A 127432-nucleotide genomic window follows, 5' to 3' on the forward strand; every position below is an offset into this window, starting at 1 on the left:
GAAGATCGGAGAGCAGGAGAGGGGCCGTGTAGAGAAATGAGATCAGAAAGGAATGTTGGAGCCAGACCATGCAAAGCCTTGAAGGTAAGAAGAAGGTACCGATACTGAGTGTCGCACCAGCTCGCCCCTAATAGTGATTATTTGGTCCATCCATTTGTCTGTTCATAATTTCTCTCATTCTGATTCTGTAAGGTTTCCATCACTTTCATATTCTAACTCATTTTTAATGTCCTTGACTGATGTATGTATGTATATGCATGCAAATAAGTAGCACACCACTTACGGAAAACTGTTATATGGCATATTTTTTTGCCTATTTAAGTGCATATTTTTGATTTATTTGATGACTTTAACATATTTGGAAAACAAAAAACAATATGCACAATTTCTGAACCGCTTGTCCTTCTGGGTTTTGGATAAAACCATCCATCCATCCATCCATCGTCATCCGCTTATCCGGGTCCGGGTCGCAGGGGCAGCAGCCTAAGCAAAGAGGCCCAGGCCTCCCTCTCCTCCGCCACCTCCTCCAGCTCTTCCGGAGAGATACCGAGGCATTCCCAAGACAGTCGAAAGATACAATCCCTCCAACGTGTCCTGGGTCCTCCCTGGGTTCTCTTCCCCGTTGGACATGTCTGGAACACCTCAGGAGGCGTCCAGAGGCCATCCTTACCAGATGCCTGAACCACCTCAGCTGGCTTCTCTCAACGTGGAGGAGCAGCGGCTCTACTCCGAGCCTCTCCCAAATCCGGGGTTTTGGATAAAACAAAATATAAAATTTGTATATTTACATTTTAGTTAGTTTCACACACACTAGGGGGCAGTGAGCACACTTGCCCGGAGCAGTGGGCAGCCCTATCCACATTGGGGGTTAGGTGTCTTGCTCAAGGGCACTTCAGTCATGGACTGTCAGCACCGGGAATCGAACCAGCAACCTTCTGGTCACAGGGTTGGTTCCCTAACTTCCAGCCCTGCCAAATTGAGTGGATTTTGGCTGGATTTGGATTTCCAAGCTATTGATATACGCATACAATATTTTTTTTAAAATTGGAATTATTTATGCTTCCTTTTCCTAGATGTTTCTTGTTTGGCAGGGAAACTAAAAATTACGTTAAAAGCTTAACTAAAAAAGACGAAAATGACGCGATATCAACGTCGATTCAACGTTACTTTGCTATCTGAGTTTGTTCTTCTCAGCAGAGTTAAAACGCTAACAGTGCCGTTTAATGGCGACCTAAGCAGCAGTTGACGTAACGTTACCATATACTGTACTGTACAGTACCAGTGCTGATTAAACGCTGTATTATTTCATATTATGTATATTTCTATGTATATTCTATATTATTCTATGTATATTCTGTATTATGGGTATTATGTATATTTCGTTTATTCAAGCATTTTGGCGAGTTTTTACTATGTTTAGGGCGAAAATATAGAAGCAATCTGGCAACCCTGCATCAGTCCTGCAGCCTGCGCGCGCAGCCACTCTCATTTTGAAATTCAAACTTCAACGGAAATTTAACGGCTCCGGGCCGAAAGCCGCAGCTGAGGGAAGCGGGTTGTTCCCTTTGGCTGTAACTCTCACCCTTACTGTAATAACTAGACATTAATATCTTTATTATGGGTCGTTAGAAGTTTAACTAACATGGGCTGAAGTTACTTGCGCTTTTCGCGACCTGCCACGGTTACGGTCAAGTCAATGCCTGGTAAATTTAACGTTAAGCTGGCTAGGATGGCGAAGGCTCCAGACTCTGAGGTAAGTTAGCTCATCTAGTTTGTAAGGTTGTAACACACGGTAAGTTAAATGGTTATTTTTTTTTGTTAGTCTTAATTTTTATTCAGTTACTGAAGTGCATAAAAATGCAGTAACTTTGGCGCTAATTGAATGTATTTGCTGCCTGCTGCTCCACACATGACCGTGAACGTTAGCGATTAACGTTTCTTTAGTAGCTTATATCAGTCCGTTATTATGTTCACAAGAGGCAGGTTATCCCAGTAATTGGTTTTTATCCAGCTTAAACTGTGGTTTGGGGAATGTTGTTTAAGCACACAGTAACCACGAGGCTAAGCTTCCCGTTCCACCTTAAATGACGCTGCAGTTACACTCCTGTAACGCCTGTGACGCCTGTAGACATCTGGTTGTATCACCACCACAGTGCTGACTCTGTAAGGTTCTCTAGAACAGAATTTCACACCAGACCATTCTGAAGAATGTTGTTTATATCTTAAACATTTAGTTGCACAGAAAATTAGAAAAAGTGTGATTTATCTAAAATTGTTTAGCTACCTTGATAAGTTATGCTTTCTAAACTTAACTGATGACAAGCTGGATGAATCAGTCAGATTGAATATGAGCAGAGATCAGTATTAATATTAATACATTACACATGGCAAGTATTCGCTTCGGTTAGCTTAGTGTTAGCCTTTAATTGTTGCCTCTACAGATGCTAAATTGGAAACTGCCAAACAGCTGAATTCTGGTAGTTTGTCCTCACGAAATAGTGATGGATTTATTTTGCAGTCATTTCAGTACCAGGACAATTTTATTCAACAAATCAAAGCCAAACATCAGCACAGAAGAGTTTTTATTTGTGCTGTGAACATAGGATAGACAGACATGGAAGGCTCTTTACCGTTGGTTTGAGGTTGAAGTATCAGCTTTTTAGGCTTATTATGAGACAGTAAATACAGTGCAGTTTGAAGCAAAATAAACCCTTCATACTGACAGTACTCCTTTTTATTATCTCTACCTTTTATTGCCTGTCTTCTTATCTTTTTTTAATTAAGTCTGTAAAAACTGAAACTAAATATCACAGGAATATGTGGCTCTGTTGAAGCGGAGAAAACAGATGTAGAGATTCTTCGAGTCAGAATAGCTGGTGATAGAAACCAGATGTTTGAGAAGTTTAATGCCTCTAAAACAGGAGTGCGCAGGTCTGAGCCTAGAGAGCCTTTGTGAAATTCGTGAAATGGTTATGAGCACGCTGCCTGATTCCTGAGACATGAGTTTTATCAGTTTATAGTTCTGGCCTAAAACATATTTTAAATCCATTCATGGTGGAGAGGTACATGCAGTGTGTTCTGAGGTAAATGGCACTGAAACAACACGTAAAAAATGGGAAGACTCATGGAAGTTTTCTGGTTGTTTTGGATGGTGAATAAAATGGTTATATTTGCCTTGTAGATGCTGAAACCCTTGGTTCTTATCACCATCTCCAGTTGGGTAAGTCTCTCCAGAATGGAGGGTTTGACATCAAACCAGACTTCTTTTTAACATTCCAAACTATTTATGTAATTTGGGTAAAAATTTCTTTAAAATGACACATCATGATCTATTGATAATATGGGGCATGCATTCTTTATGTGGCACAGCTGTTAGGTTAAAATTGCAGTGTAAGATTCTGATGTGATGTTTTAGTAGTAGTTTTTGTAAACATCTGTTCCCAAAACGCAAGTGTTTTTTGTAAAGCTAAATGCTGTAAATGTAAGTGTTACCGTAAGAAGCTGAGGACTGAAAGGGTGTTGTCTTTAGTTTCTCTGTGGTGACCAATAGCAGGGTCTGCAGGGTTTGTTTAAAAACTTGCATCTGTCCGAACAGCTTCAGTTGGGTGTGGATCATCATGGCTCGAGCAACAGCGATCATAACTTTGCTTGGCTTCTTACTCATTTGTGCAGCTCCAGGCCAAACCAATAAGGTAAGTTCAAATCCCATGTTAAACCTGTTAAGGTCTTTATGATCTCTCTGTGCACGCTGTAGCATGTAGTTTTAAAGGATTTCTTGGTTTACTATGTTTATCACTCTTGCATGTGTCTTTTTCCTTAGAGTCCTTTAAGGGTAACATCTATTTCTGTGTTTAGGAGACTCTATTAATTTATTCCCCTGAGTAATTTGTTTAAAGAAGAATTTAGTTAAAGACGTGTTGATGGTAGTTTGGAAGGTGCATGGAATATCAGTGCGGAGATCTGTTAAAAAGCCCTCTAACAGGCTGTTGTCTTAGTAGAATGACGCTGTAGTTTGTATAGGATGAAGGGTCCTGCACGTATAGGAATTTAGAAATTTAATGTTCCAGCAAAGGTATTTATAAGTTTGCAACCAGTGTGTGTTTTGTAGACCTGAAATATTCTTGTTGTTAGTACCATTTATTTGTATCTTTTGACATAGAACTGAAACTGAAAACACTGATCCAGCCAGAAAACCCACACAGGTTTATATATTAGGTTTTCTTTTTCAGAGAAATAAGAACCATACAAGAAATATCAAAGCCTACTGACCCTGATCTAAGTGCATTAATCTGAATATCTTGTCAGTGTTCAATGTGCATCAGACCACAGACATTTTTGTTTTTTATAAGTCATGTAATCAAGTTTGGAAAACGTTCCAGGACTTATTTCATGGGTAGTGATAATCAACAAAAAAATCCATGTGTTCATCATTAGATGGTCAAAATGTAGCTAATGTCTTATTAGCGGTAGGCCTTTCACAACTATGACATAATTATCTAATCATGGTTATTTGGGAGAATCACAATTATTTAAGCTGCCTACAATAATTTTCCACAGTTATTAGATTTCACATTCACATCAGAACAAGCAGAATGTGAATTTGGTGCTTTGGGTTAAGACAAAATTTAATTGTTGACACATACTGGTCTAATGAAAACGGGAAATTCTAACTTCTAATCTGTTGCTGTAACACATTTACGACACAGAGTGAGTAGTATGATTATTTGTTAGCTATATAGCTAATTCAATTGTTTTACCAAGTACGCTTGCAGAATGAGTGTTTGGCTTCTATATTTGCTCAAGAATAAAAACAGCTTTGTTTGACGCTGCATGATTTTCTGTTTCTATGTGCATAAAGCAGTGTTGTGTTTTATTTAATATCAGTATAACCTGTGTTAGCTACTAAATCAGCTGTGTGTCCACTCTCATGGTGCCTGTGTGTACTGCGTGATCTTGTTTGCGTCACATCTACTAAGGAAACAAACTCGATTTCCCAGAATTACCCGGGAAAACACAGTCACCAGACGCTTCCTACTTCCTCTCAAGACACTCACTTGGACTCGATCTCCCAGAATACTTTGGGAGATCAGTTGACTAGAGATTCTCCCCCACGCACGTATCATCGTTCGCAATCTCCTTATTATTAACTGGATCCACATGTGTGTTGATCGTGTGATGTTTGTGGTCATCAGCCCGGGCTTCAGATAAAATCTTTGCGAGTTGTTGTTCTGTTTCATGGCAACTACTGAGCGTTCCTCTGCCTGCCTTCCTGTGCTTTGTTTTTCTACTACCCTGTTTTTGGATTTCCCCATTGGACTTGTTTGCTCTGAAGATTCTGCCTTTGTGTTCTGACCCTCACGTGTGTATTGAGACTGCCCGTTTGGTTTGTTTGCTTCCGCTATTCCCTTTCTGTGTTTTGACCTTTCTGCCTGTCTCTGGATTAAGATTTTGGTTGTGGACGTCAACATTAAAACTTATGCCTCTTTTAATGTCCGCAAGCTTCTGAGTTCTGTGACACCCTTACAGTTTGACTGTTGATTTTTGTACTACAAGCAATGAGATGACAGTTAATTTACAGATAAATTACAATGATAGACCAAATGGAAAAATTCTTGGAGTTATATACAGAAGAATGGAGTTATATACAGAAGTCATGTTCTGTATTTTCTTCACTGCAGGAACGATATGTTGACATCTACAGCTTCCACATAAACTCCACAGTAACCAGCCGCTACGCCATCACAGTCATCACGAGCCGCGTGGCAAACCGAGTGAATGGGTCGAAAGAAGTCCATTTCCAGGTTAAGATACCCAAGAATGCTTTCATCAGCAAATTCAGAATGTGAGTAAACATGTAGCAAAAACACTGGGTTCATTTGCCAGATCTCGATCTGAAACAAATATTTTGACATCCTCTTAATTAAAAGTTGCACTTCCAGAATGTTTTGAGAACTGTAACCCTGTTTGATAAGAGAAGAAGGGTGACGTCAGAAATCTGTTTCCTCTGTCCAAGCAGATTTGGATGAAGAAGTTATTAATAACTAGGCCCCTGTTTAAGTAAAAGTTCAGAATATATTCATATGCTACCAGTTTTGTTTCTACTAAGTATATTTGTGAACAAATCAATCTAGTTTTTACTCAGTTATGTTTTAGTGATTAACATTTAGCTACTAATTCTTTTTTTAGTTTAATTTTGGCTCGTTGCATTGATGCCAGCATTTGTACTGCTTTGTGACTCTATAAAGTGCTCACTACATAATTAACTTGGCTTGATATGAAATGAATCAGAATTGTCACTGTGATAAGATGGTGATAGGAACCAGATGTCTGAAGAGTTTAATGCCTTTAAAACCTTAATCACACAGTTATGTGAAAAAGTTATGAATGATGCCTGGGACATAGTTTTATGATTGTTTTAAAAACATTTGGACCCAAAACATTTTTAAATCCTTTAATTGTGGAGAGACACATACAGGATATTGCAAGGCAACATAGTGCCCAAAGATAAGTAGATTTACCGCTATTTTACCATCATCAACATTACATATAAACACAGAAGACAGGTTCACCGGTGGTTTTGGATCATTACTGAAGTGATTATATTTGATTTCATTACCACTGTAAAAAAGAGTCTGCAAGCTTCTCTACAATGAACCATTTCACATCGACCCACTCTGGATTTCTTTTATGTCTCAGTAATTTAATTATGTAGAGATTCCCTTTACATTTATGGAATATGCTCTTATCCAGAGCAACTTACAATTTGATCATTTTACACAGGGAGGCGAATGTAGTGTTAGGAGTCTTGCCCAAGGACTCTTATTGGTATAGTGTAGGGTGGTTACCCAGGTGGGGCTTGAACCCCAGTCTACAGCGTAGAAGACCCAGGTGTTACCCACTACACTAACCAACTAGTGTTTCTCTCCTCAAGAAGTACTTTTGTGTGTCTAATCAAGTTTACTTAGCATTTAGTATTTCCTAATGTAGCAATACTTTTACATGAGCAAGGTTTAGGCTGCTCTGCTCGTCTCTGTTTGAATGTACAGGGTCTCTGAATAAGCATCTCTGTCTCAGGACCATGGAGGGGAAGACGTATGATGGAGTTGTGAAGAAGAAAGAAGAGGCTCAGCAGCAGTACAGTCAGGCAGTGTCTCGGGGAGAAAGTGCTGGGATGGTCAGGTACCGTCTTCAAACATACAATACAGTCAAGTACAATTTTACTGAAGCCAGTGATGGAGATGAGTTCAAAATCTAATTATATTTCACTTTCACCAAAACAGACTCAATTTACCTCATGAACCGATTTAATCTCTTGAATTGGTTTAGCTGAAACAAAATATCATTATTATTATTATTATTATTATTATTATTATTATTATTATTATTAATAAATTATTCAAATCTGAGGTTGGTACAGGCTATTTACATAACATTAGTTTGACTGCCTGCTGGTGTAAATGTAATTAAGCATATTTGTTTGCATATGCATTTATATACATCAGTTAATAGCTGTATTTATGTGCCATGTCATTGTTTGCCAAAGTTCGGTAGGAAGGACTCTGGAGGAGTTTAAGACCTCAGTGACGGTGGCTGCTTTCAGTAAAGTGACCTTTGAGCTCGTCTATGAGGAGCTGCTGCAGCGACAGCATGGCAAATATCAGCTACTCATCAACACCCGACCGATGCAGCCTGTAGGAGATTTCAAGGTAAAGACACAAAACAGATTAAAGGATCATCGGTCCTTCTGTGCTGCATTACAGTATGACACTTTTAAGTAACAGAGGACAGTGGATGACGGTTTCTGTCAACTTATTTTTGGTCCCTCTGTTAGATTGACGTGTACATTGAGGAGAGTCCAGGCATTTCCTTCATGGAAGTGAAAGGAGAGTTGAACACTAATGAGTTGGTCAATGCTGTAACCACTTCACGTGCTGGAGACAAGGTGAAAGCTACCTGTATAATAATGTGATGGTACTGTTATATTTTATTGATTTTTAAAAATTCATTTAGAAAAAAAGGGTAAGAATGAAAAGTGTTAGCCATCAATTAAACATGTACCAAAACCGGAACATATATTAATATAATAGTGTAGGAACTGAAAGGTCAATTATGAAGAGCCTTTCCCATTTTTAATTGCAGGCGTGGGTGAACTTCTACCCCACTCGTGAGCAGCAGACCAAGTGTGATGTTTGTGGAGAAAATGGACTGAACGGCGATCTGCTTATAATATATGATGTAGAGAGACCAAAACCTAGTGGAGAATTGAAGGTACCGTGTCTTGCAGTAGAGTGCTGTTGATTGACTTAAATGAACACTTACTGGTTTGTCCATAAAATACAACTTTTCACCTAGGAAAAAATACAAAATGGAATGCTTTTTAAAAACAAATTAAGATTAGACAAAGAAAAAAATGTTTTCAGTTAACAGTTTAGAAAGACAGCAGTACACATTCAGCTGTAGGTCTACAGTGCAACAGAACAATTTCCTCCTATCTCCTGTCATGGCTTCTCCTCTCTGTTTTCTCTCATTCCTGTCAGGCGTCTGACGGTTATTTCGTCCACTACTTTGCACCTACAGATGTTCAGCGCATTCCAAAAAATGTGGTGTTTGTCATTGACCGGAGTGGCTCAATGAGTGGGAGGAAGATTGAGCAGGTTAACTATGCTGTGTGAAGTTGCTTGCTGACTTAATACTTGTGATTTTATGAGAAAATATTGAAATTTCTGTATAAATACCATGTAGCACAAAGATTTGCTAATGAAGCCTTTTGTCCTAGACACGTTTGGCGATGCTGAAAATTTTGGGAGATCTTGCTGAGGACGACTACTTTGGGCTGATCATCTTTGACCGTCAAGTAGAAGTTTGGAAACGTAAACTCCGCCAAGCCACAGAGATGAATCTGGAACTAGCAAAGGACTTTGTAAGGATGATTCAAGCTCGAGGAGGTAACTTAAGCTAGTCATATTCATTTAAATGTATTTAATTTTATGCTGGACATGTAGGAGTACATCATAACAGAGTGAAAGTATGTGCAGATTTACCTCAGTTGGAACCTCGCAATTCAATATATTAATAATGTCGGGAAGCAAACGGATCATTACAGCCTTCCAAAGGATCCACACATCTGAAGGGAGCTACAGGAGTTTAATTTCGCTGTGTCAATTTCAGAACAGATTGTTCTGAAACATTTCTGCCAATCAGAAGACACTACATACATGTATAACAGTCTTAAAGGCACAGTAACAAAAGGGAATAAAGAGAAACAGGAAAATGGACACAAACATGAATCAAAACAATGAGTAAAATATAAAACATGTTCAGTACCAGCCTTTTAAAAGAGAAGTTACTCCTTTTTAGATGTAATATTGTAATATTTTATTAGTTGTCGTCTCATTCTCAGCCACAGATATCAATGCTGCAGTGCTGAAGGGAGTGGAGATGATCAACAAACACCCAGAAGAGCGTTCTGCGTCCATCCTCATCCTGCTGACTGATGGAGCGCCCAATACAGGTAAAAAGACAAAAAAAGGTTCAGGCAAGCACAGACACAAGGACTATCAACAATAAAGAGAAGATACAAACTAGGGCTGGACGGTATGAGCAAAATTTATATCATGATATATTTCTTAATTTCGGTCGATGCGATAAAATTCCGATATTAATACGAACTACATAAAACCACAGAAAACTGCCAAGAACATCCACAACGAATGACTGTACCTACAAACTTCTGAAAAATAAATTTGCCAAGTCTATGAAACCTCCTTCTATAAAACTATATAAGCTTTTAGAAATAAAAATGGTACAAATGAAACAGTGTTCACAGTTTATTTGTACTCAGCCTTAATATACGAACAAGAAACATGACATTGCCATCAAATAATCATAAACTTCTTGGCTTTGTCAATATTAATATCTTCTACATCATAGACTGAGTATCTTAATTCTTATGTACATAGATTGAAACAAGTGCTTCATCCAGGATAAGGAGATATGAGAAGTTCTGCAGAATACAGAAAAATGAGCGGGCAACAATAAAAACACATGTTGCTGGGGAAGGGACATGTTTGAGGGTTGATGACACCCTGTGATGGGCCCTAGAGGTTTCTGTCAAGAAATACAAGCTGGTCTACGTTATCTGGCTTCAAAGCTGCCCTTTTACATGTGATGTTGCCACCTGTGCTAAAAACCCTCTCAGAGGGGGAACTTGTGACCTGAATGCACAAGTACTGTTTTGCCTGTTTGCTTACATTGGGGAAGTTCTTTTGATAGACTTTCCACCAATCCAGAGGATTGATCTGAATCACTGTCAGCAGCTGGAGCCAGAAGGTAGTTGCCGAGTTCCCTCTCAACTGCGTGCTGTGCACTCAGGCCTGCTGTATTGCTAGTGGTGGGCCTGTTTGAAAAAAGCTAGCCAGAGACCGCTTTGCTTTCTTGGTTGGTGGCACTGCTACAGAAGCTTCACTCATGGCTTCTTCACTGGACGCTTCTACCCATACCACACCAGCTCTCTCTCCCTTCAGCATCTCCAACACAGCTCTGTCTCTCTTCTCCTCCTGAGTGTACTGAAGCTTGAGTCTTGGGTCAGTAAGACATGCCATGTCAAGAAGATCATCCATTGCTGGGTCATCATACTTTTCGTTGAGGTATCCCATCACTGTTGTCTTTATGGTCCGGGTGAGCTCTGTGTCATCCTCTGCATCCTTCAAGATGGAGGTGTTGAAAAGATGCATGATTGGTTTTAGAACCAGTGACCACTGACGTAGGACTCACCGGACAAGGCATCAGTGAATTCAAGAAGCAGGCTCAGAGCTGCATCTATAGACTAAAATATCCACATCTTGCCAGGTGGGAACCAGTGACCTGGTCTTCTTGTCCTTTGAGAGGACCTCTGTGATGGCCCTTTTCTACTTCACCGTTTGTTGACAGGAGCCCCTTTTTGTTGGTGTCTCACTCACAAGCTTGTGCTTTGGCAAGTTATACTCCTCCTGAACAGCTGCAAGGTCCTGCTTTTTCTTCCAGAAGAAGAAGAAGGCAGCCACAACCTTTTTACAGACCCCAACTGCTCTGTCTACTCGCTTGTCTTGGTTAACTTTCTCTGTAGATAGAGAGAGAAAAATGTTGTAGTGTATAGTTCTAATTTGTAGCTGTATTTTAAGTACAATTTTTTACTTATTTATATCACTCTTACAGTAAAAACACAATTTTCCTACTTATTCACATTTCTGTTATTTCACACTTGATTTGGCAAACATCTGTTCCAATGGCAATAAAACACATTGGAATTTGATAGAATTGCTGTATGTATCATCCATACAAATATGTATTTCTTGAAAAGATGAAATAAATAGCCTATAAAGTCACATAATAACCCTGATTTAAATCACCTAATCAAAGCTATAGGCCTACTAAGTAATATCTAGTGTCTGGGTATGGTATGGAGCATTACGCTGAGTAGTGAGCAGTCTGTGAAGGGTGCAGTGCAATGCTCCGCTAAACAGAACACCACATTTATCAAATGCACAGTGTAACACATGCTCGTTGAAATTATGTCATGGCAAGCAACAACTAGAAGCAGGCATAAACTTCACACAATCAAACTGTGAATCTAAAGAATATAAACAAATATAAAGAATATAAAACACCTGACTGACATCATTTTCCTGAAGCCTACATTTTCCAGCATAGTAAACGGCACCATGTCCTTAGCCAAGTAGTTTGTTACAGCTTTAGTGATGTCTTTATGACGCTTGGCCTCTTTGTCATATGGCATGAATGCAGCTATCTGTGTTTGCTGCGTGGGATTCCCTTTGCTTGACACACCTGCTGGTGATGTCGCAGGGAAAGGTTGGCTTAAACTTTTATGGCGCCTCAGCTTCACACTCTCGGAATATTCTGTCGAGTGGAACTGCTTCAGATGATGGAACATATTTGATGTGTTCCCGCTGCGAGTCGGCACCACTCTACGGCACATTTTGCAGCACACTGAAACCTGAAGTTGATCAGATCTTCGATAGCCGGACCACTTCCACGCCACTGAATTTGTTTTTCCTCTTATCAACTATTTCGTCTGCTTTATTATCACTCGTGGAAGCTCGTTCAGTCACATTTGTATCGTGGTCAGCGGTACTCGTTTAGCAGCTAGGACGTGCCGCGTTGGAGCCGAACCAAACCTAGCCTAGCCTGCTATTGCTGAGCTCTGGCTGTGTGCCTGTGGTGTACGTCATCACTCACATCACATCACTGCTTTTTCAGCTCGGCTTGAATGCAATGAACTGATGGCAACACCCTGTAATGAACGTCAATGCAGATGTTGTAAATATTATTTTTTGAAATATTGGAAATGTGCCTAAAAATCATGTCACCGTTATTGAAATATTTTCTATCGCGATGTATATTGATATTGAGTTATTGCCCAGCCCTAATACACACATATCAACACTGCTCTTTTCTTTTATTCTAACTTGTCACGTAGAAATAAGACCTTCTAGTGGTAACACCTCCTTCTCCAACAGGTGTGAGTGACCCAACACAGATTCAGGCTAATGTGAAAGAGGCCATTGGGGGGAAGTTTCCTCTGTACTGTCTGGGGTTTGGATTTGATGTTAACTTTGATTTCCTGAATAAAATGGCTCTGGAAAATAATGGACGTGCTCGTAGGATCTATGAGGACTCAGATGCTGACCTACAGCTACAGGTAATATAAGATGTGCCTGTTACAGTTAAATTAATTCCAATACTTTGTTTCCCTGCCAGTGTTTCAGAACCATCTTCATGCTTGATAGGGTTTCTATGAGTCTGTGGCCACACCTCTTTTAACTGACGTCCAGCTGAACTATACTGCAGCAGGAAATCTCACCCAGACCAGATTCAGCCGCTACTACAACGGCTCAGAGATCGTCGTGGCTGGTCAAATCACAGACAACAGCCTGGACGCTTTCCAAACAGAGATTATCGCAATCTCAGTAAGACCTTCCTCGTTCTTTGTGTGTGTGTGTGTGTGTGTGTGTGTGTGTGTGTGTGTGTGTGTGTGTGTGTGTGTGTGTGTGTGTGTGTGTGTGTGTGTGTGGGCAGTGGGGCCTGATTTAAAATCAAATGTACTGGTCAGTATGGCCAAATATTTAGATCTTGGCATAATTAAAATTTCTCACAGTTTCAGTGTATATCATTGTATATGTATTATTTCAAGTAAAGACATTCTAGATGCATAAGTTAATTTTTCTAGCTTAACAGTGGTTCATTATTAGATAGGGTAACACTTTATTTGAAGGCTATTTACATAGGACTAGATAACACATACATAAGCACTGAATAACATTCATGAAGCAATATTTGTGTATTTATGACCAGCTTATGCTAGAAATTCAAGATAACCAAAGATGTTCTATGAAGTTAATGACATTGCCTTGGCATAAGAGACCTTAAACTAAAGTGATGAACATTTGTTCTATTTGTAACACTATTATGAAGCATAAGTTTCCTAGTTTTACTTGAGTTAAAGTAGAAAACCCTATTGTCAATACAGTGTCATTTACTTCAGCTTATGGGATCTTGTGATTGCTGGCATAGATTTCTGCAATTTTCCTCTGGGATCAATAAAGGATTCTGATTCTGATAAGCTGTTCATACAGACAGTCGTGTAAGTAGCCTTAAAATAAAGTGTTACTGATGGATGGATGGATAGGTGTCCCTTTAATTTGTAATAAGAACTATTTTAACAAAGCAAATCTGAAGTAATTTTATTGTGCATAACAAGCACAAAACTTTCCAGTGGGCCGCCAAAGACCTGCTAAATACTGTTTCACATCTTAATTTATACAAGGCTGAAGTTGGCCAGCTTTTTGTTTGAATTTTTGTTCTACCGTTAATGAAGCAGCAGTTACATTCTGCCACTCGTAAAGGCAGCTGAATGAAACTGTTACACTATTTAAAGTGTAATGAAGCCAAATTTAGCTTTGTCAAATTTCTCAAGTCATTTGTCAAATATCTGTCCAATATCAGTTGGTGTTCCAATATCAGTTGGTGTTCTTTAAGTACTGATGATATCCCTGATATCGAAGAAGCATATTGTGTATCATGATAGTAAAGTTGATCACAGTAACAGTAAAATACTGTCATACTGCCCACCTGCAGGTGGCTGTGCTTCTGTCTCACCTTAATGTTCTTGCCTCATTGCAGAAAAACAGTAAGGTGACCTACCAGGACTCTGTGTTAACAAAAGGCCTGGCAGGTGTTTTGCCACAGCATGAAAACTCCATCCAGAGACTTTGGGCTTATCTTACAGTGAAACAGCTATTGGAGAAAGAGTAAGTGAGAAGTAAAATTATCTGTACTGTGTATACGTACGTGTTTCTGCAAGGACAATACGCTATATTTGCAAAAGCATTAAGCATTAACCAATAGAATGGGATGCTCTGGAGCAGCTGCACATGATCCTAAGCTCACTGTGTCTAATGCCAGGCTTGAGCTAGAGGAGTGTAAACAAATCAAATCAAATTTGATTTGATTTGATTTGTAAACATACCCCTCTCCACCCCCAGCAATAGGCTGTGGAGCAGTGGAACTGCATTCTCTCGAGTGATGGAGCTCCACCCAATACTGATCCTGATGATTTGGAGTGATCCAGGCCTGACCATCCAACATCAGTACCTGACCCCACCAATGCTTTTGTGGCTGAACGCAATTAAATCCTTACAGCCATATCACAATGTCTAGCATAAAGTTTTCCCAGAGAAGTAGAGACTGTTACTGCATCAAAGGGGAACAAGCAACCTATTAATAGCTTTGATTTCAGTGCTGAATGAGCGGGTGTCTACAAGATGTTTGGATATGTAGTGCATGTGTAATAACAATCACACTGAGCGTTATTAGTTCTTTATTTCAGAGTGGCACTTACTGGGCAGGAGAAGGAGACGGCCAGGGAAGAAGCCCTGAATCTCTCTCTAAAATATAAATTTGTGACTCCACTGACCTCCATGGTGGTCACCAAGCCCCAAGGAGAGGACACACAGGTTGCACATAAACCCAAAGAGGGAGAAAAAGTAAAGCAAAGGCAACGCAGTCAATCAGGTAAATAGCCAAACTCTCGACAATCTACCACATGGGCTGAGAAGCTCGTTTAGAAAATCCATGTCCGACGCCTGTGTTAAAAGCACATTGGTGGCTTTGTCTACTGTAAAATCTGAATCTGCAATCCATAGCCAAAAAGGTGGCTATGTTCTGGATCAAACTGAACCACGATTCGGTTCATTTGCAGTTTGAAATTCTTTTCTGGATGGTTCAGGCTAATTATAGGAAATGGAGGCAGCCAGTTATGATTAGAATTAAGTGACCCTTTTTAACCCTGGTTTGAACCCTGGTTCAGACCTTGGTCTGGGCTTTCAGGTCTGAAAACGCCCATAGTTTCATTTGTACAAGGACTTTAATGTTGGAATACCTGAATACAGGTAGAGGGATGGGCTTTCCTGAGTAGAGCAGAGGGCTGTGTTTTTAGCTGTTAGCGCTGGAGAGGCTGTGTTTCTCACCATGTTTGGCCCTGTTTTCAGCAAATTAAAAATAAGCTGTGTTATGGACCATAACCCCATGTCGTCTGAGTTTCTCCTAAGAACCACAAACATTACAGCATTTTGCAGTTCACCTTTACTGATAGCCCATATTTAGCCAAAAAAATGAATTACAGGTATCTGAATACCTGCCTACCCAACGAAAGGCTTAAGGTCCAGCCTTAAGCTGCAGAAGTCCAGATCTCCTCCTTGCTTAGGTTTATCCTGCTTTGGTTTATTTGTTAGATTGTTTATTGGTTTATTTATTTAGAATGTATAGTGCTGTAAAAAGGTGTTTTTTTCAGTATATTTGCATGTATGGGAATATACAGTACTTTGCAGGAGATCTCAAAGCATATAGACATTAAAATTATACTTTGCATTCTTTTATTTAACAAACCTGCCAGAAGGGCAGTCCTCTACTGTGGAATCAGGAAGTAATCCTAGCTTTTATAGCTGCTGCCACCTCATTTGGCAGAAATGACTTCTTAGATCAGGGTGGGGAACCGAGAGCTGCAGTCAAGCACAGTTTGGTGTTTTTCATGTTGACTCAACCTGGCAATGAACTGATGAGCTCAATCAGGTGTGTTTGGACAGAAACATCACCAAACTGAGGAAACCTTGATTTTTTTTATATTGATTTTTATCTGTTAATTGTTTCACATTTATTTTCTCACAGGCCTTCACCACACATCCTGAAAGTGTTTTTTCCCTACTACATACATGTTGTAGCTTTGATTTTCCAAAAGCAGGCTCAAAATGGAAGAGTTTTCTTAGGTGTTTTCATAGTAGCTATTCTTGGTGCATTGATGTTTCATAGTGTAGTTTTACATTCCAGCCCACGTACCTCACTCATTTCATGTGGAAACAGAAATCATCTGCCCTTTTCTGTCTTCAGATAAACTAAATTCACATAGGTCCAAATGCAGTGGATTTGGAAGAGCTGCATGCAGGTCATCTGGACATCAGACAGGTAATTATCAGTGTATGATCCTGTAACTACTACCAGAAATTTGTTTGCATCATTCAGAAATGTCAAGGGAATCCTTTCACAAGCACATAATGTTCTTTCACACTGCCTTGTATTTGCTACAGAAGAATCAGAGATACAGTACAACTTGTTATTAAATTAATTCATGTAAGATCTAGCTAAGCATTGATTATACATTGCCATTGATGACTTAAATGGTTTATTTGCAAATCAAGCATTTTTAGGTTACAAAAATATAATGCTGTGATCTTTAACAGCAAGAATGTTTTCAGCATTTAGGATGTCTGGATCTCGTCCTGTTCGTCCCTCAGGTTTGTATTAGTTTGCTTTGTTAGTTTCTTGTATGTAAAAATGTTGTGAAAAAGGTGTTTTGTTTAACTAGTATTTGGCATTTTAGTAACTGTTTGATTGTCAGTAATATTGGAAGGTAAAGATTCTCTAAACATATAGAAATTAAACTCAGCAAATAGATATTTTGAACTCATTTTTGCCTGTAGAGGATATGTTAACTTATTTTTCACTTACAATCAACAAAACATGATTTAACCAGGGAGTGTTCAGATTTTTGCATATGACTGTATCTTGTATGCTACATTCATGTTGTGGCTTTGAGAAGACCAAAATGAACTAACAGTAATAGTTGTTTTTTATGGTTTCCAGCTGTTCTTAATGAATTACACTGTATAATTTTACGTTCTAGTACACACAACTCATTGTTTTAGCTGTATTTCTTTTGAAATTGTTTTAAAGAAAAATCCTTTACATACTTTTTATGTTTTGCTGTTTTCCAGACGGTGGATTGAATTCACGAGTGCACAGAGTTTCACCTACACGGCAAAGGAGTGATTATCCTTTAACCGATCTCTTGTCTTTCTCAAATTTTTGACTTGGTGTGTTCACACCACCATATAGTTTACATGAAACACGCCACGTAATGAGCCAGTGAATGGAAATCATAAGCCATCTGTTGCCCTTGACACGCTAAACATTTTCATATGCAGGCACAACTTTTAGATGTTCTGGGACTTTATAAATTACATTTTGGCTAGTATATGTTTTTATTACCCCGCGACCCAGACGGAGAAACAGCTTGGACAATGGATGGATGGATGGATGTTTTTGTTATATATACTCATGGACTCTTTCCATTTTTATGGTACAACTAGAAATCAAACATATTAATTATACTGTGCTCAAATTAACACAGTTTATTTGTACAGATATTCAATTGTACAAATCTGAGTAATTAAACTGACTGAAATTTGTGATCATTTTACAATCCGGTTTGACTGGCAGATTTGATGAACATGGGCTAAGGTATACATTCTTCTCCGTAACGGCAAAATCCTGTTCGTCGAACAAGCCCGGATATTCTTCTCCTTCAAGTTTTTTACTGCCACTGTTAAACACACATTTATTTGTATAGTAATCCAGTTACATCTCTGTTTATTGCTCTTGAATGTTTTATTTTCTTATAAAAATCTTTGAAACTGAAAGATGACACATCAAAAAAAAGTATACGTTGGCAAATGAAATCGTATTAAATCTTGTCAGTATGCCTAATATTTCTCATTTTGAAATCATTATTTAATATCATATTCATTAATTGTCACCGTGGTGAATCAACTGCTTTGTGTTCTTTTTTTATTTATTACTAATTAGTGATGAGACTACTTGTGCCTAAGGCACCCCAGTTGCCACCTTCGACAGCTGCCCCTCCAGGTAGATTTAAGGTTTTTTGTTGTTGATCTTGTGATGTTAATTAGCGAACAGAATGCTTTAATGATGCTCATCGTCAAAGTGCAACCTTGTCTTTTTCTGCATTTTCTCTCAGTGAATGATGTGAGGTTTTTGAGTTCTGCTCCTGATCAGCCTAAGCCACTCTGCTTTGACTTACCTGCAACTTCCAAACTCCGCCTCTTGATGGACCCCTCTTCAAGTGAGGCTTTGTGCTCTTATTCTTTGTGTACAGAAAAGGATCTCACACAAAATTGCAGCTGGATTTACACATGTCCATCCATTTGTTGTAACACTGGTTTGACTGTTGGAAAATCAGGATTCTAAATTAATCTGCACGTTTTAAATTAACCTGCACATGCCTGCAGGTGGCCAGGTAGAGAGAAATGCATAGAAATGTCTGCAAAGTAAGGAAAATTAAGAGGACTTGCCTTAAACGGCTGTCCTTAAACAATGCTGCATACGCCATTGCAGAACCTTCTAAATTTAACCTTTTAAGTTCATTTTGTTTTAATTTATGTGGACTGCAACCACAGCTGAGCTCCAGTTGTGGAATTTTACAGAACAGGAATATATTCTGGGTACTGGACATTTATATTGTGGCTCCTCCTTTCATTCTGCTTATATTCACAATCATGCAAGTACGTTTTCAGTTCCTTCCTGCTGTTTCATGATGTTTCACCTTGCTACATAAATGAGATCACGATGTTTCTACTTTCAAAATGACTAGTTTTCTGTTGTAACTACACATGAGAAAATATGTAAAGCTGTATAGATAAACACACACATATACATACACACACACACAGACACACACACATTTTCTAAGCCGCTTGTCCTTCTGGGGAGCAGTCATTGGGCAGAAGGCTATTTGTGTAAATGGTAAGCCTGTATTTGTTTTAAAAAGAGAGAATGTCATTAGTGATTTAACTCATGTTTACTGGACATGAGTACTGAGGAATATTTGAACGAGAAACTGCACGAAGCGGTGGAAAGACTCCTAGCCGAGACTCGTGCTGTCAGAGAACGCCTTGCAGTCATTAAGCTAGTTTAAAACTTTACTGAAACCTTACCCTCAGCGGAAATGGCAGCGAATAACAGCACATGCCTGCAGATGGCCTGTCTTTTTAAAATAGTCTTAGATGGTTCTTTAAGGGTTCTTTACTAAAGTAAGGAGTTCTGTATAGAACCATGAACAACATAAAATAACATTTGTATAATTAAACGGTTCTTTGAAATCGTTCTTCAGATTGATGGAAAATGTGCTGAATGCGGTTCTGTATAGAACCCTTTTGAATACGGTTCTGTACAGCACCAAAAAAGGTTGTTTCTATTGTTACAAGCTTGACATCGTAACAGAAGCAGAACCCTTTTGGGGTCTATAAAGAAGCATGAACACATTCTCCATCAGTCTGAAGAACCATTTCACCATACAAAGGACCGTTTAATCATGCATATGGTTCTTTGAGTGTTCATGGTTCTATACTTTTTTTCATGGTTCTATTTTTTTATTTTTTTAATTAATTAATTAATTTATTTATTTTTAGAATACATTTTGGTTCATATCAGCAGTTGATATTCAAGTAAAAGACGTTACTTTATTAGAGTCTAGCTCGTGTCCTTTTCAGCATATTTTTAAACCCTTTGCCAGCGATTATGGTTTACTTTAAATAACAACATTTTTTAAAAACGTTTTACAAGCCGTATTATTGCTGCAGGTTTGGACACAACAGTCACAGATTATTCATATAATGCAGTTACTTTTTTTCATGTAAAAAGAGCAAATTCAGTTAACAAGTTAATGATTAGTGCCAAATTTTGTGGGAAAAGTGTTTGTACTAGTGAAAATTAGTGCGTAAGATTAATAATGTTATTGTTCTACCTGTTATTTCTTATTTCCTCTCCAGATTTTTCCATGAGTGGCATGCTCTCATCAAAAGGCTTCAGGGTAATTGCTCTTCAATACAAAACAAATCATAACCTGGAGCTCAGCATCGGTGGCATCCATTACTATGATGGCCTGAATACTGTGACATTTTTGTGGGATCAGAAGCCCACCAATCATGAGACTGACGGGTAAGAAACCAGCGTAGAATCTGAAATAAGAACAGTCTTTCCTCTCACATAGAAATTATTACACATAAAGCATATTTTAGACCTTTAGCTGCACCTCAAACGTACTGTATTCACAACACACTACATATTAACACGAGTCATTTGCCAGTGGTCACACCTACACAAACTGATATTTTATGGTTAAAGTGTTTTTTTATCCACTTGCTTTTGAGCAGCATGGTAGTGGTTTCTTACTAGAAACATTGCGCTATACAGTGTTCATAGCATATGGTGTAATCTAGTCCTATAATCAAAACTGCAAATGGGCTACGTTTCGGTTTGTAGCCCCCTTCGTCAGTAACTATTGTTGCCAACTTAAAATAATTTCTGGTGGTACGTGCCTTACACAATACATTATGCACGATGAAACGGGTCATAATGGCAGTTTATTTATGCCCACAGTGTAGCTGTGATTCTGAGAAAAGATGAATTGGACGTCACGATGGGAACTGTGCGTGTGGTTTTCTTCCGTCATAAGAAAGATGGAAAGAAATTTCTGTGGCCTGTGGTTCAGCAGCAACCAAAAAATGTTAACATACAAGGGATTTTTGGTAAGAACATTATATTGTTGCAGATTACAGAAAAAAAAGTGGTAAATGTTTGAGTCTGTGAAAATGAGTGAATCTTCACAACATGGTAGAAAAAAGTGAAATAAATACTTGACAATTAAGGGGCAATTTTTTTTACATTGAGTTTTACATTAAGTTCTGGAAAAAGCTTCATGTAAAAAGCTACCTAAAACAGTACTGTGTTTCAGCTAATTTCTCTGTAGCTGTATCGTACCATCACTTATCATGGACAGTAATTTCTATGCGCTCAGTGCTTTAGTGACTGATGCTGCTTCCTTTGGTTGAAACAACTTTATGTAGGCATTTCTTGTAACTGTCTACCAGGAAAGAATGTGCCCATTCTTGTAAAATTCTTTCAACTATGCAATATTTGAGGGTTTTATTATTTATTTTTTTTTGCATGTTTAACCTGCTTCAAATCCCCCCACAGCATTTTACGTGGGATTCAGATTTGGGCTTTATCTAGACCTTTGAGCCGTTCCTTGGTGGATTGGCTTGTAATTTTTGGATCATTATCTTATTGGAAGGCCAAATTTCACTTCACTCAGCTTCAACTTTTTTTTTATAGATGGTCTCACGTTCTGCTCCTGGCACACCTCTCCCATGTGTGTCAAATTTGTGTTTTTGTGATGGTAGATACACGCACTTTTACATCATCAGTGACAAGCTACCTGCAGATTCTGTGATAAAATTTTGGGCTTCTTGCTATCTGCATACTGTTCAATTTGCTGGATCTGCCTGGCCTGGACAAATGGTAGTGGTTTTAAATCTTCTTTTGATCTAGGCATGAAGATACCACACTCCAATAAAAGAGAGAAAAGCAGTCCAGATATTTGTTAAAACAAGACAAGTTTCTCCAAGATATTCTCTACCGGTGTTCCGATCATTAGCACCTGATTTCAGTTTGACACGTTTGGAATAGTGTTATATGTAAGGGTGTCCTTACTTTTTCCACATTTTTCCCCCACAGTATTTTGCAGCAGACTCTTAGTCAAGCATTTGGTTTCAAGCTATTTTGTTTTTACAAACCGGATGTAATTTTAATTAGATTTTTTTTTTTTTTTGCATTTATAATTGTGCTGGATATTATATGGAAAGCTACTTTGATACTTTCCTGTTTTTTTTAATGATTGTAACAATTAGTATATTTTAACTTCTGAATTATGCACACATTTTAAGCTATGTGATTTCAGAATTTAGGTTAAATAACTTAAATATACATACTGTTTTTACTATATACAGTCTCATTTTTAAGCCATGTAAGGACTTTTAAGGAATTTTAAGCCAAAACATGACGATTCTACTTTATCCGCTTAAATGGCCAGGCCCAAAGTTTTATTACACACTTTTATAACTTAACAGCTCACACAGTTTGCATTGAAGTCCCTGTAGTTACTCAATAATAAGACTTGGTATGTAATAAGCCTGGGATTTTAAGGGGTTAATCAAGAATCAGCCCTAGCTTAGGATGAGACAAACAAGCTGTTCTAATGAAGATGGAACAACAGAGCAGCACAGTAAATGTGTTTTCAATAAATGTTTATTAACAGAATAACTCCCGAAAAAAAACCCTTGTCGCAACCTGAAATTAAACCTGGCATTGAATTGCATTTCAAGTTGGGTTTTCTGTTTGAGTACAGTGACACACAATATGGTTAATATCTGTTTTAATGGATTATACAGATAGAGATTATGTTCTGAAGTATTCACAGGAGTTATCCCTGCTCTAACAATGCTAGTAACCTTTCTATCTCTGGCTTTTAAGGAAAAAACAGTCTTAAGTATGAGGAATTACCAGGATCAGTCATCAAAATCAAAGATCAAGAAGTGAAAGCGACCTGGTAAATATAATAAATAAAGATATAATTATTAATCAGTAGAACTTGTATTGTTTTTAAGCTAAAGGTGTTCTGTGTTGTAGGAGCACTGCTACTGACTATCGATGCTCTTCAGCGCCTGTTCTTGGATGCTGGCTCGTACCATACACGTTTGTCCTGCAGGGGGAGCTCTCTGATTTCATGACATGTAGACGTTGTTTCAAACCCTGATTTATTGTTTTAAACAGTGGTGGAATATTTAGGGACTGGATCTAAAATCCACCTAATCAGGTTTTCAGCTTTGTTTTTCAGAGGTTGTAACACTTTGATTCTCTTTTCTCTTTTAAGCTCAGCAGAATCATCAAACTGAAAAACTGTGCTAATTTCTTAATGCCAGACACTTGTTTTATTTCTTTTCAGTTTGGCTGAACTTGAAGTGTGTATGATTTTAGGGACTGGTCATGTTTGTGTTTTCTGCAGCACTCCGGACATATTTTTATTGAGCCTAAATATTTAAATTTAATATAGTGATGTGGTGGGGCTCATGGACTCACAACCTATTGTCTCTAACATTAATCATTTTGTTTGTAAAACAATAACAAATCTTATGTTTAATAAATATTATGAATAAAATACCTGACTGTTTTCAGTTAATTTCAGTCAATATAGTGTAGTACTTAAGTTTTCACAAATAAAACAAATTGAATTCTTAGATGTAAAAATAGAAAATTTTCCTTTGTAAGAATTTAAAAAAAGCTTAAAATGAGAAATTCAGTTTGTCCGAATTTAATTTGTGAATGTAATTACTATTACATGTTAATTTAGTACTTAAGAGTAAACATTGTTCCTGAACATACAAGATAAATTCATAAATCATTAGCCAACAGATTTCTTCCATATCAGCACAACATCTTACCACTAACAAGGATTATTGCTTATATATGCTTATAGTGTTTAGTCAGGAGCAACCAGTGTTGATCTTTATTTCAGGTTTAGTGTACACCAGTGTTACTGTAAGAGGTTGATGACTGGGAGGGTGTTGTCTTGGCTTATCTGTGGTGACCAATAGCAGAGTCTGCATGGTTTGTTTATAAGCTTGTGTGCATTTGTCCAGCTTCAGTCCTGCGTGGATCATCATGGGTCGAGCCACAGTTGGCGTAATACTATTTGGCGTCTTGCTCAGCTTTTTCGCCGCTGTCACGACCGTTAAGGTAAGGTGAAAGGCCAGGTTAGGTCAGTTGAGGTTTTATTGACTGTTTTTACATGTAGTGTACTTTGTGTGATTTTGCTTTAAAGGGATTCTGACTTACTACTTACTGGTTGACTCAAGAAAAAGCTTCCCCCAAACATTTAGTGATTAGGCTTGTTACTGTATGAAAATAGATATTATTAGATGTCTGACTATTTATTGATCTGACTTATTTGCTTTGTAAGCCCCTGTGTTCTAAGAGTTCCCCTTGCTGTGATGATATTTGTTGCTGCAGGTGGTGTAGCATAAAGGGTAGTATAGGAATTGGTATAATGTGCAGTGCTACTAAAGAAAGGTGTCAAAATATTAAAGAAATCAAGCAGTTATTTTCTGTTAGAAACCAGTGTCTATCAGATGAAAGTAGTTTCTTCAGTTTTTGATAACACTGTTAGTTTTTACTTGCAATATTTACAGAGAGCTGGAAGTTGAACCACACAGACTTAACTCCAGCCAGAACACCCACGCAATAATGATATTTGAATTTTTGAGAAATGAGAGGCAAATGGAAGGAATTAGGTCTAGTAACCTTAATTTAGGTGTATTCATCTCAATACTGGGATGGTAGAATCATTGCGTATGTTTTCTTATTGCTATATTTTAATAGAGAATGTAGAAATGAGTAAACCTGGCTCATGTACAAAAGTCGTGAAACAACATATAATTGCCGTAATTGAATGAGCAAAATCACAAATGATCATTTATTTTTTACTTAGCACACTGAACAGCTCAATATCATGAAACTGGCTGTCTTTAATCTGAGTTTCAGGAAATTTTTAATGAGGAACAGTAGACAAATTGGGTAGAAATGGAAACCGGGTAAAAATCTGTGCACTCATTAATTGAAGAAAGTGTAATTTCCCTAAGCATTATAAATAAACAGTCTATAATATAAAGTGTGAAGTATTTAAACCTTTAATTTGATATCCTGTACTTAAGACCAGGATGATATAATGTGCAATATATCATTGACTTTAAATCTAATTGACAGTCTGGTAAACAAACATTTTCCAGCTATAATGTTATTAATAGCTATGACACTCAATGCTGTTCTTAAATTTAACTGTGACATTGGTAAATGGTAAATCTTCTCCGGTTTCACTGGTTTTTCCTACACACAGGCAGTAGATGTCGACATCTACAGCTTCTACATAAACTCCACAGTAACCAGCCGCTACGCCATCACAGTCATCACGAGTCGTGTGGCAAATCGACTTAATGAGTCCAAAGAAGTCCATTTCCAGGTCAAGATTCCTAAGAATGCTTTCATCAGCAAATTCAGAATGTGAGTAAACATGACTCGAACAAAATAATTTTCCCACTGTTATTTCTGTATTTGCATGTTTGATAGGTTTAATGTTACCTCACAGCAATTGCAGCAGAAAGGTTATTAATCAAATTAAATCACAAAACTCATTGAGAGAAAGGGTAACTAGCTACTTTAGCACCACCATGATGATGATTGTAATAATAAAATAACTTTAGTACATTCTCTTTTTTCTAAATAGATTTTTTATGGAACCAAATCTCTGTTCTCAATGTTTATTACTTAGCTTGATAACACTGGATTAGTCAGGTGTATCCTTAAGACAAGGAGAACCACATCTGGAAAATGAAGTAAGTTGTAAAGTTTTTTTTAATTACACAGAATGTTCAAAAGTTGATGTCTGAAAAAACATCTCTGTCTCTCAGGACCATGGAGGGGAAGACGTATGATGGAGTTGTGAAGGAGAAAGAAGAGGCTCAGCAGCAGTACAGTCAGGCAGTGTCTCGGGGAGAAAGCGCTGGGATGGTCAGGTATCTAATCCAAAACATCATTATATTACAGTTTCACCATCACATTTTACAACAGATTTGGCATCATTCATGAAACAAGAGCAGAACACATTGGTGAGTTGCTGTAAAGAGTGGTTATCCGTATTACTGTAGCCTTTTTGTCAGCTTGAGCAAGTCTGGCCAGTGTCCTCTGACCTCTCATCAACTCTAGAGATTGTTGTGTGTAAAAATAAATAAATAAATAGCTTCTGAAATACCACCCTGTCTGGCACCAACAATATGCCATAGTCAGTGTCATGTAGATCACGTTTTCCCCCAGCATTGCCACATGATTGGTTGGTTGAATAATTACATGACAGGAGGTGTACAAGAGTTCCTAATGAAGTGGCCAGTGCATGTACTGTTAGAAGCTGTGTTAATACCAGATCCCTGTGTGTTCCAGCTCAGTAGGAAGGACTCTGGAGGAGTTTAAAACCTCAGTGACAGTGGCTGCTTTCAGCAAAGTGACCTTCGAACTGACCTATGAGGAGCTGCTACAACGTCGACTTGGCAAATATCAGCTACTCATCAACGCCCAACCGATGCAGCCTGTAGCAGATTTCAAGGTAAAGGCACAAAGCAGACTTAATGGGGATCAGTCCTTCTGTGCTGCGCTAACGGAGGACACTGTATGTAAGATGGGACAATGGGGAAAAAAATATTTTTATGCTATTTAGTTTCAATACTAATTATTGTTGTTCATGTGTGTCTGTTAGATTGATGTTTACATCCATGAGAGTCCAGGTATTTCCTTACTGGAAGTGAAAGGAGGGCTGAACACTAATGAACTGGCCAATGCTGTAACCACTACACGATCTGGTACAGAGGTGAGTACGACCTGTACTTAGAGTCGTTAGTATAATTTGTCAATCCTTCAGTTAAATTTAGGTTAAAGGAGGTGAGAATGAAAAAAATGTGCATACATATATATATATATATATATATATATATATATATATATATATATATATATATATATATATATATATATATATATATATATATATATATGTATATATATGTATGTATATATGTATGTATGTGTGTGTGTGTGTGTGTGTGTGTGTGTGTGTGTGTGTATGTATATATATATATATATATATATATATATATATATATATATATATATATATATATATATATATATATATATATATATATATATATATATATATATATATATACACTTACATACTTACTTACTTACTTACATACATACATAGGTATATAAGTGTTTCTGGGAATTTTTGACCGTTCTTCCAGAAGCGCATTTGTGAGGTCAGACACCTGATGTTGGACGAGAAGGCCTGACCTTAATAGTCTCCGCTCTAATTCATCCCAAAGGGGTTCTATTGGGTTGAGATTAGGACTCTGTGCAGTTCTTCCACACCAAACTCGTTCCATGTCTTTATGGACCTGCTTTGTGCACTGGTGCGCGGTCTTGTTGGAACAGGTCGTCCCTAAACTGTTCCCACAAAGTTGGGAGCATGAAATGCTTGGCACAATGCAGTCAGACAAGTACCGTTGTCCTGGCAACTGCCCAACCCAGACTCATCTATTGGATTGCCAGATGGAGAAGCGTGATTGGTCACTCCAGAGAACACTCTAGAGTCCAGTGGCGGCGCTTTACACCACTGCATTAATAAAAAGAAAAATTGGCAAGATGGAGCAAAAGAGACCAAAGAAACCCACAAACGGAAGACTTTTCGCTGTTAAAAATTACGACGATTAATAATACTTGAAAACAAGGGGTGGGGGTGAAAAAGAAGAAATGGGACTGGGCCATAGTATTAAATAGGAGAAGCTTGATGCATTTGCAAGATTCATTACCATGTCCAAGCAGTATAGCAACAACCAACTGAAGTGAAAACAAGAAGAAAAACTGTAGCAGAGATGTCCAAATAATTATGGAATAATGTTTTGTATTTGCAGGCGTGGGTGAACTTCTACCCCACTCGTGAGCAGCAGACCAGGTGTGACATTTGTGGTGAAAATGGACTAAATGGAGACTTGATCATAATGTATGATGTAGACAGACCAAATCCCAGTGGAGAACTACAGGTATTACATGTTACTGCACAGTATTGATGGTAGATCTACAGCTTTACGATTATTGGGGCCATTGGTGTTGATGGACAAAAAATAATTAAAAATGTCTTTATGGACAAGCAGCTCAATGTCAATTTCACACTGAAAATATGATAAATCTAATGTAATTAAAGTTAATGTAGTGAGAGTAACACAAAAAAACCTTATCAAAAAATATATATTTTAAACAAAACCAAGTCTCTTAGTTATTGGCACTCCAGCATTTAGGTCATTGTGAAACGTCCCTTACCGAACTTAATTACTGCAAGAACTGCTGTTTATTAAACACGGCAGAAATGGGCACATACAAAACGCTGAACTCCAGGGGAGGTCAACGATATCTCCCTCCCCAAGGAGGAGGGGTTTAGGTCAGGTTGGGATCACTGTTCTGCTGGAATGGCCAACCATGATGCATTTTAGCTTTTTGCAAAGGCAGCAAGTTTTTCATTTAAAATCCCCTGGCATATATCCATGATGTCATGTATCCTATCAAGGTTCCCAGCCTCAAAACATCAGTGTCCTTACTTAACACTGGGGATGAGGCACATTTCTGTATAACCATCCATATGTTTACATCAAACCCACTTTGATTATTTGTTACCAAACTGCTCTAATGTTTCATCTACCATAAAAATTGCTTCCAGTAGCATCTAAAGAACTCCACTCACTTGGATTGGTCGTTAGATGATAAAAAGGCTTTCTTTTGGCATGTCTTCCGAATAGTTTGCTGGTGGCGTTTAATGTGGTTTTGAAGACGTATCATGGTTTCTCCTTTTTTCTCATTCTCTTGTCTTATCTCTCAATCCTGTCAGGCATCAGATGGTTATTTCGTCCACTACTTTGCACCTACAGATATTCCACGCATACCGAAAAATGTGGTGTTAGTCATTGACCGAAGTGGCTCCATGAGCGGGAGAAAGATTGAGCAGGTAAACTACACTGTTGAGAGTTGCTTGATTTAATACTTGTGATTTTACTCTGTATTATTAACAAATAAAATAATTTTGATGCATGTGCCAAAATAGCACCAAGATTTGCTGATGAATCTTTTCATTCTAGACTCGTGAAGCATTGCTGAAAATATTGGGAGATCTTGCTGCGGAGGACTACTTTGGTCTGATCATCTTTGATAGTCAAGTAGATCTATGGAAACCTAAACTCCGCCAAGCCACAGAGAGGAACCTGGAACTTGCAAAGGACTTTGTGAAAAAGATTGAAGAACGTGGACGTAAGATTGTGCCCATATTCAAACCTAAGCTTGTAAATCAAATATTTTATTTAAATAAAAATTTAAATACCAATTAGAAAGTTTAACCAAAAGGTGGTGATGAATTCTAGAAGGAGGGTGATTTTGACTTTGTATAATTGCCTGATAGTATTCTGTAATTGATCACACACATTTAAACACAGCGGTATGACATTCCAGCTTAGTGGCTAGTTTAACAAAACACATAAAACTCAGAAAAACCATGCTCTGCGATCATGACCAGCATCATTTTTTTAGTATGCTTATTATTTTTGCCATTTATAACTTGTGTTGATGAGCTAGTTGATTATTTTGCCACATTCAAATTTGGATAACAGTATTTACTGTATTTGTCTATACTGTGTGCTTGGTTACTTCCTTGGTTAAAACAGTCTGTGTTCATACACTTCCAGACCTTAAATCCACCCAACAGTCCTCCACACATGTGTTTCACCTCATGGACGTCTGAAACCACATACACACTAGAGAATATATATATATATACACACACACACACACACACACACACACACACACACACACACACACACACACACACTCTAGAGGGCAGTGAGCATACTTGCCCGGAGTGGTGGGCAGCCCTATCCACTGTGCCCGGGGAGCAGTTAGGTGTCTTGCTCAATGACACCTCAGTCATGGACTGTCGGTGCTGGGGATCGAATCGGCAACCTTCTGGTCACAGGGCCAGCTCCCTAAGCTCCAGCCCACGACTGCCCCCAAATATATATATATATATATATATATATATATATATATATATATATAAATAAATAAAAACATATATTAAGTAAGTCATTTTGGGTTGGCCAGTGATCAAAACAGCTGAGTGTAATAATGCTGGGCCTAATCATAGCCACTGATTAAGAGCTTCTGGAGAAGGGTCACATAAACGTGCTGCATGAAAAAGTAGGATACGGGTCCTTAATAGAGAAGGTGGCTTTTTGGTAAATATCTAATGTTTAAATTGCTGATCTCTGCCCCTCAGCCACAGATATCAATGCTGCAGTGCTGAAGGGAGTGGAGATGATCAAGAAACATCCACAAGAGCAATCTGCCTCCATCCTCATCCTGCTGACTGACGGAGCCCCAAACACAGGCAAAAACAAATAATAAACTCAGGCATGCAGTGAGGCCTATATGCTGGTGGCTAACCTGTAGCAGCAACAACCTGAAACAGTTACACAGACAGATCAATGTTGTTTTTCCTTTCTCTGGATCTTGCCTGATTCCATCACTCAGGAAAATTAACCTCTGTAGGTAACATCTCGTTCTTCAACAGGTGAGAGTGACCCAACAAGGATTCAGGCCAATGTGAAAGAGGCCATTGGGGGGAAGTTTCCTCTGTACTGTCTGGGGTTTGGATTTGATGTTAACTTTGATTTCCTGAATAAAATGGCTCTGGAAAACCATGGACGTGCTCGTAGGATCTATGAGGACTCAGATGCTGACCTACAGCTACAGGTGGGATAGAAGGTGTCAGTGAAATTCATTCTAGTGTCGCGGCTCTATTGCAGCATTTCAGCGCCGTCTTTGTTTTGTAGGGTTTCTATGAGGAGGTGGCCGTTCCTCTGTTAACCGGCGTCCAGCTGAACTACACTGGATCTTCTAATGTTACGCAGACCAGATTCAGCCACTACTACAACGGCTCAGAGATTGTAGTTGCTGGACAGATCACAGACAACAGCCTGGAGACTTTCCAAGCAGAGGTCATCGCAGTCTCAGTAAGACTAATCCTGGTTTAACGCTGTTAAGACTTTTCGCTTCCAGGCCACTTTGACGAGAAATTTTTAGCAGCGATTAGTTTCTCTTCCATCTTGCTTAGCATCGATGTAACTGACCAAAGCTCCGCCCCAGGCTGACGGCTTGGACTGGAGTTGCCAGTTTATTAGGCACAGTTCTAGTTGTATAGTGTTCCATTCTAGAGGCAGCTGCCTAACTAGTCACTATCTTCTAAAGGCTTCTCTCTTCGGGCAACATTTTAACTGAAAAGGAGCCTTAGCAGGCATCGAATTCGTGACAGTGCTTCAGGACCATCATACAAGTTTTGTTGTGCTGTCCACGTTTTATCTGTTCACTCAGTCCGTCGTTATCTTACACTCACCTCCAGCAGTAAAGGTGGATCACTTCAGTGTATACAGATGGCTTCTGCTCGCAGTACCTCATTCTCATTTTATTGTTCTTGCCTCTTTGCAGAAAAACAGTAGAGTGACCTACCAGGACTCCGTGTTCATGAAAGACATAGCGGGAGTTTTGCCACAACATGAGCACTTCACCCAGAGACTTTGGGCTTATCTTACAGTGAAGCAGCTCCTGGAGAAAGAGTGAGTGAGAAGTGAAGTGATCTGCATTGTTTGGTGTTCCGGACATGTTCATCGTTGTGTGGTTCTGTAGGGGCATGTTTGTAAATCACACTGAGCACCATTAGTTCTGTGTTTCAGGATGACACTTAATGGGGAGGAGAAGGAAGCAGCCAGGAAAGAAATCCTGGATCTCTCTCTTAAATATGAATTTGTGACCCCTTTGACTTCCATGGTGGTCACCAAGCCCGAAGGAGAGGAGACACAGGTCGCCCACAAACCTAAAGAGGGAGAAAAGGAAATGCAAACGAAACCTAGAAAAACATCACGCAAGTACTTTTTCTGTGTACAGAAGAAATAGAACACATAATGGAAAAGTACAAAAGAATGTTTTTGAGCTTTAGAGCCAAATGGTCCTCTTGACCAGACCACTGTGTTTATTATGGTGTAAACAGTACAGTTTTGTTTTTTGTTTTTTTTTTTTTTTTGTTTTTTTAAGTCAGCCCCACTAAATGCCAAAGTAAAACTGCACATGGCAGCAGTCTGCAGCTTTATCTTCTAAACGTGTGTCATTTGTGCTGAAACTGAGCCTGTACTATGGCATTTTAGCCTGCTGGCATTATTTAAGTAAAACTGACATTAATTATGTTTACAGTATGGCTGAACCTGAATATTTGACAATGCAGATATTCATTTGTTGGGCAAGTATTTTGTTTTTATTTTGTTATTTATTATTTTTTTTGGCTAAATGTAGACCATCAATAAAAGCCCATTTCAAAATCCTGTAATGTTGGGGGTTCTCTGGAGAACCCTAGATGACTCGAGGTTTCAGTCTTGACACACGGTTAAGTAGTTCAGTTTGTTTTTTTTCTTCAAGAAAATACGTGTTTTGGTTGGGCAATTTTAGGTTAATTTGTACAAGGACTTTTATGTTGTAGAGCCTGAATACGGGTGTAGTGATGGTTTTCCGTGGAGCAAGCGGCTGTCTTCTTAGCTGTTAGCACTGGAGAGGCTGTCTTTCTTCTTGCCATGTTTGTTACTGTTTTCAGCAAATATAAATCAAAGCTGCATTATTTACTGTAGTCTTTCTTTCTGTAAAGTGTCTTCCCCAGAACCCAGAACTTGGCAGTATTTTGCAGTTCAAGCCAAAAGAAAAAAAAAAAAAACAATATCCAATCCCCCACAAAAAGCCAAATGTACCCAATGAAAAAATATCTGAGTAGTCAAATATTTGGACCCAACCCTACACCAAAAGCGGCGGTTTAAAGCTAGGCTTACTCCAAGCATTACACCGCACATATGCATCTCCTTTCCTCCTCGACTGCCTGTCAGTGGGCTTGAAACTTTCTACATCTCTGCTCCCGGCTAAGTCAGCACTCTTACTGTTTGGTTGCCTCTAACTTAGACACACACAGACACTGATTTGACCCCATAAAGAAACACATACACAAGCTCGCTCGCTCAATCGCTCACACAGCTGACATAAGGGTGAGTTAAAGGTGCAGACAGGATCAGTCTGGCAGTAAATGCAGTAAAGTAGCAACTATTTTGATCATGTTTGTTTCTATCACTTGTGATGGCATTTCTCACTATTTTCAGAATGTTTAAAAGCCAATCAATCGATCAATGAAGAAAATAATCGACAGATGAATCCATAATGAAAATAATCATCAGTTGGATACAAAATATTTAAAGTGCTCCACCTCAAACAGCTACAATAGCGCAGTTCTGCTTTTACTGTTTGTAAAATACCGTGTACCCCGACACGTTTTCCGAGACTATCGTACTGTGAAAAATTGTTGAATCACTTGAATCAAGAATAAACTTTAAAACCTCTTTGATCATAATCATTTAAAGGCAGATGTTCAGAAAAAGATAACTGACTCATCGGTTTCATATTTTACCTTTGCTTTGATCTAGGCCTTGGAAAGTGTGCCTGTAATTATGGCTGTGATTTCCTTTTACATGAATGTTTAAATGTAAAATTGTAATAAGATCATTTAGTTATTTTTTTTATTGTGTCAGCTGTTTGTTCAGCATTAGTTGTTCGAAAGCGAAAATTATAGTGACGTAAATTTGTTTCTTCTGCAGGAGGAAGAGCACATTCTCGTTTGCGAAGTATTTCTTCCAGCAGTAAGTTTCTGTGTGTGTATGATTACTTTACTGCTCTTTGCATATCCGGACAGCTGAAGGACGCTGTGGGTCATAAGCTTGCGTACACATGCAGGAAAGTTGTCGCCACAGAAATGTTAAAGTGCAGTACATGGCCAGAAGTATTAATAATTATATAAACACGCAAACATCTTATTTCAATCCTTACTGAACATTTTATTGTAACGCCAAGGGCATTAATATGGAGTTGGTTTCAGCTTTTGCAGCTTTTTAGATTTTGAAACCCTGCACTGCTACCTCCTTTCACCCATCAAAGCATTAGTGAGGTCAGGCACTGATATTGGTGCCAAATCATTCCAAAAGTGTGGATGGGGCAAAGATCGGGACTCAGTCAGGTTCTTCCACACCAAACTGTTTCTTAGTGGACACAGTGGGGCATTGCCATGCTAATATATACATTTATGACATTTGGCAGACCCTCTTAGAACTTAAAATCTAATCATATTACGGATATAGGTGACTTTAGTGTAAAGAGTTTTGTCCACGGGCTCTTACTGGGTATGCTTGAACTCTGGTCTACTGTGTGAAGGACCGCAGTACTGCCCACTACATGATATCAAATGCTACAACAGGAACAGGTATAAGCCTTCGACAAACTGCTGCCACAAAAGTTGGCATTCACTGGAACTAAGGGGCCCAAACCATGATAAACAGTCCCAGACCGTTATGCCTCATCTAGACTTTATGGTTAGCACTTCGTGTTTAGGCAGGTAGCGTTTTCTTCGATCCTCCAGACTCAGATTAATCCATCAGACTGCCTTCACAGTAATAGCACTTGGGGCAGAAATCTGATGAATTGACTTTTTAACATCAATGACAAAGAGAGAACATCCCGGCAGAGAATTACTCATGTTCAGATTAAAACACACTTCTCTTTTCATGACCTCAGATATTACCAGTGTTTTTAGTTTGTTTATAGACACTGAAGTGGTTCCAGTTGTATTTCTTTGTGATTTCTGCTTGACGTCTTTAAATGGCTGTTGCAAAACTTCATTCAGCTGATCATTTCAGTTTCAAGCCAATAGTTTGTACACACTTTAATAAATATTGCTTTCTACAAACTGAATCAAATGATAACGCTCCTTTGTATTGCCTGCAGAATTACTAAAAAGGAAAGCGTTTCAATTTCCAGCTCCAACAACTCCACCTCCAGGTAGGTAGAAGTTGGTCTTGTGATTTGCACTTTAATAATCCTCATCTTTGAAGGTCTGTCTTGTTCCTCTCTCTCTCCCTGTCTTTCAGTGATTGGCGTGAGGTTCTTGATCTCTTCTCTTGATCAGCCTAAGCCAGTATGTTATGATCTCCCTGCCGCTTCCAAACTCCGCCTCCTGACGGACCCCTCCTCAGGTGAGGTGCTTGATACCTGGTGCTCCGCTGACTCACCTTGTTCAGACACCTAATATTTTTGTAATAATGCATTAATGAGAGTGATTTATGTTACTGTTCCATCTGCCGCGTCCCCCCCTTCACAGATTTCTCAATGAATGGCGAACTCTCAACAAAAGGCTTCAATCAAATCGCTCTTCATTACAAAACGGATTATTCCTTAATGCTCAACACCTCTCATATCCTTTATCACGATGGCCTGAATGATGTGATGTTTTTGTGGGGACAGGAGCCCAGCAAGCATGAGACTGACAGGTATTAAACCAGCGTTGAAATGGAAGGAAGAATAGGCTGTTCAAGGCTTTAAAGTAATGTGGACTACAAATAGAGAGTACAATATATTGTTTAAATTGGTTTGGCACGCAGTAGATAAATTAATTTCACTTAATAATTAATTGACAACTTCCATGTGTAAAACGGAGCCTGTGAAATGTAGACAGAAAATCGTAACATGCCGTTCATCCACACCCACTTTAAAAATAGCAATCTTTAATGTAGAAGGACATGTAGAAATTTAAAGTAGAATTTATTCATCAAATTTCTGCCAGGTCCAAAATTTTAATATCTATTGGCCAATTAATGGAAATTCCTAAGTAACACTAGCATTAAGCCAGACCATTGAATCTACTTAATTTTTTCTTAAACAAAGCTCTAAACTGAACACGAGCAATTAAAGCTTGTGATAGACATTTAAGTAACTTAGTATGTTTAGGTTTCTCAGTCTTTCTGGGATCTGGTCGAATATGGCGCTATTATTTGGACTGTAGTGCTTGTTGTAAACAGTGATTTGGACAGTGATGTCATATAGGACCCAAATATTTAACGCTTTCATTTCATAATAATTTTCCATGGCACAAAAGCACGACCTGTGAGCCGTTTCTGATGCCTGTTAGAATTAATGCTGGTTCTGCAGCCGTATTTTAAAATCAATATAACACTGAACACAATCTGAGAATTACAGGGATTTTACTTATTTCAGGAATGCAGTTCATGAAAACATTGCATATTTAGCTACATGCCAGTAAACTACTCTCTCTCTCACTCACTCACTCACTCACTCACTCACTCACTCACTCTCTCACTCACTCTCTCACTCACTCTCTCACTCCCTCCCTCACTCCCTCCCTCACTCCCTCACTCTCTCCCTCACTCCCTCTCTCACTCCCTCTCTCACTCCCTCCCTCACTCCCTCCCTCACTCACTCACTCACTCACTCACTCACTCACTCACTCACTCACTCACTCACTCACTCACTCACTCACTCTCTCACTCCCTCTCTCACTCCCTCCCTCACTCTCTCCCTCACTCACTCCCTCCCTCACTCTCTCCCTCACTCTCTCCCTCACTCTCTCCCTCACTCACTCCCTCACTCACTCCCTCACTCACTCACTCACTCCCTCACTCACTCCCTCACTCACATTTATTTATGGCGCTCAGATTTAACTTTGCTGACAACTGACTAAACTCAAAATGAGTCTGGAGCTGTGATTGCTTCACACATTGTGGAACAGGCCATGTTAACCATTTATTTGTGCCATGGTCTTTGTTGATTCTGTCCCCCAGCGTGTCTCTGATTCTGAGGATTGAGGAAGTGGACGTCACCATGGGGACTGTGCGTGTGGTGTTGTTCCGACATAAGAAAGATGGAGAAATGTTTCTGTGGCCTGCGGTTCAGCAGCAACCAAGCCATGTTAACATCCAAGGAATTTTCGGTAAGAGGAAAGACGAAAACATCAGATTTGAGAAAATGAAAGAAATGGAGCAGAGGTGCCCTTCCAGGACCTGGAGATCTTACCACCCTGCAGAATTTAGCTCCACACCCAATCACACACACCTAATCCAGGTACTGAAGGCCTTCAGGAGCATCTGAATATTAGAGCCAGGTGTGTTGGATCTGAACTCTCCATGGTGATAGATCTTCAGGACCAGGATTGAGTTACCCAGTATAAAATGCATTTCAAAGACTTGTGATGAGTAGTTGGCAAATTTGTTAAAAATCCTGTGAATAAATAAAAACAGCTGCTGCTCTTTACCTTCATAACTAATCTGAACCATCTGTGGGTATTGCAAAATCTCATTCATTTTTATTCATGGAAGTCCTGCCAAAATCAGTATGGCGAGTCACCAAAGACTGTCACAAAAACCAGCTGCGACTCATACAGAGACGTTTAAATATCTTCTTTTATGACGAGTTACCACTGCTCCATAACACTTCATGACTCCATAAACTGTCTCTCATTTCAAAGGAAAAAAACATCTTGAATATCAGGAATTATCAGGCTCAGCCATCAAAATCAAAGATCAAGATGTGAAAGCGACCTGGTAAATATAATAAATTAAGACATGATAGTTCATTTATAAAATTGATTACTGATGTTTTTTTAAGCTGAATATGTTCTGTGTTGTAGGAGCACTGCTACTGACTATCGACGCTCTTCAGCTCCTGTTCTTGGATGCTGGCTCGTACCATACAACTCTGTCCTGCAGGGGGAGCTCTCTGATTTCACAGTGTCACAGCTGTAGACTTGTGTATTGAAGACGCGCTTCTTAATTGTTCTTAATTCTGATGAAATGTTTAACAGCTGAATCAGAACCGTTCGATGTTTTAATTAAGCACAGCTTGAGTAGTCATTTTTATTGGGAACTGTGTTCTGGCGTCTCCATCTGAGGGCAGAACATGTTCTTTTTGGTGATCAGCGATACGAGACAGTTCACATTTAAGATCAGCCAATCAGGATTGGGTGATGGAAACTGGTAAAGGAAAAAACATTGGATTCACGTGACACAGCAGTCTTAATTCATACGGTATTGTTGACGTTAGCAATTCCAGACAAAATGCAAAGTGATTGAGAAAGATTCATCCGATTTCAAAGCGCCATATGTTTTAAATCATGAGATGCTGAGGACCCAATTACATACCTATTGAAAGAGGGGGTCATAGAGTTTCTGACCATCAGTGGAAGACTGCTCCCTTCAGTCTGAGAAGAGATGGAGACCCCTGAGCAGAAAGCGTTCTGCGTTCTCCACTTCAATAAGAGTGAATCCGTCATAACTGCAGCGTGATTTTGTGGGCAGTGAAGCTCCAACAGCTCAGATCGTTCGTCGTTGGTTCCACAGCACTGGACGATCTCCGAAATCCCGCTGAAAGAGCCGTGAATTCAGCAACACCTGACATGCTCAACTGAGTATGGGATTGGCTGTGGTGTTGATGTTGTCCGTACAGCTGGAGGAGGTTCCTACGGAGACGTAAAATTACATCCATCCATCCATCCATCCATTTTCTAACCTGCTTCTCCGTCAGGGTCGCGGGGGGGTGCTGGAGCCTATCCCAGCAGTCTTCGGGCGGAAGGCAAGATACACCCTGGACAGGTCGCCAGTCCATCGCAGGGCAGACAGACAGTCACTCACACCCAGGGGCAATTTAGCATGTCCAGTCGACCTGACTGCATGTCTTTGGACTGTGGGAGGAAACCGGAGAACCCGGAGGAACCCCACGCAGACACGAGGAGAACATGCAGACTCCACACTGAGAGGACCCCGGTAACCCGGTCGGGGAATCGAACCCAGGCCCTCCTCGCTGTGAGGCGACAGCGCTACCCACCACGCCACCGTGCCGCCTGTAAAATTACATAATAAAGTTTATGCTCACAAACCATTTCCAATTTACTGTATGTTCTGTAATGATTTACAAATTAAATAAATCACTTCGTAATTGGATGAATCTGTTTGAATCACCCTGTATTAAAAAGTTATTTACCACGGAGCCCAATCTTATAATGCTTTACAATTTATATGAATTATAGAATAATAATGGAGTTTTTGACGTTTGCAGCATCAGCTTCTAATACTCATCTTCAGTATTGAGTTTAACTACATATGGAGTGACTGAACCCATATTAACTGGGTATAAATGCAACACGAGTCAAATTTCACATGAAACTAACTGGTTTTGTTACCAACCTCTCACAATGGCTCATGTTAACAGTGTTAATGAGATGTAACTTCTTAGTCTGGAAAGGGTCTTAAGGAAATAGGACTGGTGCCTTTTGAGAAAATATAGAATCGACTAAACACTTGTCGAACGTTTAGTCTCTGCTGTGCCAAGATATTCCAAGATCTTGTGGTCTGTTAAAACGGTCAAAGGAATGCCGCCATTCCTCTAGCGCAAGCTTCACCGCCAATAATTCCCGATCACCAATTCCATAGAGTCTCTCCAAGGGTGACAGTTTATGGGAATAGAAAGCTACAGGGTGTAACTTGGCCGGGAACCCATTCCTCTGAGCACCTACCCCTGTTTCAGATGCGTCCACCTCCACCATGGTCAGCGTAACTCTGGGCTCTAACTCATCTGTGCTGCTGTTGCCCCGACTGAGAAGGTAAATAAAGGTGTGGTCGTTGTGTGTTGGTCAACAGCTGGGATGACGTGTTGGGAAATGTGAATGTCTCCCAATATGTTGGGGTTTGTGACAAACGCTGAAACCGTATTCCTCGCTAAAAGTCACATATAGGGAGTGTTTAAGCTGAGACTGGGCTGAAGCAGAGGGTGTTTATGGTTGTTTCTCTGTCCACACAGTGTTCTCACCTTTTTACCCCTTACCTTGCATCACTGTGCTTGTGAAAGTCCTGTCAGTATGGTGAAATCTCACTAAGACCTAAGCCAGCTGCAACTTGACAAACATTTAAATGTCTTCTTTTTTGATGCTAGTCATCAGTGCTACAACATGCTTGTAATCTCATTGTTTCTTGTTTTCAAGGAAAAAGCAATCTTGAATATGAGGACTTCAATGATCAAAATCAAGATGAAGAAGTGAAAGCAACCTGGTAAACACAGTAAATCCAGATATAATAGTTAATCTGTAGAATTTATTACTGATGTTTCAAAGCTAGAGGTGTTTTGTGTTGAAGGAGCACTGTTACTAACTATGGACGCTCCTCAGCCCCTGTTCTTGGGTGTTGGCCCATACCATACAGGTTTGTCCTGCAGGGGGAGCTCTCTGATTTCATAGCATCACAGCTGTAGCTCTCTGTGTTGAAGATGCTGTTCCAGAAACTGTTTTAACTTTCCAAACAATGGTGAAATATTTGGGGACTGGATCTAATCTTGGGTTTCAGCTTAGTTTTTCAGAAATTGTGCTGCTCTTTTCAGTGCCAGGGTGGCAGATTTCATGCATTTATAGTGTGACAGACGTAAACGAGCCCAGCAGAATCATCAAACCAGAAAACCCAGACGCTCCATGCTTTATTTCTTTTCAGCTGGATTGAGCTTGAAGTGTCTATGGTTTCATGGGGTGGTCATGTTTGTTGCCTCTTGTGCTCCAAAACACATTTTTATCAAACCTGAACTTTACAGCATTTGTGGATGTCACAGACATTACAACCCATCAGTAAAATGGGGGAGCTGCGATCTTAACAACATCGCAGTATAATTTATGCTCTTTTCAGCCCCAGGAATGGATACATCATGCATACATAACGGCTCAGTGGTAATTTTTAGTTGTTATCTCTGCAGTTTGATTCACTGTACCACAAAAACTAGTCATGGAGGAGTCGGACTCTTCGTACTGTTTTTATTTTCTTCAGCATTTGACTAAAACGATCTCTTAGCCCAGCATCAGTGATGCAGAGAGGGCCGTGGACTGAAGACCAGCTATGCCTGTACAATGAATAATTTCATTAGAAAAACAATAACAATGATCTTGTGCTGAATAAATATTGTAAAATATCTGGCTGTATTCAGTTCATTTCAATGTGAAGTAGTAATTCAGTTTTCACAAGTAAGCTGTTACATGTAAAATAGAAAGTTTTATTATAGAAGTAGTGAAAGAACAGTTTAAAATGAGAAATTCAGCCAGTCAGAATTTGTGAAAATGTAAATTGCAATTACATGTTAATTTCATGCTTGAGTAATAAATCATTAGCCAACTGATTTCTCAGGGAATATCAGGGATTATTGCTATACGCTTGTTTAGTCAGGAGCAACCAGTGTTGATCTTTATTTCAGGTTTAGTGTACACCAGTGTTACCGTAAGAGGTTGATGACTGGGAGGGTGTTGTCTTGGCTTATCTGTGGTGACCAATAGCAGAGTCTGCATGGTTTGTTTATAAGCTTGTGTGCATTTGTCCAGCTTCAGTCCTGCGTGGATCATCATGGGTCGAGCCACAGTTGGCGTAATACTATTTGGCGTCTTGCTCAGCTTTTTCGCCGCTGTCACAGCCGTTAAGGTAAGGTGAAAGGCCAGGCTAGGTCAGTTGAGGTTTTATTGACTGTACGTGCAGAGTACTCTGTGTGATTTAAAGGGTTTCCGAGAATTTCCCCCCAAACGTTTAGTGATTAGGCCTGTTACTGTGTGAAATTCTGTTGAAAATCAAAGTTGTTTTTCTTTTAGATACTCTTAAACGTAGGCCATTGTGTTGCTCTGACTTATTTGCTGTGTAAGCCCCTGTATTCTAAGAGTTCCCCTTATGTTGATATTGCTGCAGGTGGTATAGCATAAAGGGCTGTATAGGAATTTGTGTATTGTGCAGTGCTATTAATAAGAGAACCTTCAAAATATTCATAAAAGCAAGCAATTCTGTGTGAAGACTCACAGTGTATTGTGTGATCGGATTGTTATAAATTGTGTATAATACAATGAGTACGCTGAATTCCTGTGATCCGAGAATATGAGACGTTGGACGATTTCTGTTGAGAGATTATTTGATCAGATCAAAGCAGCACTGTTAGTTTTTATTTTTAACATTTACAGAGAGCTGAAAGTTGGACTGAACAGACTTAACAGCCCCAGCCAGAACACCCACGCAAATAATTATCTTGCCGTTTTTGAGAAATAAGAGGCAAATAGAAGGAATAAGGTCTAGTAATCTTCATCTAAGTGTATTGATTTCAATATTGTGGTGGTATTAGAGCCGTCTCTTGCTTTTCTTATTGTTGTATTTAATGTTGCATTTAAAGTAAAAGCAACCTGTTGTGTAATCTGCAGATTTAGTTTTCCAAGCATATAATAAAACCTTTTCACTATTTTTGTAAACGTTTAGTTTAATGTTGACTTACAACTTTGATTAAGAGCAATAGGTAAACTGGGTAAAAATCCATGAACTCATTAAATGAAGAAAGTAGCTAAGTGCTGTAAACAAACAGCCAATATTAGAAAGTTTAAAGTATTTAAACTCTTAATTTGAGATGATCCTTCATACTTGAGACAAAGATGATATGTTAGATATCAGTGACTTGAAATGTTGTTGACAACTGCAACATTATAAGCAAAGAACTTCTAAGAGGCTCAAGACTGTTAAATTGTGCTGCTTCGGCATTGGAACATACAGCCTTCTTCATTTTCTCTGTTTATTTCCTGCATACAGGAGCGAGACGTCGACATCTACAGCTTCCACATTAACTCCACAGTAACCAGCCGCTACGCCGTCACAGTCATCACGAGTCGTGTGGCAAATCGACTTAATGAGTCCAAAGAAGTCCATTTCCAAGTCAAGATTCCCAAGAATGCTTTCATCAGCAAATTCAGAATGTGAGTCATACGGCAAACAGAAACAGAAATTTACCAGGCCTCAGTCCTCAAAGAGGCTGTAGACATTTCCACAGTCAAACAGCCAGGAGTATCTGTCATACATGCAATAAAAAACAATCAGCTGTATTTATTTTTCACATCACTGTAATTTTCCGGATTTGCATGCCTGGCTGTTCAACCGTTACCTAACAGCAACTGCAGCCGTGGGATGAGATGACGAAACTGCAGTCATTGTGATAGGGTACCTAGCTACGTTACCACCATGGTAGTTGTAGAAGTAGTAATAATAATAATAATAATAATAATAATAATAATACAAATAAATTTTGATGTGATTTTTGCAGATAAAATTGTGGGCTTGCAGATTTATACAGTTATTCTCTGTATACAAATATTATGTACTTATGGGTTGTTGTTCAGTAGAATTCTCTGTTAAAGGAGGAAAGGAATTGTCTGTTGAAAGAATTTTGTGCCAATACATTTTCCTTTTTCTTAATGGATTTTTCTGTGGAACCAAAGTGTTTGCACTGTTTTAGTGGGGATATTCAGCCTGATAACACCGGGCTAGTCAGGTGTATACGTTAACGTCCAGAAAGTGACGTGTGCTGTAAAGTTTATCAATAAGACAAAAAGTTGATGTCTGGAAAAAAACATTTTTTTCAGGACCATAGAGGGGAAGACGTATGATGGAGTTGTGAAGGAGAAAGAAGAGGCTCAGCAGCAGTACAGTCAGGCAGTGTCTCGGGGAGAAAGTGCTGGAATGGTCAGGTACCAAAAAATCTCATCAGTTTCTCCAACTCATTTTGATGGATTCCCACACAATGAGCCACAGCCATGAAACGAGTGCAGAACAAATTGGTGAACTGTTGTAAAGAGTGGTTATTTGACTTACTGTAGCTCAGTGGTCTCCAACCCTGGTCCTGAAGAGCTGCTTTCCTTTAGTGTCTAGTTGCGACCACAGAATGGCACACCTGCTCCAGCTAATTAACTTCCTCAGAAGTTCCTGTTTGGCTGGATCAGATGTGTTCGTGTTAGGTAAGTGGAGGGGCGGCATGTTAGATCTGCAGGAAAGTAGCTGTCCTGGACCAGGGCTGGAGACCACTTCGGTATCCTTTTTGTCAGCTTGAACAAGTCTGGCTATTCTCCTCTGACCTCTCATCAAGAACTCCTGGAGACTGTTGTGTCTCCAAAACATGTTTCTGAAATGCTCAAACCACCCTGTCTGGCACCAACAACCATGCCATAGTCACTTAGATCACATTTTTCCCCATTTTGATGTTTGCCATGAACGTTATCTGAATCTCTCGACCTGAGCCTGCATGATTTCCTGCATTGTGCTGTTGTCACTTCTTCTTCTTCTTCTTCTTCTTCTTCTTCTTCTTCTTCTTCTTCTTCTTCTTCTTCTTCTTCTTCTTCTTCTTCTTCTTCTTCTTCTTCTTCTTCTTCTTCTTCTTCTTCTTCTTCTTCTTCTTCTTCTTCTTCTTCTTCTTCTTCTTCTTCTTCTTCTTCTTCTTCTTCCGGCTGCTCCCTTTAGGGGTCGCCACAGCGGATCATCTGCCTCCATCTTGGCCTATCCACTGCCTCCTCTACTTTCACACCAACCATCTCCATGTCCACCTTCACTACATCCATAAACCTTCTCTGAGGTCTACCTCTTCTCCTTCTACCCGGCAGCTCCATCTCCAACATTCTTTGCCCAATATATCCACTATTCCTCCTCAACACATGTCCAAACCATCTCAACCTGGCCTCTCTGGCTTTATGCTGTTGTCACTTGATTGGTTGAATAATTGTTTGACAGGAGGTGAAAAGGAGTTCCTAATGAAGTGGCCAGTGCATGTACTGTTAGAAGCTGTGTTAATACCAGATCCCTGTGTGTTCCAGCTCAGTAGGAAGGACTCTGGAGGAGTTTAAGACCTCAGTGACAGTGGCTGCTTTCAGCAAAGTGACCTTCGAACTGACCTATGAGGAGCTGCTACAACGTCGACTTGGCAAATATCAGCTACTCATCAATGCCCAACCGATGCAGCCTGTAGCAGATTTCAAGGTAAAGGCACAAAGCAGACTTAATGGGGATCAGTCCTTCTGTGCTGCGCTAACGGAGGACACTGTATGTAAGATGGGACAGTGGATGAAGATTTCTGTCTTATTTAAATTCTAAACTTCTTATCTTTGTTCATGTGTGTCTGTTAGATTGATGTTTACGTCCGTGAGAGTCCAGGTATTTCCTTACTGGAAGTGAAAGGAGGGCTGAACACTAATGAGCTGGCCAATGCTGTAACCACTACACGATCTGGTACAGAGGTGAGTACGACCTGTACTTAGAGACGTTAGTTATTGATATATGTTATATATTTTCTCTGATTGAATCTAGACTAAAGAGATATAAGAAATGTAAACAAAGCATAGACATACAAATACCTAATTACATTAAGTTCAGTTAAGCCAAACAAATGTGATTGCTCTTCTTAATGAGTTCCAACTATGTCACAAACAAAAAAAGAGCATTCCAACAACATATTTTACAAAGGAAACCTGATCATCACTTAAGAATGTGGAAATATTTCTAAAATATGCATTATTGAATAGGAAAAGCTAGATGCAGGATTCTTTACTAAATCCAAAAGGCACAGTAAAAACATACAAAAGAATTATAGTATGACATGTTGTAATTACAGGCGTGGGTGAACTTCTACCCCACTCGTGAGCAGCAGACCAAGTGTGATGTTTGTGGTGAAAATGGACTAAATGGAGACCTGATCATAATGTATGATGTAGACAGACGAAATCCCAGTGGAGAACTACAGGTATTGCATGTTACTGTACTGTACTGATGATAGACCTATAACCAGCTTTACAATCACTGGCATCATTGGTATTGATGGATTAAAAAAAGTAATTAGAAAAGTTTTTTGTTAATGAGTAGTTTAATTTCACCCTGAAAACATGAGAAATAACCCTTTATTAAAGTAAATGTAGTCTAAGTAACACAAAAATGCTAATAAAAACGTTTTTAATAAAGTTACACTACTCACAAAAAGTTTGGGATATTTGGCTTCTGGGTGAAATTTATGGAAAACGTAAACAGTTGATGCTGCAGTGATGTTATCATGAAAGTAGGGCGTTTAAGCAGAAGCCTGCGATGGTGATTTCCTCGTCTCAAACAATTTACTGAAACAAAAGCTGACAGCAGTGGTGGGTAAACTCCCACAAACAATCTCAGTGTCTCAATAACTCGTCATGCGCCCTTCAGCATCAACTACAGCTCGACAACGACGTCTCCTGCTGTTCACCTGTCGACTCGTTGTCTGCTGAGGCACGGCGTCCCACTCTTCCTGAAGGGCGACCCTCAGGTCATTGAGGTTCTGGGGTACAGATTTTCGAGCCTCTACACGGCGACTCGGCTGATCCCATAGGTTTTCTATGGGATTCAGGTCTGGAGAAAGTGCAGGCCGCTCCATTTGAGGTGCCCCGGTCTCCAGCAGCCGTTCCCTAAGGATGCGACCTCGATGAGCTGGAGTGTCGTCGTCCATGAAGATGAAATGAGGCCTGTGTTGTTCGTGCAGAGGCGCAGTGACTGGATTAATGATGTTATTCAGTAGTTTGGGCCACTGGGTCACTGTACCCTTCACAAAGTGTAGGGCAGGTCTGTATTGACTGGACACACCTGCCCACACTGTAACGCCCACACTGTAACACCACCACCACCTCGCCGTTAAGCTCCTTGTTAGAGAACAGCAAGTTGTGCTAAAAAGTACTGAAACACTGAACAGCTGGACACGTGCATTCAGAAGTTTAGAGAAGGTCACATTAAGTTCACCTGTAAAGGTTAAAGTGCATTTTAGGTTCATCCTGAAATTTCACCCAAAAGGCAAATATCTTTAACTTTTTGTGAGTAGTGTGTGTGTCTCAGCTGTTGGCACTCCAGCATTTAGGGCTCGGCATTCCCAACATTATTTCCTTACTGTAATGAGTGTTCTATCACGATGAGATTGGAGAGTACAGGGCAAGGAATGGGAGATCACTCTTCACTACAGTATCTGTCTAGATTCCCCACGTTCCTAGGTCCCTTCTTGTAGGGAGCTTTTGTTTCTATCAGACTTTTTCTGTATTTCAATTTTAGTCTGTTTTGATAAGTGAGAGGGTGGCATGGTAGTGCAGTGGGTAGCGCTGTCACCTTGCAGCAAGAAGGGCCTGGCAACCGGGGTCCTCTCTGTGTGCATGTTTTCCCTGTGTTTGCGTGGGTTTCTTCCGGGTTCTCCGGTTTCCTCCCACAGTTCAAAGACATGCAGTCAGGCCAACTGGACGTGCTAAATTGCCTATAGGTGTGAATGTGTGTGTGAATGTCTATGTCTGTGTGTCTGTCCGCAACTTCTTTCAGGTAACTATTGTCATAACAGTGGTTATGAGTATTTTCAGTTGACTGTTTTATAGTCGTTGCCTGATTTAATGAGTCAGCACACTTGTCTTGTTTCATTTGTGTATTCTCTAACTCTCCCCATGTTCTCCCACCCATATCATTGTTTCTCCTTTCCTCTCATTCTTGTCTCTTTTCTTTCATTCCTGTCAGGCATCAGATGGTTATTTCGTCCACTACTTTGCACCTACAGATATTCCACGAATACCGAAAAATGTGGTGTTCGTCATTGACCGAAGTGGCTCCATGAGCGGGAGGAAGATTCAGCAGGTTAACTACACCGTCGAAACTCACTTGTTGATTTAATACTTGCTATTTTGCTTTTTCATTAGCATATTAAATCATTTCAGTGTAGCACTGAATGAATTGCTGATGAATCTTTTTATTCTAGACTCGTGAAGCATTGCTGAAAATTTTGGGAGATCTTGCTGAGGACGATTACTTTGGGCTGATCACCTTTGATGATCGTATAGAAGTGTGGAATCCTGAACTCCTCCAGGCCACAGAGAGGAACCTGAAGACAGCAAAGGACTTTGTTAGACAGATTAAAGATAATGGCTGTAAGCTCAAACCTAATGTGATGGCGTTTCTACAGGGAGGGTGATTTTGACTTTTTTCAATCGTATCAAATCAAGCCTTGAGTGTCATTGTGACTGAGACGTTTGCTAAGCATCATTCAGTCACTGCAGTCTGACACACTGAACTATACTGGAACAACCACTGTCACAGAGACCTGGTTCAGTCACCGCTACAGCGGCTCAGAGATCGTGGCAGCTGGACAAATCACAGACAACAGCCTGGAGACTTTGCAAATGGAGGTCATCGCAGTCTCAGACAAGAGATTCGGCTATAAATATTTAGCAGCGACACGTTTCTCCTCCATCCTGCTCAACATCCTCTTAAAGCTCTATAAAAACGTTATTACTAGGGAAGTATTTTCAGTGGATTGTGGAGCAAAATTTGGCTCTGCTTGCGTTTCCACCTGTTGTCCGTCTATCAGTCGTATACTCACAATATCAAACACACAAATACTCAAACTCCAGCATAACTGGAGTTAACTGTGTGAATGAGCTGAATAATTGTGCCTCATTCAGCTTTGGATATTTATTTATGTTTATTTTTATTTATTCATAAGATTTTAATATTAAGAGTGAACTTGCACAGTTTTTTTTTTGGGTTGGCCAGTGATAAAAATGGCCAAAACATGAGTCTAATTCAACTGGGACCAATCATAGCCACTGCTTAAGGGCGTCCGTAGAATGACCAGATGAATATACTGTACATAAAACATCAAAAATATTGTGATAGGACTGAAAAATGTAGGATTTATGCTCTTTAAAGAAGAAGGGAAGGTTTTGTGTTAATAGCCCATGTTTAAATTGCTGATCTCTGCCCCTCAGACACAAACATCAATGCTGCAGTGCTGAAGGGAGTGGAGATGATCAACAAACACCCACGAGAAGGCTCAGCCTCCATCCTCATCCTGCTGACTGACGGAGCCCCAAATAGAGGCAAAAAAAACAAACATGCACATTCAATGAGGCCTCCGGTCTGGTGGCTAACCTGTATCAGCAACAACCTGAAACAGTTACACAGACAGATCAATGTTGTTTTTCCTTTCTCTGGATCTTGTCTGATTCCATCACTCAGGAAAATTAACCTCTGTAGGTAACATCTCATTCTTCAACAGGTGAGAGTGACCCAACAAGGATTCAGGCCAATGTGAAAGAGGCCATTGGGGGGAAGTTTCCTCTGTACTGTCTGGGGTTTGGATTTGATGTTAATTTTGATTTCCTGAATAAAATGGCTCTGGAAAACCATGGACGTGGTCGTAGGATCTATGAGGACTCAGATGCTGACCTACAGCTACAGGTGGGATAGAAGGTGTCAGTGAAATTCATTCTAGTGTCGCGGCTCTATTGCAGCATTTCAGCGCCGTCTTTGTTTTGTAGGGTTTCTATGAGGAGGTGGCCGTTCCTCTGTTAACCGGCGTCCAGCTGAACTACACTGGATCTTCTAATGTTACGCAGACCAGATTCAGCCACTACTACAACGGCTCAGAGATTGTAGTTGCTGGACAGATCACAGACAACAGCCTGGAGACTTTCCAAGCAGAGGTCATCGCAGTCTCAGTAAGACTCATCCTGGTTTAATGCTGTTAAGACTTTTCGCTTCCAGGCCACTTTGACGAGAAATTTTTAGCAGCGATTAGTTTCTCTTCCATCTTGCTTAGCATCGATGTAACTGACCAAAGCTCCATCCCAGGCTGATGGCTTGGACTGGAGTTGCCAGTTTATTAGGCACAGTTCTAGTTGTATAGTGTTCCATTCTAGAGGCAGCTGCCTAACTAGTTACTATCTTCTAAAGGCTTCTCTCTTCGGGCAACATTTTAACTGAAAAGGAGCCTTAGCAGGCATCGAATTCGTGACAGTGCTTCAGGACCATCATACAAGTTTTGTTGTGCTGTCCACGTTTTATCTGTTCACTCAGTCCGTCGTTATCTTACACTCACCTCCAGCAGTAAAGGTGGATCACTTCAGTGTATACAGATGGCTTCTGCTCGCAGTACCTCATTCTCATTTTATTGTTCTTGCCTCTTTGCAGAAAAACAGTAGAGTGACCTACCAGGACTCCGTGTTCATGAAAGACATAGCGGGAGTTTTGCCACAACATGAGCACTTCACCCAGAGACTTTGGGCTTATCTTACAGTGAAGCAGCTCCTGGAGAAAGAGTGAGTGAGAAGTGAAGTGATCTGCATTGTTTGGTGTTCCGGACATGTGCATCGTTGTGTGGTTCTGTAGGGGCATGTTTGTAAATCACACTGAGCACCATTAGTTCTGTGTTTCAGGATGACACTTAATGGGGAGGAGAAGGAAGCAGCCAGGAAAGAAATCCTGGATCTCTCTCTTAAATATGAATTTGTGACCCCTTTGACTTCCATGGTGGTCACCAAGCCTGAAGGAGAGGAGACACAGGTCGCCCACAAACCTAAAGAGGGAGAAAATAGAAAGCGAATGCCACAAAGGCCAGCATGGGGCAAGTATCCGGTCTATGCACAGAAAAAAATGTACCACACAATAGAAAAGAAACAAAATCAAAATTATTGAGCTTCAGAACAAAGTTCCACTGTAGAGCCAATAGGTTCCTGTAGCCACACCCTGCTGTTCTGTTTTGGTGCAAACTCGAGATCGAGATCATAAAATACAGAAGGAAAAATACACACAGCAGTGATTCGGCAATAGCTAACAGTCCAATATCTACAGTTTATTCTCTAACCGTGTACCATTTGAGGTGATACGGAGGAGGCTACAGCTTCAGACACCCCAGAACAGGTGCGTTACTGGCTTTCTGCCACTCCAACACTAGTCACTTGGCTTTGCTCTCTGAGGTTTTGAGTCATTGTAATGTAAACACGCCTCAGTGTAGCTTTAGATAGGCAGGATTTAACCTGTGCTGTGGTGAATGGAGCTGTCAGCGATCTAGCTAAGCCGATGTGAACCAGCTGCTCTATTAATTAGCTGGTAGTTTAACATGTATTGAATAATGGATTGAAAACACATGCCCTGCATTCATTTAGTTATTTACAGTTCTGCGCCTGTAAGCATGGTTAGTTATCTGTGCTGTGGAAACCAAGCTGAGGTTCATTCCTTGCCAGACCGTGTCTGTGTGGATCGGTTGCCTGTCACAGCAACATTATTCTGCCAGCATGTCAGTAAATTTGCTAGTTTTAGGCGGGAGAATGCGTTTCCAGAAACTGTCTTGTGGCCTGAGTGAAGCTGGCTAAATGGTGTGCCAAGATCTTAGTAATGCTTTGAGAAAAGACTGCACAAAATACTATGAATACTATACAGAAAACTCTTCAAGGCAGCTTTGGTTTGTGCTTTTGTACTCAGTGTGTCAATTCTCCTTTCTAACAGCCAATACCTTTCACCTGTCAGGCAGGTTGGCATCTCACCCAGGACAAAAAGGTTTGTTTTGCTTTGTTTACTAGTTAGTTTTTTGTATATATTTGTGCACATTTTGTAGGCAAGTTTGTTTACTCAGTGTCTGATTTCTCCTCAGGTCGCACTGCATTGGGTAAAATATTAGTAATCAATTAATAATCAACTTTAAAATCTCTTAAATCATCAGCTTTAATATCAGATGCTTTGAAAAAGATTAATGACTTTCATGTGTTTCTTATTTTACCTTTGCTTTGATCTAGGCATTGGAAGCTACAGCTGTAAGTTTACTGATTTTCTTTCACATGAATGGTCGTAGCTTAGATGGTAATTCAAAGCCAACCTAAAAGTGGAATAACATTGTTTACAGTGTTTTTTGTTTGTTTAATTTAAATTTAGCTCTTTCTCTGTTTTAGCTGTTGGTTCAGCAGCTGTTATTCCAATGCAAAAATCTCAATCATTTACGTCTGTTTCTTCTTCAGATGGAGGCCTTTCACACAGCTACAGTGATTTTTCTCATAGACCTTATACCAGTAAGTTTGTTTGTCTTTGATGTCTTTACTGCTGTTTGCATAATCAAAAAACTAAAGATTCATAACAAATTCTCACACAAACTTCATTTCATACAACCCCAATTCCAATGAAGTTGGGACGTTGTGTAAAACATAAATAAAAACAATACAATGATTTGCAAATCCTTTTCAGCCTATATTCAATTAAATACACTACAAAGACGAGATATTTAATGTTCAAACGGATAAACTTTATTGTTTTTTGCAAAAATTCACTCATTTTGAATTTGATGCCTGCAACACGTTCCAAAGAAGTAACACGTTCCAAAGAGGCAACAAAAGACTGGGAAAGTTGAGGAATGCTCAAAAAACACCTGTTTGGAACATTCCACAGGTGAACAGGTTAATTGGAAACAGGTGAGTGTCATGATTGGGTATAAAGGGAGCATCCCTGAAAGGCTCAGTCGTTCACAAGCAAGGACGGGCGAGGTTCACCACTTAGTGAACAACTGCGTGAGCAAATAGTCCAACAGTTTAAGAGCAACGTTTCTCAACGTGCAACTGCAAGGAATTTAGGGATTTCATCATCTACAGTCCATAATATCATCAGAAGATTCAGAGAATCTGGAGAAATCTCTGCAGGTAAGCGGCCAGGCAGAAAACCAACACTGAATGCCCGTGACCTTCGACCCCTCAGGTGGCACTGCATTAAAAACCCACATCATTCTGTAACGGATATTCCCACATGGGCTCAGGAACACTTCGGAAAACCACTGTCAGTGAACTCAGTTCGTCGCTCCATCTACAAGTGCAAGTTAAAACTCTGCCATGCAAAGCGAAGCCACATATCAACACCACCCAGAAACGCCGCCGGCTTCTCTGGGCCGAGCTCATCTGAGATGGACTGACGCAGAGTGGAAAAGTGTCCTGTGGTCTGACGCGTCCACATTTCACACTGTTTCTGGAAATCATGGACGTCGTGTCCTCCAGGCCAAAGAGGAAAAGGACTGTCTGGATTGTTGTCAGCACAAAGTTCAAAAGCCAGCATCTCTGATGGTGTGGGGGGGGTGTTAGTGCCCATGGCAGGGGTAACTGGCACATCTGTGAAGGCCCATTAATGCTGAAAGCTACATACAGGATTTGGAGCAACATCTTTTTCAGGGACGTCCTGCTGATTGCTGATCAACTGAAGCTGTACATCAAGCAAGAATGGGAAAGAATTCCACCTACAAAGCTTCAACAATCAGTGTCCTTAGAAAGTGGCTTAGAAAGTGTGTGTGTGTGTGTGTGTGTGTGTGTGTCTCATACTGACCTCATATCCGATACCACCTGATACTATGTCATGTAAGCCGATTGTATGGACTAATGAACAGACAACTCAAGCTGGTAGTCGAGGTTCTCCTCGCACAGAGGAATGTTTCAGACACCCTGGCAGTCTGCCACAAAATCGTTCACCACTTTAACCAACCTTGACATATTCTTGCTAGGCATACACTGTGTAATTAAGCCTGTTCTTAAACAATCACAACTGCTTTGCCAGCATGGGTGGAGACACATGGAAATGGAGGTGACATTTGCTACCAAAGTCCATATATGCTGACTCCACTAGGAAAACTGCAAGGTGTGATTTTTAACCCAGTGAACACCGAGCGTTTTTGTACAGTGAGCATATAAATTGTAGGCTTTGTCTGTGCAGGATGTCCTGTTCAGATGTACAGCGAGAGTCCCAAAGTAACAATATTTCTAAAATCACACAATTTTGTGCCTGGCTTCAGAGGAGACCGACAGATCAGGGATCAAAACTATGAGACATGTTTTACTTACAGCTGAACAGAAGCGCTTTTCTGACCTGGAACAAAACCTGCTCTTTTTCACTGCCGTGCAGCTACATAGCCAAGGTAGCAAGTGTAATATAGTTAGCCAATGCATTTAGTTTAAAATCGGCTAGATTTGAATGACTTAACTATTAGGTACATTGCTGTCATTTACACTAGCAACTACTTCATTCTAATTAGGTTTCTCTGTCGGAATCAGCACCTGCGAGTATTAAAAAACATGTACACTGTGCATCAGTACTCCTTGTTTACACTATATCTAGCTGGCCACCTGCTGGTGAGAGGTTTGAGCACACATGCAGGAAAGCAGTGGTATGTCACAGAAATGTTAAAGTCCACTCCATGGCCAGAAGTATACAAACACCAAAGCATTACATTCCTTGTTGAACAAACCAAAATGAATCGATCAGGCTGCCAAACTGCCTTCATAGTAATAGCCCTTACAGCTGATGGGAGCAGAAATATGGTGAACTTGTAATGATGTTTTGTGCTGTCAAGCGCCAAATATACAGAAGCAAAACTTACTTTGACAAAGTCTCCACAGTCCTGACGGCATAAGACAGGGAGAAAGAGGGAAAGGAAAGAGACGATATCCCAGCAGAGAATCTTCACACTTCTCTTTTCATCACTTCAAATCTGGCAGCATTACTGTCATTGCTTGTCTTCTAGCTGCTGAGTCTCCTCCTTCCAGAGGAGTAATCAGACTCTTTGGCTCTTCCAGAGAAAAATTCTTGCTCTGTGTAAATCCGTGTATTCGTGTCTGCAGTTTTAAGAAGCCAGTTTGTGGTTGATATATTTTAAATGGCTGCTGCCAAACTACATTCAGCTGATCGTTTAGTTTTAGTTCATGGCAATAGTTTGTCATCAAACTTCTTTATTTCTCTGAGCCCTGAATCAAATGTTCTGTGATCTTTTCTTTTGTATCACCAGGAAAGAAAACGTCACGTAAAACTTCTCAGTCGCAAACTCCACCAACCCCCCCTCCAGGTAGATTAAAGTTATTTGCAAAGTTGGTCTGGTGAGTCTAGTTTCCAAAGAAACTGCTAGTAATCCTCATCTTTTGAAGGTCTGTCTTGTTCCTCTCTCTCTCCCTGTCTTTCAGTGATTGGCGTGAGGTTCTTGATCTCTTCTCTTGATCAGCCTAAGCCAGTATGTTATGATCTCCCTGCCGCTTCCAAACTCCGCCTCCTGACGGACCCCTCCTCAGGTGAGGTGTTTGATACCTGGTGCTCCGCTGACTCACCTTGTTCAGACACCTAATATTTTTGTAATAATGCATTAATGAGAGTGATTTATGTTACTGTTCCATCTGCCGCGTCCCCCCCTTCACAGATTTCTCAATGAATGGTGAACTCTCAACAAAAGGCTTCAATCAAATCGCTCTTCATTACAAAACGGATTATTCCTTAATGCTCAACACCTCTCATATCCTTTATCACGATGGCCTGAATGATGTGATGTTTTTGTGGGGACAGGAGCCCAGCAAGCATGAGACTGACAGGTATTAAACCAGCGTTGAAATGGAAGGAAGAATAGGCTGTTCAAAGCTCCAGGCCAACACAGACATACGGGAAGATGTTTAAACTGCTTTTGAACGTTTTAGAGGGAATGGACTTCCATGTGTTAACACACTGTAAAACAATGAAGGTGCCAGTCGTTCACATCCACTGTAAAAACAGCCACCTTTCATTTTCTTTATAAGTAACATTTATTCATCAGATTTCTTCCATGACTGTTCATTTTTATTTATTAACGGGAATTCTTATGTATGACGATCAGCTTCTACCTTAGGGCGGAGTCTGGAGCACTGATTGCACCACATGTTAACCATTTATTTGTGCCATGGTCTTTGTTGATTCTGTCCCCCAGCGTGTCTCTGATTCTGAGGATTGAGGAAGTGGACGTCACCATGGGGACTGTGCGTGTGGTGTTGTTCCGACATAAGAAAGATGGAGAAATGTTTCTGTGGCCTGCGGTTCAGCAGCAACCAAACCATGTTGGCATACAAGGGATTTTTGGTAAGAGAAAAGAGGAAAACATCAGATTTTAGTAAATAAAAGACAAATATACAGAGCAGAAGCGCTCCGTTCTGGACCTGGAGATCAACCACCTGATCCAGGTGCTGAAGGCATTCAGGAGCATCTGCATATTAGAGATCTCCAGGACCAGGATTGAGCACCCGATTCAGAGCAGTTCTAAGACTCACTATAAATAATCTTTTAAATAAATAAGTAAAACTACAGCTCTTTGCCCTCATCACTGACCTGTACTATACATTAGTATTTGGGAAATCGTGTTCATTTTAGTAGCGAAAGTCGGAATCAGTAAAGAAAGGAGAAAGTCAAATAAGATTGTCCCAAAGACTTTAACCAGCTGCAACTCCTACTGAATCTCCACGTGTCTTGTTTTCAAGGAAAAAACAATCTTGAATATGAGGAATTACCAGGATCAGTCATCAAAATCAAAGATCAAGATGTGAAAGCGACCTGGTAAATACGTTATAAATAAAGATATAATTATTAATCAGTAGAACTTGTATTGATTTAAAGCTGAAAGTGTTCTGTGTTGTAGGAGCACTGCTGCTGACTATCGACGCTCTTCAGCTCCTGTTCTTGGATGCTGGCTCGTACCATACAAGTCTGTCCTGCAGGGGGAGCTCTCTGATTTCACAGTGTCACAGCTGTAGACTTGTGTATTGAAGATGCGCTTCAAAACACTGATTTCAATGATGTTGATGTTCACTGATGTTCTTAATTCTGATGAAATATTTAACCGGGTTAAATCAGGATTGGATGATGGAAACTGGTAGAGAAAAAATGAAGACTTTGAAGAGCCCTGAGAACCTGGAATATCAGATTTACATGACACAACAGGTTCATTTATAAGTGTTGTTTACATATGAACAGCAATTCCACTAAAACAATGAATAAAAAAAATGATTAACGTTTACAGTTTATGACTTTTTCATTTGAAAGACATAAAATTCAACTTCAGTGCAATAAAAACATGTTTCAGTTATTTGTTGGTGCTTCTTGCAGTTGGTATCTGTGCTTTTTATGTACTCAGCATGTTTGAATTAAGAGAGGTAACACGATGTCGAGCTGTGAGGTTAAACATGCCTGAAAGAACATTTTTAAAATTAGCCTCAAATAGGTTTTTATTCAAGATTCTTAGTTCTGGCAACTTCTTATAAATCAGCTAAGTCCATTGTTGAAACAGCCCAACTCCCCGTCCCCATCACACTGTCTGTTAGGTGACACATCGCCAGTCCATCTAAACAGGGATGAAAACGACAGTTTTGGTGGCGCTGACCGTCGCTCGAAACTGGAAAACAAGGAAAAAGATCATTAATCAGTGGAAAAACCTAATAGAACACACAGCAACGGGAAAATCTCAGCATCTCTCAAACACACAGAGCTCACCAATACGGAAAAACACGGCGTTCTACAGCCCCCTTCACTTCCATTGGCTTTCAGACCGACCTGCGGGGCCTCCACCCCAGTGTTCCTGGTCACGCGCATGCACACACACACACACAAAAAAACACGCACACACACACAAAAACACGCGCGCGCACACACACACACAAAAACACGCGCACACACGCGCACACACACACAAAAACACACACACGCACAGCCACACTCACGCGCGCACACACACACAAAAACACGCGCACACACACACACACAAAAACACGCGCACACACACACAAAAAAACACGCGCGCACACACACACAAAAACACACACACGCACAGCCACATTCACGCGCGCACACACACACACAAAAACACGCACACACTCAGACACACAGCCACACGCACACTCACTCACACACGCACGCAGCCACACACGCGCGCACACACACACAAAAACACACACACATATACACACACTCTCACAAACACACACAAATAAATATATATGGCAGGTATTATAAATCGCTAAAGCTCAATTCATTCTCTGAGGGTACAAATATTACAATTTCTATTTTTTTCTCTTTTCTTTTTTCTTTTTTTATGTTTTACGTGTTCTATGTTTCTTTTTTTTCTCCCAATTTCTACCATTTTTTTTCCCTCCCTTATTCCCTCTTCTCATTTTTGTTTACTTGCATGTTTGCAGTTTGTTGTCCTCCCTCTACCCGATGGCAGCATATACTAAAATAAATCTCTTATACCAGTAATAAAGAAAAGTTGATCCTCTGAAGAGGGAGGGTGGTGGTGGAGGTTCTAAATCTCATTTTAAATACTGAGCTTAACTACATACAGAATGACTGATCTCTGAAACGATATCAACTGGATATAAAGAAATGATTCATTGTTAAGATTGGATACAAATGTAGGAATATTACAGTACTAAAATCTAAATATTGCAAACTCAACTGGAAGATTGAGAAAAATAGAAATTTTACGTTTCTAACTGAAGGCCTGGACAGTCCAGTATATTTATTTGACTGTTGTGGGAATATATTAACCCGAAACCAGTTTAAATCACGTTTAACTTGAAATCAAGTTAAATATTAATTTTACTGTTGTGTTTGTACCCAGTTCATTTTTTGATCTCTGTTCAGTTCTTTAAGCACTAAAGTATTTCACAAGGAAAATAATTCGTTTGACTGACTGAACGTTTTGCGGTTAGGTTTTCTTTTATTCATGGTCACAATTAACAGTTCATTCTCTTCTTTTAATCGTGGTCATGTTTTCTTTTTTGATTGAACGCAGGTTGTTTTTTTGATTTGTGCACAAACAAGATAAAGGTGATGGATACAGGCCGTGGTATTTGTCCTGTACAGAAGCAGCTGAAAGCTCCCTGAGACTGATGGGTTTTGATGTGTTAGATTGAGGAGATGATTGACAGAGATGCTCATTAGGTTTGATTTTGATTTGGGGGTGTTATGAAGACACTATGGCTCCTCTTCATCCTCGCATTAATATATTTACATCAAATCTGTAGAATTAAGAAATTATGATCAAGAAAATGTGTGTATGAACCGCAAAATGTTCCTCTGAATTAATTAGTATTTTTACCTCTCTTCTCTGAGTTCAGATTTTCTCTAGCTTAGACTGTTAGTTACAAGGCTGCCTTGTTGTACCTAGTGCTTAATTGTAATTACAGGTTTCAGGTGTGGTTTCGTGTTAGTGAAAGGTGTGAACTGTAGGGGTCGGACCATCAGTCACAAGGCTGATAAATTGAGGAGGTGTTCCGGTCTGTAGCAGCTTTAATTCATCAACTGAGATGCGTCTCCTTAACTTGGCTAAGTATTGCTTTACTATCTTTCATCACCTTTTATGTCCTAATTACTGCTTCCATCATGTGCTTTACAATACCTGTTTACTCATCCCACAGATCATGTAGAACTACTCATCACAGGACCCGTAATTCCAGTAACCTCATCTATCCCCCACGTTCGTCAGACTCTCTGACCAGGGTGGCAGGTCAGAGTCATCCTGCCTGTTACCACTGCTATCATCCTTCAACCTCATTCTCAATGAGACGCACAGAGCAGGCAATGCTTTGGACCTGATATTCACCAGACCTACCTCTGCGCTGGATGTGACTAACTCCCATGCATCGCTCTGATCACAATTTCCTATCTTTCTCACTCGCCCTCCCTGTTAATCCTGTCCACTACACCTCTTTTTGCTCCTCTTCTCGGCACAACTTTCTTTCTTTCTCACACAGAACCAGCTCCAAGACCCCAACCAGTCTGGCTTCAAACCAGCACACTCTACAGAAACTGCCCTCATCACAGTGACGGAGGACCTCCAATCTGCAAGATCAGGTAACTGTTTTCTGTCCTGATCCTTCTTGATCTCTCAGCAGTTTTTGAGACAGTCAACCATACGATCCTTCTGGACATCCTCACCAACCTCTGAATCACTGGTTATGCGTGGAAGTGGTTCAAGTCCTATCTGGAGGATCGCTCTTATCAGGTAACATGGAGAGGGTTCACATCCTCTCCATGCAGGCTCCCCACTGGCATCCCCCAAGGCTCGGTGCTGGGTCCTCTTCTCTTTTCTCTTTACACTAGCTCTCTTGGTGATGTAATATCTTCTCATGGCTTCTCTTATCACTGTTATGCTGATGACACTCAACTAATGTTTTCTTTCTCTCCCTCTGACACACAGGTTTCCAGTCGCATCTCGGCGTGCCTGTCTGACATCTCTACATGGATGGCAGCCCACCAACTGAAGCTCAATCCCAGCAAGACTGAGCTGATATTCATCCCTGCAACTACAGGTCCCCATCATGAATTTGCCATTTCAATCGAGAACTCCCTGATTGTTCCATCTGTAGAGGCAAGAAGTCTTGGTGTGACTCTGGATGGCCAGTTATCGTTTTCGACTCACATCGAGAGCCTGACTCGGTCATGCAGATATCTCCTCTACAACATCCGAAGGATCCGACCCTTCCTCACCCAAGAGGCCACCCAGGTGCTAGTGCAGTCTCTTGTTATCGCAAGGCTTGACTACTGCAACTCACTCTTGGCTGGTCTTCCCATGCAGACCATCAAGCCTCTGCAGCTCATCCAGAATGCGGCAGCACGACTCGTCTTCAATCTGCCCAAGTTCAGCCATGTCACCCCATTGCTGCGCTCCCTTCACTGGCTTCCTGTAGCGGCACGCATCAGATTTAAAACCCTAATGCTTGCCTACAAAATCAAAAATGGACCAGCCCCTACCGACTTGATGGCAATGGTGAAATCTCGAACTGGACCACGAGCCCTTCGAGCTTCGAGTCCAGCTCGGCTTGACCCGCCATCCTTCAAGGTGCATGGAAGACAAGCATGGAGAATGTTCTCTGTACTGGAGCCCAGGTGGGGGAATGAACTCCCACTGGCTGTCCGAACAGCAGAGTCTCTTGCTGTCTTCAAACGCAGACTGAAGACTCATCTCTTTACACAGCACTTAAATGAGCATTGAATTATAAGCTGCACTTATTTATTGTAGTTCACTCTGTATAGTAGTTTATTGTATTGTATTGTATCTTATTGTTATTGTGTTGCATTGAATGGCACAGAGTTCTGCGTTCAACTCTGGTTCTTTTTCTCTTGGTGTCTGCAGTGACATATTTGTTTCTAGCAGTATCTGAGCTCAGGACCGTCTTTTTCTCTAAGCTATTGGTAACTAGCAAAGATACTTTCTCTAGATTGACAAAGCACTTCTTGTAAGTCGCTCTGGATCAGAGCGTCTGCTAAATGCTGTAAATGTAAATGTAACCAAGTACTAGCACAAGGTTTGGAGAGTGAAAGAATTTGGTACAGTCTGGAATTCATCAGCTGACAATTCCTGATGACGATTCTTGACCTTCCCAACCAGTCCTAAGAAGATGATAATAATAATTACAGGTTAATGAACTAGTAAGTAGCTGTACTAATAGTTGCAGAAAAAGTTTATAATTTTGTTGTAGACGTTTTTCTTTCTTTTCAAATGCGTGATTTGGCCATTGGTGCCCATTTTGCATACGCACAGCTATACATGTTGACTGAAACCGTAGTTGTTTAAAAGATTATCCTTTTAAAAATATTTTCGGCCAAATGTAACAACCAAACATCAGTTGCAGCACACAATAAAAATGCCACCTGAATCCTTTGAGCCGTAATTAAATGCCGAACTCATTTATGAATAATCTCTTTAACAGCATTTTGTCTGTCTTTATTTCACTTCTTGTGAACATCAGTTAGTGGATGAGATTCCTGACTTTGCTGTATCTTATCTCTGAAGAACAGCAGAGACTGCAGGGGTTGCTGCGACCTGCTGATGTTCTGTCTAATCAGCAACTTTACTCAGGGTCTTGTTTGTACGACTGTTACCGTAAAAGGTTATTGATCTTGTCCTCTGTTTATCTGCAGTGACCAATAGCAGAGTCTGGAGGGTTTCATACAGAATCTCCACGTGTCTTGTTTTCAAGGAAAAACCAGTCTTGAATATGAGGAATTACCAGGATCAGTGATCAAAATCAAAGATCAAGATGTGAAAGCGACCTGGTAAATACGTTATAAATAAAGATATAATTATTAATCAGTAGAACTTGTATTGATTTAAAGCTAAAAGTGTTCTGTGTTGTAGGAGCACTGCTACTGACTATCGACGCTCTTCAGCTCCTGTTCTTGGATGCTGGCTCATACCATACGAGTCTGTCCTGAAGGGGGAGCTCTCTGATTTCACAGTGTCACAGCTGTAGACTTGTGTATTGAAGATGTGCTTCAAAACACTGATTTCAATGATGTTGATGTTCACTGATGTTCTTAATTCTGATGAAATATTTAACCGGGTTAAATCAGGATTGGATGATGGAAACTGGTAGAGAAAAAATGAAGACTTTGAAGAGTTTAGAAATTTAGCTTGGAGGTTTTTACCTACATTTTTATGGGACTCCCGTGACGCGGCCTGCCAGCCCCTGGATGAGTCGATAGTTGGTCTGAGATGTCCTCGCTGTAAAACTCTGGACTACTGAGCCGCGGACGGAGGTACAAGGAAAATAATTCGTTTGACTGACTGAACGTTTTGCGGTTAGGTTTTCTTTTATTCATGGTCACAATTAACAGTTCATTCTCTTCTTTATCTCGTGGTCATGTTTTCTTTTTGACTGAACGCAGTTTGTTTTTTTGATTTGTGCACAAACAAGATAAAGGTGATGGATACAGGCCGTGGTATTTGTCCTGTACAGAAGCAGCTGATATCCCCCCCGAGACTGATGGGTTTTGATGTGTTAGATTGAGGAGATGATTGACAGAGATGCTCATTAGGTTTGATTTTGATTTGGGGGTGTTATGAAGACCCTGTAGCTCCTCTTCATCCTCGCATTAATATATTTACATCAAATCTGTAGACAGAATTAAGAAATTATGATCAAGAATTAAAGAAAATGTGTGTATGAACCACAAAATGTTCCTCTGAATTAATTAGTATTTTTACCTCTCTTCCCTCCAGGGCTCCGTGCTGGACGTATGGTGGTTCAGTGTTACTGGTTTTAGATGCATGAGGCTGTAGCTTCACGCAGTGTAGTTTGTTTCCCACGTCAACGTTTGCCGTCTCACTAGATGCACTTGAAAAGTTCTGCTGATCGTTGGACGGGACTGATGGAAAGTTGTCTAACTGAAGAGACTGCTGACACAATATCACGGTATGTGTAGAGCAATGCTGCAACTGAAGTACAGCTGTCCAAATTCTTCAGCATTTAACGGCAAACAAAACACAGCCAGGATTATTACCATGTTTCAGAACTTATTTTGTCAGGAACAAACATTTCATGAGACTTCATGTCCAGTTTTTTACTGCAAGAGGTTGATGTCTGAAAAAGGTGATATTTCTGGTAGTTGTGATCAAAGACAGAGTCTGCCGGGTTTGTTGTGTGTGTTTCATGGATTGAGCTACAGCGAGCATCAATCTGTTTGGCTTCTACCGCTCTGTACCACCACTGCCCCAACCAAGAAAGTGAGTTTAGAGACCATCTACATTCATTTAAAGTGATTAGAGGGTTTTGTCGCTCTCTGTGCAGATTCAAATGCATGAATTTGATGCCTGCAACATGTTCCAAAGAAGTTGGGACAGGGGCGTGTTTACCACTGTGTTACATCACCTTTCCTTTAACACTCAATAAGCGTTTGGGAACTGAGGACACCATCTGTTGAAGCTTTGTAGGTGGAATTCTTTCCCATTCTTGCTTGATGTACAGCTTCAGTTACTCAGCAGTCCGGGGTCTCCGCTGTCGTATTTTGCGCTTCATAATGCGCCACACATTTTCAATGGGAGATGGTCTGGACTGCAGGCAGGCCAGTCTAGTACCCGCACTCTTTTACTACGAAGCCACGCTGTTGTAACACGTGCAGAATGTGGCTCGGCATCGTCTTGCTGAAATAAGCAGGACGTCCCTGAAATAGATGTTGCTTGGATGGCAGCAGATGTTGCTCCAAAACCTGGATGTACCTTTCAGCATTAATGGTGCCTTCACAGATGTGCAGGTTACCCCTGCCATGGGCACTAACACCCCCCCACACCATCAGAGATGCTGGCTTTTGAACTTTGCGCTGACAACAATCCGGACAGTCCTTTTCCTCTTTGGCCCGGAGGACACGACGTCCATGATTTCCAAAATCAATCTGAAATGTGGACGCGTCAGACCACAGGACACTTTTCCACTCTGCATCAGTCCATCTCAGATGAGCTCAGCCCAGATAAGCCGGCGGCGTTTCTGGGTGGTGTTGATATGTGGCTTCGCTTTGCATGGCAGAGTTTTAACTTGCACTTGTAGATGGAGCGACAAACTGAGTTCACTGACAGTGGTTTTCCGAAGTGTTCCTGAGCCCATGTGGGAATATCCGTTACGGAATGATGTCGGTTTTTAATGCAGAGCCACCTGAGGGATTGAAGGTCACGGGCATTCAGTGTTGGTTTTCTGCCTTGCTGCTTACTTGCAGAGATTTCTCCAGATTCTCTGAATCTTTTGATGATATTATGGACTGTAGATGATGAAATCCCTAAATTCCTTGCAGTTGCACGTTGAGAAACGTTGCTCTTAAACTGTTGGACTATTTGCTCACGCAGTTGTTCACAAAGTGGTGAACCTCGCCCGTCCTTGCTTGTGAACGACTGAGCCTTTCAGTGATGCTCCCTTTATACCCAATCATGACACTCACCTGTTTCCAATGAACCTGTTCACCTGTGGAATGTTCCAAACAGGTGTTTTTTGAGCATTCCTCAACTTTCCCAGTCTTTTGTTGCCCCTTTCCCAACTTCTTTGGAACGTGTTGCAGGCATCAAATTCAAAATGAGTGAATATTTGCAAAAAACAAAGTTTATCCGTTTGAACATTAAATATCTTGTCTTTGTAGTGTATTTAATTGAATATAGGTTGAAAAGGATTTGCAAATCATCGTATTCTGTTTTTATTTATGTTTTACACAACGTCCCAACTTCATTGGAATTGGGGTTGTATATGTTCTTCCCAGAAAATGAGGAAAGGCCAAGAATCTGAGGCTGAAATAAAAAGAAATCACGTCTTTTTCTGTTTGTTTTGCAAGCACATGGTAACTGAGTACTAGCACAAGGTTTGGAGAGTCAAAGAATTTGGTACAGTCTGGAATTCATCAGCTGACAATTCCTGATGACGATTCTTGACCTTCCCAACCAGTCCTAAGAAGATGATAATAATAATTACAGGTTAATTAACTAGTAAGTAGCTGTACTAATAGTTGCAGAAAAAGTTTATAATTTTGTTGTAGACGTTTTTCTTTCTTTTCAAATGCGTGATTTGGCCATTGGTGCCCATTTTGCATACGCACAGCTATACATGTTGACTGAAACCGTAGTTGTTTAAAAGATTATCCTTTTAAAAATATTTTCGGCCAAATGTAACAACCAAAAATCAGTCGCAGCACACAATAAAAATGCCACCTGAATCCTTTGAGCCGTAATTAAATGCCGAACTCATTTATGAATAATCTCTTTAACAGCATTTTGTCTGTCTTTATTTCACTTCTTGTGAACATCAGTTAGTGGATGAGATTCCTGACTTTGCTGTATCTTATCTCTGAAGAACAGCAGAGACTGCAGGGGTTGCTGCGACCTGCTGATGTTCTGTCTAATCAGCAACTTTACTCAGGGTCTTGTTTGTACGACTGTTACCGTAAAAGGTTATTGATCTTGTCCTCTGTTTATCTGCAGTGACCAATAACAGAGTCTGGAGGGTTTCATACAGAATCTCCACATGTCTTCTTTTCAATGTTCTTAATTCTGATGAAATGTTTAACAGCTGAATCAGAACCGTTCACTGTTTTAATTAAGCACAGCTTGAGTAGTCATTTTTATTGGGAACTGTGTTCTGGCGTCTCCATCTGAGGGCAGAACATGTTCTTTTTGGTGATCAGCGATACGAGACAGTTCACATTTAAGATCAGCCAATCAGGATTGGGTGATGGAAACTGGTAAAGGAAAAATGAAGACTTTGAAGAGCCCTGAGAACCTGGAATATCAGATTTACATGACACAACAGGTTCATTTATAAGTGTTGTTTACATATGAACAGCAATTCCACTAAAACAATGAATAAAAAATGTTATTAATGCTTATAGTTCATGACACTATTTCACAGAGTGAAGGACACAGCACCTCCACACTAATATAAGTGTGTGGGGGGTGAACAGAGTGAAGCTCTGAAAATGGGTTATTTTATATGTTCTTCACAGAAAATGAGGAAAGACCAAGGAACCTAATCTAATGTAATCAGGAACTTTACTCAGGGTCTTGTTTGCACAATTGTTACCGTAAAAGGTTATTGATCTTGTCTTCTGTTTATCTGCAGTGACCAATAACAGAGTCTGGAGGGTTTGCTTAAAAGCCTGCATGCGCTTGTGCAGCTTTCCGTCCTGCATGGGTCAACATGGATCGAACTACAGCCGCAGTGACTCTATTTGGGCTCTTATTCATCTGGGCTACTGCTGCCCCAGCTGAGAGGGTGAGTTCAGAGGCCGTGTTTGACCAGTTCTGTATGATGTGGCTCTAAAGTGTTTCACCACTTGCCGTCTGCTACTGTTATATATGAAAGAAACATGTCTAGATGAAATCACTACAGACATCACCTGTCCCACAATGCCCTAGCATCTTTCCTTTGACCACTTTCGGTTTCTTTGAAGTCAGGCTGTGAGGTAACTGTTCCCATTACAGAGCAGCATATCAGAAAACCTCGTATCTCAGTTTTTTTCATAATTTCAAAATGCCTAAAAATGTGTGTAAATTTCATGATGAATGGACTAAAACTGCCCAAAATGACTTGGAAAAAATCCTGGTTCCATTTACTTACATTGAAAGTAAAGGATTTTTTCATTGAGAGAGACATTTTGCAGTGATATGTAGTCACATGCTCAAGAATTTCACAGCACAGACATACAAACGTTAGATGTCTATACACATGAAACAGAGGATCAACCATAGAGCAGGTAATGATAACACTTGTTGGAGCCAATTGCTTGTAGCTTATTAAAAATGCATTTTAGACCACATCAAGGGCGTTATGTAGTCTAACCTCTTATTCTCCAGGGTATATTTTTGTTTTGCATCTGAATTTCCGTGACCAAATTGTGAGGTAAATTATTTCAGTAACTGCATGAAATAAATTGAGCAAATCCAATGGCACTTTACTAGCTGCATCCAAGCCTTACATCACCAAGCCCAATGCAATGCATGGAATGCAGTGGTGTAAAGCGCCGCCACTGGACTCTAGAGCAGTGGAGACGTGTTCTCTGTAGTGACCAATCACGCTTCTCCATCTGGAAATCCGATGGATGAGTCTGGGTTTGGTGGTTGCCAGGAGACGGTACTTGTCTGACTGCATTGTGCCGAGTGTAAGGTTTGGTGGAGGGGGGATCATGGTGTGGGGGTGTTTTTCAGGAGTTGGGCTCGGCCCCTTAGTTCCAGTGAAAGGAGGTCTTAAAGCTTCAGCATCAAGAGATTTTGGACAATTTCACGCTCCCAACTTGGTGGGAACAGTTTGGGGACGGCCCCTTCCTGTTCCAACATGACTGCGCACCAGTGCACAAAGCAGGTCCATAAAGACACGGATGAGCCAGTTTGGTGTGGAAGAACTTGACTGGCCTGCACAGAGTCCTGACCTCAACCCCATAGAACACCTTTGGGATGAATTAGAGTGGAGACTGTGAGCCAGGCCTTCTCGTCCAACATCAGTGTCTGACCTCATAAATGTGCTTCTGGAAGAACGGTCAAAAATTCCCATAAACACACTCCTAACCCTTGTGGAAAGCCTTCCCAGAAGAGCTGAAGGTCAAGTTTTGAGATCAAGGAGATGCACATGATTTCTGAAGATAACTATATATTTATTGAATATTCCGTATGTGAAGTGTGAGGGTAATTGATATATATCATCATGATGTAACAATTAATCAATAATGCTATTTTGTCCACCACAGGCACGAGGTGTTGACATCTACAGCTACCACATTAACTCCACAATAAACAGCCGCTACGCCATCACCGTCATTACAAGTCGTGTGATAAACCGGCTCAGTGAGTCCAAAGAAGTCCATTTCCAGGTCAAGATACCCAACAATGCTTTCATCAGCAAGTTCAGCATGTGAGTATGAAAGCAAAACCACCTCACATAAACGGTTTGCAGGGTCTGTTCCCACAAAGAGATTCTGAACATCTTCCTGGGTTAGTGCTGCACTTCCAAAATCTCGGAGAATTCAGACCCTGATTGACCGTAACTGAAGGTGGACCGCTTTTTTAGAAGACCTGGCTGAATAGGAAATCTATATCCTTGACATAGAAACACCTTCATATGTATGGTCTTTTTAAAGACCCACTAAAGGAAGTTGTCAAATTTTGGTGTCTGAAACGGCGTCTCTTTGTCAGCACCATAGATGGGAAGACGTATGATGGAGTTGTGAAGGAGAAAGAAGAGGCTCAGCAGCAGTACAGTCAGGCAGTGTCTCGGGGAGAAAGTGCTGGGATGGTCAGGTACCGTCTTCAAACACACAAACCGGATAAATTAGTGGCTCAACTCGATTTTCAGACTAAATTTTAGTTACTAACTATTTGTGTGCAGTCCCATTATTATCCACAGCTCAGTAGGAAGGACTCTGGAGGAGTTTAAGACCACAGTGACGGTGGCTGCTTTCAGTAAAGTGACCTTTGAGCTCGTCTATGAGGAGCTGCTGCAGCGACAGCATGGCAAATATCAGCTACTCATCAACGCCCGACCGATGCAGCCTGTAGCAGATTTCAAGGTAAAGGCAGAAGATAGACTGAATAGACAATTCTCCTGAGCTGCATTACCACATCATTCTTGGATGCTTGTCTTCTGTTTCTGTTTCTCCGTTAGATTGATGTGACCATTTATGAGAGTTCAAGAGTTTCCTTCCTGGAGGTAACAGATCCTGCGAACGAGGAGATTCGCCACGGTTTAACCGTTACAAAGTCTGACAAAGTGGTGAGAACTTTATTATCCTTTTTGTTTGGCTGCATTGTCCTCCGAAATCAGTCTGATGTTCACATTCAGCAGTGTGTGGACAGTAAGAGTCATCAAAGACAGCATCGTTTTTGTAGGCACAGACGTTTCTGTCGGTAAATCACTTACAGGTCAGTTAGGCTATTCAGATTCTTTTACTTTTCTTAATGGCAAGATTACAGAAATGACTCCTTAATAAAATGAGGCCTCAAAACATGCCAAAAACCTCAGTGATCTCTGTTCACCTGTTAAGATGAATAGTGCAGAAATGCTTTTAAATATTTAGTAAAGGACAGTTTAGTCTACTGTAACTGATCACACAGTTCAAAGGAACTGAGGCTAAATGATCTGTTTTTCCTTTAAGTATTACTAGTACACAAATATATGACGACTAAGGACAACAAAGGACGACTGGTAGACAAAGTGGGCAGAGTTCAGGGTGAGATCACAACGCTCTTAGGCCAAATCCCATTTACTATTTTTACCCCTACCGCTTGTTTTCGAGTGTCTCTTTGCCCCTTGGAACAGCGTTACTAGGGGCAGTGGTTGAGATCTTCCCTCTGAAATGAGCCCCTCTAATAAAAGAGCATCACTTCATTAACAGCTACTAGCGCCGCTCTGTAGGCGACCCTGCCCGTCTGCAGGGACAGCAGAGGAGGGGAAAGTTCAGCTCCTCACTGCTGGGCTTTAGTTACATTTAGGGATCATACGCCTTCAAAGAGGGGGGCAATCATTCTTCAGTGATATGAAGCTGAAAGTAGATATTTACCAGATTCCCTGTCAAATTTTCCTATTCCACCTTAAACGGAGCAGCAGTTACATCCTGCCGCTTCAGGCGTCTGAACTGCTGGACTATTTAAGGTGGAATGGGACAGTTAGCTAGCGAGACATTAGCATGCTGTTAGCGTTTTATCTGCTTGTTATGAGGAAAACGACCAAAATACACCGAAACAACATTAAACTAAGATAAAACAGTTTTTACTGTGATTTTTAACTGAGAAAATGCTCACATTTGTGGGTTTCTTTGGTCGCTTGCTGGTTTTAATTTAACACTCTGTTGGAGTTTTAAAGCACTGTTTGGCCATGTTGCCCTACCCTCTATCTAAAAAAAAACTGGGACACCCCACACCTACAGGTAAACATGCAAAATGAAGAACTAAGTGCTAAGTGGTGGGGGCGAGGGGTGTAATGGGATTGGGCCTATGAGGAGCTCTACTCATTTGTAATTGCAGACATGGGTGGAGATCTACCTCGCCCATCAGCAGCAGACACGCTGTAGGAACGTTTGTGGAGAAAATGGACTGGATATGGACCTGATCATAACTTACGATGTCGAGAGAACAAAATCCATTGGAGAAATCAAGGTACTGCAAGTAACGACACAGGCAGACGGGCATAACTGAAGTGGAAGCTTACAGCTTTTATATATAATCTACAGATTCGTTTTTCACACGAGGAAACTTACTTAAAAATGAATTATTCGAAATTTTAAAAGTAGTTTTTACTTAAGCATGAACTTCATTCTCGCTGAAAAGCTGCAGCTAACAGGAGGTTTTTTTTCCTCTCCTTCTTTCCCATCAGACATCGGACAGCTTTTTCGTCCACTTCTTTGCACCCACAGATATTGAGCGCATTCCAAAAAATGTGGTGTTTGTAATTGACCAAAGTGGCTCCATGAGTGGGAGAAAGATTATACAGGTAATTCTTTTTGCATTAGCTCCCATTACTATAGCAACCACAGACGTGACACTGATAGATCCAGTTGTACAATAATTTGCACTGACGTTATGTGAATACATGAATACATGAATACATGAATAGCACCCAGATATGCTGATGAAGCTTTTTATTCCAGACCCGATGGGCGCTGCTGAAGATTTTAGATGATCTTGCTAAGGACGACCACTTTGGGCTGATCACTTTTAACAATGAAGTAAAGGTCTGGAAACCTGAACTTGTTCAAGCCACAGAGACGAATCTGGAGTCAGCAAGGAGCTTCGTGACACAGATTCTAAATCAAGGAGGTGAGACGGTTCACATGTTTGAACTTGAGCCATCAGAAAGGACTCATTCTAATTGTGGAGATCGCAGTGATGATGTGATTCCTGTGCAAGATAAAACGGTGAATAAAAATGCTTGGAAAATGTAGAGTCGCTTTACATTGTCCTGGTGTCACAGATCAGTACCAAGAATCATTTTATACATTGTCCTGCACTGGAATCAGTTTTGTTTTATTAAGAACTGTGGTCCCTGTCTTGTGAACATGGTTCATGCATTTGGAATCCCTATTATTTATTATTATTATTATTATTATTATTAGCATTTTCACATGCTCATACTTCAGCTTTTTGAAAGTGTTAGGTCTTAGCAATACATGACAGGCCTGTCAATCTACATAAACCTCTGTTCAGAAGAAAGCAGAAATATGGTTAAAGGGCAATGGAGGGTTTTTTTGGTTATTTGAAATTTTATTCACTGTCCTCTTCTCATCAGACACGGACATCAACGCTGCAGTGCTGAGGGGAGCGGAGATGCTCAACAAACACTCACAAGATCAGTCTGCCTCCATCCTCATCCTGCTGACTGATGGAATGCCCAATACAGGCAAATCCCCACACCCACCCACACCCACCAACCCACCCACCCACACACATCCACACCCACCCAGTCAATTCCACCTCTGCAGTGCCCCCCTGCTACAGGCGTGGATGACATGAAAAATCTTTAGTCTTGTAAAACTAAGTTGCAAAAGTGCTGATTGATTCCGTCACTCCCCATATTTTTTGGTAGCTAACATATGCTAGCGCTAAAAACACAGCAGCTCAGCCCACCTGGTTTCCCTCGCAGCCCCATGTCCAAACCCATAGATCACTGCAGTGCCCCTCCCAGCGTGCCCTTCCCGTTTTTGAGCATTATTCAATGTTGAGCCAGTGGTGGAGTTCGCTTATTGCTGTTCTAAAATATGCTTATAATTGAAGTTTTTTACTATTCAATTATTTGATGAATTTATTTTGAGTAATTTGGTTCTCCAAGTCAAGTCAAGCTCTCCAAGTCCAGCTCTCTCACTCTGATGCCTTTACTCAGGAAAGCAATCTTCTTCCCTATCAGGTGAGACTGACACAACAAAAATTCAGGCCAATGTGAAAGAGGCCATTGGGGGAAAGTTTCCTTTCTATTGTCTTGGCTTTGGATTGGATGTCAAGTTGGATTTCCTGGAGAAATTGGCTGAGGAAAATAATGGACTCGCTCGCAGGATCTATGAGAATTCAGATCCTTACTTACAGCTAAAGGTGAGACAGATTGTGCCACTTATTTGTACCCAATTCCAAAAAAACACATAATGAAAAAAATATATTGCAAATTTACACTCATTCTGGAATTGATGCTGGCAACACGTTCCAAAAAAGTTGGGACGGTAGTCATTTAAGATTGGAAACATTGTGAAATGTTCAGAAAACATCCTAAACAGGTGATGCAGTCATGCTTGCGTATGAAAGGAGCATCCAGGAAAGGCTGAGTCCTTTATGAGTCAGGATGGGTCGAAGCTCAACACTTTGCCAAAAATTTATCAGGAAAAATCCAGCATTTTAAAAATCCAGCATTTTAAAAATGTTCTTCAGAAAGGGGTTGCAAGGCATTTGGTTATTTCGCCCTTTACGATCCATAAAGGAAAAGGCCAAAACCACAAATTAATGTCTGTGACTTTTGATCCCCTAGATGGCACTGCATTAAAAACTAGCATGATCTAGCATGATAACCATTCTATGATCGATACTACCTCAGGAGTTCGGGAATACTTTGACAAACTGCTGTCCATAAAGCTGTCCCTGTACGTTGGCACAGCTGAAGACTTGTATAACAGAATAATGCCCAAAAAACTCTGGGTCAGTTTTCAGTGTCTTCAGTCTCCAAACAACTATTAAGTGCTGTTAAGTGAAAAGGTGATGTAACACAGTGGTAATCATGCTCCTGTCCCAACTTTTTGGGAATGTGTTGCAGGCATAAAATTTAGAACAAGCGTATATTAACAAAAAACAATTTAGTTCAACAGGCACTTCTTTGAATTTAATACGGGTCAAACAGAATCTACTAATCACAGCTTTCTGTTTTCATTGGCATTTCACACATTGTTCCCACTTTTGGAATTGGAGGTTGTAGCTACATTTATTCTAATACTGTCATTGTTTCAGCACTGTTGTCACATTTTGTAGGGTTTCTATGAGGAAGTGGCCAATCCTCTGTTAACTAATGTCCAGCTGAAGTACACTGGAGCAGCGAATCTCACCCAGACCAGGTTCAGCCAATACTACCAAGGCTCAGAGATCGTGGTAGCTGGACAGCTCACAGACAGCCTGGACACATTAGAAACAGAGATCACTGGAACCTCAGTAAGACCTTCTCCATTTCTGAACTGTGTTGTATATTAAATATTAAGACTGAGCTGACGCTCCAACTGCAGTTGACTAATTCAAATTGCTGTCTTAGAGAAAATCAGATAGAGAGACAGTTTATCCACCCTCTGTGTAGGGGTGTAACAATAAAGTTCATTGCATATACAGTAGTTTGAGATGAAGCTTACATGTACGGCATTTGGCTGACCCTCTTATTCAGAGCGACTTATAACGTGATCAATTAACACAGGAAGGCCAAGGTGGTGTTAGGAGTCTTGCCCAAGGACTCTTATTGGTACAGTGTAGGGGGCTTGAACCCAGAGGTGTTACCCACTACACTACACCAATACACAAGCTCTTGGTTCAATATCAACAGGCATTAAGCAATACATTCAAAAGACTACATTTATGCTGCATATAATGCGTAAGCTTTATTAAAAATGTAAACAAGCCCACAATGAGGGCAGACCATCCGTCCTCTGAAAAAGCTGCATTCTCTTTAACTCAAAATCAAATGGAGGAGAAAAACAAAACACTCCAGTCTATTAGCTTGTGACCAGAGTGTTAAATTTGTCTTGGTTTGCTTTCAAAATGACATTTAAGCACATCACACAATTTTACTTAACCACGAGGGGCAGATGTACTGATGTTTTGGGCAGTCGCAAAGGTTTTATTATTAAGAAGTTATGCAACAAACTTTTTTTTATTTTATTTTTATGCATAGTTTAAAAGCAGAAGTTATTCTTTGTATTGTAATGCATGTTTAAGCTGCTCGGATAAATAGAAATGGTCCAGAATCGCTCACAAAAAAAAAAAAAAAATCACAAAAAATATCTTATCACATAGGTTTCATTACAAGATCCGACAAGATTTCTCCTCCTGTAAAGTTACTGTTGTGGAGATCGTCTGACAGCGAGGACAGGCATTTATAAAAGTTTCTCAAACTGCAAAATATGGGGAGATTATTATAAAATGCCCAGATAGATGCTGTTTAATATCTGTGAAAAGCTTGTCTTGTTTTTGACGTTAATGCGGCTGCTGTTGTTTGTGCTCAGAGAGAAAAGATAAAGTTATGCAGACACATTTACTTACTGTAGATGAACGTTTTGTAAATGTAATCGAAATGATTTGAAGGACACATCAGGCCTTCGGTTACCCACAGTTCTCTGCAGGGGCATCAAGAAAAGCTTTTGAAGTATTTGAATTCGTCTGCATTACCTTATAAAGTGTAAAATGACTGATTAATTAAAACATTTGTCCATGTGTCATATTTTATTCAGTAGTATTTGTATAAATGTATTTTGTATATATCTTCATTTCCGTGAAGAAAAGAAAAAGCTCAAACAATACAAGGAACTCCATTTTCTCTCACCGGTTCCCTCATGAGTTTCATGCTGGTCTGGTGACGTCACCACACAGTCCTGTTAGGACTGCTCCATTTAACTGACCAATAGGCTACTAAGGAGTTTTCAAAGGACAGTCCAACCGAGGACCCGCACTTCCCCGCTTGCAGCCTAGACTTTGGAACGCAGCTATTGACTCACACATTCACATCGGTGTGTGGGACGTGGGATATTGTGGGTATTTGTTTCTTTGAGTCAGTCCAAGGCTGTGCTAGCTGTACCTCACCTTGTATTTATTGTTATTGCTTCTTTGCAGAAAAATAGTGCAGTGACCTACAAGCACTCAACTAACATAAGCACTGGTTTTTTGCTACAAGATACATACATCAGACGGCTGTGGGGTTTTCTTACAGTGAAACAGCTTCTCATTAAGGAGTAAGTGAGAGTTGAGTGAAGTGACCTGCACTGTTCTGGACTCTGTGCATGTGTGTGAGATGTAAAATGTACCTTGAATTTTGCCTTTCAGGAAGATACTTCACGGGCAGGAGAAGGAGGCAGCCAGGAAAGAAGCCCTAGATCTCTCTCTGAAATACACATTTGTGACCCCACTGACCTCTATGGTGGTTATGAAGCCCCAGGACCAGGACGTGCAGGTTGCCCAAAAGCCTAAAGAGAAGGATTATGTAAATGGAGGTTAGAAGCCTTTCTGATAATATATGCTGGAGACAGACAGGTGGTTAAATGGTGAACAAGAGCAAGTCTGCTGCATTTAATCTGTTTATCAAGGTGATTCTTGTGGCCTGTTTCTTGGCTGTGTCTTCAGGTGGCAAGTCTCACGTTTTATTTTATGTAACCAGGTAAGAAACGAATGATCTTTTTTAACAAGTCAGCTCTGGCCACTTGTCCTCTGAGTCCTTGAGCTCGGGGGAACACACAGCAGCAACAATTGCTGCAGTTGATGTCAGTGATATCCAGGGTGAGGTGGGAACCACTCACCAGGTGATGCCTCTCCTCCTAGAGTGGACAGACTGTTAATCATTTGTCATATTCTCTTTTAGTGTTGTAGCACTTAAGTCTGGTCTCGGTCTCGCCTAAACTAGCAGTCTTGTCTCAACTTCATTTGAACTCAGTCTTGTCTCTGCTTTGGGGTAACTTGAAAATTATAACTTGTACTTGAAAATTATTGTCGAGACCAGCCAAGTGCGATGCCTCTGTCTGACGTAACCGGAAGCTAAGTTATTATTGAATATCTTCATCACTAACCGCTTAATCCAGATCAGGGTCACAGTAGCAGTTGGGAGAGCAGAGAATCCCAGATGACCCTGATCCCCTGCAATGTCCTCCAGCTTAATCCCAGGGACCTTGGAGATACAATTCCTCCAGTGGGTCTTAGGACAACCCCGGGGTTTTCCCAGTAGGCCGTGTCTGGTACACCTGGATCAGATGCCGAACCACCTCAACTGGCTCCTCTCAATGCGGAGGAGTAGCAGCTCTAATCCAAGCTCCTCGCGGATGACCGAGCTCCTCACCCTATCAAATAGAGTGTAGCCCGCGATTGTAATCGCGATCTCGTTCTTTCGATCATTACCCACAGCTCATGACCACAGGTGAGGGTCAGGATTTGGAGGTGCTGATTCTCGTACCAACCGCTTCACACTCAGCTGCAAACCGCTCCAATGAACGTTGGAGGCAACCATGTGATCCAGCCAAAAGAACAACATTGTCTGCAAACAGCAGAGACGCCACCCTCCGGCCTCCACACCCTGTCAGTGAATATCACGAACAGGAGTGGAGACAGGGCACAACCCTGGCACAGTCCAACGGAATCCAATGAACATCAACAAAACCAAAATAGGCCTAGAAAGCCACCTTTCACCTCCCTCACTCTCTCCTCGCACTAGACTCTTCTGGTGCTGAACTTTGGTGTGAGAAAGGTACTACGTAGTACATGTATTACCATCTGAGAATATGAATAAATTACTGTGATTTTTTTTGTTCAGATATTATGATGTAGGAACTGAATATTTTACCCATAAAACATTTAATTGTACTACAAATGTTAATTATAGAAACTCTTTGTTCAGCCTTACTACAATGTGTTACCCTGTTATTATCCACTGTTCGCATTAGCCCAAATGAAGACAGGGTTCTGTTTCTTTCTTTTATAAATACTTATTTTTCAGTTTCACAAAAACATACAGCTAACTCTTTAAATCAGCTGTGGGTAGCAGGGCTTTGAAACTCAGTATGTGTGTTCTCCTGTGTAACAGCTGAAAACCATGATTCATCAAGGGCACCTACTCTGTTCGTCCCCCCTCCTCCTCCTCCGCGGCCAGGTTGGTTACTTTTTCTTTTTTTTACTATAATCTACTTCAATATTTATGACAACAACTGAATGAAAAATGTCCCTATCCTGGTATTATCATGAGAATGTGAATACGTGTTTTTTTATTCCTTATGTCCACAAATGCTGAATTAACCAACTTCTTTCTTGTCTTTTTGTTACCGTCAGCTTCACGTTTAGCGGATCCATATTATATTCAAATATATGGTACATTTCAGTTCTTACCAAAGTTGGTCATATGATTTTACTTGCCTAACAAAATGCAAAGATTCTTATCCTCTTCTTGTCTCTTCTCAGTGAGATTCTTGATCTCTTCCACTGGTCAGCTTAAGCCACTCTGTTATGACCAACCCGCTCCCTTTAAGTACCGCATGCTGATAGATCCGTCCTCAGGTGCTACAGTTTGTAACACACATTCCTCCACTCTTCTGACTGCTTCTTGAGTTTTTGTTGATTAGACTTCAGGTTTAATAATGCCTGTAATATCGTTACGGCTCTGTTTGGTTCCTCTTCACAGGCTTCTTTATGAATGGTGAGCTCGTCAGTAATGGATTTCGAAGAATTCTTATTCAATTCAAAGATAAGTATTACCTTAAGCTCAGCACCCACAACATCCGTTACTATGACGGTCTGAATGACTTGACGTTTTTGTGGGAGCAGGAACCCCCCGAGTTTCAGATAGACAGGTACAAACTGTTGAATTGGAAAGAGGAACATGCTTTGCGCTGTACATCACACATGGTGGAACAGGTCATGTTAACCATTTATTCCCATTCACAGTGTGTCTATGATTCTAAAAGACAATGAAATGGATGTCACCATGGGAACCATTCGTGTTGTTTTCCTCCTTCATAAGGAAAATGGGGAATTCTTTCTTTGGCCAGATGTTAAGCTGCCACCAAACGCCGACATAAAAGGCATTTTTGGTAAGAGGAAAGAGCAAAAAACTGCACGTTTCTATTGATGTAGAAAAACTCTGCCAGGGACTCGAGAGAAAATTATATTGCGAAATTCTGGGAGTTACAACGAATGACGCCAGTATTGTTGAGCTTCACGTGAATGAAATTATAAGAAAAAAAATGTAGATTCTTAATGAAGGAAAGTCTCATATGAAAGTCATATGAAGTGCTGTTGATGTCAAATGATGACAAGACAATACCAAAAACAGCCATGACTCTGTAAAGTGATAAAGGAATGGTTTGGGGGAAAATCACATTTCCAGTAATTTGACGTAATGAAGGCTGCATCACTCGTATCTTCTGTAAATACCCAGGTGTCTACCCATAAGATTAACTTGTATAAAATCATTTCTATTTGGCAATTTGGAGGTAAGGCTGGGATACAGAAATTTAGCCTAATACAGATCACAGTCTGGAAATTAGCATCCTCCTTTCTTTCATTTCTCAGTTTACGACCATCTTAGGGTTATTTTTTTGGTCTGTGGCATTTGGTGATCCTTCCATGGCATGTAGTCTATATTCATATATTTTCTTTCAAATTTTTAAACAAAAATAATGTTGGTGTATCAGCAGATTTGAGAAAGACCTTAATAAATGATGACCTTACTAAACTGGTGAACACAATCGCTGCTTGGTGGTGGCCAGAAAGTGGCTCGACATTTCTCATAAAGTTAATTCACACAGTTATTCATCTGAATGAATAAAATCAAACCATTAAAATAAAAACAAACAAAGAGGAATTGGTTAACTGTGGGGTGCACGTGCTCATCACAGACGTCTCAGTTTCACAGAATCATATCAAGCAAAACTTGACTCCCCCCCCATCCACTCACTAGTTAGGACCCCCCCCTCCCCCAATGCCACAATAACACCAGTGCTAGGAGGGCGAAGTCAAGCCCAGGCTTCCTCTGAGACCTGTGAAGCTCCACCTCATCCTTTTGAACTGCTGCTATCCCAACATCATTAGACGCTTAGACGGTTGCTCCAGTAGGGAGCCCGAAACTTCATTTTTTAAGTTTTAAAAATTGTAACATTACAATTAGCTGCACAGCTAATAATCACTTTCCTCACACTGCCCACTAAACATGTTAGAGTACCAAGTTAGTAAAGTGTATTTCCCATAAACTCCTTGATGTCTTAATGAATACATTCACTGCTCTCTTTGCATTTATTTGCCTCAACTCGGTGCATCCAATCCACATCATATTTCTCTTTTATATTTCTGTGAAATCCAAAGTGGAAAATGATTGCATTCAGCTTAAATAACGGACTGACGTGGATGACTGGGATGAGGTGGTCATGTCTGTACTGAACTCTCTCTTATTCAGTCGTACTGCTTATTACTGCTTCAGCAACACTGGTAACCTCTGTCTGTCTCTGATCTGCGAAGGAAAAGCCAATCTTCAGTATGAAGAATTACCAGGATCACTGATCAACCTCGGGGATAAACAAGTGCAAGCGAGCTGGTAAATACAATAAATAAAGACGTAATGGCTCATCTGGAGAATTTATCGCTGCTGTTTTTAAGCTGAAAGTGTTCTGTGTTGTAGGAGCAATGCCACTGACTATCGACGCTCTTCAGCGCCTGTCCTTGGATGCTGGCTCGTACCATACGAGTCTGTCCTGCCGGGGGAGTTCTCTAATTTCATTCTGGTGTAGCTGTAGCTCCCTGTCTTCCAGACTCTGCTTTCAAGTGGTGTAGATTAAAACTGCTCCACTGAATGAAGCCGCTCGAGTCGGCTGGATGAACGTTGGAATGATCTTTTTGGTTTTGACCAACACAGTATTAAATATTTACTCAATAATTTAAACACTAGCAGACGTGATTTTATTCATTTATGATTATGTACACTGAATGTATAGGAAAGAATGAGTCCAGAAATAAACATTTCAATTGATCTTTGTTCCTGTTTACCAGTCCAGCCGCCCCATACTTCTATTTCATTTCAGCTGTACTGCAGTTGAATTTAGGTCCTAAAGGACGGCAGTTACATGGTTCAGTGAATGGAAGTTGCAAAAGTGAATAAACTTGCTGAGAACTTGGCTGAGAATCTCTGGTCGTGTCTTTTTATGCATCAAAAACACTATAAACTCATATTCACTCCTAAACGAACTGGGTGGTCCATTCAGACGTTGTGTTCTCAAAACAGTTAACACACAAAACATGAAAAACAAACATGTAAATGGGATGAAATGCGCTACACAATACGTCTCCCAGTGTTTTGACACAGACGCAGTGCACTAGTAGCACCACATTTAAAAACACTTCACATACCAACGAACTACATATTCAGAAAGACTAAGCTTGAGCTGCTGAGATGTGCAGGGATACTCGAGGACTCCGTTTTCCGTTTGAGGTGCTTGCCTTCAGATCCTGAAATCACTGTTCAGGGACTCGTTACATTTCATCAAGGAGGGATAAATAAAACAGTAACACACTAAAGTTTGGCTCATACAAACCACGCAAACACAAATCGACCGTGTCCAATTAAATCGGTTTCTTTCCACAAGCCCTCTGATTCCTCAACACCCATGAGCTAAACACCCACACAGACACTCCTACACAACACCAGGAGTCCGTCTCACTCCTCACTTGAAATGATGTCTGTGATGCTGTATTTAAACATGACTTGCAGTTCACACTGAAATGCTTTATATAATTCCTGTCTGGCTGCTTGAATTACCGCATCAGTCAATTTGCTCTCCAGCACTCCACACTATTGCCAGGTTAAGGCCTAACAAGATTTTTGTAATAGGCACCTAAATGTACAGGATTATGATGTACAGTGCACAAATAAAAGAAAAATGCTCTGAAAAATGCTTAGTTCAGACTAGCTCCTGTGTAGTAAAGTGGTAATGAGCAGCCAGCTTACTAGCAGCTCTTAACTTGATAAATCTACCCCAGGGCATCTCTGAAGTGTTACCGTGTTATGTAGTCAGGAACTTTCATCAGTCGTGTTTACTCGACTGAGGTTGATGACTGGGAGGGTGTTGACTTTCTTTTATCTGTACTGACCAATGGCAGAGTCTGCAAGGTTTGTTTAAAAGCTTGCATGTGTTTGTGCAGCTTTCAGTCCTGCGTGGGTCACCATGGATCGCACCTCGGTTGGCATAACTCTATTTGGGCTCTTACTTGTCGGTGCTGCCGCTGCCCCAATAAAGACGGTAGGGTGAAAAGCCAAGCTTGATCAGTTTACAGTTCACAGGTGCTCTTGACTGATCTGAGACCTGTTTTTCAATGGTGCTTTACTGGTTATGCTGTGCGATGCATATATCTACCTAATCTTGTTTCAATGGGTTGTTTTACATCAGATGTTCTGAGATGTTTCACTTGTAATTTTCTGCATATTCTTAGTGCTTCCAGTGCTCTACACACATCACTGTTTATATACTGTCAATAAGACAAGTCTTTCAAAATGTTTAGAGGAAAGAAGTGGTCATCTGATGTTGGGAACCAGTATGTGTGGTGTAGATCTGATTCATGTAAGCTGAGAATCATGCTGATTCCTGTGAGATGGTCAAAGTTCATATAAAATCAATACTTTTTACTGCGTTTTTGTTTTTCGGGCCTCAATGCATAAAAGAATTACTATCTGAACCGCACGACAGCTTAACGCAAGTGTGGCATGTGTTAATGTCCATTTTATTTAAGGTAAAAAGCATGGATCTAAGCTCTCACACTACATGAGTTTTGCACACTCTTCTCAGTTTGTTTGCCATCTTCTAGTCCTGGTCATCAGTGGTCAGGCCAAAAAAGCAAAACTATATATACGTTTTAAAAGTAATACCTATATAACATATTATATAATATGCTATAATACTTAAAAATACCTACAAAGAAGACATATGAATTTTTGAGTTTTGTCTTTGGCTTGGGGCTGAGGTTGGGGTAAGTTTCTGACCGGTCGATTTAAAATATCTCCATAACTCGGGCAGCCCTGGTCTAATCTAATTTTGATGTTTTCATTGACCATACAGCTGTAAGGTAAGGTATTCCAGACTGGCAATTAATACTACAGTAAAATCAGGTTTTTGTAGTATGTGCAGTGTAAGATGGACTGTTTTAGAATTTTTGCTTTTTCAAAATACTATAACATTTTGTTATGTTTAATATTCACTCATAATCTTATCATTTTATTGACCTCCCTGATGACATGGTAACTAACATGCTGTAAAATCTTTGACATGTGCAGGATGGTATATTCAAATGAAACGTATATCTATATAATTTTTTTGCACTATTTATGTGAAATGACCATTTTTAGAGTAATTTTACTCTATTCTCTTTTAAATGTGTTTCTGTTGATGGCAGCCCAGTCAGCAACTGGGCCGGTTAAGCAGAACGCTTGCGTGACAATTTCATTTTCAACATGGTTTTGGCGGCATATCATTTGGGACAAGCGGCAAAAAAATAGACTAGAAGAATAGCTGAGCTACTCACGGCTCCAGGTTCTGGATAATGTCGATTTATGATGTCTCTAAAACAGCGGAGTAACCAGAGCACAAAAACGAAAGCTCGGGAGTTTATCGAGCTTTCTACATTTCTATATTTAATACCTTCACTAGCACAAAAGAAAAGAACAATATCTTCAGACATCACGCAATCAAAAAATCTAAACTTTCAGATCTATTTTAAGACTAAAAGAGGCTGTACGGATCTATGGGATGTATACTGCCTTAATCTCTTTTCATAGAAGCCATAATTGTTCCTCTTCTTCAATAAGAAAGTGTTTTTATAGTGTTTAGATGGCATTTCTCACTGTCAGTGATGCAGGATTGTTTCATATGAAGAAGCTTGTCCATTCTATCTCCGCACAGCAGCGTTTGTGGTGAGGGGTGAATGGTTTTTCCTCGTTTACCCCTCATTGCTCACTAGAAGCCCAACATTTCATAAACAAGAGAACCAAAACTCTCCTAGTGTATCTGATAACACCATTAAGGGGAGATCAATACTCCATTTTTATTCATTAAAAATATAAGTAGGTGAGTGTGTATAAAGTAAAAGTAATAAGAATAGGTAATAAGAAAACGTAGTAGGGAGGTAGGTCTAAAGTAGGTAATTATATTGGTTACTTACATTTATGAAATTGACTGACCGACATTAAATGCATTGATGATGTATATTGTAACAGTGGCAGAAGCTAAAATAAAATCATTGGCTGACTGCTGACCTTCATTAACAGTCAGTCAATGTAATAATAATAATCTAAATATATTACATTACGGTAATGAGTGTCAGAGCAGGGATATTCCCGCAAGAATCCACAAGATTCTTACATAGTTAAACACTCTTAAGTAAAAGATGTTTTTTTGTAGGTATCACTATACAATATCACTATATCTTTCCAATAATTTAAATATATTTTATTTATCTTACAAGCTGATCAGCAGTGTTAATTCTGGCGTGTGTGTCTGCACTCTGAGTTTGGAAAACACACCAGGAATTCTGTCCCAAGCAGCAATAATCAGCAGAGTTAAAGTCCATGTGTTCATTAAATCAAGATTAGAGTGATTAGAGTGTGCAGTCCTAGTTAAGTGAAGTCCTCTTGGCTGCTGCAAACACTGCGGACCCTTAATCCGCTTTGAACGTCCACTTCCTCCAGCTTATTAATTATATGAGAAACACAGCAGTATGACAGTTATTGTGCAGTTATGTAAGTAAGAAAGGAATGTCTGGATGTGTCCGTGAGTCTGTTGAAGGTTGGGGGGGGGGGGGGGGGGGTGGTGGTGGGCTAAATGCTTTGTTTTTTTCTTTTACTGCAATACAATTATTAATGTTTTGGAAATGTTTTAGAAAAGAATAAAGTGTTCATAGTTCATTGATGCCTTTTAAAAAAACCTTTAAGAAGCCTTGCACTTTAAAACTAACGTTTAAAAGTTAAACTCCTTTTAGACTGCTTATAAAATTAGGAGTGATCCAGCTAGAAAATAAGTGAATGGATTTTATTTATTATAATCAATACCAGCAGCGTTTTTAGTTTTAGTGCTAGAATAATCGGTTTCAGTGGAGTTGCTGCCTTATTAACACATTAAATGCCAAGTCGTTAAATGTTCTACAGTCAATTCACTGATGCTCTTACACTCAGCACTGCTGAGACTTTTCATCCCATAAAACAGGGTACGACAAATTTGCAACCGGACTGGGAAAAAAAAAAAGAAAAAAGAGATACACGAAACTTTTTAATAGGTAAAAAACTCACTTTGTATAAAGAAGCAATCATTTTTTAAATGAACATTTACATTTAAAGCCCAGCGCTGTCTTGTGTCTCCTCTTGAATTTTAGTCTAGCTCGCAATACAGTCGCTCAGATTAGCCAAGATACCACTTGCGACTGAATTAAAGACAGGAGTCCTCTCAGTTTCGACACTGTGAATAACTAGCACAGTGTGTATTTGGGGGAGAAGTATCTCATGCCTCCTATTTCTCCTGATGAGTTTTAGGAGAATCACAACGAATTGTCTTAAGCCACAAAAGAGCAACATCAGAGCAATAGAACTTTCCTCTGGGTTATTTAATCTCTTTCAGTTGTGAACAAATAACAAATTTCTCCATCTGTACTGACACGACATACATCGTCATTTATTATTGTAATCCTACATTATTATACATACTGCAGTTATATTATTAGATGAAATCTTGCCGTGGAAAAGATTCCACAATATACAGTGCTGTTCGAAAGTTTTAGGCATCAAAACATATTTTAACCAGTTGACCAGTGAGTTTATCACAATATACATTATTCATAATTCAAATAAACAGAAAAAAATAAAAAGTAACAAGTCTATATTTTTCCTTGACACCTTCATATATATATATATATATATATATAAAATCATTATTAATTAATATTCTATACATTTTGTTTATTCAAATATTAATATTTTCTCAGCAAATAAACACAGACTACACAAATAAATAGATTTTGAAAATGTGTCTTGGGTGCCTCAGACTTTCACACAGTTCTGTATAAATATACAAAATCAATCAAACAGTTGACCGAGTCTGAGGTGAAGGTCCACTCCGATAGATTTGTTTGAGCTGTTTTTCCACGTTTCTGGATGAGGCAAGAAATGGGACCTGAACCAAGCTGTAAACATTCCCATTATCTCAGGCTAATTTAATGTAACTGAGAACCGCAGAAATTCTGTGAATTTCCATCATTTCCAGTTTTCGCTTTAATATTGTAGCATTTTAGAATAAAAACGGTGAAAACATAAAAACGGTGAGGTTGGCGGTTCTAAACCATCAGGGCTGAGTGTAATATTGTCTAAATGTGGTGTTTTGGTGCTTGTTTTATGAGTTACTGGGCAACAATAATCAATAATATAGACAAGCAAGTGATCATTACAGGAATATTAATTTAGGTACACACAGAGCACAGAGTGTAATATTCGTCTACACCAGGATCAGCCTTTATTGGCCAAGTACGTTTTCCACAAACAAGGAATTTTAGTTACACAGTAGCTGACAACAGGCATCATTACCGTTTACCATGTACTGCTTTCCCCACCGCAGAGGCGAGACATTGACATCTACAGCTTCCACATAAACTCCACGGTCACCAGCCGCTACGCCGTCACAGTCATCACGAGCCGCGTGGCAAACCGACTCAATGAGTCCAAAGAAGTCCATTTCCAGGTCAAGATTCCCAAGAACGCTTTCATCAGCAAGTTCAGAATGTGAGTCGATACGTTGAACAGATTAAGCTTTATTCTTATTCCTCGGTCTTATTTAACATCGTCTAACTATTAAGGTTGTGTACAATTACAGTGTCTATAAACTCGTCTGTCTCTCAGGACCATGGAGGGGAAGACGTATGATGGAGTTGTGAAGAAGAAAGAAGAGGCTCAGCGGCAGTACAGTCAGGCAGTGTCTCGGGGAGAAAGCGCTGGGATGGTCAGGTACCGTCATACAGACTTAAACACAGCTAATTCCATCACTCAGGCTCCTGAGGAGATCCTGCTTTACCCAATCAAACGTTCTCCTCAGATGGCTTCACTGATCTCAGAACCAGCACCCACATTATCCAGAGCTCAGGTGGAAACTGAACTACCACAGTAGTTGAATTAGCCCCAGTTTGCAGTTATAGATATCAAGACTGACAACCATCATGTCCTTCTGTTCCAGCTCAGTAGGAAGGACTCTGGAGGAGTTTAAGACCTCAGTGACGGTGGCTGCTTTCAGTAAAGTGACCTTCGAACTGACCTATGAGGAGCTGCTAATTCGACGCCTTGGCAAATATCAGCTACTCATCAACGCCCAACCGATGCAGCCTGTAGCAGATTTCAAGGTAATGTAACAGTGGTCTGTTGTTGGCCTGCCTTCAGGCAAATGACCTTTCCTGTTATAGTAGGCAGGTCTTGGTCAGGCTACAGTTTCTTTGACAGTCACCAAGTTGTGCTGACATGAAATGATATACTGCAAAGTTCTGGCAGCACAAACTCGCACGACTCTTACGACAAACTTTGTGTGTACTTTTATATGGACCCCTATTTGTTAAAGCTGTGTACATCAAATCAGATCATAAAACAAGGGCATTTTACTGAGTTATTTATTGGCGCTTGATTTCACGCACCACAGCCGATTCATCATTTGGACTGAAAGCTCCACTTTCCATGTCGTGCAATAGGTTAATGAATCTAATGTAAAATACTTGGCTGGGCTGGGGCCACTGAATCCATCTCATGACAGGTGGTCTGTGTTTATTATATCCTTGGGGCTGAATGTCACAGTTGTTGATATTTTTCTGAAAGCACTGTCTGTTCAATAGTTCAGTAATATGTTAATTGCCATGTTTTGGGTACGTGACAGTTCTGCTTTGTGAAGTTTCGGTTGTTTCTGAGTAGATTTATCTTAGAATGGCAGCAGCTGGTCCAAATATGGGTATTGAATTTTCAGCTTGGGTCTTTTGGCCAAGTGACTCTTAACCCTGCATGTTGTGTAATCTCAGTGTTCTGAGACAGAACGACCTAAATAGCCAATATAAGAGGTGCACACATGTAGATACAGTACATTGGATCCGATTTGCCTGAATGATCAATAGGCCCCATTCACCTGCATCTTCATAAGTGTTTTCTTAATGTGTTACTGAGAAAGGTCTACTGTCAGGTTCATCACATGTTCATAAAGCTGTTCTCACCTTTGTGCTCTTGAGTGTGTCTAGATTCTGTTCTTACCTAAGAACAAATTCCAAATAAGAAAGCACCGTGAACGTCGGGATACTTGTGAAAACTGCGCTTGTATTATGTAAATGTGAGACAGTCAGAACTAGAAAATTCTTTATCATTTCTTTTTCTTTCTTTAGATTAGGTTTATATGAGCTAAACAAGTGTTCAGCTTTTTGTGACATTCTACTTTTGCTTGCTATTTTCCTCTGCACTGTGTCTCGCTGCAGTTACAAGGAAACCGAATAAGTTATTAAATATTAACTCTTGTTTGAATAACTTCTCCAAGTAATACGGGTCACGGGGCAGTGGAAAGAGTATTAAAAGCCTAGAAATGCTTGCTAGAGAATCTTCTCCGCCAGAAGACAGGACAATAGAGATTTATTTTCATATTTCATTTTTATTTCAAACAGCAAAATTAGTGTAATGCGAGGAAAAAGGTGTGAAGCTGCCGTCCTAACCGTAGCCTTAGCCTTATGTTTTGGGTTTTCATCTCTGACAGGTTGACGTGCACATTAAAGAGGGTCCAGACATTTCCCTGCTAGAAGTGAAAGGAGGACTGAACACCAACGAGCTGGCCAAAGCTGTAACCACTACACGATCGGGCAATGAGGCGAGTTCCACACCATAATGATGTTTCACTGATTCATTTAAGTTCAAGTATCAAATTATGACGTTCAAGGACAAATATACACTTTTATACACTTATACACCGCGTCCATGTGGAAACGCCACTGTTACCCTCGGAGCTCAGAAACGTTCGGCCCTGCAGTGGAAAAGAGGCCCATGATTGCTGCTTCCAAATCAATGGCAGGCTTTTGTTATGGCGTATGCAAATACACTTTTTGCAGCATTAATAATTAGTGTTTCCCCTCACTGTATACAGTTCAATCTACAGTATATATCAATTATAAGGCAAAACAGCAATTTCTGATTTGGCTATTTACAACTGAGCAGTACAAGACAATACAAAACTGAATATGTGTAACTACATGTACAGTATGTTACATACGCACCATAAAACATATGCGTAGCTGATTCAATGGAAAAAAGGGGAGCTTTAATCATTCAGTGTCTTATTTCAGGTGTGGGTGGCCTTCTACCCGACTCGTGAGCAGCAGACCAAGTGTGAAGGCTGTGCAGAAAGTGGCCTGAATGGAGACCTGATCATAACCTATGATGTAGAGAGATTAAACCCCAGTGGAGAACTGCAGGTACTGCACTGTACAATAAAGTAAATCTGTAAGAAGTAATGATCTGACCAAAAGCTTCGGACAGGCTTAGTAGTGTTCACCGCTAAATATTTTTGGTCACTTTTAACCTTCATGTCTCCTGTTTTCCAGTAGTAGAAATGCCTACAGTTTTCAATAAACTTTAAGATGCTTTTGTAAGTTTATAATAAATGTACACAATCTGTAATGTATGGCATTATCTGTCTGATAAATAATAAACACTATTTCAAAATATTAGATATTTTAAATATGAAATATGTGTTAAATATACTATAAGCAGCAGGTTGCAGCCTGATGTGCAGTTGTAGGCAAAAGTTTGAACACCCCAAGTCAAATTACATTTTGTGGATGTTCTAAGTGAAACACACTTAAATACGTCAATTTTTTTGCAAAATTTCTATTTATTTGCTGAGGTTAACATATTGGAAAAAAAAACAATACAGCATATACAACTTAATAAATCACTGCTGTCAGAAGAAAACTTTGTATCTCCAAAATAGTGACTTTACTTTACTTTGGGTCATTTCTTTTAGGCCGTTCATCATAAAATTTACAAACAATGTAAAGAGTAACAGATACTTTCAAATTATGTCAAAAACTGAAAAAAGCCAAAAACGGAGATACAAGGTTTTCTTCCAACAGCAACCATGTATTAAATATAACAATACAAACAATATGTTAATATGTTAAATTCAGCAAATAAGCAGTAAGTGTGTATTGAAATGTGCAGAAGTGTGTTCTCTGTAGAGGGTGTGTTCACTTATTTACACTGAGAAAATCTGCAAAACTGACAGCTCGAAAAGTTGACCCATTACTTTGAGGCGTTCTTCCCTTTTCCAGTTTATTCTTTCCTCCCTAACAGATAGCAGACGGCTATTTTGTCCACTACTTCTCACCGACGAATGTCCAGCGAATCCCAAAAAATGTGGTCTTCATCATCGACCGAAGTGGCTCCATGTACGGCCGGAAAATGCAGCAGGTGCAGCTTTAAATAGATCCAGTGCTTGTTTACAGTTTTGTGTATTAATGTCCACAGAACTTGAACTGACATGGTTTCATGAGGGATTCGGTCCTGTCAATGTAAAAGTGTCACTACATGACTAGAAAGTTTTCCTCGGCAGACCCGGTTGGCGATGCTTAAGATTTTGGGAGATCTTACTAGTGACGACACCTTTGGGCTGATCACCTTCGACAGTCAAGTAGATGTTTGGAAACCTGAACTTCTCCAGGGCACAGAGAAGAACCTAGAGCAGGCAAAGAACTTTGTGAAGCAGATTCGAGATCGAGGAGGTAAGACGGCTTTTATATTTGATCGTGAGCAAGTCAAAGTCTTTTTAAATAATTATCATCAATAATTATGCAAAAAGTAGTGAACCATTGTCATTTACTTAATTGGTTTCTGGATACAACAAACAAACAAACAAACAAATCAGTGCACACTCACTGTGCATCACATTATCCTAATTCTGCGTCCAGAAGACACCTAAACCATAATATATGGAATGAATCCACACCAATGTAAATTTTTTGGTTCACATTATTGATTTTGACGTCCGAGTTGGCATTAGGGGTGACCAAGCTTATTTCAAGGGTGTCAGCTGTTCTGATTAGCTTGATTACGAGGACAGCAAGCTGTACAGTCTGGCCAACACAACACGACAGTGAAGCAGATCATATGAATCATTAGAATGATTTTTACTGTTTCTAGTGGCACGTAACTGGAATAAAAGCAAAAACATACCCAAATCACTTACACTAACACACGTGCAGCCACGTTTGCTGCATGTGGCCCATATGAGTCAGTGATGATATGCGCACATTATTAGGTACAGTTCAGGTGCTTGTTAACACAAATAGCTAATCAGCCAATCACACGGCTGCAACTCACTGCATTTAGGCCTGTAGAGGTGGTCAAGACAACTTGCTGAAGTGCAGACCGAGCATCAGAACGGGGAAGAAAGGGGATTTAAGGGACTTTGAACGTGGCGTGGTTGTTGGTGCCAGACGGGCTGGTCTGAGTATTTCAGAAACTGCTGATCTGCTGGGATTTTCACTCACAACCATCTCTAGGGTTTACAGAGAACGGTCCAAAAAAGAGGAAACATCCAGTGAGCGGTCAGTTGTGTGGACGAAAATGCCTTGTTGATGTGAGAGGTCAGAGGAGAATGGGCAGACTGGTTCCAGATGATAGAAAGACAACAGGAACTCAAATAACCAACCAGAATCTCTGAGGAACGTTTCCAACACCTTGTTGAAAGTCTGACACGAAGAATTAAGACTGTTCTGAAGGAGAAAGGGGTCCAACCTTTTACTATCTAATAAAGTGGCCAGTGAATGTATATGTATGTATATATATATATATATATATATATATATAGGCATTGTCAGACAAAACCTTATATCTTCAGTTTTGTTGTTTTTCATTTTTTATCCCTATCTGGAATGGTTAGCTACCCTTTATATTGCGTCACAATGTCATGATGATTTGTCCAACACAAATGGTCCAAAAGGATTGAGAATAAATCATTTCTCCACTGACATCCACTAAAAGTTAAAAACATTTTTCTCCTTCTCCTGTAAACTGTCCTTTCTGGAGATACAAGGTTTTGTTCCAACAGCAATGATGCTCATCCATGTAGCATGATGGGTGCTGATAATGTACCGAAGGCTTGATGCAATGGCAGATAGCAACAGTTGCTAAGCAGCCCACCCGAGGCCACACCCATCACAGAGTTCAAAGTTTAAAATGCATACTTTTTGCAGAATTTCTACGAGTCAGAAATAACTATGACTTGAGTTAAAAAGGGTGAATGTTAGTCTTAGTTTGTATTTGTTTTGAGTGCTGATATTTCTCCCTCAGCCACCGACATCAACGAGGCAGTGCTGAAGGGCGTGGAAATGATCAAGAGACACCCGAGAGAAGGCTCCGCCTCCATCCTCATCCTGCTGACGGATGGAGACCCCACAGCAGGTACAAAAGCACTGATACACACAGGTGTATGTAAATGAGACGACGGAGTGTAAAACGTCTTAATGTGGCCACAATATATGGTCCCAATGTGTCTGAAATTAAGGGTCGGTTAACTATGGCAGCAGCTGATGTTGCACACAGATCACAGGAACACCTACTAATTGTGATGTGCTTGTAAGGGTCCACAGTGAAACACCCAGACAACACAAAGCCAATGGGGTAAGAGTCACTAGGTGAACTCCAGCAGAGTGCTGAGAGATGTAATAGTGATATTGGGGCAGTCGTGGGCTGGAGGTCAGGGTTCCAGCCTCGTGACCAGAAGGTCGTCGGTTCGATCCCCAGAGCCGACAGCACATGACTGAGGTGTCCTTGAGCAAGACACCTAACCCCCAACTGCTCCCCGGGCGCTGCGGATAGGGCTGCCCACCGCTCCGGGCAAGTGTGCTCACTGCCCCCTAGTGTGTGTGTGTGTGTGCACTCACTAGTGTGTATGTGGTGTTTCACTTCACGGATGGGTTAAATGCGGAGGTGAAATCTCCCCATTATGGGGCTAATAAGGATTAATTAATTAATATTCTGCTGGTAAATTCTATCCTATTTACATTTCAGAGCCCCGTTCCTTCGCTGAACTGCGGTAGCCACTGCTTCTGAGACGCTAGCGCTAATGTAAAGCTGATGGTCAGATGTTTTTGAGAATATCACACAGACATGCTGACTGAAAATGACGTAAATTGAGTAGATCATGTAATCAACAACGCCTCCACTCCACCCTTCCTCAAATGCACAGAACATACAGTTTCAAAATAAGAACGTTAGAAATTCTAAATTTAAATTTATTCAAATTAAAAATTTCACAGCTTTCAGAATGGTATAAATTCATTTAAAAAAAAAGATCAACAATTTTACCTCCCAAAAAAGGTCAAGTAGTGCAACCACATTTTAATTTTAAAAAATGTATTATAACTAAATACAAAAAACTAGCTGTTGTACTTTTGCACACCTGTATAAATCCGTCCTAGAACTCAAGGTTAAACATTTTTTCAACACATAAATAATACAATTCTTCTTCTTTTTCTTCTTCTAGTTTTTCTTCTTCTTCTTCTTCTTATTTATTTCTTTTTTAACATGTCACGTTGACCACGTTTTTTGAGTGGTCACACCACTTAGTAAACTAAATCAGCCTAGAAATGACTCGAAAAACACATTTTTTGAATATTTGTGAAAGGGCTAATATCCTATATCCTTGGGCGCTGCCCAAGACCCACTTTAAGGGTCTTCTTTATGATGCAGTATGAAGCCCATGTCAGAATAAAAGCCCTTTGTTGTTTAGTGTGTCAGGCAGTAATATTCCTGGTACCACTGTAGTCTGCTTAGCTTCACAATAAGGCAAAGTAAAACCTCCACTGCTCTGCGTCCCACAGGTGAAACCAACATAATGAGGATTCAGGCCAATGTGAAAGAGGCCATCGGGGGGAAGTTTCCTCTGTACTGTCTGGGCTTCGGATTTGATGTCAACTTCGATTTCCTGGAGAAAATGGCTCTGGAAAATAATGGACTTGCCCGCAGGATCTATGAGGACTCAGACGCTGACCTACAGCTACAGGTGGGATGAAGATGTGGTTTGACATGTCAATAAATGTGACAGCCGTGTCATGTTCCTTTGCTATGCTGGGTCCCTGGAGCTCCAGTGCTGTCTTCATGTTTTGCAGGGGTTCTATGAAGAGGTGGCCACTCCCCTCTTAACTAATGTCCAGCTGAGCTATACTGGAGTAGGAAATCTCACCCAGACCAGATTCAGCCACTACTACAACGGCTCAGAGATTGTAGTTTGTGGACAGATCACAGACAACAGCCTGGAGACTTTCCAAGCAGAGGTCATCGCAGTCTCAGTAAGACCTACTAAAGACCGTTGACCCCAACATTGCTGTCACACTTGGATGGCTGTGGTCTCTTCAAACGTTTCACTCTTTGCAGAAAAGCAATGAAGTGAAATATGAGGATTCTGTGTCAGTGAAAGACCTCGCTGGGTTGCCTGAACATGAAAACATCCAGCGACTCTGGGCTTACCTCACGGTGAAACAACGACTGGAGAAAGAGTGAGTGCAAACATCAGTGTGCTTGTTTACTCTGTTTTCTATATTATATTTTAGAATGTTTAGTGCAGACTTTTTTACAGTTTTTCTACTGTGAATTTCCCCGCTGTGGGACTAATAAAGGATTATCTTATCTTATCTTATAAATGGACATTATTTTTACGCGTTCTGTCATAAAAATGATATTCAATCATGGTGGCATAGATTATCCTGTAGCACAGCACTGCATTCTTTAGCCTCGGACTGAATTACACTAAATTATACCAAAATTGCTGAAATGGTGCAGCTTCTGTACAGATGTCATATGTGCCTGCCTCAAAGCTTCCTGAGCTTTTTTTAACCAGTGCAGCTAAACAGCCACGATTCCGGAAGAATTCCAGTTAGACTAAATGTGATATTAATAGTGGAATATCAATTAGCAGGTCAGTGTCTTCCTACAGTTTACGGGGAGTTTTTAGCTTCACTGGGGGCTGTTCACTAAGATAACTGTCACCAGGCACGGGCCAACCTGTACACATTTCAGAATGACTGGTAGATTATGCTTCACATCAGAGTTTAAGCTCAAGGTGTAATGATGGTCAGGCTTGCTGAGCACTGGAAGGATGAAGTACGGAGAGACTGGTATGAGATTTGGAAATGTTTACCTATTTATATCAATGTGTGTTCACATGCACTTAATAATCTGAAAACTGCAGAGAATCTGATTCTGTCAGTAATCCAATTAACGAGTTTACATGCATTTAATCAGATACAGGGAAAACTCTCGGTCTACAGGAGTCAGACAGTAATCAGATTTCTGCTTTGCAACCAGGTAATTAACTCCGAGAAGAAGACGTGACGTAGACGTAACACACTTCATGCTGCAGGCTTTATTTAAACATCGCGTCAGATATGAACACATACCATCTAGAAGACGAAGAATATTTAAATCCTTTATTTCGTGTTTGGTTTCACCCATCTTCCAAGCCGCTTCTCCTTCTGGGTTGCGGGGGGTGCTGGAGCCTATCCCAGCTGTCATTAGGCGGGAGGTAGGATACACCCTGGACAGGTCGCCAGTCCATCGCAGGGCAGACAGACACAGACAGTCACTCACACCCAGGGGCAATTTGCCATGTCTATTTGGCCTGACTGCATGTCTTTGGACTGTGGGGGGGAAACCGGAGAACCCAGAGGAAACCCACGCAGACACGGGGAGAACATGCAAACTCCACACATGACTTTGGTCACCCGGCTGGGGAATCGAACCCAGGCCCTTCTTACTGTGAGGCGACAGCATGCGCCGCCGTGCTGCCTGTTTGGTTTCAGCGTCCTAAAGTGTTTATCTGCATCTCACAGCAACGCTGCCTGTTTATTTCCAGCACCACCGTCTGTTTCACACATACACAGACTGAGAAATTCAAAAGAAATGAGAGTTCACAGCACTGACAAGTCTGACTACTGAGCTCTGATTACATGACCACTCGAACAGTCGGATAACTGCAGAAATCCGATCTCGATCTGATTATTGAGTGCATGTAAACGCACTTGTTGTTGAGCGCCTACTCTTTGTTTTATTATAGCTTTGTTTACACACTGCAGTGGAAAGTTGTTGGAATTGCTGTTGTCGATTGGTGTGTGTGAATGTTAACACTATTTGTGTCTCAGAGTGACACTTAAAGGAGAGGAGAAAGAAGCAGCCAAGAAAGAAGCCCTGGATCTCTCTCTTAAGTACAAGTTTGTGACTCCACTGACCTCCATGGTGGTCACCAAGCCCCACGAAGAGGACACACAGGTTGCCCACAAACCTAAAGAGGGAGAACAGTCACACGGACATCACCACCGTGTGCAAGCACTGCCGCAGCTGCCCCCATACGGTAGTGGAGCAAGCTAAGAAATCTTGCTTTGGCATAATAAGAAATGTTTCGAGTTTGCAGGATTTTTAGTTAGTCTAACTCGTCTACGCCGCCGGTGATCAGACAGTGGGAGGGTGCACTGTGAAAAAGTGTCGGAGTAACATGATCCCGGGGCTGCCAACTCTTGGAATTTTCAAAATAGTATTTTGTAGTATTACTTAGTATTACTTCAAAAACACTGTAAACTATTACACATACTCACGATGATTAAGTTGTGGCCATGACTTAGTAAGGCGTGGGAAAGAGATCCTAATGCATGGCCGCGACTTAGTAAGGCATGGGAATGAGATGATTAAGTTGTGGCCTCGACTTAGTAAAGCATGGGAACGAGATCCTAATGCGTGGTCGCGACTTAGTAAGGCATGGGAATGAGATGATTATGTCGTGGCCATGACTTAGCAAGGCATGGGAACAAGATCACAGCTTAGTCATGGCCACGCATTAGGATCTCGTTACCACGCTTTACTAACTCGTGGCCACAATTTAATCATTCCACTTCCCCTCAGTTCATTTTAGATGAGCTTGGGCCCAGAGAAGGTGGCAGCATTTCTGGATCCTGTTTATATTTGTTTTTTTTTTCTTTAGATTTTAGATTTTTAACTTGCATATGTGGATGTAGCGACAAACTGTTTCCACAGACAGTGGCTGTCAGAAGTGTTTCTGAGCCCATGCAGTGATTTCTCTGAATCTTTTAATGTTATTATGTACTGTAGACGATGAAAAGCTAAAGGTCTTTGCTATTTTATGTTGAGAAACATTATTCATTAATTGTAATTAATGAAGGACTCCACCTCTCTGAGATGCTCTTTTTAAAATACATATATAACCTGTTGCAAATTAACCACCAGATGTTTTTTTAGCATTACACAACTTTACCAGCCTTTTGTTGCCCCCTTCCTTACTCACTGCTTATTTATCCTTTTTACTGATTATTTATGTAAAACTCAAAATTGAATCAAGGCCTAACGTTCGACATCTTTTTCTCCTCTGCAGGCCTCGGCCCTCCTCCTTTTGCTCACTCTCCAGGTGCTCTGATCCTTTTTCTCTTATTTGAACAGATAAATGGTGACACTTTGCATGTACATGAAGCATCTGTGGCACATTTATGACAATTTACAGTAATACTCCATTACAGCTGCATAGTCGCTTTGAACCATTCATACAGTAGATTTAATACTGAGTAACAAACTTGTAATGTACTGCACTAAAACACAATAATGTTTAGTGTGTACTTCACTTATTAGTGAGCTGCTTCAGGCGTATCATCGAGAGCAGTGGTCCCCAAACTGTGGTATGCGTACTGCTATGGGTACACCAAATGATAAAGGACAACCAAAAAAGGCACGACTGGCTCTGCACTCTGGCCCAAGATTATGCAGATATCCTCAAATTAATCATAAAACAACAATGTATTTAAAAAAAAAACAGCAGCCTTTTGTTTTCCAACACCTAATTTCTTTCAGTACCCATCAATCAGAGAAGCCACCACAGGTCCTCACAAAGTACAGCTTCTAATAAACAATAATACTGATTTGTCACGCTTTCATAGTGTTTTTAATAATCTGAAGGAGGAAGATTTGGAACGATTTTTCTTCACATACTCCCAAACACGTTTTCAACAGGATTTAAATCTGATGCGCTACTGGTCGGCTAAATCTGACACGGGTCCAGCCAATTTGGACAGTGTGTAATGTGGCCCATCACCTAAAATGACGCTGACGAAAGCTTCTTACTGTCTGTAGACAGAAATGTGGACCTATTTACTCCAGCATGAAAAAAAAATTGGAGTCAAAGCAAAATATGAGACTTGACTACTTAATCATTTCGTATGTAACAGTCTAAACTGAATCGAGGTTTAATGCTTCAAATCTTCTCTCCTCTTTGCAGGTGCTGCTTCGATGCCAGGTATGTGTCCACAGTCCTCAGCACCCCACTCTACATCATTTTCACCATGATATGAAACACTTTCTGAAACCAGGACACTTACAGATTGAAAAGTGCTTATTTATGTGCAGTTTTTTGTTTGTTTGTTTGTTTTTTCCTTGTGTTTTTATTGAGGTATAAAAGGAAAACAGACATATCCAGAAGTTCTACACATTCAGAAACTTCCTAAATTTTTTTTTATTATTTTCCACAAAGAGATGTACTCTCTCTCTCACACACACACAACAGACAAATTATAACTAGAAATTGCATAATCATGATTACAGAAAATATATATTCCAATTAGATTTAAAAGAAAATAAGAAATTAATGAATTAATTAAAAATAAATAAATCCCCTCAGTCTGCTGGCACAACCCAAAGTGAATTAAAGTAATTTTAAAAAGGATTCCATTTGGAACAAAATGTTGCAGTATTGCCTTTCAAGGTGGACCTTATCTTTTCCATAGTAAGATAATGCATGACATCCCAGAGCCACGTTGAAATGGAAGGGGGTTTTGAAGACTTCCATAGTAGCAATATGCGGCGTTTTGCCAATAGAGACGTAAATGCTATAATATCCAACTGAGCTCTGTTGAGCAAAGGGAAATCAGTGGACAATCCACAACGAAAGGGTTCTTATTAATGTTGGTGCCTAAACCTTTGTCATAATCTTAAAATATTTAGACCAAATTTATGTAAAGAAGGACAAAAAAAGAACATGTGACTTTATCACATTGACCATTGACTGCATTCGGATAATATCTGGATAGCTGGGACTTAGATAGATGGATTCTATGTAATACCTTGAACTTGAACTGAATCAACTGAAGTCTTGCACAAAACGAACTTGAACGTACTTTGTTTATGGTGTTGTCCCACCATTGCCCTGTGAAAGCAGTACCTAGCTCATGTTCCCAAGCACTTTTAATTTTAGTAAGAGTGTTGATCTAAAGCCATGATATGCAAGTAAATCTTAGATATAATAGATTTCTCAAAGGGGTTCCAATTCAAAAGGTCATCCCATGATTGTGTGATGGGAAAACATGTATAATTTGGAAAAAGGGAAGAGACACAGTGTCTGAGTGGTAAATATCTAATCAAATGAGATGGGCGTAAATTAAAATCTGCAGCTAATTGAGCAAAACTGTAAAAAGTAACATCCTTACAAAGGTCACAAAAAGATCTGATACCTCTCTCATGCCATATATTAAAAGCTGTGTCAGTCAGAGCAGGAGGAAATAGATGATATTCCAATATAGGCCTCGATAAAGGAGGAGACGTGGTCTTAAAATGACGTCTAAATTGAGACCAGATTCGCAGGGTAGACAGCGCAAACAGACTGTACGTAGAATTTGTCAGGTTGAGTGGTAAGGAAGAAGTGAGAAGTGCGAGCGGAGAGGATGGAGAACAAGTGCAAGTCTCTAATCTACACCACAGCAATTCCAGAGATCGAAGCCAACAAAGGGCCTTTTGAATGTCGCTGACCAGTAATAGAACAAGAAATTCGGAAGAGCCAGCCCCCCCATCAAATTTAAATCTCTCTAATAGTGATTTTCTCACTCTATGAACACTTCCATCCCATATAAAGGAGGTAATAAGCTGATCCAGATTCTTAAAGAACTTTTTCGACAAAAAAGAGGAATAGTTTGAAACAAGAAAAAGAAATTTAGGCCTAACATTCATTTTTATAACATTTATTCTAGCGATCAATGATGGAGGAAGAGAATTCCATCTCTGTAAATCCTGTTTAAATCTATTAATTAAAAAAGAAAAATTAGAGTGAAAGAGAGAGGGCAAAGTTCGAGATACATGAATCCCTAAATATTTGAACCCGGTCAAAGCGAATTGAAAGGGAACAGCAGACTGATTGACTGATAATGCAAGTGAGTTCACCGGGAAACATTCGCTTTTCTGTACGTTCACTTTATAACCTGAAAACGAGCCAAACCTCTTCAGAAGCGAAATAATTGGAGGAAGGGAGCTCACTGGATCAGTCACGTACAGTAACAAGTCATCGGCGTATAATGATAATTTCAATTCGATACCTGCACGAGAGATCCCCTGGAAAGATGGAAGAGATTTCAAGGCGATCGACAAAGGTTCTATAGTGATGGCAAACAATAAATGGGACAAAGGGCATCCTTGCCTAGTCCCGCATGACAACGAGAAATAATCAGAGTGGATATATATCATTAGTGTGGACTCCTAGGGAAGTAATAACAGTTTTATCCAAGAGATACATTTGTTCCCAAACCCAAATTTGTACAAAGTTGAAAAAAGGTAGTTCCATTCGACTCGATCAAAGGCTTTCTCTGCATCCAGTGAAACTACGATTTCACACTAGAGGTTTCACTCTAAGCACACATCTATTCTATGCCACGTCACACCAGAAGTCATCCGAGTTGTCACTGCTTATTTATTCAATTTTACAATGCAAAGTTGAATCAAAGGCTAACTCTGTACACCATCCTTTTCTTCTGCAGTGCTATCTGGTCAACCAGGTTTGTGGTCTTTCTTTTACTGCACTGCATGATATTCACTCTGACCTTCAATGGCCTTAGTTGTTATGTTTAATGACAGTTTCACTGTAAGGAGGTGACGTTTGTCGACTATGAACAGGCTCAGCTTTATCTACTGTTTTTCCTAACAACCCTGTTCATATAAGGTGTATCGATAAATAACCTTGCAGAACAAAATTAAGATCAGTTAGATTTTCTTAGCTTATTACTTGGACACTAATTACAGCTTAATAACACTGATTAAAACAGGACGGTGCAGCGTTTACATTTTTAATTAAAACCTTCGGTTGATGTGCTTCTATGCATGCATGGCTTTCCTAAAAGGCCTTGTGTAAAAGATGACATGCTCAGTATTTAACACTGCACTGACTTTTGTCTGACCCTCATAAAATGTTTTGTAGGTAGTATTTGTTCAATCAGGGCTGCGTTTTCCAAAAGCATCTCAGCTCAATGATGATTCCTAAGTGGTAGAGCGAGCATCACACTGAACACTCTCTCTCTACCAGTTAAGACCATCTTAACACTAAGACGATTTTGGGAAAGGGGCCCAGTTTGTTCTTTTAGAATGTAAGTTTAAGATTAAGGACAATAAATTAAACACATTTATGAGGAGTCCAGCCAATTTGACATAGGAAAGTGGGTAATGTGGCCCATTACCTACAATGAGTTTGGCACCCCAAAGGTATGTGTAGTAGTGTAGGAGCTTCTTACTGTATGTAGACAGTAATGTGGACTTCTATTTACTCCCTGATTTAATGAGAATCAAAACCAAATATGAGACTTGACTACTTAATCACTTCATATTTAACAGTCTAAATTGAATCAAGGTTTAATACTGCAAATCTTCTCTCCTCTTTGCAGGACCTGTTTGGGTTCCAGGTACATGTGGCCACAGTCCTCACCACGCCCCTCTACAAGATTGAAGCAGATTTTTTCACTGTGACTTGTAACCCTTTCTCATTCAAGGGGGTTTACAGATTGAATGAAAACTGCTTAAAATATCGTACTTATTGTAAACGTGTCAGTGCAGTATTCACTCTGACCTTTAATGGGCTCGTTCAATTTAGTTGTTATGTTTAATCACAGGTTTTTTCTGTGCAGTGGTATTATAAGACACTTTGTTCTTTCAACAAAAAATCAAACCACCTTGGGAGCCACAACATTCAGTGTCCAGTACGTTTAAGTGTGTGCTGATGGCCTAGAACTTTTCATCAAAAGTTGAACAGTTTTTTTTTGTAAAATGTCTGTCAACGTTTGACTGTAAATTAGTCACCAATAAGTATTACACTAAGAAACGGAGGAAAGAGGAAAGTGTAATTGAGACACGTGCTATCCCGATGTTCTGAAGCTGAAAAAGTTTAAACTCTACAGATGTTAAAAACTTTTAAGAGGCTCTAAGATAAGCTCAGCTTAATGACATTGATTAAAACAGGACTGTGCACCGCTCACATTCTGGTAATGCACTGTGTATGCATAGCTCAGCCAGGTTGCATTGAAGTCCCTGTAGTCACTGAATAGTAAACCTTAGTATGTCTTCAGCCGGACATACAGCACATGGGTTCTTATTCGGCCCACCAGATTCATTTGAATCCATGATCTAAATTGAAATCTGTTTGGGACCATAACAGACCACAGGCACGCCGCGTAACCAGTCTCTAAACACTACTTCAACACGTTGTCGAAAACGCCAGCTGCATTTCATTTCTCCTTTAACAATGAACCAACTGTTTCACTTCATCCAAGCATAAAAACTCCCATCCAGGGTTTTATGTGTATTTTTAAAAGTTCCATCAAGGAGGTGCCTGTAACCTCTAATGAGACTTTTTTGTCACTGCTTATTTTTCCTTTTTACTGACTGTTCATGTAAAACTCAAAACTGAATCAAGGCCTAATGTTCAACATCTTTTTCTCCTCTGCAGGCATTGGACCTAGTTGTAAGTCTTTCTCTAACCTTCATGACCTCTTCACATTGCTTATTAATGAGCTGCTTCAGGCATATCATCTAGGGCAGTGGTTCCCAACCTGTGGTAGGCATAACACTAGGGCTAGACCAGACGACATTGGGAGTACATCAAGAAGTTTGATGTTTGACATTTACACTTCATTTAACCCCTTAAATGGCCAGGGCCCACCAGCAGGCCCAACGTTTTCATACACACTTCCGTACCGTAAGAAAAGCGCAGCCAGTTTGTATTGAAGTCGCTGTAGTTACTGAACAGGAAACCATGGTATATTTGAAGCCTGGAAATTTAAGAGGTTAATCATCATTTCATTCCACTGGCTGGCTGCACAATTTCACCACTTCATGTTCTGGAGAAACTAACTTACCGTTCATTTGTTAGCTCGTCACGCACTGTTGTGTTAGTCACGTCCTCTAGTTTCACTTTCTCAGGTGTGGCTGTGATTGGTGCTTAGCCATTATCCTGATGGCCACATGTTTCTGGAGCTGGTTGGAGCTGCAGGGTTAAGTCTAAATGGATTTACTGTAATGTGCTCTGTGGCATCTCAGTTCTTATGGGTACACGTGTGCCCTCATGTCACTGTACATTTCAAGTGTGTCTGGTATGAAGCGTCATAAATCTGTGTTATTATAATAGGGACTTTTATAAAGCTAAATACCAACACGTATTTCATGGCAAGGTGTGCACATATAGGTATAAGGAGTGAGAGAGCAGGTTTAATGTCTGAAGGAGTTGCATGGAACACTGACTGATGAGCCTTGTCTATTTTAGTCACTGCTTATTTATGCTTTTTACTGACTGTTCATGTAAAACTCAAGATTCAACCAAGGCCTAACGTTCAACATCTTTTTCTCCTCTGCAGACATCGCCCCTCCGCCTATTGTTCACTCTCCAGGTGCTCTGATCCTTTTTCTCTTATCTGTACAGATTAATAGTAACACCTTATATGTACATGAAGCATCTTTGGAATATTCATGACAATTTACAGTAATAGTTCATTACAACTGCATAGCCGCTTTAAGACATTCATATAGTGGATTTAGTAATGAGTAACACACTTATAATGCATTGAAAACACACTTAATATTTAGTGGGTACTTCATATGATCATGAATACGTTAAAGTTCTTTTTCAGAGAATAAATAAGATGCAATGCATGTGATGCTCAAAAGATGTCCATATTACTTTTATTATTGCTCCTTTGTTAATAAAAAAACTCAAGATTCAACCAAGGCCTAACGTTCAACATCTTTCTCTCCTCTGCAGTCCTCAGCGCTCTGCCTATTGTTCACTCTCAAGGTGCTCTGATCCTTTTTCTCTTATCTGTACAGATTAATAGTAACAGCTTACATGTACATGAAGCATCTTTGGAATATTCAAAAGATATTTCACACGAATGAAAAAAGAACAACCAGGGTTTCTTTCAACTGGTTTCTCACTCTGTTCTCGTCCATTAAACCACAGCTTCATGCGACTGATTCTAGTATGTAAGGTGTTTTCTGCATGCGGTGAATGTTTAGGCTCCTCCTTCTCACAGTTTTTTATGTGTATTTTTAAAAAATCCATCAAGGACGTGCCTGGAACCTCGAATGTGTCTATTTTAGTCACTGCTTATTTATCCTTTTTACTGACTGTTCATGTAAAACTCGAGATTCAACCAAGGCCTAACGTTCAACATCTTTTTCTCCTCTGCAGACTCCCACGCTCCGCCTCTTGTTCACTCTCCAGGTGCTCTGATCCTTTTTCTCTTATTTGTACAGATGAATGGTAACACCTTACATGTACATGAAGCATCTGTGGCATATTCATGACAATTTACAGTAATAGTTCATTACAACTGCATAGCCGCTTTAAGACATTCATATAGTGGATTTAGTAATGAGTAACACATTTATAATGCATTGAAAACACACTTAATATTTAGTGGGTACTTCATATGATCATGAATACGTTAAAGTTCTTTTTCAGAGAATAAATAAGATGCAATGCACATGATGCTCAACATATGTCCATATTACGTTTATTATTGCTCCTTTGTTAATAAAAAAACATCAAGTTTGACGCAGAAATGGTCAAATTAATGACCTTTCACATTCATATATTTCACATTATTTACTGTTTTATGAGGTGTAAATTCTCAATATGTGATGCACCTTTTACAGTACCTCTCCTTGGATCACCACCTTATCGTGGTGGAGAGGTTTGCGTGCTTGAATGATCTTAGGAGCTATGTTGTCTGGAGCAAAAGCTCCTGGTAGGGTCTCCCATGGCAAACTGGTCCTAGGTGACAGGTCAGACAAAGTGTGATCCATAATAACCCCTATGAAGACACAAAAACTGGACTTGTGTACCCTGCCCGGAACAGGGTTACCGGGGCCCCACCCTGGAGCCAGGCCTGGGGGAGGGGCTCGCCAGCGAGCGTCTGGTGGCCGGGCATTTACTCATGGTGCCCGGCCGGGCCCAGCCCGAAGGAGTTACATGAGTCCCCCCTCCCATCGACCCACCACCAATGGGAGGGGCAGTAGTAGGGGTTCGGTGCTTTGTGGATCGGGCAGTGTCCGAAGGCGTGGGCCTTGGCGTTCTGATCCTCGGTTGCTGAAACTGGCTTTTGGAACTTGGAACGTTACCTCACTGGCGGGGAAGGAGCCTGAGTTGATGCGCAAGGTTGAGAGATACCAGCTAGATATAGTCGGGCTCACCTCAACACACAGCTTGGGCTCTGGGTCCAATCTCCTTGAGAGGGGCTGGACTTTATTCTTTTCTGGAGTTGCCCATGGTGAGAGGCGGCGGGCAGGTGTGGGCTTTCTCATAGCCCCTCGACTCGGTGCCTGTATGTTGGGGTTTTCTCCGGTGGACGAGAGGGTAGCTTCCCTACCCCTTCGGGTTGGGGAACGGGTCCTGACTGTTGTCTGTGCTTATGCACCGAACAGCAGTTCAGAGTACCCAGCCTTCTTAGAGTCCTTGGGAAGGGTGCTTGAAAGTGCTCCTCCTGGAGACTCTATTGTCCTACTGGGGGACTTCAACGCTCACGTGGGCAATGACAGTGAGACCTGGAGGGGTGTGATTGGGAGGAATGGCCTCTCTGATCTGAACCCGAGTGGTGTTCAGTTTTTGGACTTCTGCGCAAACCACAGTTTGTCCATCACGAACACCATGTTTGAACACAAGGATGTCCATAAGTGCACATGGCACCAGGACACCCTAGGCCGCAGTTCAATGATTGACTTTGTAGTCGTGTCATCGAACTTGCGGCCATGTGTTTTGGACACTCGGGTAAAGAGAGGAGCTGAGCTGTCAACTGATCACCACCTGGTGGTGAGTTGGATCAGGTGGTGGGGGAAGATGCAGGTCAGACCAGGCAAGCCCAAACGTATAGTGAGGGTTTGCTGGGAACGTCTAGTAGAAGAACCTGTCAGATTGATCTTCAACTCACACCTCCGTCAGAACTTTGACCAGATATCGGGGGAGGTGGGGGACATTGACTCAGAATGGGCCATGTTCCGTTCCTCCATTGCTGAAGCGGCTGACTGTAGCTGTGGCCGTAAGATAGTTGGTGCCTGTCGGGGCGGTAATCCTCGAACCCGGTGGTGGACACCCCAGGTGAGAGATGCCGTCAAGCTGAAGAAGGAGTCCTACCGGGCATGGTTGGCCTGTGGGACACCAGAGGCAGCTGGCAGGTATCGACAGGCCAAGCGATCTGCGGCTTCAGTTGTCGCCAAGGCAAAAACCCGTGTATGGGAGGAGTTTGGTGAGGCCTTGGAAAGTGACTTTAAGTCGGCTCTGAAAAGATTCTGGCAAACCGTCAGGCGACTCAGAAGGGGAAAGCAGTGTGCCACTAGCACTGTATATAGTGGAGATGGTGTGCTGCTGACTTCGACTGAAGACGTCATTGGGCGGTGGAAGGAATACTTTGAGGACCTTCTCAATCCCACCGACAAGTTCTCCAGTGAGGAGGCTGAGTCTGGGGACATGGGAATAGGCTTGTCCACTACTGAGGCCGAAGTCGCTATGGTAGTTAAGAAGCTCCTTGGTGGCAAGGCTCCAGGGGTGGATGAGATCCGCCCTGAGTTCCTCAAGGCTCTGGATGTTGTGGGGCTGTCTTGGCTGACATGCCTTTTCAACATTGCGTGGACATCGGGGGCGGTGCCACTGGATTGGCAGACTGGGGTGGTGGTGCCTCTTTTTAAAAAAGGGGACCGGAGGGTGTGTTCCAACTACAGGGGAATCACACTCCTCAGCCTCCCTGGCAAGGTCTATGCAGGGGTACTGGAGAAGAGAGTCCGGCTTATAGTCGAACCTCGGATCCAGGAGGAACAGTGCGGGTTCTGCCCTGGTCGTGGAACACTGGACCAACTCTTCACCCTCTCCAGGATTCTGGAGGGTTCATGGGAGTTTGCCCAACCAGTCCACATGTGCTTTGTGGATCTGGAGAAGGCATTCGACTGTGTTCCCCGGGGTATTCTGTGGGAGGTGCTTTGGGAGTACGGGGTACATGGTTCTTTGCTACGAGCCATTCAGGCCCTGTACAAACAAAGCTGGAGTTTGGGTCGAATAGCCGGCAGTAAATCAGACTCGTTCCCAGTGACAGTTGGACTCCGTCAGGGCTGCCCTTTGTCACCGATTCTATTCATAATTTTTATGGATAGAATTTCTAGGCGCAGTCAAGGGATGGAGGGTGTCCGGTTTGGTGACCTCAGGGTCACATCGCTGCTGTTTGCAGATGATGTGGTCCTATTGGGGACATCAGGCCGCGAACTTCAGCTTTCGCTGGATCGGTTTGCAGCCGAGTGTGAAGCGGCTGGGATGAGAATCAGTACCTCTAAATCCGAGACCATGGTTCTCAGGCGGAAAAGGGTGGAGAGCCCTCTCTGGGTCGGGGATAGGCTCTTGCCTCAAGTGGAGGAGTTCAAGTATCTCGGGGTCTTGTTCACGAGTGATGGTACAAGGGAGCGGGAGATTGACAGGCGGATTGGTGCTGGGTCAGCAGTGATGCGGGCTCTTTACCAGTCTGTTGTGGTAAAGAAAGAGCTGAGCCACAAGGCAAGGCTCTCGATTTACCGGTCGATCTACGTTCCCACCCTCACCTATGGTCATGAGCTTTGGGTAATGACCGAAAGAATAAGATCGTGAATACAAGCGGCCGAAATGAGTTTCCTCCGCAGGGTGTCTGGACTCTCCCTTAGAGATAGGGTGAGAAGTTCAGTCATCCGGGAGGGACTCGGAGTAGAGCCGCTGCTTCTTCACGTCGAGAGGAGCCAGCTGAGGTGGTTCGGGCATCTGGTTAGGATGCCTCCTGGACGCCTCCCTCGGGAGGTGTCACAGGCGAGTCCACCTGGGAGGAGACCCCGGGGAAGAGCCAGGACACGCTGGCGCGACTATATCGCCCAGCTGGCCTGGGAGCGTCTCGGAATCCCCCTTGGAGAGCTGGTGGAAGTGGCTGGGGAAAGGGAGGTCTGGGCTTCATTGCTTAGGATGCTGCCCCCGCGACCCGAACCCCGGAGAAGCGGAAGATAATGGATGGATGGATGGATGGACATTTTACAGTAATAAAGACTATATATTCAAACACCAATTTCTATAATGATTTTACCCTCATAAACCCCATTTTCAAAAAAGTTGGGACGCTGTGCAAAACATTTCTTCAAAAATGCTTCAAAGACAACAAATCAAAAGCTGAAAGTGACAAATTTCATTGTTTTTTCAAAAATATTTGCCCATTTTGAATTGAATGCCAACAACCCGTTCCAAAAAAGTTGGGACAAGGGAACAAAAGGCTGGTAAAGTTGTGCAATGCTTAAAAAAACTGGTGGTTGATTTGGCAACAGGTCAGTAACACGATTGGATATAAAAGAGCATCTCAGAAAGGCGGAGTCTTTCAGAAGTAAAGATGAGGAGGGGGTCACCACTCTGTGAAAGACTGCACCATCGAATAGTGCAACAACTCATGAATAACGTTTCTCAACATAAAATAAAAAGAACTTCTGCTTTTCATCGTCTACGGTCCATAATATCATTAAAAGACTCTGAGAATCTGGAGAAGTCTCTGTCTGTGAGGCACGAGGCCATCCAGATGACGTCTTTTTCAGGGAAAGCTTTGATTATTTCAGCAAGACGATGTCAAACCACATTCTGCATGTGTTACAGCAGCATGGCTCTGTATTTAAAACATCTAAGTGCTAAACTGACCTGTTTCTCTACTTAATCACTGCATATTTAACATTGTGAACTGAATCCAGGTTTAACGCTGCAAACCTTCTCTCTCTCCACAGTTTCTTCTCGTATCATAGGTACGTGGCCTTGGTCATGAACACCCCACTGTATTTTATTTGACATTATTTTCACTGTGACTTTTAAAGCTTTCTGGCTCAAGGAGCTTCAATGAAATATGGCTTAAACTGCACGTCAATGCAGTTTAAGCCAAACAGCTTAAGTCGCTCTTTTCAGAAATAGAGTAAAAGGTCTCACTTCAGCTGCATATCTAAGAATCTAGCTGGAATTCTAGCACTGAGTTTGGTAATATAGAAGGTCTATCAATAAGAAATCTTGCAGAACAAAATTAAGATCACTTAGCTTTTCTTAGCTTATTGTATGGACATTGTTAACCGCTTAATAGCACAGTCTAAAACAGGACTGTTTATCTACATTCGCAATTAAACCCTTCTGTTAATGCACTTCTATGCATGCACTGTTTTGCTAAATGCATTTAACATATTAAAACCTCTCACCTGTTTCTCTACTTAATCACTGCATATTTAACATTGTGAACTGAATCCAGGTTTAACGCTGCAAACCTTCTCTCTCTCCACAGTTTCTTCTCGTATCATAGGTACGTGGCCTTGGTCATGAACACCCCACTGTATTTTATTTGACATTAATTTCACTGTGACTCTATGCAGTTTAAGCCAAACAGCTTAAGTCGCTGTTTTCAGAAATACAGTAAAAGGTCTCACTTCAGCTGCATATCTAAGAATCTAGCTGGTCACCCAATTTGTAGCTCTTTCTCTTATTGGAATTCATTATAATCTCTCTGGCCTTCAGTGGTCTCATTCATATTAGTCCTGTTTACTGACACATATATATATATAGGCTACTGCTCCTATACTGTGTAAGATCTAGAGAAACACACATATAACAGGAAAGGAGCTTCTTGCTGTGCCTCATACTAGTGTGATTGATACATTCATACAGCCTGTGCTGCCTTCACCCTCCTAGCATTGGTAGCATCGTGTGCCTGGGGTGTCCTAACTAATGGGTGGAATTGGAGACTAAATTGGGGAGAAAATTCGGGTAAAAATTAAGAAAAAAGAAAAGATAATTCACACGAATGAAAAAAGAACAACCGGGGTTGTCAGATTAATGGTAACACCTTACATGTACGTGAAGCATCTGTGGCATATTCATGACAATTTACAGTAATAGTTCATTACAACTGCATAGCCGCTTTAAGACATTCATATAGTGGATTTAGTAATGAGTAACACACTTATAATGCATTGAAAACACACTTAATATTTAGTGGGTACTTCATATGATCATGAATACGTTAAAGTTCTTTTTCAGAGAATAAATAAGATGCAATGCACGTGATGCTCAAAATATGTCCATATTACTTTTATTATTGCTCCTTTGGTAATAAAAAAACTCAAGATTCAACCAAGGCCTAACGTTCAACATCTTTTTCTCCTCTGCAGACATCGGCGCTCCGCCTATTGTTCAGTCTCCAGGTGCTCTGATCCTTTTTCTCTTATCTGTACAGATTAATAGTAACACCTTACATGTACATGAAGCATCTTTGGAATATTCAAAAGATATTTCACACGAATGAAAAAAGAACAACCAGGGTTTCTTTCAACTGGTTTCTCACTCTGTTCTCGTCCATTAAACCACAGCTTCATGCGACTGATTCTAGTATGTAAGGTGTTTTCTGCATGCGGTGAATGTTTAGGCTCCTCCTTCTCACAGTTTTTTATGTGTATTTTTAAAAAATCCATCAAGGTGCCTGGAACCTCGAATGTGTCTATTTTAGTCACTGCTTATTTATCCTTTTTACTGACTGTTCATGTAAAACTCGAGATTCAACCAAGGCCTAACGTTCAACATCTTTTTCTCCTCTGCAGACCTCTACTCTTCATCTATTGTTCAGTCTCCAGGTGCTCTGATCCTTTTTCTCTTATCTGTACAGATTAATAGTAACACCTTACATGTAAATGAAGCATCTGTGGCATATTCATGACAATTTACAGTAATAGTTCATTACAACTGCATAGCCGCTTTAAGACATTCATATAGTGGATTTAGTAATGAGTAACACACAATGCATTGAAAACACACTTAATATTTAGTGGGTACTTCATATGATCATGAATACGTTAAAGTTCTTTTTCAGAGAATAAATAAGATGCAATGCACATGATGCTCAAAATATGTCCATATTACGTTTATTATTGCTCCTTTGGTAATACAAAAACATCAAGTTTGACGCAGAAATGGTCAAATTAATGACCTTTCACATTCATATATTTCTACTTAGAACTATGAGCTCTATATGGAACCTTTTCGGAATTTTGAAATGCGTCTATAGACTGATGGCAAATGTGTTGTATATGTTTCTATACAGCACCAAAAAGGGTTCTTCTATTGTCGCAAGCTTGGCACATTGTCTAAGACGATAAATGAATATAAGACAATAATCAAAGACAATAAAATGAAAACATTTATGAGGAGTCCAGCCAATTTGACATCGGACAGTGTGTAATGTGGCCCATCACCTACAATGAGTTTGACACCTCGGAAGGCATTTATAATAGTCTAGGTGCTTCTTACTGTTTGTAGACAGTAATGTGGACTTCTATTTACTCCCCAATTCAAAACAAAGCATGAGATTTGACTGTTTAATCACTTCATATTTAACAGTCTAAATTGAATCGAGGTTTTGCTCTGACTTGTAACACTTTCTAGTTTAATGAGCTTTACAGATCGCTTGAAAATGGACATTTTCTCTGTAGCTTTCAATTCGTTTTTGAACTTCCATTTTTGGAAGCTTAATTATTTTTCTTTGACAGTCTCCATCCTCATGCAAGTGGATTATCTTGGATCTAATTTCCTCAGAAATATCTCCTGAAAAAAGAATAAAGTTTGCTTAATAGAAGTTTTGACTGGAAATTAGATAAATGATGGGTGGTCATTGGATTGTACTGTATAAACAGACTTGAAAGTAATGAACAGCCTAATGTAATACTTATCTAACAAAAGTTGGGATGCTGGGCAGAATGTAAATAAAATAAAAGATGTAATCATATGCAAATCACATAAACCATATTTTTAAAGGAAAATCCTACAGTATTACGGCACCTTTAACACCTGTTTTCCTCTTCAGGTTATGCACATGCACCAGAAGCGAGAATGGAAGGTATGTATTTCATGCTCATGATATAAACAGTAGTTGAGCAGTAGTAAAGCCTGTCCTCTGTAGAGAGTGTGCCACTAAGAAACTCAGCTAAACATGCAATTTGACAAGGCCCCCAAACTTTTGCCTGCAATTGTGTATTTCCTCAGTAAATGCTGCTTAAAATAAGTACAATTTAAATATTTTGCATTACAAATGTAATTTATCCAGTACATTATATTTATATTGAATATTACTTGATCAATGAATTGGTTACTCGATCAAGTACATTACTTACTTTATACTAGCCATGTATATCTTTGACTGGCATTGGGATGACCGGTCTCTGAACCACAAGAACAGACAATACTAATGTGATTAATACACAAATTTATTTGTCATTATACTTGACACTGTATCTGAAACAAAAATGAGCTGTTTTCACACAATGGTAAGTTTTAAAATTTCCATTTTTTTACTGTTTTTTTGTACAATTTAAAATTAAAATGTAAAATTCACTTTTTTAAAATTTCACATGAATGGGGCTCCGGAGTGGCGCGACCGTCTAATCGTTGGCCGTGTCATCAGGAGATCGCGAGTTCGATCCCTGGTGATGCTGCAGCCGTCCGTAGCCGCAAGTCCAAGAGAGCACAACTGGCCTCGCTCTCTCTGGGTGACAGAATGCCCCCCCTCCCCACCCCATCACTCAATGCGATGCCAGTCAGCACAGGCGTCTGTTAGCTGACATAGCAGATCTGGCGGTTGGCATTTTCCTCACGATCAGCCGTCCTGTGACGTTGAGTGAACGAATGAAAAAAAGAACAACCAGGGTTTCTTTCAACTGGTTTCTCACTCTGTTCTCGTCCATTAAACCACAGCTTCATGCGACTGATTCTAGTATGTAAGGTGTTTTCTGCATGCGGTGAATGTTTAGGCTCCTCCTTCTCACAGTTTTTTATGTGTATTTTTAAAAATTCCATCAAGGACGTGCCTGGAACCTCGAATGTGTCTATTTTAGTCACTGCTTATTTATCCTTTTTACTGACTGTTCATGTAAAACTCGAGATTCAACCAAGGCCTAACGTTCAACATCTTTTTCTCCTCTGCAGACTCCCACGCTCCACCTCTTGTTCACGCTCAAGGTGCTCTGATCCTTTTTCTCTTATCTGTACAGATTAATGGTAACACCTTACATGTACATGAAGCATCTTTGGAATATTCATGACCATTTACAGTAATAGTTCATTACAACTGCATAGCCGCTTTAAGACATTCATATAGTGGATTTAGTAATGAGTAACACACTTATAATGCATTGAAAACACACTTAATATTTAGTGGGTACTTCATATGATCAAGAATATGTTAAAGTTCTTTTTCAGAGAATAAATAAGATACAATGCACGTGATGCTCAAAATATGTCCATATTACTTTTATTATTGCTCCTTTGGTAAAAAAAAAACATCAAGTTTGATGCAGAAATGGTCAAATTAATGACCTTTCACATTCATATATTTCACATTATTTACTGTTTTATGAGGTGTAAATTCTCATTATGTGATGCACATTTTACAGTAATAAAGACTATATATTCAAACACCAATTTTTATAATGATTTTACCCTCATATTTTTAAAATTTTTCACATTTTCAAAAACGTAGGGACGCTGTGCAACAAAATGCAATGATGTGCAAATCATTTAAAGTCTATATTTCCTTGAAAATGCTTCAAAGACAACAAATCAAAAGCTGAAACTGAGAAATTTTATTGTTTTTTCAAAAATATTTGCCCATTTTGAATTGAATGCCAGCAACTCGTTCCAAAAGAGTTGGGACAGGGGAACAAAAGGCTGGTAAAGTTGTGCAATGCTTAAAAAAAACTGGTGGTTGATTTGGCAACAGGTCAGTAACACGATTGGATATAAAAGAGCATCTCAGAGAGGCGGAGTCTTTCAGAAGTAAAGATGAGGAGGGGGTCACCACTCTGTGAAAGACTGCACCATCGAATAGAGCAACAACTCATGAATAACGTTTCTCAACATAAAATAAAAAGAACTTCTGCTTTTCATCGTCTACGGTCCATAATATCATTAAAAGACTCTGAGAATCTGGAGAAGTCTCTGTCTGTGAGGCACGAGGCCATCCAGGTGACGTCTTTTTCAGGGAAAGCTTTGATTATTTCAGCAAGACGATGTCAAACCACATTCTGCATGTGTTACAGCAGCATGGCTCTGTATTTAAAACATCTAAGTGCTAAACTGACCTGCCTGCAGTCCAGACCTGTTACAACTGAGAACATTCAGCACATTACGCAATGAAAAATACGACAAATGAGACCCTGAACTGATGAGCATCAAACAAGAAGAGGAAAACATCTCACATTCAAATCTACAGCAGCGTCTCCTCAGTTCCCAAACACTTACAGTGTTATTAAAAGAAGACGTGGTGACACACAGTGGTAAACAGGCCCCTGTCCCACCTTTTTTGGAATGTGTTGTTGGCATCAAATTCAAGATGAGTATATATTTCTCAAAAACAATCAGATTTCTCAGTTTCAACATTTGATGTGTTGTCTTTGCATTATTTTCAGTGAAACATAGAGTTTAAATAATTTCATGTCATTGAATTTTGTTTTTATTTACAATTTGCACAGCGTCTCAACTTTTTTGGAAATTGTGTTGCACTTTTAGTGTATTTTAATGCTGTAAGAGGAGACTGGCTTTATACAGGGAAACTTTCATGCATCTACTTGCATGTTTTTCCACACAAAGCAATTCAATAACAACCCAACTGCATGCGACGCGTCTGATTACTCCACTAGTTCCCCAAATTCGCAGCTTGTATTTTCTGGTACTCCATATAATTCCTACTCAAGTCATCTCTACGTAGTGGAATTTACATGTTTGCAACATTTTATAGCCTTCGCATGATGTTGATTTTTCCAGTGGTCACTGCTTTCCTATGTGGGTATATAATCTTTTTTTAATCTGTTTATTTTCGTGTTGTGAATTAGATAAATGATGGGTGGTCATTGCATAGTACTGTATTGTAACGGGGAGCAAGGAGGTGGACGTATATGCAGAGATAAGCGAGATTTATTATGGGCAAATCCAAAATCAAGGTCGAGACAGTCCAGGGTCGTAGAGCCAACACAGACTGAATGGGGGCAGACTTGACAGACCAACAATAAGCAGGTTAAAACAACACACAGTAACCAGAACAACCAACAAAGACCAGCCAACACAAGGGGCAAACACAGGGCTTAAATACACAGCGAAAACGAGGGACAGGTGGAAAACAGGTGGAGACAATCAGGGGCGGAGTCATGAAACGAGGGGGCTAAACCAAAACAAACGCAGATTGTCTAAACCAAAACACGAACACATGGACAGGAATGGGAAGGGCCAATCACGACATGTATGGACAGGCTTGAAGGTAACGAACAGGCTAATGTAATACTGATGTAACAAAAGTTAGGATGCTGCACAGAATGTAAATAAAATTAAAGATGTAATGATATGCAAATCACGTAAACCATATTTTTCAAGGAAAATCCTACAAACTATTACAGCACCTTTAACACCTCTTTTCTTCTTCAGGTCAAGAAGAGCAGGAAGCTGAAGGTATGTACTTCATGCTCATGATATAAACAGTAGTTGAGCAGTAGTAAAGCCTGTCCTCTGTAGAGAGTGTGCCACTAAGAAAATCAGCTAAACTTGCAATTTGACAAGGCCCCCAAACTTTTGCCTGCAACTGTGTATTTCCTCAGTAAATGCAGCTTAAAATAAGTACAATTTAAATATTTTGCATTACAAATGTAATTTATCCAGTACATTATATTATATTGAATATTACTTGATCAATGAATTGGTTACTCGATCAAGTATATTGCTTAGTTTATACTAGCCATTTACATCTTTGACTGCCAGTGGGATGACCGGTCTCTGAACCACAAGAACAGACAATACTAATCTGATTAGTACACAAATTAATTTGTCATTGTATCTGAAACAAAAATGAGCTTTTTTTCACACAATTATCCATCCCCATCATCTGCTGTTCTCAAGCTCCACTTTGTCTAGTGCACTGAGTTTGGTAATATAGAAGGTCTATCAATAAGAAATCTTGCAGAACAAAATTAAGATCACTTAGCTTTTCTTAGCTTATTGTATGGACATTGTTAACCGCTTAATAGCACAGTCTAAAACAGGACTGTTTATCTACATTCGCAATTAAACCCTTCTGTTAATGCACTTCTATGCATGCACTGTTTTGCTAAATGCATTTAACATATTAAAACCTCTCACCTGTTTCTCTACTTAATCACTGCATATTTAACATTGTGAACTGAATCCAGGTTTAACGCTGCAAACCTTCTCTCTCTCCACAGATGCTTCTCGTATCATAGGTACTTGGCCTTGGTCATGAACACCCCACTGTATTTTATTTGACATTAATTTCACTGTGACTTTTAAAGCTTTCTGGCTCAAGAAGCTTCAATGAAATAGGGCTTAAACTGCACGTCAATGCAGTTTAAGCCAAACAGCTTAAGTCGCTGTTTTCAGAAATACAGTAAAAGGTCTCACTTCAGCTGCATATCTAAGAATCTAGCTGGTCACCCAATTTGTAGCTCTTTCTCTTATTGGAATTCATTATAATCTCTCTGACCTTCAGTGGTCTCATTCATATTAGTCCTGTTTACTGACAGTCTGCACAACACAGTCATTGCTGTAAACTGGCATTAGCCAACCTTGCTGCAAGTAGATTCATGCCTATAATATACGTACATACTTTTGAACCAGAGAAAGGGGTAAAGGGCTAGACGTCTAGCATGTGGCTAAAGGCAAAAACTAAAAAACTAAGCCAATGTAATTTTGGAGTTTTCTGGGACAATTCGGTTTACATATAGGCTACTGCTCCTATACTGTGTAAGATCTAGAGAAACACACATATAACAGGAAAGGAGCTTCTTGCTGTGCCTCATCCTAGTGTGATTAATACATTCGTTCGTCATTATACTTGACATTGTATCTGAAACAAAAATGAGCTGTTTTCACATAATTGTAAGTTTTTAAATTTCCATTTTTTTACTGTTTTTTGTACAATTTAAAATTAAAATGTAAAATTCAAATTTTTTTATTTCACATGAATGGGGCTCCGAGGTGGTGCGACCGTCTAATCATTGGCCGTGTCATCAGGAGATCGCGAGTTCGATCCCTGGTGATGCTGCAGCCGTCCGTAGCCGCGAGTCCAAGAGAGCACAACTGGCCTCGCTCTCTCTGGGTGGGCAGAATGCCCCCCCTCCCCACCCCATCACTCGACGATGCCAGTCAGCACAGGCGTCTGTTAGCTGACGTAGCAGATCTGGCGGTTGGCGTTTTCCTCCGAGCACGATCAGCCGTCCTGTGATGTTGAGTGAGCGGCAGTTCAAAAAGAAGTGGTGGCTGGTTTCACAGGTCTCGGAGGAAGCCTGCGCTGCCTTCACCCTCCTAGCATTGGTAGCATCGTGTGGCTGGGGCGTCATAACTAATGGGTGGAATTGGAGACTAAATTGGGGAGAAAATTCGGGTAAAAATTAAGAAAAAAGAAAAGATCATTCACACGAATGAAAAAAGAACAACCAGGGTTTCTTTCAACTGGTTTCTCACTCTGTTCTCGTCCATTAAACCACAGCTTCATGCGACTGATTCTAGTATGTAAGGTGTTTTCTGCATGCGGTGAATGTTTAGGCTCCTCCTTCTCACAGTTTTTTATGTGTATTTTTAAAAATTCCATCAAGGACGTGCCTGGAACCTCGAATGTGTCTATTTTAGTCACTGCTTATTTATGCTTTTTACTGACTGTTCATGTAAAACTCGAGATTCAACCAAGGCCTAACGTTCAACATCTTTTTCTCCTCTGCAGACCTCCACGCTCCGCCTCTTGTTCGCTCTCAAGGTGCTCTGATCTTTTTTCTCTTATCTGTACAGATTAATAGTACCACCTTACATGTACATGAAGCATCTTTGGAATATTCAAAAGATATTTCACACGAATGAAAAAAGAACAACCGGGGTTTCTTTCAACTGGTTTCTCACTCTGTTCTCGTCCATTAAACCATACGTTAAAGTTTTTTTCAGAGAATAAATAAGATGCAATGCACGTGATGCTCAAAATATGTCCATATTACGTTATTATTCATTATCTGAGAAGTCTCTGTCTGTGAGGCACGAGGCCATCCAGGTGACGTCTTTTTCAGGGAAAGCTTTGATTATTTCAGCAAGACGATGTCAAACCACATTCTGCATTCACTGGTTTCTCACTCTGTTCTCGCCCATGAAACCACAGCTTCTTGTGACCGATTCTAGTATGTAAGGTTTTTTCAGTGCAGTGCAGTGAATGTTTTGGCTCCTCCTTCTCACAGTGTGGATTGATTGCTTTATAACAGACATGATCTTTGAGCCAGCGCCAACCGTCGTACCATTTCAGATGACCAACCTTCCAACACTTACAGGTACGGTGACCAGCTTCCAAAGCGTGTGTTTCGTATGATTTACTTTCTCTTTTTCTTACACGCAGTTCTTCAGTTTCAAGATGTCCAGCACTCGCACACCTGATGCAGCTTGTGTTCTGGCACAACATCCAAAATTAATTTGATTAATTCTTCATACTGTACTGCCACAGATTATTATTATTATTATTAATAATAACAGTAGACTATTTCCATGCCATCTGGAGTAGCGCACCGTTTGAATGTCTCTTTAAATGTCACAAATTAGTAAGGTTCATGTTTAGATATTAGTATTAACCAATTATTATTATTTTACACTGTAAAACAACCGGGGTTTTAACTTCAAGTCAGTTTCTGTTCTACCTTAAAATTTGGACTTAACTGACCATAGTAAGCTAACAGGACAAGAATCTGCTTTATGCTCTTCCATCTCGCTATTTAAAGTTCGAATAACATTATAAGGCAGCCCAGTAACCAACATTCTTATGTTATATGTTTTTACAGTGTGCTTGGCTTGGTTGGTTTAGCAATTTCTGCATAATTCAGTGATTGAGATGTAAACAAGGTCATTCAGGAGTCAAGTCAAGAGGCTTTTATTGTCACGCCATCTGTGTCCGAGTACCCAGTGGAGTGAAATTAGACTCCTCCCGGAGCGAGACGGTGCAACAGGGAACGAAATAGTACAAAGTGTGAACGTGCAGACGTAACAGTGCGAAACAATGAACTAGAAACAATTGAATAAATATGATGATTAAAACAGACGTTAGACGCAGTAAACGGACAGGACAGTGCAGCGCCGACACAGCGCTCGTTTCTGGACATGAGGTGGTGGAATAAGGTGCAGGGATATTTAACATGCTGTGATCTGTGAGTCACGCAGTCAGATAACAGACATAAACACAGCAGTTACTGAGGTGGTAAAACCTGAGTAAACAGTGTAAACACAGGGTTAGCAGCAATGTTCCAGGTAGTGCAGGTAGAGCAGCAAAAGAAGTGTGTGTGTGTGTGTGTGTGTGTGAGTGTGATATGGTTTACTGTAGAGTAACTTGCAGACCAGGGGTCCCAATATAAATATAGTCATTTTATTTACCATCCAAAACCACCAGCGAACCTACACAGGCTTTTATACAGAAACCCCAAAGCTGTGAGTGCGTGTAACGAAAGCCTGGTGTTTTTTTGGTGATGAAGGTCTTTTTTTGTTTGAGTGTTGATTCATTCCTTTAACCTCCTTTTCTTTCTCATCGTCCCTCTCAAGGTTTTACTTCCTCCGGGGATTATGTGAGGTTTTTGGTCGCTTCTAGTCATCAGCCTAAGCCACTCTGCTATGATGTGCCTGTGGCGACCAAACTCAGCCTTCTGTCGGACCCCTCCTCAGGTGAGGCATCTCCGAACATCAGCTCCACACACCAACAGGGCTCAGTCGTCTTTTAGCTTTTTGTCGGTTTGTATTTGAGAACTTTAACTTAATAATATGATTTTTTAATTTAAAGGAAGTCAAATTAGACTTAGGTCACTAACTGTCAGCCCCTTTAGCACGGCCTGATGGACGCTGTGCTGCCTCATTCATACTTTATGCCCATCCACAAAAAGGCTGGGGGAAGTTGGGGAAAACGCTATAAACAATTACTGAAAAAATTAAATTTGAACACAACTGTGACTGTATTCTCGATCCAAACCCCTTTACAGCTTAAACCATTTTAAAACCACTGCCTCTGCCTCGAGTATTACTGAAACTGAATACTACTGCACTTTAGCCCCGCCCATTCATTGGGATCATTTACCTAAATCAGTCGCAGTTACAAAGATAACCTGCCTGTAAAGGCCAAACAGAAGGGAGGCGTGTTGGAGAATGGCAGCTGCCTAATTAAAACTTTAATGCCAATCAGAAAAAAAGGCAGTCCAAAAGTCAAGGGGGGAGGTGGGGGTCCTTTAAAACATATGCTGGTTTAATTTTTCACATTAAACACTAAAATATGCCTTCATAGCTCTATCAGAACGAGACTTTCCAACATCCTCAGAGTTTTACCTGGTTTACATATTCATATTCATTAACTGTAAAAAAGAAACTTAAGTATTTAAACTAAAAGTCCAGTGAACTCGAGCTGCTTGTGTGAGCTGCTTGAATATCTTGAAAATGGTAACTAAAAATCTACGTTAGTTTTACTGTAAGTCAATGGAACCAGAGTTTATTCCATGTACAACCCCAATTCCAGTGAAGTTGGCACGTTGTGTAAAACATAAATAAAAACAGAATACGATGATTTGCAAATCCTTTTCAACCTATATTCAATTGAATACACTACAAAGACGAGATATTTAATCTTCAAATGGATAAACTTTATTTCAAAAGTTTAAAAATATTTCAAAAATATTTCAAAAATTCAAAATGAGTGAATATTTGCAAAAAACTATACACACACACACTGACACTCACACACACAGACACACACAAATACAGACACACACTCACACACACACACACACACAGATGCACAAACGCGCACACACACGCACACACACACACTGACACTCACACACACAGACACACACAAATACAGACACACACTCACACACACACACACACAGATGCACAAACGCGCACACACACTCACACACACACACACACACTCACACACACAGACGCACAAACGCGCACACACACACACACAGACACACAAACACACTGACACTCACACACACACACACGCACACACACACACGCACGCACACACACAGACGCACAAACACGCGTACACACACAGACGCACAAACGCGCACACACACGCACACAGACGCACAAACACACTGACACTCACAAACACACACACACACACAGACGCACACACACACACACACACACTGATACACACACACACAGACGCACGAACACGCGCACACTCACACACACAGACGCACAAACGCGCACACACACGCACACACACACAGACGCACAAACACACTGACACTCACACACACAGACGCACACACACACACACGCACACACATACTCACACACATGCACATGCACACTCACAGACACACACACATGTACACACACACACACAAACACTGACACTCACACACACAGACGCACAAACATGCCCACACACACTCACACACACATGCACATGCACACTTACACACACACTCACAGACACACACACGCGCGCACACACACACACAGACGCACAAACACGCGCACACACACTCACACACACATACTCACAGACACACACACGCACACACACACACACACACACACACACCCTGGACAGGTCACCAGTCCATCACAGGGCAGACAGACACAGTCACTCACACCCAGGGGCAATGTAGCATGTCCGACTGGCCTGACTGCATGTCTTCGGACTGCAGGAGGAAACCGGAGTGGATAAAAATACTGAAACTTTGTCCAGGTGACTGACCTCTCTCTGTGTCAACATCACTGCTAATTCTAGGCACGAATGCAAACTAAACAAAAGTGCAGTGGCTGACATTAGCACTGTTTAATTAGCCTTAAAATGCTACTGCTAATGTTATCCGTGGGACGTCCTTCAAGCTGGAAAATGATGTTTTCCTCACTTTACAGAATTCTCTATGAATGGTGAGCTCAAGCTGTATGGAGGGAAAGGCTTTAAGGAAATTGCTATTCATTACAAAACGGATCATCTCCTGACCCTCAACACCAGCGAGATCCGCTACTCTGACGGTCAGAATCATGTGAAGTTCGTTTGGGGGCAGCAGCCCACCAAGTACGAGAGAGACAGGTAAGAGTTCCACAGCACTGAGGACCAGGGAATTTTCCACAGGTGGTAAACACCTGAGTAACTGCACTGCTGTTATTCTTAAGTGCAATTTTGGAAGAGTGTAACTGAAACTGCAGCATAGCTCCGCCCAGTCACACTGAAGTTATAAGGAGTGTTTCAGCTCAGACTGGTTTTTGATTGAGGTATAATACACAGCAGCCAATCACTTTCAAATCACAATTTACTCAGGTAGTCAGTTACTCAGGTACTCAGTTACTGTCCAGCACTGCTCACATGTGAATAAAACATTATACAGTACTGTGTGAAAGTCTGAGGCTCCCAAGACACATTTTCAAAATCTTTTTTTTTGTGTAGTTTGTGTTTATTTACTGAGAAAAGCGTTAAAATTTGAATAAACAAAACTTATACACACATATATATAATAAACAGTGATGTTCTGGATGTTTGTGTGTTTGTTTACCCATCTCCAAGCCTCTCCTCCTCGAGGAAGCCCAGTATTATATGTAGTTAAAAAGCAGCTCCTGGTTTGACCAATCAGTGCTCAGTAAATTGAGCTCATGATGTAACTGATGATATTAACGAGTCTCTGTGGCGGCTGTGAAGGTGTCCAGGAAAAATATGGACCCGAGAAATTCTTGTTACTTTTTATTGTTTTTCTGTTTATTTGAATTATGAATATGAATTTATTCTAATGTATATTGTGATGAACTCACTGCTGAGGGAAACTGGTTACAAATTTGCTCAGATGCCTAAAACTTTCACACAGCGCTGTATAGTTTACTTGGTTTGGCAGAAATTGTGATGTTAAACATTTTATTCATGTGCAACCATTTGATGTGGATTGGCTGAGCCACATTCAAAGCCATTGTAAAATAGCCAATTTATCCAATCAGTCGCCAATTTATTTGAAATGATTGATCATGGAATAATTCTGATTGTTATATTTATGAACAAACTATTCTGCTTAAAAGAAAGATGAATTATTGCCATAATGAGGATTGTAATATATTAATCCAAGTAAATTATTGTTTTCTTTTATTTATCTAAGTTTTTATCATTGAGAAGTTTTTACGGCCTGTAATTCTGGAGGTTCTGTCCCCACAGTGTGTCTCTGATTCTGAAGAACGATGAAGTGGACGTCACCATGGGAACCGTGCGTGTTGTTTTCCTTCTTCATAAGGAAGACGGAGATGTATTTCTGTGGCCTGCTGTTCATCAACTACCAAAAGGCGTTTCCTTGCAAGGCATTCTGGGTATGAAGTTCTAAATTGAGTGATCTATATTACGGGTCGACGGAAATCCCGTCACTTTCTAAAACAACCCACCGGTGCATTTATTTGTGCTTTAAAAGCTGATGACTGCAGAAAGTCACATCATATCATTTTATTCAGTTCACATGCACTTGGAAAAACTCCAGGTTTTGAGCCGGGCAGCAATCGAATTTCAGCTTTCCATCCAGCCATTACACTCGTTTTGCGCAGGCACAGATTGAGGAAGGCGAAAGAAATCAGAGAAACTGTGTGGTTGGTTAGTGTAGTGGTTAACACCTCTGCCTTCTACGCTGTAGACTGGGGGTCAGTTCCCCACCTGGGTAAACACCCTACACTAAACCAATAAGAGTCCTTGGGCAAGACTCCTAACACCACCTTGGCCTGCCTGTGTAAAATGATCAAATTGTAAGTTGCTCTGGATAAGAGCGTCAGCCAAATGCTGTAAATGTAAGTGTGTACAAGCACTGAAAACCCTGATTACCTGATTATCCAATCTTAGGCTGCGTTCACACAGCAGTTAAAGTGGCCCGAATCTGATTTCCTCACCAAATCGGATTTTTTTATTTGGCTGTTCGGATCTTCTTTTAAATGTGATCTGTATGCGACATCAGTCTGAACAGATCAGCTCCTGAACCGACCCACACGAGCAAAAGAACAGAGCTTCACGAGGCTCGTCCAGAGGTAAACAGTCATGATGGCCTGTCGCTCCCGGAGCTTCAGCTTCGTCTTCATGAGCATCACAGGAGCGATTATGAAGTTCCAACGACTCACAGCTGGACTCGTAAAAGTTCGCCGTGAGAAGGGCACGTTATTCGGTGCTTCTTTGTTTCATGTCCTCCGATTCTTCAAACTGTTCTCTGACCCTGCTGCCTCAGGCTCCTCCGGCCGCGCTCGGCCGCTTCGTCTGTAGCCTCTTCGAACTCAGAGTAGCAGCGATGAGAGTCTTCTAATGTTCAGGCACAGAAACATCAGCCTAAACGCTTTTGAGTCTCAGCAGCGTGAGATGATGACGAATGTCGAGTTGGACTGGCGTAAAAGTCCAACTGTAATGAATTCCGATCTGGCTGTCCAGACTGAGTCGCAGTGCCGCAGATCGGATACGGATCAGATTTCAGTACCACATACGAAAGCGTCTCAAATCGGAATTGTAAATATTAGATTCAGTGCGTTTTTCTGTTCACACTAAGACTCAAACACACATCTGTGTCACATATGAGGAAAAAATCGGATTCGGGCCGCTTTTACCTGCTGTGTAAACGTAGCCTAAGAAACTGGAGTGTGTTGTTTACTTGATCGCTTGAACCGTCAGATAACAGCGCAAACCTGATGATGACCAGATTATCAAGTGCATGTAAAGGCAGTCACTGTAATCTGACCAGTGTTGAATGTCTCGGCGTTTTTCCTGTATCAGGAATGAGTGTGTTTAAGCAACTGAACACAAGAGGGAGTGTGTTAACGTGAAATAACATCACAGCTGTGACTCACAGTAACGAGATCTTGAGTTTTCTATTGATCCATACAACAGTTAAATAAATACAGTAAGAAATCAATAAACCGGGCTGTGAATGCGGCGTTTATTGTTTAAATGACCAAATTATAGCTCCTTAACGAGCAGCTTATTGCTACGTCAGAGTAACGAACTCCGCCCACTCGCCGCTCAGTCTGCTGTAAGCCCCGCCTTTTGAAGTGCAGACTGAGCCATAAAACTGCCGCAGTGTCTTTTTTCGCTTGATCAATATTAATGTGGGTTGAATTAATTGTTCCAGCCAGTCTATAAAGCGTCTTACAGCCTGTCTTGAGTTTGATGCTTTAAGGGAACACCAACAAAAGCTAACAAAAACAGCAGCCTGTCCACTGAACTCTCTGGTACTAATACCTCTAATAGTGGGAATAAAGCCCTCATCTTTATTTTCTGCTTTAGGGAAAACGGATGTTCAGTATGAAGAGTTACCACACTCATGGATCAGAATCAATGTTCAGGGGGTCCCAGCAGATATGTAAGTACACTAAATAAAAGCAACACTCTGTAGCACCTTTTAATTCACATTTATATCTTAAATGCATGTCTTATTATTTGCAGGAGCACTGCCACCGACTACGGACGAGCTTCAGCCCCAAGTGTGGACTGCTGGCTTGTACCCTTGTGGTTTGTCCTGCAGGGGGAGCTCTCTGACTTCACTGTGTCTCAGCTGTAAAGATGTATCTTGAAAATTTCACAGCTATCTTCCAAACAGCTTGGTAGAACATGTAGGAGAAAATTAAACGCTTTTAATGCTGGCCCAAGTTATGCTGTGGGTCTAAAAGCTTACTGTAGCGATGCTCTGTGATTAGCAATGTAACGGCTTTATAGATTTTTCTTAGAAAGTTAGAGAGCTGAAGATTTCAGGAGATCCTCTGGAAAAAGCTCAAGCTATACCAGCATGAATGTATAAACAAATGAGATACGGTATGAAGGTGGTACAAATGTAAAAACCTTGCTGAACCAATAAAAAATGCTTAACCTCATGTGGGTCTCAACCTCAACACCAAGCAACACACTTCTTCATTTTTCCCTACATTCGTCACTGCCAGTGTCAGAGGTGGTGGGCCTGTTTACATGTACACAACTTTCAGAGATTGGCTCTTCTCTAAGTCTATTCAGTCCAGTAGTCATCCACTGTCTACGGTTTCCTTTTAACATTTCATTTCATTCTGCGGAGTTGCTGACAGCCTCGTTACCGCTCTGTAAGTGGTCCCACCTCTGACTTTACACCGTTAACATTTTGTTTTAGACCGAAAGGATCCAATAAGAGAAGAACAGCAAATTTTAGTCCCTGTGCTGATAGATGCTGGACTTACTATGAAGTTACTTTGCAGTTCTATATTTTACTCCATATTAGAGGTGGCAAAAATATAATATTACGAGACGTTTTCGTGATGCACAAAGTGTCCCAATATTTATTTTCTCTGGAACGGAGCTGCTACGGTTGTTTTTGGAAAGGTGTTTTAGTACTTGATTGTGGGTTTAGGCAGATTTAGATTATACTGGGGTCTACAAACCTCTACAAAGCACAAAAGTCTGTGCCTTTTCTACCACCTGTAGAGGATTTTACTATAGATATTATAGATAGATAGTGTTTGAAGGAGAGATCTACCTGTTCACTTTTCTCGGTATGGCCAGGGGTGTAATTAGTGGGGCGCGGGGTGCAGTTGCACTGGGCCTCTCTAACCTCAGACTGCCAACTGAGGGACTGTCCAGGCCAGCTGCACTGAAGATGAACTGAACTAGAGGAATGCACAGCCACATCAGTTCACCCCTTCAAATCCCAGGCTTTATTATTATTCATTAAGGCTTATTATTCCGTAACTAGTCATCATAGCTGGCTACTGTTTCCTGTGTCAGGAAATATCCAATTAATCCACCACCGACCAAGTGACCCTTATTAGTTCTGCAACAGGGAAATTTCACCTCCGCGTTTAACCCATTAACACACTAGTGAGCACACTTGCCCGGAGCGGTGGGCAGCCCTATCCGCAGCGCCTGGGGAGCAGTTGGGGGTTAGGTGTCTTGCTCAAGGGCACCTCAGTCACGTGCTGTTGGCCCTAACCTCCAGCCCACGACTGCTTTCTGGTGAGCTTAAAACCCGTTTTACACAAACAGAACAACAAACATGCAGTGAATATGAGTATCACATTGGTGTCACACAATATGTACATAGAGTATATAATCACTTCTTATTGTGAACAAACAATAATAATGGAATATATAATGATAATGTGCAAATTTGACGATTTGGCCAAAGCGAGACGTGCGCAGTGCAGACTAAAGTAGAAAATGTTTAATATGTTTAATATATATCCAGAATCAAGGCACAGAACAGGAGAGGGTCAATACATAGAAGAGCAAACGGAGTCCAATCAGGATTAGGCTCAAGTCGTGAATGAGAGAACAAGCGAAAACACAAACCGGAAAGTCAAACACGAAAAACAAAGGCTCGGTAAAACAGTAGCTGATACAATACTGTGCGCAAAAAAAACAACTGGTGCAAACAGATATATACCGTCCATACGCCGGGCGTCAACGGTCAACAATCAGGCAAGCAAGAACGTGGATGGGTGGACTGCTGAGAGTCCGTGGTCATGTGATCTCCCAGAGGATTCTTGGAGTCGTGAACGGAGTGAGGAGTGTTAGTCTCTGCTACGGAAGGCGTGACAGCAACAGAGGAAGGCAGCTGAGAATATGGTCTGCAGAACTATTCGTGTTTAGTTGTTCCAAAAACATTACATTAGAATAAATACAAATAAACAGTCTACTGCCCATTTTCCACTGTTCAAAGCTCTCCTCAAGGAAATCCATCATTCACAGTTACCATCCAATCCCAATACCTGTCAAATCAATCTTACATTCAATTAAATCAGCGGCTGCTCAGAAATTCCACCACTCCTTGCGATGCTGGAGTGCAGTGAGAAGCCAGGAACCAAACCTGTGTTCTCCTTCTGGTGTTCATTTAACCTACATGATAACTTCAATAACACACACATTCGTTTTTCCTGCACTTCATCGTATCTCTTTGTTTGTATTTGTTCTAATTTTATATAGCAATCCAAATATAATATAACGCATTAGTTTCCAGTATTTATATTCAACAAGGATGGCACATCACAGTGCAGTCATGTCCAGTTTCTTCTGGCCAGAGAAGCTCACAGAGAGGCAAAAGAAAAGGCACTTTTCTTGGTTTTTGTCACTGAAGTATTATCTGGTACACCAAATATGGCTATTTCAGCACCAGCTTGTACATCTGACTCAAAAATATGGATGACCAGAAGTCCCTCAACCTACTACAGGACCAGAACATGTGGGTCAAATGTGCTTTAGCAATATGACATCAGTCACACACATCATGGAAGTTTGAGTGTATCCTAGACAATTTAGCTTTACTGCAATAAGTTCGATGAGGAACTTTAAACTGTATCAGACTAAGACGAGAACATGAAGATGCTCCATTCTCTCTCTTCAGAGCACTTTGCCAAGTTTCCTCAGATATTTCTATGCCAAGTTCTTCTGCCCAGTCCGTTCTGATCTTACCTAGTGACACAGGTTTAAGAGAGAAAATTGTCTTTAGTTTGGACCCCCTTTTGCCTTCAGAACTGTCTTAATTCTTCATGGCCTACTTTCAACAAGGTGTTGGAAACGTTCCTCAGAGATTTTGGTTGGTTATTTGAGTTCCTGTTGCCTTTCTATCATCTGGAACCAGTCTGCCCATTCTCCTCTGACCTCTCACATCAACAAGGCGTTTTCGTCCACACAACTGACCGCTCACTGGATATTTCCTCTTTTTCGGACCGTTCTCTGTAAACCCTAGAGATGGTTGTGCGTGAAAATCCCAGCAGATCAGCAGTTTCTGAAATACTCAGTCCAGCCCGTCTGGCACCAACAACCACGCCACGTTCAAAGCCCCTTAAATCCCCTTTCTTCCCCGTTCTGATGCTCAGTCTGCACTTCAGCAAGTTGT

At 40.6% G+C, this 127432-nt stretch overlaps 3 protein-coding genes across 11 annotated transcripts; all 3 read left to right on the plus strand.

Moving 5' to 3' along the window:
- Nucleotides 1–2958: 2958 nt before the first annotated feature.
- LOC108443697 (inter-alpha-trypsin inhibitor heavy chain H3-like) lies at nt 2959–23406 on the plus strand. Of its 2 annotated transcripts, none has more exons than XM_017724501.2 (24): nt 2959–3083; nt 3182–3220; nt 3596–3692; nt 5679–5842; nt 7075–7179; nt 7544–7706; nt 7832–7942; nt 8140–8268; nt 8538–8654; nt 8777–8945; nt 9401–9511; nt 12516–12697; nt 12786–12965; nt 14179–14306; nt 14885–15069; nt 16441–16515; nt 16791–16844; nt 17325–17375; nt 18196–18255; nt 18368–18472; nt 20178–20346; nt 20788–20936; nt 22720–22795; nt 22876–23406. In XM_017724501.2, exons 3-24 carry the CDS (start codon nt 3618–3620, stop codon nt 23000–23002), a joined length of 2685 nt encoding a protein of 894 aa, XP_017579990.2. In that variant the 5' UTR covers nt 2959–3083; nt 3182–3220; nt 3596–3617; the 3' UTR covers nt 23003–23406. The 2 variants fall into 2 exon arrangements, with proteins under 2 accessions (XP_017579990.2, XP_017579991.2); XM_017724502.2 differs by having other exon boundaries at nt 16806–16844.
- A 456-nt stretch (nt 23407–23862) lies between these two features.
- Nucleotides 23863–61597, plus strand: LOC108443699 (inter-alpha-trypsin inhibitor heavy chain H3-like). Of its 8 annotated transcripts, none has more exons than XM_037532497.1 (23): nt 23882–23982; nt 42402–42565; nt 43229–43333; nt 44450–44612; nt 44759–44869; nt 45244–45372; nt 47136–47252; nt 47374–47542; nt 48383–48493; nt 48673–48854; nt 48935–49114; nt 49587–49714; nt 49832–50019; nt 50901–50951; nt 51046–51060; nt 51188–51205; nt 51407–51457; nt 54202–54258; nt 54374–54478; nt 54604–54772; nt 55141–55289; nt 55685–55760; nt 55843–56220. In XM_037532497.1, the coding sequence occupies exons 1-23, from the start codon at nt 23908–23910 to the stop codon at nt 55955–55957; spliced, it is 2628 nt and encodes an 875-aa protein (XP_037388394.1). In that variant the 5' UTR covers nt 23882–23907; the 3' UTR covers nt 55958–56220. The 8 variants fall into 8 exon arrangements, with proteins under 8 accessions (XP_017579992.2, XP_037388394.1, XP_017579993.2 ...); XM_037532496.1 differs by lacking the exons at nt 23882–23982; nt 55843–56220 and adding exons at nt 41149–41264; nt 61342–61597; XM_037532494.1 differs by lacking the exon at nt 23882–23982 and adding an exon at nt 41149–41264.
- Nucleotides 61598–65627: 4030 nt separating this feature from the next.
- Nucleotides 65628–124463, plus strand: LOC108412975. The gene is made up of 56 exons (XM_037532524.1): nt 65628–65728; nt 67197–67360; nt 67642–67746; nt 67835–68015; nt 68111–68218; nt 69469–69600; nt 69818–69934; nt 70092–70260; nt 70730–70840; nt 71345–71526; nt 72448–72624; nt 74287–74405; nt 74497–74663; nt 76241–76306; nt 76483–76521; nt 76612–76707; nt 76832–77000; nt 77095–77240; nt 78664–78739; nt 78824–78931; nt 81252–81258; nt 84789–84952; nt 85070–85174; nt 85401–85563; nt 86940–87050; nt 87523–87651; nt 88532–88648; nt 88791–88959; nt 90530–90640; nt 92062–92243; nt 92350–92529; nt 92615–92736; nt 94378–94586; nt 95619–95651; nt 96513–96530; nt 99034–99051; nt 99931–99948; nt 100989–101003; nt 101893–101925; nt 102297–102329; nt 102726–102758; nt 107300–107317; nt 107839–107856; nt 108722–108754; nt 109148–109180; nt 110407–110439; nt 111525–111557; nt 114015–114038; nt 114806–114823; nt 116320–116352; nt 116819–116908; nt 118161–118280; nt 120492–120669; nt 121774–121922; nt 123862–123937; nt 124021–124463. The coding sequence occupies exons 1-56, from the start codon at nt 65654–65656 to the stop codon at nt 124133–124135; spliced, it is 5448 nt and encodes a 1815-aa protein (XP_037388421.1). The 5' UTR covers nt 65628–65653; the 3' UTR covers nt 124136–124463.
- The last annotated feature ends 2969 nt before the right edge of the window (nt 124464–127432 follow it).

The sequence above is a fragment of the Pygocentrus nattereri genome, chromosome 21 (assembly GCF_015220715.1).
Source record: "Pygocentrus nattereri isolate fPygNat1 chromosome 21, fPygNat1.pri, whole genome shotgun sequence".
NCBI lineage: Eukaryota > Metazoa > Chordata > Actinopteri > Characiformes > Serrasalmidae > Pygocentrus > Pygocentrus nattereri.

Bases quoted from the DNA above. Each gene is read 5' to 3' on its own strand.
- LOC108443697 (XM_017724501.2), top strand. From the start codon at position 3,618: ATGGCTCGAGCAACAGCGATCATAACTTTGCTTGGCTTCTTACTCATT. The intron at 15,070-16,440 runs GTAAATAGCCAA...TTCTGTCTTCAG, and splicing joins AAGGCAACGCAGTCAATCAG to ATAAACTAAATTCACATAGG. The intron at 18,256-18,367 runs GTAGATTTAAGG...ATTTTCTCTCAG, and splicing joins TTCGACAGCTGCCCCTCCAG to TGAATGATGTGAGGTTTTTG.
- LOC108443699 (XM_037532497.1), top strand. From the start codon at position 23,908: ATGGGTCGAGCCACAGTTGGCGTAATACTATTTGGCGTCTTGCTCAGC. The intron at 23,983-42,401 runs GTAAGGTGAAAG...TCCTGCATACAG, and splicing joins CCGCTGTCACGACCGTTAAG to GAGCGAGACGTCGACATCTA. The intron at 44,870-45,243 runs GTGAGTACGACC...TTGTAATTACAG, and splicing joins CTACACGATCTGGTACAGAG to GCGTGGGTGAACTTCTACCC.
- LOC108412975 (XM_037532524.1), top strand. From the start codon at position 65,654: ATGGATCGAACTACAGCCGCAGTGACTCTATTTGGGCTCTTATTCATC. The intron at 87,652-88,531 runs GTACTGCACTGT...CCTCCCTAACAG, and splicing joins ACCCCAGTGGAGAACTGCAG to ATAGCAGACGGCTATTTTGT. The intron at 92,244-92,349 runs GTGGGATGAAGA...CATGTTTTGCAG, and splicing joins ACGCTGACCTACAGCTACAG to GGGTTCTATGAAGAGGTGGC.